Source organism: Chelmon rostratus, chromosome 6 (assembly GCF_017976325.1).
Source record: "Chelmon rostratus isolate fCheRos1 chromosome 6, fCheRos1.pri, whole genome shotgun sequence".
NCBI classification, from domain to species: Eukaryota; Metazoa; Chordata; class Actinopteri; order Chaetodontiformes; family Chaetodontidae; genus Chelmon; species Chelmon rostratus.
In genome coordinates this window covers 22,672,046-22,815,759 of record NC_055663.1, presented here as the reverse complement: position 1 = coordinate 22,815,759, position 143,714 = coordinate 22,672,046, and the positions used below count along the sequence as shown (strand labels likewise).

General features: G+C 41.0%; 7 protein-coding genes and 1 pseudogene across 14 annotated transcripts; 3 read left to right on the top strand and 5 right to left on the bottom strand.

The window, feature by feature from the left end:
* Positions 1-13,602: 13,602 nt before the first annotated feature.
* Positions 13,603-15,753, bottom strand: cdkn1cb (cyclin-dependent kinase inhibitor 1Cb). Its single transcript, XM_041939578.1, has 3 exons — positions 15,090-15,753; positions 14,809-14,926; positions 13,603-14,334 (listed from the first exon to the last, which is right to left on the bottom strand). Exons 1-2 carry the CDS (start codon positions 15,619-15,621, stop codon positions 14,811-14,813), a joined length of 648 nt encoding a protein of 215 aa, XP_041795512.1. The 5' UTR covers positions 15,622-15,753; the 3' UTR covers positions 13,603-14,334; positions 14,809-14,810.
* An 8,271-nt stretch (positions 15,754-24,024) lies between these two features.
* Positions 24,025-49,335, top strand: ptdss2 (phosphatidylserine synthase 2). Its single transcript, XM_041938530.1, has 13 exons — positions 24,025-24,217; positions 24,762-25,107; positions 30,905-31,006; positions 34,103-34,185; positions 36,508-36,575; positions 37,542-37,676; positions 39,232-39,282; positions 39,742-39,855; positions 40,710-40,828; positions 40,993-41,107; positions 41,405-41,550; positions 42,568-42,753; positions 45,342-49,335. Exons 2-13 carry the CDS (start codon positions 24,860-24,862, stop codon positions 45,493-45,495), a joined length of 1,521 nt encoding a protein of 506 aa, XP_041794464.1. The 5' UTR covers positions 24,025-24,217; positions 24,762-24,859; the 3' UTR covers positions 45,496-49,335.
* On the bottom strand, positions 49,007-55,157 carry tmem168b (transmembrane protein 168b). The gene is made up of 4 exons (XM_041938529.1): positions 53,656-55,157; positions 52,094-52,236; positions 51,503-51,777; positions 49,007-50,858 (listed from the first exon to the last, which is right to left on the bottom strand). The coding sequence occupies exons 1-4, from the start codon at positions 54,790-54,792 to the stop codon at positions 50,311-50,313; spliced, it is 2,103 nt and encodes a 700-aa protein (XP_041794463.1). The 5' UTR covers positions 54,793-55,157; the 3' UTR covers positions 49,007-50,310.
* Positions 55,158-55,980: 823 nt separating this feature from the next.
* On the bottom strand, positions 55,981-64,591 carry bmt2 (base methyltransferase of 25S rRNA 2 homolog). Its single transcript, XM_041939329.1, has 5 exons — positions 64,351-64,591; positions 60,781-60,922; positions 60,502-60,630; positions 58,807-58,921; positions 55,981-58,479 (listed from the first exon to the last, which is right to left on the bottom strand). Exons 1-5 carry the CDS (start codon positions 64,508-64,510, stop codon positions 57,847-57,849), a joined length of 1,179 nt encoding a protein of 392 aa, XP_041795263.1. The 5' UTR covers positions 64,511-64,591; the 3' UTR covers positions 55,981-57,846.
* Positions 64,592-68,298: 3,707 nt separating this feature from the next.
* On the bottom strand, positions 68,299-73,792 carry LOC121608376 (annotated as a pseudogene).
* A 3,256-nt stretch (positions 73,793-77,048) lies between these two features.
* Positions 77,049-89,696, top strand: LOC121608506 (forkhead box protein P2-like). Its single transcript, XM_041939809.1, has 16 exons — positions 77,049-77,178; positions 78,063-78,231; positions 80,765-80,869; positions 81,768-81,854; positions 82,422-82,530; positions 83,270-83,447; positions 83,905-84,009; positions 85,072-85,159; positions 86,071-86,208; positions 86,900-87,086; positions 87,158-87,228; positions 87,873-87,974; positions 88,083-88,204; positions 89,189-89,258; positions 89,345-89,472; positions 89,567-89,696. The coding sequence occupies exons 2-16, from the start codon at positions 78,076-78,078 to the stop codon at positions 89,694-89,696; spliced, it is 1,776 nt and encodes a 591-aa protein (XP_041795743.1). The 5' UTR covers positions 77,049-77,178; positions 78,063-78,075.
* Positions 89,697-93,559: 3,863 nt separating this feature from the next.
* LOC121608291 (myoD family inhibitor-like) lies at positions 93,560-100,563 on the top strand. Of its 2 annotated transcripts, XR_006006907.1 has the most exons (5): positions 93,560-93,747; positions 94,202-94,291; positions 95,045-95,284; positions 97,159-97,483; positions 100,463-100,563. XR_006006907.1 is itself a non-coding variant. In XM_041939514.1 (4 exons), the coding sequence occupies exons 1-4, from the start codon at positions 93,687-93,689 to the stop codon at positions 97,428-97,430; spliced, it is 663 nt and encodes a 220-aa protein (XP_041795448.1). In that variant the 5' UTR covers positions 93,560-93,686; the 3' UTR covers positions 97,431-97,502. The 2 variants fall into 2 exon arrangements, 1 of the variants encoding a protein (XP_041795448.1); XM_041939514.1 differs by lacking the exon at positions 100,463-100,563 and having other exon boundaries at positions 97,159-97,502.
* A 1,296-nt stretch (positions 100,564-101,859) lies between these two features.
* si:ch211-272n13.3 (ankyrin repeat domain-containing protein 26) lies at positions 101,860-127,905 on the bottom strand. Of its 7 annotated transcripts, none has more exons than XM_041939181.1 (43): positions 127,649-127,905; positions 126,430-126,544; positions 126,116-126,289; positions 125,516-125,622; positions 125,272-125,409; positions 124,827-124,987; positions 124,389-124,425; positions 124,237-124,306; positions 124,106-124,157; positions 123,820-124,016; positions 121,015-121,207; positions 120,016-120,077; positions 119,832-119,931; positions 119,446-119,550; positions 118,905-118,969; positions 118,750-118,819; positions 118,607-118,651; positions 118,305-118,316; positions 117,797-118,063; positions 117,593-117,694; positions 117,441-117,511; positions 114,512-114,687; positions 113,906-114,121; positions 113,208-113,238; positions 112,972-113,113; positions 112,639-112,852; positions 112,283-112,466; positions 111,998-112,144; positions 111,252-111,714; positions 110,319-110,824; positions 110,025-110,177; positions 109,647-109,822; positions 109,339-109,432; positions 109,133-109,174; positions 108,663-108,740; positions 107,992-108,126; positions 107,761-107,873; positions 107,146-107,293; positions 106,699-106,989; positions 106,192-106,427; positions 105,795-106,038; positions 103,368-103,413; positions 101,860-103,232 (listed from the first exon to the last, which is right to left on the bottom strand). In XM_041939181.1, exons 1-43 carry the CDS (start codon positions 127,846-127,848, stop codon positions 103,102-103,104), a joined length of 6,309 nt encoding a protein of 2,102 aa, XP_041795115.1. In that variant the 5' UTR covers positions 127,849-127,905; the 3' UTR covers positions 101,860-103,101. The 7 variants fall into 7 exon arrangements, with proteins under 7 accessions (XP_041795115.1, XP_041795118.1, XP_041795117.1 ...); XM_041939184.1 differs by having other exon boundaries at positions 106,699-106,974; XM_041939183.1 differs by having other exon boundaries at positions 109,148-109,174.
* Between the last annotated feature and the right edge of the window lie 15,809 nt (positions 127,906-143,714).

The window sequence follows — 143,714 nt, the reverse complement described above, 5'->3', positions numbered from 1 at the left end:
GTTCGGACCAATCAGCTTCCTACGAGGAACTACTGGCAGCTGTGGGCGTAGTTACGTGTGACAACAGAGTGACTATTTGTTTAAAAACAACAATGGCGGCTCCTAAAGAGGTTAGCAAAGATGCTGCTACAGCATCGGTTACATCAGAACTGGAGAGCAAAGAACGCCACTGAAGGCTTTCCTCCATGGAAGAGATGCTTTCACTCTTCTCCTGACTGAGCTAGAGCTCAGGTCATATGAAACGTTGATCTGATTGGCTGAAGTTAGCCCACGATAAACACTGATAGACAGATGGCTCATCCAATCACCTGACGAGTATTTTTAGAAAGCATCTGGTCTTTTCCAAACAGTTTCCAAAGACAGCTTTCCAGTTGGTTCGATGTGACAAACCATCTGGCGTGTCAGGTTCACTTTGTCCCTTTGACAAAACTGACTCTGACTTGGAAAACAGCATATGCAGATGTTTCCATATGGAGCACGAGGGCTCGCTAACTGGTTTGATGAGTCTGAAAATAATGTGAATCACATGCTCTGACCTTCACAGTCACCAGATCTCAACCCAGCTGAACACCGACGTGAGAAACACCAGTGGAGCGCTGAAGCTGTTCCAATGAGAAGATGCTTTATGTCGGTTTGTCATTTAATTTGTCACCCGTCTGTATTTGATCAGAAAGACAAAGAAAAAGAGGTGAATTTTATCGTGTTGTTATTTAAAATAGAAGAAATTACAATAACCTAATGCAACCAGAAGTTTGTCATCATCCCATCTCGACCTTCTACTTCTCACAATGGTCACATGAGGGCATACTTGAACCGACAGACTGCTCTTTCTCACCCACTCTGGACTGTTGTGACACACACACATACACACACACACGCCCTCACTCACAGAGGGCTCCGACATTCACTCTCACACAGGGATACACCCCCTCTCTTTTCAAAATACACAATCCCCATTCACTCTGCAAAATCCACACACACCACGTCCTGTCTGCCTGGGTACACTTCATCAACACACACACGCTCCCGCACGCACACGCTCAAACACACACACACACGCGCACACAATTCACAGAGGGCCCCTCGCCTTATTGCCCCTCCATTTGGCTGGTGCCATTTGTTCCACACGTTTTGTCGGCGGCTGACGGAAAGCTGCTCGGAGCTGGTGGTGCTGTGAGGCCACATGATGGAAGTGCTTGTCCTGACTTGTCTGAGACTTGTGTCGTGACCTGAGACTTTACTGAGCATTATCATACAAGTGATGCTCTTCAAACACAGGGAACTTTGATGAATCTCCTGTCAGAACACTGAGGCTTTGAGAGATTCAGCGTGCTTAAAATTTGCTAACACAGGGATTTTGAACTTATCCTCCTGTTGGAGTTACTGAGAGCATCTGTACACGCTTTCTTTTCTGTCTGCAATTACGGTAAAAAATACATATTAAAACACTTTCAACTTACCATTTTGGTGGTGTGCTTTTCTTGCTCAACATATTTCCGGCACTATAATAGAATTTGGAAGTACATTTCTTCGGATCACTTGTAAATATAGAGCTAAAGACTGTGAGTGGAAGAACCTTTGACCCTCTGGCGCCTACCGCACTTAATCTGTCAATCTAGTTCAGGGCCACTCTGTGATTGCTGAAGGCCGTTTTGAGAAATGTAGGAAAAAATGTAGGTCTGTGAATTAGATGAGGAGTAAATGTGTGTATACCAAGAAAAAAGTGTATGGGGGTGTTTGAGGGTGTTTAAACTACATTTGACCCATTTGAATGGAGCTGTATTGAAGTATACCACAAATTTTGCTTCCTGGCCTCCTAATGAACTCTAGAAGTGGAAGTGGAATTATTTCGTTCATTTCATGGACACCTACTGTGCACTATGTTCGCTTTTTTACAATAATGAGCAGCTGCATCACTGCTCAAATGCACTCCAGTGTGTAGAACAGTAAGTGAGAGCACCACCGTTCACACAGCATTGATCAGCGCTGATTCTAAATTACAAGCACTGCACATAAGGTTAATATCTTAGCATCCTATTCTTTATGAGAGAGTTATCAGAGTACGATGGGCACCTCCAGTGAGCTCACCCTTTCAGCACAAAATCTGCAAACTATCTCTTTAGACAAGAATCCTGCACATGCAAACACATGTCAAATTTGAATCATATTTTCAGATGCGCTCATCAGGTGCAGACAGAGCATCAGTGATCACATGACTGAGTCAGTCTGACTAAATCCTTTAGACTGAGTTTTCTTTGATTCAGTGGATGTCATATGCATCTTGTCCTGAGAGGGTATATTTCAGCTTTTCTAAAAACAGAAGTGCTGGTCAGCGCTTCTATCTTTGCTTCCTCCTATGAACACCAACATAACCTACTTTAACCCGCTGTGAGTGCCTTGTTTTATTTGTGGTTTACAGTACTACTGCTGCAAGTGCATCCCTGCTGCCTTATCTCTCTGTTTCTCTCTCTCTCTCTCATACACAAACCCCATTTCCGTCCTTCTCTCTTTCGTTATCTTTCTCTCTCACCGCTTGTAAAAAGCTACATTTATTGTTTTCTGTACACGTGTGCACGTGCAGGCACGTACAAGACCAAGAAAACCATCTGATTATGCTTACACGAAGTGGACGGACCACACACCAGCATGCACACAGGCACATGTGGCGAACACACACACACACACACACACCTGAGCCACACTCGACTCAGTGGGTGGTGCAGAACTCGCCAGATTTCACCTCTTTAAACAGTGCAGCAATATGCAACAAGGTGGAGAAGGGTGTGCTGTTTCATCTGGGGCTTAAAGAGTGAGAGTAAAGAGTTGGCACTGTGATGAAGGCAAAACAAGCTGGTGCTTTCAACAGCCTCTTTTAAGTGTTTTCAAATGTCTCTTTTCCTTTTGATTTTGAGCTCTTACATCTCTGTTCCTTGCATGTCTTTCCAGCAGGAAAACTTGACACTTGTAGCAACTGACAACGCAACCACCTTAATGACTAGCTGTTATAAAATCTTAAAATATCAATCTGAATTGATTGCTAAAGATCATGTCACGGCATATGCTAAGCTGAAAAGTTTATTCCTTGCATAGATGTTTGCAGTATATGCGTTCATGCACAACTAATTTGCAATAACAGTACAGTCACTTGCAATATTTATTTCCAGTGTGTTTCTGTGTTAGAAGCAGCATTAATACAGCCCCAGTGTGCAAACCATTCAGAGCGATGAGAAGACTCCAGCACAGAACGCTGTATAGACTCAACCCAGTGACCCCTGGCTTGTACTGTCCCTGTGCAAAGTATGCAGTCTCTCTTTGTCCCGGGATTGGGTGTTTCAGGACTGTCTTCTTAGAGCAGAAAAACTGGGATGTTTGCACATATTTGACCTGTATGAAATACATGTATTTTGCACATTTAAAATGCAAGCAGGCCAAAAATTAAATGACCAAAATCTTACAGTAAGCTTCACCATAATCACCTGATTAACCTGAAACCAAGCAGCTGCACTGCAATTCTAGCTATTTGACCAATACAAGAGGAACTACAACTAATTTTCTGGCTTTGTGGGCTTTTTGCTGAACTGAGAATATAGTAAGTCTGATGCTGGTTTTCTCTTTCTCTCCAGCAATGTCACTGAGAGACTCACTAGTCAAAAGGAACATGATTGCTCTTCTAAAATTAAACATTCCTGGTCAGACAGATGAGAAATATATAATAAGTATATCTTAAAGATTGCATCAGTTTAAATTTGTTTATTCCTTCTTTTTAATTGGCAAGATGTTTTTTCGATAGATATTTTTGTGTTTTTCTCTAATTTTCACGTTCTTAAAGCCTCTATAACTCCTTGAATTAAAGCTGTGAAAAAGAACGATCAGATCACAAATACACATTGCTTCATTTTGAGGTGTCACATGTCAAAAAGATAAGAAACTGCGGTTCGTTATTAATAAATAATTAAAGAAAATATGCAACACCTTGTTTTTATACATTTTTGCATAATTTGAATTGGTTAAAGGGTCAAAAAATTGGTTGATGGGAAGCAAAAGTCATGGTTTTTTTTAACCAGGGTCACAAAATCATATGACATCATTTTTCTGGTGGATGTATGGAACTTAACAAATCAAATGACGCTGATTCTTCCCAGCGCCCCCTCTTCCATCCCCAGTGACTCTAGGAATGGCTCAGGGATCACAAGGAGGGTTTCGGGGGGTTGAAGGTAGAAAAAGGGGGATGAATTTTGGGGACGGACAGGAAAGGGGGGTGCTCACGGTGTCTGGGAGCAGATGGCGTGCCTCTCCCTCTCGCTCTCTTTTTTGGTGACGTCCGCTGGGAATTGGAGAGGCCTATAAGCATTCCTTTAGAGGCCAGAGACAGATAAGTGAGTTATGCAGTTCACCACCATCTGGGCTCAGACAGCGCCTGGCCTGCAGCTGACAAGTGTGTGCGTGTATGTGTATACTATAGTAATAGTAGTGGGGAGGGGTAGGGTTGTGTTTCCATAGCGATAGGTCCTATTCCTGGAGAGAGGTCTGTGCATACACATGCACGCCGTCCTCCTCCCCGGTGCTGTGTCGTCATTGTAAACTCAGATGCTGACTTTGACAACGTTTTTTTGTTTCTTTCTTCTTTTTTGTCCTTTTTTTTTTGCCCTCCAGTCCCCACCGTCATTGTCAACAAATTTCGGCCCATTCTTGTGCAGCTGACAGTGTCTTCATGGAACATAGCATCTGTTGTGAAACAGAGGGAGGGAGCGAGGGATGATGGCAGGGGACCATGTTAGGTTTGCCAATTTCCCTATTCCCATCGTTCAGGGCTTTGTGTGCATTGTAAGATCCTGAGCTGCGCTGCCAATTCTGATCTGCGCTTGACCTGCTGTATATATTCCTCTCTTTATCTGCGTTTAGGTCTTTTGTTTTACTCGGAGGGTTAACGGTGTGCAAATGCATCTGTGTGTACACTTGTGGACATTTTTCTAACTCTGCATTTTATTTTGTAACTGCCACGTTACTTAAAACATTTTATCAATGAATCTTATTCGTGCAGTTCCACTTAAATACATCACTAAAGCTTCAAGCTGCCACTACAACTTCTACTGCAGCTGGGCCTGCAATTAATGAAACAACCTGCCATGACTGTGATGACTTAACAAACATTAAACGAAGGAATCGTTCATTTAAATGTGAACACTCAGTCTGGACAGTCAGAAGTTCTTTTGTCTTTACATCTCGAATGATTCTTCTGAAGAAGAAGCAGAGGCTGATATCTTAGTCACGAGTAGAATCCAGACATGTTGGATTTTAGGCTTTGCATCATTTAAGTAATTAAAACAATGGTGAAACACAACAAAAATGCTTTATGCAGATGATCAGTTATCGTCAAAAGCCATAGAATGCTCTCTTTCATTGCATTAGTACAATATCAGTCGCTTACTAACATCACTGGAGGAGCTTCTTTACTGAAATCCAAGACACTATAGGACAATCGCATGGTCACACCTTCTGAATAACACCCTGTGATGGATTTGGATGGAAAGATTTTGGCCGTTTTCATCCTTGGCAGGCACCTGTTGGCATTCTGATCGAGTACAGTGCCATCTCTGTGAAGATAAGCTGCTGCTTAGCCCCTCGATACATTGATTTCCATGTACACAATGTAGGCTGAATGCCCACTGTGTAAGTACAAAACCCCAAAACACACACTGAGACAGTTTCCCTTTCCCTCCAGTCTCCCTCGTTCTTTCTTAAGTCCTCTTCAAAGCAGCCCACCGCCACATCACCTGCTTCTCTTTCTCTTTTCAGCCGACTACTCCTCTTTCTATCTATCCATCCATCAACATTTAAGTGTGTGTGTGTGTGTGTGTGTGTGTGTGTGTGTGTGTGTGTGTGTGTGTGTGTGTGTGTGTGTGCGTGTGTGTGCATGCCTGAGTGTGTCTAAGCAGGCCTTCCCTGCTGTGTAATTGCAGGCTGCGTATCAGCCCATTGCTGTTGCCCTGCGTGGAGACTAAAAGATGTTGCTAATCCGCCAACAGAATACAGCGGGTCAAGCAGCCAGCAGCGGCTGAATTCAACCCCAGGACCGCAGCCACAAATTAGGACAGGCTGACAAGGCCCCGTGGCATTCTGGGTATTGTTGTGAGCTGCCAACAGGCCTCTAAAGCTTCTGGCCCTCTGTGAAGGAACAGCCAAGTAAAGGTGAAGATTAATAGTGGCTTGGTGACCCAGGAGCACGGCTGTATATCTATATCACCACCAGACACTCAGCCATAGTGCACACACACACATACACACACACACACACACACACCATCAGCTATGTAGCTATGTAAAAGCTTGTATGCAAAATCCAGGACAGATTAAACTTTCTGCAAAAAGCACGAGAAGAAGAATTTTCAACGTCTCAGCTTCTCTTCAACAACCTTCCTCAACCTGCAAGTTTTTGTTTCTTCAAAACAAAGCGACCATGCTCCGACATGATGCTAGCAAACGCAAGCAGCTGACGGCTAGCGGGACAAACTCAAACTCTGCCACTCCTCGGTGCGCCGCTGCCTGATGAATGATGGTCCTTTGTTGTGAGTCCCATAAAGGCTGCCGTGGCCATCCCTTTTCATAGGACCTGGCCAGCAAATGTGAGGCGTGAATGGCATTAGTCCGAGTCACTGCACCCATAGCTGTGTAGCCAGCCCTGAAAACACAGCCTGGTAGCCCTCCTCCCCAAGTTTTATGAGCCAAGATGATTGAAGGAGAAGAGAAACTGCTCTGCCAATGGGAAGGGACAGGGAGGAGAGGAGCGAGGAGGAGAGGCGTCAGAGATGGATGGATGGACAGATAAAACAGGGACAGCAGCCGCTCAACAGAGGACTCACATCCCATGCGAGAAGGGATGTGAAGGGGAACAGGTTTGGTTCAGAGGGACTGAAAAGCATCCAGACAAAGGGAGAGCAGAGAAGAATGGAGGTGGAGGACTCTGGCTGTCAGGACTGGCGCTGGGATGGAGTTAGATCTCATTTCTCAAGTGTCATCGCACTATCTGCGTCTCCTCCTCTCTCCTCTCTGTCCAATTACCGCCACAATGAAGCAGGCCCCTTCCTGCAGAGCTGCATATGGCTCTCTGGTTGTAAAGCCATCACTCCCGAGTGAAGCTATGCAGTTTTTGATAGGTACAGTGTGTGTGAAACTCAAAGGGCCACAGTAGGTTGTTGTTTGACTGAGCGTGAGCTGCTGCTCTGACAGCTTGTCTCAACATGATTTCCTGTGAATGCCGGCACGCCACCAGCCTATCACGGGCTACAAGCGGCTGCGCGGATTAAATCATCTACTGTCAGCTTCAACATCGCCCTCAGAAAAAGTTATTATTCGGTTTCTTTCCATGCCAAGAGGCTCGCTTTGTTTTTAGGCTTAGGCTTAAGTTAAAGGTCTACTTAGTGAATTGCTAATAATGGAGCAGTGCTGAGCAGTTCGATTTGATGATGCCATATAATTCTGATGGGGAAAAAAGTATGAAAACTGCTATCTAATAATAGAGAGGAACAACCAGGACATAGTGTTGGTTTTTAGAGCTTCCTGTGAGACCTCTGTTTGAAAGTTGTCAACTTTCTGTAGATTCGCACCATTGCTGTTTCAGGGAAGAACAAGTTTCAGTGGCTGCGTCGCACCTTTCTATGTCGGTTAGACTGAAATTTTCCGTGGTATCTGTGTTGTGAAGGCATCCAATAATGACATTGCTTCAGTAGCTGCACTGGTGTGTGTCATCTGTGGGAAGCCAACACTCATAAAAGCACACGCACACAGTCACCAGGCGTTCAGGGTGACCTATTGATGGTGCAGGTCAGGCTCAGCTGCAGGATCAATCAAACGGGAATCAGTGTCTTTCTCTGGGACACACCGGCAGCTTTGATTCTCGTTAACATAAATGATCCGGTTGTTTGTTTAGTGCTGAGTTGGGTCAAAAAAAAAAGTTTTTATGCCAGGACTTTGATTAATCATAAGCTTTTAGCCATCATGTCCTATGTGGTGCTGCAAAATGTTCATGGTCATAAGGTTACAAATTAATAGAGCCTATAATACAGAATATGGGGTTTTAATTTATTGAACTTCAGGGCACATACAGTGTAAAATAAAGGATAATAATTAAGCACAATTCTGACCGGATAGACCTTTTTCACAGCTGTCATTCTGACTTGTCAACAGATGAAAAGCACAGGTGTGGCTAGTGTCATTAACAGTGGCTACATTCCATTTTAGGTGGGCCATGGTCCATTAAGTTTAGGCCTTGTTGTTGTCAGCGTAAATTATCACGAAGGAGTTTGAACTTCCTCTTTTTTTAACATTTGAAAACATTTTGGATGCTTCTGTGGTGGAATGGGGCTGATGGTCAAATCAATAGCATGACCTCTTCACCTTTCCCGGCGGGAAACTGACCAGCCCTATAGAGGACAGACATCCTTCAACTGATGCTCTGTACACAGGAGATAATGTCCACCTGAAGTCAGTTAGTTAAGTGTTGTGTCTTTATTTTAATTTTCTCCATATTACCTCCATTGTTTCCTACATCAGTTACATGTATGTGCTTAGCATTAATTACATAAAGCCTATGTAATGCATGTCCTTGATGTGTAATTCAGTTCAATGTATGTTAATCTGCCTTTATCATTATCTTTCACTTGTTAAATTTAATTTTTTTTGCAGTGTGCAAGCATCCATTGCACCAAATTCTTGCTATTTTAACTATTTAACTATTTTCCAAAGCAGCAGGTTAGTCGTGAATCCTCTCAAATGCAAAGCCTGCACCGTTCATGCTCACTGTAGCCTTTTAGCTGCTGCACTTATGCTGAAATGAAATGAGCAGTTTGGCCAAAAAGTTACAAGAACATCATTTTAACAAGCTCAAAATACATAAAAGCTGTTTATAATGAAATCAGTGCCACCCTGCATTAAAATAGAAACTATTCCAAACGAGTTTGAAAAAAGGTAAATTAGTTTTAGTCTTCTTTCCCAGCTTTCCTCAGAAAAAAACAAAAGTTCAGACCCCAGCACTTCCACCCTCCACCTCTTTAATGCAGTCGGCTGTATGTTTGCAGAAGCAGCCCAGACTAGACATTAAGCCGCTCGCTCCATCACGTTGTGAAACATTGTAAGGGTCTGCTTTTCTTCTGGGCAGCATTAAATCCGATCCCCTTGATGCGTGGGGAGAGCAAAGTGAATTAGAGATTGAGGTGGGAGGCTGATTAACCCCCCCTCTTCCAACCGAGACCAAAGTCGAGATGCAAAGAAAAGGAGGAGACAGAAAGAAGATATTTGAAAAGCTGCCACGAGTTCCCTGTCACACCGCCTCCTGCGTGGATTGAGCCGTGCTCTTTGTTGTCCACAGGCATGAATACTGAGTGGATGTAAAGAGAAAAACGGGCCGGGAGACGGAAAAAGGGAAAACATGCAGCACGTTTGCGTCCAGAAGAACCCAAAGCAAAAATAACCCGACCTACAAAATGTCTAGGAACGAGGCCACAGGGCATTACAGCTCTGTCCGCCTCTTCTGCTTCATGGTATTGTCTGTCGCTGCTGTCATTTTTAAAATACCTACCATATATTTTAATGGTAAATCAGACAAAGTGTTAATACTGATTAATACTGGAACTCTGTTGTGGCCCCACTGTACCATATTTAGCATTTAATAGGTATTATTATAACAGTATACTCCTACATTATCCTCACAAGACATGATTGAGATAACTCTTACTTGATGTTCACTCACTTCTGGCGAGTTATAATTATTTTTTTTAGGGCTCAATCAATTCAATTCCCTTATTGTTGACTTTTTAGAAGGTTTGTCGTGCTTTAGGTCGTTTATTTGATGTATCGCTACTGTTTGTCGTTCCTTGTGAGTTTTACTGTGGATACGTGGTTTGATGATGTTAACCCCCCCCCCGCCTATAAGGCCTGTACGACCCTCATCATCACTTCGTCTCTGACACACAAACAACAGATCCCTCCTCCGGATACAATCACCTTTATGCAAACACGGTCTCTGTCTGCCCACTTCACTCGTGGAGTGGAGGGGGGTGGGGGTGGCACAGGTGTCCAACAATCCAACAACACCCTCCCCACCACCACCGCCCCTAGCGACAAAACACCCTCTACACGCACAACACACGCGCGCGCGCGAACACCACGCTGAATATCCCACGCAGGGCGCGAGCATCGAGGTAAAATAAGGCGAGGCCGAATGGGATAATTTAATTTTGGAATCAGCTGATTCCATTAATCAAAATGTTCCAAGATTGATCCTAAAAGAATTGCGAGGCTTGTGTAGAAACAGGAAGAAAAAAAGAAGCATTCTAGTGACTTTTGTTGCGTAAAGTGTCTCAAGGGGCCCGTGCGTCAGGAAGTAAAAGGCCTGTTTGTAGGAAGATAAGAAGGCAGAAATCATTCAGTTTGAGTTTGAGTGCTTTGAGATATTTGATTCCTTAAAAAAACGAAAATCATAGAGCAAAGGAAAATAATTTGCTTCATCCTGACTGTTTCAGGTTATTAACTCTACTTCGTTTTAGATAATCCGTGAATTGAATACTCTCCTTTGATTTAAAGAACCCCAAATATTAAGACTATCAATTAAACCTGCGGGGCTAGATTGTTTGCACTTTTTCAATCACTTCTAGATAGTTTTGTTCTGCAACTCCAAAACAAACTCAGACCTGAATTCAGGCCTCCATTCGTCACGCTATAGGTTTAAAAAAAAAAAAAAAGAAGAAGAAGAAGAAGAAGAAGTCTTTTTTGGTGAGGGGGGTAAAGGGGGTCAGGGAGCTTTAACTCGGTGACAAAGCCTCATTTGCAGGTCAATGCGATGGCACACTCGCCTCTCCTCTCCATCCAGCTCGCCTTTGTTCCCTGTCGCCTGCGCCGATGCCAGATGGTCATGGAAAATGCTAATTCCCCTTGGCTGATTTTCCTCCTTTCTATATTTAATTGCAGTCTTTGCAGACTGTCCCGTTAATTGTGTGTTTTGAGAGGAAAATGTGATTTAAGGTTGGGTTTTTTTTCCCTCTCTGAAATTATATTTTTAGTTGCTACATTTGCATAAAACCTCATAGCCACTGTACGTGTCAAAGTGGCTGCAGACAAATCATTTACCACTTCAGACCCATATAGGAGCGAGATTTTGGAGGACCTGGTGACGCATTTTACCGAGGACTGACGAGATTTTATTAGCAGTCAATGTGATTAATTACTAGAATGAACAGAGTCTGCAAAGGCGCACACAGAGGACGCATTGTTCCTGCGTGCGCCCTTTTTAAGATTCATTTTTAAGATTGACTTTTACACAGACTGAATTACTTAATTTGACTAATCTCATTTTTTCATTATGCTGATAAAACGATCCAACAGACTCTGATTTACAACTCAGGCACTTTTTTCATTTAGTTTCAAAGTAAACGATACAAAATTGAAACAATTTGCTTCCCTCTCTTACTTTTTACGCACAGTTATTGATAATATAATACATGTATAATAAATCTTTATTGATCTAATTGAAAGGAATGAAGGTCAATAAACAGGGTTATGTATAAAGTCGAATGAAAACATATGCTTTTGTTGAAGTATTGTATTCACATTTACCTGTTTTTTATGGTGATGACAGACTTAAAGGTCCTATATATTATCATTGAAAATAAGAGAGCTCAGTAATGTTATAAAGTAAATGTACAGAATTGGATCTGATTAAAGCAAATAACATTTGATTTGACTGATGACTGACACAAATAAAACCGTGGATGTGAGTTAAGGGTCAGATGGCGCACTGAAGGGCCCATGAGGCTGACTCTCCCCATCAGCAGCTGGTTGTTTAATTATATTCTATTGTAGTGAGCTTGTTAATGAGGACTGTATGTTAGCTGTCATCTCCTTCCTTTATGTCCATCATACATACAGAGCTGAATGAAGTTGTTAATGTCATACAGCATATTATACAGTGCATTTCAATGGGAAAAAATCTATCCGGTCACAAAAGTGAAGGCCCTGGCATAGAGGCAGTATCATTTCTAACAAATTCCACTTATTATGCGCTGACAGTTTGATTTTAATGATTTAATCTTTGAGGTACAAGTAGATTTTTCCCCCCTCTGTTAAAAGAGAAGCTTACTGAGGTGAATCTCAGGCCTTAACCTGTGACCTTCCCCGCAATGGCTCGAATCCAATACCTTTTAGAGAAAACGAATGCGATTTTAAGTTCTATTTATTGGGACAAATTTTATATAGTTGCACAGCTGTAGAGACAAATAAAGGAAGATGACCCCTTTAACTCTGAGGGGGGACTTGAGCCCTTGAATGTGTCCAGTCTCCAACATAGAGGGGACTTCATTAAAGTAACACATGAACAGCTGTTGTCTTTAACATGTAAACTATTGAGAATTTAAAACTACACTGAATGGCCTCGCAGCTCCCCGTGGGCATATGGGCGTTAATTAGCTGGATATAGCCATAGATTAATTATAATATTTTTTTCGCCCATCCGTATCAATAGAGCAGCCAGACAAAGTGTCTTTTGTTCTCTGATGCAGGACATTCTGTGGCTGACTGAATGGGTCTTGGCTATGTCTACATGGATTTGCCATATGGCAACAAAAAGGAAAGAATGGAGCCGGAGAGCGCTTTGTGTTGGAAATCAGAACAAGCCCGTCAGAGCTTATGGCTGCATAGAGCTGACAAAGTCACTCTGGCAATCAAAAGTCTCCATTTTCATCAAAACATTCATGTCAGACGGTCGAATCAGCTCAAACAAACGGAGGAACTTATGGAAAAAATATGAAATGCGCCTTTGTTTTTCCGCGCACTGAGAGGCAGCCCAGGCCCGGTGCGCATTCAGAGACTGCTGCATTTGGCTTCTTTCAATTAAGGGTAAACTTGCAAGTATGACCTGCTGAATGGTTTGTTTCAATAGACGAGGACAATTACAAAGACTAGTAGTTTTCTTTTTCCAGCTCTGGCAGGTGGCCTCCACGCCCGGTGTATCCACGGCGGGGTAAACAGTGTGTGTGAGTGGGTCTTTAGAGGGCTTGTTGAGTGCGGGTGGATGTGGGGGTGTCTTCGTGGCGGACAAAGCGGGGATCCAAAGGCAGCTGCTGCTTCTTTAGAGGGGCGAAAGGGCCTTTAAATCCCAGCCTATATCCCGCAGCTGCCATGCTGCCCAAGGCTGCACGTCTGAATGCGTTTTCCCCCCGCAAGGTATATGAGTCCACAGAGGCAGACAGATACAGGCGGAGCTCAGGGACAAGTAATGTACCTGCGCCCCCGGGGAAGAGCCATAAACGCCTGCGATAACACTGCGTGAACTCTCCGTGCAGTTTATTGTGCTTTCTCCGCAGCAGTGTGAAATAAAATAAATCATCTCAATGAAGAGAGAATAGAGAGGTGATTCTGCATTTAATATACAACCAAGCTGCTGTTCCTTCTTATTCTTAATAAAAAAAAATATGAGGCAGAAAATGGAAAGCACAAAGACGTCAAAGCCTCTGGTCCCAGTTTCAGTTTCAATACTTATCTGACTCACTATCAGTTTCAAAACACCCTAAACCAAACAAACAAACCGGACAGAAACACACCAACAAAGCCGCGTAAAGTTGAAGTGAAAAATATTTATTTCTCATCTTTTGCAAGACACAATCAGGGCACTTGTATGAAAACGCACGCACACAAACACACACGCACGAAAACGGCTCAGAAACACAAAGAAACCTTTTTTTTTCAAGTGTGGACTATACGAAGAAGCTACATGATTGCAAAATATCACAATACAAAATGGAAATAATATAAAATAAAATAAAAACATGCCCTTTGGCTAAACCAACGAGGCATTTAACAAATATAAAGAAACATAAATAACTTATAAGTTAGAATAGTCTTAAAAATATACATTTACAGGAAAAAAAATAGAACAGAAATAAACATTTATAAGCTATTGTCTCTATAAAGCTGTACACTTTTGGCCAGTGTAGACAATTCTTTTAAAGTAATTTAGGATTGCACAGATGTTAAAACATTTAACACTGTCTAGTGGCTGTATGCAAAAGCAACAATGAATGCTACATTTGTACTGGATAGAAGTCATTCGGCGAAATTTTCCTCTCTTTCCACTCCCTTTCCCTCCCAAACCGTTCAGTCCTGAGAGTCTGGTCCGGTTTTCAGGCTGCGCTCCGCCGGGGCGCACCGAGCCGGAGCAGTCGACCGGTCGGGCTTCGTTCTCCCACACCGGCCAATCATTTCTCGTCTCCGGCGCTGCAGTAGCGTGGAGAAACATCCTCCCCTTGATCCTCAAAAATACGCGAATAGTGCAAGAAAAAAAAACACCTGAGGAAGAAAAAAAAAAAAAAACACGGTAAGATTTCCGAAGAACAGACACAGCGAGGAAAGACGCAAGTCAGCTTTCTGAGGAAACAGGAGATGTAGTCTCAGCAGCAGGCGTCACCCTTTACCCCATGCCTTTTCCCGCCACATCGTGACGCACATTCCCCTCCCCCAACCACCAGTGTTACTACAGCTCCTACTATCACTACTACTGCGATTTCACCACCACAAACTCTCCCCACCCCCCTTCCCAGATAAGGCTGCCTGCGCTTTTTGGCTCACGTAATCCATAAAGTGTTATGGCAGGGAAAACATAACTCAAATATATAGTAATAATGCAACAGCTCACACAGCTAAACACAATTCTTAATAATAAAAAAGTGATCATATGAGGCGGAGAAAAGAAATCAGTCATGTCATGTTAGACTAGTTTAACGATTTAAAACGGATTTTAGAAAATACGATAAATCCTCATACCTTCAACGGATCCTCTTCCGTGGAGTCTGTTCCACCGGGATCGGAGACTTGGAGTGATGGCAAGCGCCCACATCGCTAGATTTTATATCGGCAGCCCTCCTTCGTTTCACGAAGAAGTCTGTGGGAATGAAAAACGCAGTTAGGACACACACATCCATTTAAGATGAAATTACGCACGGAAGAGAGCGACGGACACGGGGACGATCTGGACCCGGTGCGCAGCACTGGAGTCGAGAGCGCACACTATACAAAACATGAGGTTTGAAATGTGTTGTGTTTACCTGTGATGTGTGTGTTGTTGTCAGTAGTGGCCGACCTCTTGCGTCTGACACACGGGACCTGTCTGCGAGACGGCTTCCCTGAGTTGAGCTTGTCTGCGCGGTTCTCCTGGTTGACCTCCGCCGGAGAGGGAGTGCTGCTGCTCTCGGGCAAGGCCAAGCGCTCCAGTACATCCATACGAGGGGACTCCGGCACAACAGAGTCGGAGGGGGGCAGCTGTTTGACGGGAGTGGCAGGCACCCTGGTCCTGTCGTTCTGTACAGAGTCCTGATAAAACACCGGGGTCTTATCCACGGGCACCTCTTCCCACTTGTAATCCCCATCCAGCGGGGTGTTGGCCTCGAAATTAAAGTTCCATCTCTGCTGGTCCCGCTCGGAAATCTCCCGCAGCTTGGCTTTCATCTCCCGGCTCAGTTCCTCATGATCCACCGGTCCAAAGAGGTTGCGGCAGACGCTTGTGCGTCTGTGGAGAGGGAAGGTCCTCCTGGCCACCAACCTCTCCAGCGCGCTGCTCGATAACTGAACGTTGGACATCTCCAAAACCTTTCCAACAAAGCTCCAAAATGACAAAAGATGATCCCCGTTGAGCGAGTATCAGGTGTTGTTGTTGTTGTGCCTGAAGTGTGTGAGTGTGTCTCTTCTCCTCGCACGCCTCTCTCCTCCACACGGCTCTGTTTAAATGTACCTTCGTACTGAGATGTGGAGTATATAACCTACCACTCAGAGCAGCCACCTCGGGCGACTTTCTCATTGGCTGCCTTAAGTCCGACCCTCTCCAAAAACACGCACAACCCCCACCCTGATTTCCCATCGGCCCCTGGTGCCCATTTGGCTGTGCGCCGAGCAAAGCGCAGCGTTTTGGTTTTACAATCAGAGTGTCAACCCTCTGATAACACTGAGCGGACTTTCCCGATGTCACCGTGTCTGCCTTTTTAGGTCGTCTTTGGGCACTTACACAAGCAGCTGAGGGATGTGCGTCTATTATCGGACACGCGTTTATTTTCCTCCTTCCCCCTCAAAATTGTGTTGCGCGTCCCATATTGGAGTATTAGGGATTGATCGCTTTTTGTTACAAGAAAGGACTAAATTGGTATCATTTTAAATTCTTAATCAGCAGGGGTTTTTTTTAACATGTTGACTCAAAGGAACCTCGCTTGTTAAATTTTGTCCAGTGTTTGACCCCTTAACGTTACTCTACACACATACAGTAAATGCGCCCTCCCGCCCCAAAACACACACACACACACACCCTTTTTTTCTCTCTCACCACAACAACAGCACTCTACCCGCTCTGCTCATATCGTGTCTTCACTCAGCCGTCTACAGGGATTTGTACTGAGGGAGCTGCTCTGCGCAAAGGAAACAGCTGTGAGGGAAGGCAGGGTGATAAACAAAAATTGCTTTAAGCACAGCTGAGCAGTTTTCATTTCTACAAAGAAAGCAGGACACTTTTTCGGGAGAATTGTTAAACGAATAGTCTTTTTTCCCCTTTTCCTGCTGATTACACCCTTAAAGAGATTACCGTGATCCAGTTAAGAAGTGAATCACCTACTTTTCAACACTGACAAAATTTAAAATAACTGCGGTGAAATTCTTGGAAAAAAGTATCAGACTCGATTAACACAGGTGTTCAGTTTCAGTATGGAGGATGAAGGTTATAAATCACTGCTGCCATGACACAATCAGGCTGTCGCCACTTACATGGGTGCGTGCGCGAGGTTGTTTGGAGGATAATTATAGGTTAGAATAGATATTTTATTCAGTTTTGATTATGCATCACTATCCAGTGTGCGCATGCGGACCATTGGAGGATATCATATTATAACTTAAGTATTGTTAATAACCGTGAGTGCTGCAGAGTCTGCAGAGTCTCCGGTCTGGGTGAGGGTTGGGTTGGACGGACAACGCCTTTGCTGTGGATAGTAGGTGCACAGTGACCCTTAGTGGTTCAAAACCGGTACTGCAGCGAGAACTTCTTAAACGAGCACATGCAGGACAATTCTGTGCCATAAAGCCCCCAAAATTTAACACATATTTGTATAAGTGGATAGTAGCACCTAAACTCCACTACACTACACTTCTACACATTTGACATGAGTCCTTGCTAAAGAAATTATGTCTGAATCGTGCATTTCAACATTTTCTACCAATCCATTTTATTGTAGCTTGTCTTACCTTATATTAATCAGGGAGCAGGTAACAGCTCAGTAACACACTGTGGCTTTCATGGGGTTTGAACATGTGACTATTTGATAACAGGACAGTCTGTCCTGTGAAAAACCTTGTGTGACACGGTGATGTCACATGAGAGTCACCCAGCTCCCTGACAGCTGCTTGAGTCACTTAAACTAAAGTGTGAGACCCCCTGAGGTAAGGGGGTTATCAGCCTCTTTAAATGACTCATCTGTTCCACCAATGGTCAGGTGCTCTCCCTTCACACCAGGTGATGATCTGATGTTATTCAGTGATGCTACAAATAAGTCTACATTCACATAAATATCATCATCATTAGGTGGTGAGCAGCACCTGCAAACACAATAAATGACCAGTCTTATGAGTGATCAATAATGGATTATTAGGTTTTTTGATTATTGAGACACATTACTGTAAATTAGTGAACTTTTTGGCTCAGCATCAGTCCATATACATCTGTCATTGAAATAAATACAAAGATATATAATTGATGTTCTTTTTAACGATTAAAAATTTCAAAATCTTCTCAAGTTGAGCCATGTTTAATACCACACTTACCTGATGCTCAGTGTCATCATGTCGGCTCTGACAGTAAACAGAAAACAAAAAAGGCAGGGATTTTTATATGGTGTTTATTGGCTCCCTCTACTGGTACTAGACTACTACTACTACTACTACTACTACTGAAATGTGGCTGAACAGCCTGCCCACAATTGCAAAATTGCATACGTTTAGCTATCCCGAAAAGAAAGCAAAGCCAAACAAAACAAAAACATGGAAACCACATTTACATGCTCAATGTGGCCTATTGTTTATCCTCTCAAAGCTAAGGGATAGTAAAATATGTTTGTAGGTCCAGCTATCTATCCACGAACCTTCCTTCAAGCTCATCTCTTTGTTTTTTGGACTGGATTTATCAAGATTCAAGTAAGTAAAATGCCTTACATATTTTCTTTGATCATAAAAATTTCTCAAATACATAGATCTCTAGTTATTGTTAAATGCTTGTATTGCTCAGGGATAGGCGGCGATGGAGAGCAGGAGATAGCTTCAGGCACAACTAGCATCCTCTTACATCCCTTGAGAATACATTTTCTGCTATTTACCGGATGCAAAATATTTAATATTTTACTTTCAATAATACTCACTTTATTCTGTTCTAATACAATTTAGGTGAACGCAGCACCAAGGAGAGGGTGACCATCTTCAGGCATTAGGATCCAAGTAGCACAGACGGTGACATCATGGAGCCCTTTGAATGCTCAGAAGAGACCATTCTCAAGTGGTGGTCCACCAGACAGGGTCCCAGCCATCTGTACACCCCCACTGGATGTACACAAGGGCCTAATTCTTACTGCTTGCTATTTTGATATTTTATTCTGTATAGTTTGCTCTTTTTAGTCCTATTTCACAAATGTTCACTTTTTTCACTGTGTTATGCTTACAGTCACGGTACACTTTATTTTCTACACACTGCCATTTGCTGTAGATTTAAATTTTTTGTGCAATATTTTTCAGTACTACTGTTTACTATTTTGCTATTTTATTATTATGTATATAATCTTTTTACTGCTCGCTATTTTTATATTTTAACTCTGTATAGTTTGTTATTTATAGTCTTATTTCACAATTTTTTCACTTATTTCACTGTGTGTAATGCTGCTGCTGCACTGCAATTTCCCAGCTTGGGATAAATAAAGTCTGTCTATCTATCTATCTATCTATCTATCTATCTATCTATCTATCTATCTATCTATCTATCTGTCTGTCTGTCTGTCTGTCTGTCTGTCTGTCTGTCTGTCTGTCTGTCTTTCCAGTGAAGGCAAAAAGAGGGATGGAGACACTGCAATAAATCATGAGTACAAATAAAGAGTACAGAATAAATTCTGCTTCCCAAATGGAGTTGCTGCAATATTACAGCATTTCTGCAAAAACTTACTGAAACTTAAAGACATTTTAAAACTCTTTATTTCTGCATCAAAAGTCTCCTGAAACAACGTCTGAAAAGATAAAAATGTTCTCTATATTTGGGCTTTACAGGGTTAAAGGAGTATAAGTGTGCAGAGAAAGCCCGTTGTGTCCGACAAATGATCCAGTAAAGTGCCCACTTTTATCCTATTGATATCCCTTCAATCATGTTGTTGGGTGGATCACAGGCCACAATGATTAAGAGAACCTCAGTCTGAACGTCACTGTGCTTTGATCTGATATAAACCTCTGTGAACACAAAGTCATCTCACTCGTCACATCTTATTAGTCAATTTCAAACTCGCCACAGATTTTACTTTGAGAAGTTGGAGACAGGCTTCTGCTCCTCCGGTGTGCTTTCAAACAGATGCTATCAGCCACTAAACCAGTTGGTTTGAAAGGCTATGAAAATGCAAGGAGAAAGTCTGTATTCATTACTTTTCAAAGGGGGGAATTATCTGACAGCTCTCATCAGAGCAGCAGGTACGGTCAGTCGACTGATGTGACGTCCCCTGACCTGTTTCTCTCTGACAAATGAAGCAGTATGATTCTTAAATCTTTAAACACACACACACACACACACACACACACACACACACTGCCACCGGCTTAACATGCTCTTTGACAGGAATGCAAGGACCCTGAGGGCTGAATGCATGCTAAAAAAGGCCGAGGCTCTCCAGACTCTTATGTCGATGCCAGACAAAGACCAAAAACAGGTCTGATGTTCGAGAATGTGCTGCAGCTACTGTCAAAGATTCAATAGGTCAGTTCAATTCAAATGAAACTTTCAGTTGAAAGGTCTTTTTTGGTTGAATGTTACTTCTTTTTATACAAACGCATGTTTTACTCACAATGATTTTGCATGTATACTTGACATGATGCTAAAAAGAGAAGTTACTAAAAAAATACATGCACATTGTTAGACTCTACAAAAAGAGAAAAATGGGTCTTTAATTGAATGAAGTCATTTAACTTACATAACTACTTATGAATTAAATGTTTTGCTTGTCTTCTGTTCACCAACTTAAAGAGAAGAGTTTTGTGTTCTTCTTAGTGTTGTTGCCATGGTCAGATGTTATTATTTCTTTAACTGTGAAGGAAAAAAACAGCTAAAAGGTAAAACACTTAGACCCCCACCTGGACCACTCACCTGAACGAACTCATCCTTTTGATGTTACAGACGGGCTGCAGGCGTCACCACAGGGGCCATTAGAAGGAGGATAAATGGTCATTTGATCCCACAGCCATATGCGACACCTATAAAACTGTTTCACTGCATGCTGCCTTTAAGATTGAAGCTGGCAGGCAGACACACCCGGCTGGGTTGATTTCCTGGATGAGTTAGCCGCTCGTTTCCTACCGAATGATCCGCTCCGCCAAATTATGTATGTTTATCTGAGAGCTCTGACCTCTCAGAAACATGTCTTAAAACAGCAATGAGTCGTACAAACTTGGGATTATCTATTGGAACATGTCTATTGATTTAATGCAATCTCTAACCAAAGAAGTTATTTCAATGCATGTCATTTAATTAAGTGTGCAGAACTATCAGCATCTGCTGATAGTGGCAAATTTGACTTTGACTTTATCTTCTAAAGCCCTGCAGCTATTTCTGTGTATCCTCTTTGATTTGAATGAATTACACTCTAGTTCCAATCTAATCATAATGACACATCTAGGCTTTGTGGACGTCTATGGTTTTATTTTTTAAATAGTTTGCTGATAGATTGCAGCTGTTATCCTCACTGCTTTTATCCACTATATTTTTTTTTCTAAACAAAAATATAACAGAAAACCCCTGCTACAAAAGCTACTGTTATATCACCAAAAAAGTCAACATGAAATAACCACCGCAAATTATGTTCCTCTGTTGGTAAAAACACTAAAAAATGTTCAACGAGCTTGTCCATTTCCCAGCACTTACAAATCAATCATCCAGTAGAACGATGTTTCAGCCAAAATATATTCAGAAATGCACTGACCTGTGTCTCAGTGCTGTAAAAACATTTGTAGAGAGAGCTGCTCATGCAGCGGTTAAAAATAGCTCTTGGAATGTTTGCATAATACTTTTGCAGAGACCTAAATTGAAATAAATGATGAAAAGGGAGCTGCTTGCACCTAATATGTGCTGTTCCTTTGAAGATAAGACTTCATAGCTGCATGCTTTTGTCTTGCTGTCCCTTGAACTGGATTTGAACTCCACCTCTGCAGCCTTTTAGCTGCATTTCACAGTTTGTAAAGGGCTGATTTGTATTGTTGCTAGCCTTGTAGCTTTAAAATTTCTTAGGAATCATAGGACTTAAATAGCTACATGTTATGCTGCTCTGGATCAGAGATTGTCAGTACCTGAAAAGAATATTCTTTGTTTAGAAGCATTAAATGTCTTCAAAGGAGCAGCATCAATCAGGGGTTTTTGTATCTGAATGCTGATTGTTTTATATGCCACCCAGTCAAACATTATAACCTCGGTTTAGACAAACACTTAAAGCCTTGGGCTACTCCACCATTCATTTACCCTTCCAATAACAAAACCTGTGTCCTCGCAGTTTATGACCTACACTGGCTGTTATGGTTCTCAGGCCTCAGTGTGCCTCACCCGCCCTGCGGAGAATGTTGCCTTTGGTTGTGGGTATTACTGTGTCAATCATTTCACACAAACACACACACACACACAAACACACACACGTTTCCATCACTTTTAGGGACACTACATAGACTTATATTAATTTCCTGGAGACTTACCCGAACAATAAACACAACCACTATTTGCGTTACTCTAACCTAAACCTAAAAATAACCTTACCATAACATTAACCCACGTCTTCACCTCAGCATTTAATGATTAATGGGGACTTGTGTTTGTCCCCATGAGAAGACGAGTCCCCACAATGTGACTGTGTAAACCGACTTATGTCCCCACAAAGTGAGTAATACATGCTTTCTTTGTCTTCCTTTAGTTTTTCAAAAAGCAAAATAAAAGGATAAACTAATTATGAAGCAAGGAGCAAAGAAGACCACAAATCAAAGAGACAGAGAGGGAGAGAGAAAAGCATATACATATGATAGAGGCTAAGTCACGATACTAATATGATGGATACTTTGCACAGTAGCTCAAAAAGCACTTGAGCCCTATAAAAGCAGCTATCACATTTGAAAGTTAAATTCAAAGCAGTACTTATATATACAGAGGTATCAGCAATAAATTCAAGTACAAGTATTTTAAAGAAGGAATTCATTTGAGTGTAAATGTATTGATGTATTGACCTGAGAAAATTAAATTGAAAATAGAACTACTGCTATGCTGCTCATAGGTCATAATCTTTGAATTTAAAACCTAATTTTGCAAAGTAACCACCAGCAGGCCACATATTACTGTGATGGAGTAAAACGTGTTACAATTTCCTCTGATAGGCAGTTCAATACAAGTATGAAGTCTTCCAGAATGAAAAATACTTAAGTACAGAAGAGCTTTTTCTCTTTACCTCTGGCCTGGAGTCCTCAACTCTGTTTGCACAACAGAGAAATGAAGGTGGTTTGCCATGTGTTGTCAGCTGAGGGGTTTTCCCATCTTGAAAACTGAGTCTCGAGGAGAATCTTCTGAATGGATCTTTGACAAGTCAAAATTGGCGAAGCAGTCCAAGCAAAGGTTATAACTGCCAACAGTGACTGCACTGCTTGAAAACTTCTCTCACAGTTGCTGAAGAACAGGAAGTGGCTGTACCTTGAGGTTATCATATTGCTCTATTTGTGGGCAAATCATGCTGGCGAAGACCACTGGATGAGTTTACGCCACACTGGCTGACAAAGATGAGATCTTGTGCTGCTTAGAAACTTTTGGCAAAATTTCTGCAAGCCACAAACCATAAACCATTTATCAACTATTTAGTGGATTTTAAATGCATACCCAACATTTATTCCCAAGGATAAAAACAGTTTGCAACCCTTTAAAATCTGTCACTAAAAGTTATGTTTGTAAATGCTTAAAACCTATTTATATAGTGTGTTTAGTAAACCATTTACTTACAAATAACAACATAAAAGTTGTTCTTATTATTGAGTAAATACTTGAATTGTCATGCCCATCCCACACTGTGACTCTTTCCTAGACCAAAACTCTAAGTGTGAAAATCAAAAGCTGCAACTAGTTGGCTCATGATAATCAAATAATTATTATTAGATTTGTTTGCTTATTCTTTAATTAGTTAATCATACTAAGAACTGTCTGAAGAACTCGTCGTTCTAATTAATTATTTTTATTTTTTTTAATCTAATCCCAGCCTTTTCTTTTTTGTTCATTTCTTTATTTATCATGGCCAATGACGTCTGAGGCGTAGGCTGAACGGAAGTGACGACACACAAATTACCCAAAACACGGCTGGCGTTTTTCGATAGCATGTTTTTGCAGTTTAGCCCATTAAAGAAAACGCCGCGTTGTGGTGGAAATACGTGTATGAAGCCTATTGTTGCTGTGGGATTTCAAAACTTTAACATTAAATCATCAACTGTTACGGACAAAGCACATAAATGGGTGATCCTCAGCTAAACCCGCCAGATTGGTGAGGCTATTCGTGCCAAAATAATGCGGATAGCAGCGAAAGTAAGACTTCCAACGTAAAGATTGTGATTTCATAATAAAGGCATTTTGGTTTGGAACTGTAGGGGTGTCTTTTATTGTGAAGCGCATTATACGGATACGGTACTATTGCTGCTGCTACCTTGACACTAAGTAGACTCCACGGCCATGTGACGCGTGAGTGGTGTGTAGCCCACAAAGTCCGTGTGTAAAGCGGTTTGTCTGTTTGTTGCTCCAGTCGACGCAGTCTCCAGGCGGAGTGTGACACAATTTACCGCTAAATAGTTTTTTTCTTTCTGCTAACAAAACGGATTTCACTCGTTTGTACTGATGTAGCGTTAGCAGCTCCTGAACTGATCCGGACTTCAGTCAGTAATCCCATAAATTCAACTGGTAAGTAATGTTAGCTTAATTTGAACGCAGACATCAGTCCGAATAGCGACCGTTAAGACAAACTGTAACCCATAAATGGTAAAACACTGTCTCGAGTAACGATGGTTTCACGTCGGGTAATTGTTAACAAGCTTGTCAGTTAACGCTAGCGTTGTTGGCAAGGTCAAATAGTAAAAAAAATAGCCTGCTACAGATAGCTAGCGCGGCTAGCCAAGCTGTCTGACATTAAGGCTTCGGACCCATCGCAGTGCAGCTCCTGTGATTTGTTTACAACCTGGTAGCCATCAGTTAAGTACCCGTACAGTGCAAATGACAGGAAGTGGTTGACTTGGCTGAAAATCACAGTTTTGCCACGCTCGTTTTTGTAGAAGTGCTTTTCTATAAGTAGGCGGTGTCAGAGAAGAAGTCCTATAACGTTATGCGTGTCTGTACTGAACTGTGCAGTGCTGGGTGGCGTTCAGGAGCCAACGGCTAACAACTGCAGGACGTGGTTTTCAGGTTCAGTGTCGCTGTGGTAACGTTCATTTTCCTCCGACCACCCCAGGATGCTGGCAGTCACTTTGGTGGGGCTGACGCGGATGACAGTACGCGGGAGCAGAGCCCAGGGTTAAACCAAAACGTACAAAAAAGCACCGGGGGTGGATGGTTGGAAAGACCATGACCAAGCCCGAGTCGAAGAGAAGCAGCGTGGCCGCGACCAACGCCGCCGGCAAGTGCGCCACAGCCGCATCTGCCGCCGAGCAGGTCAACAACGGCACGGTCGAGCCGGGCTGTACGAATCAGAGCACGCACATCAAAGCCAGTGTGATGAGGCAGACCTCCAGGGAGAGCCTGCACCGAAGAAACACGGAGTGCGAGGTCTATGACGACGGAACCAACACCTTTTTCTGGTGGGTGCTCTCTGGCAATGTCAACTGATACCAATGTCATTACTGAACGCTGCAGCATCTGACGTGATGGTGTTTTTATTAGTGATTACAAGAAAATACCTCAAATTCACAGCTCCTGCAGAAAGAAGGCATGTGTTTGGTGACAATAGGGTGTGTTATAGGTTTCAAGGTGAACTGAAAGACAGGCCCAAGTGACCTCTATTAATCACAACAAATATTGTGACCTTGTTTTAAAGCTTTATATATAGAGTGATTTAGAATAGTACATATAAAGTCAACTGCTAATGTGTTTTGATGAAATCGGTCAAATGCAAAATGATGTGAGGAATCACCAAGGTTTGTTCCACAAGATGCTAGCTTGAAAGGTGTTCTGCTAATGTTTGCCATGCTGCCATGGATGCTTACATAGCACATCCAAGCTCAGAGCTTGTTGATAACAAGCCACTAGCTAATATCTCAGCCTGCACCTTCAGCAGAAAGAGATCCATTGCAGACTTGAAGTTCAGGCAGATTTTCTGTCCATGCGGTAAACTGGAGGAGTCAGTTCTGTATGCACACACTGACACAAATACACACACACACACACACACACACACACACACACACACACACAGAGTGTGGTGGCATGTGATGCAGGTGTTGTAATGTAAGGGCATGAGGCTAGTCTGGAAAAGTGACATTCTCCTCTGCAGCCTTCTTTAATATATTGCCACCACGGCCCTTCAACCTGTCGCGCCAGGAATAATTAAGCTTGAATAAGTGTATGTGTGTCCCATCTCTGCTTTGTGTGTCAAGCGAGGGGCAGGAAGAATCTACCAAGCTATCCGATATCTTTGGCAGCAGAGGAGGTGGCTGCTCCCAGAGAGAAACCTTAATGAGGATTTCTCATTACTGTGTTACAACCTTGACATCAAGGTTTCTTGTTGTTCCAACAGTGGAGGCATTAACAGGAACTAAGGTGCTAAGATACCTTTGTCTATTCAAATTATTAAATTAGACCATCATCCTGCAGTATGTATAGGGATTTCTAATATAGAGTATGCCACCTAATTATACCTATTAGGGTAGACTGAATGCTAGAAACTCAGCTTAGTATAGGCAGTAGAATTGAACACCACTACAAACTGCTGTCTCCAAAATTATAATATAGTTGAATCAATACATCTATAAAGCAGTTTATCACATAGTGAATATTGTTAGAGCTGCGACGATTAATCGATCAGTTGTTTCCTGTTAAGAAATGTGGCCTCGCAATGGTTAGTTGGCACTCCCAGTTTGCTATAATGACAAATGGCTTTGTAGATTTTGACCCCTGTGGCCATCGGGAATCATTTAGCATCCTGGATATTTATTCTATTGTATGTATCCAATGCAATATATTGAAAACAAGTAGACAAAGTACATGTCACTGAAAATGTACAGCATCTTATTCCTCAGTCATCAGAAATGTCTATTCAGAGGTTAATATTTTTCTCAAAAGTGTGCTAATGTCACTGCCTCAGATTCAACCGTGATTGACAATTTTTACAGCTGACTCGTGACTCGTGTCAAGTGAACCACACATTAGCACTGAAATAGAGGAAGTGGAAAAGTTTTTTGCTCGTGATGGATTTCTTATCATGGAGTCAGTGCAGAAGGACACTGACCGTGACTGGGAGAATCCCAGTTGTTACAGAGATATACCAAAGAAGGGTCTCTTTATCTCACTTTGGTTATTAATGATTGTAAAGCATGTGGTATGCAACATGCCTTATTAGCACAGATTGGAGTTGGGGAAGATTTTTTTTCTTCTCTCTTCTGTTTTTTTGGAGAAAAGAGCAATTGCTTGGATAGACCTTATATAGAACTCAGCCTGATGAAGCACAATTTGTGCTGGCACACCACATTTGATTTTTCTGTAAATAGCATTTCTGCCCACACATTTCTGTTCTGCGAGACTTCTGAGAATGCTTTGTGCATTTAGACTACCAATGGCATCTTGGGAAAAGGTTTATTTTTAAATGTTTTTTAAGAGACAAACTCTTAAGTTCGGGTAGTAACACCACTTGAAAGAAAATTGAGCTCATAACAGGATTTAATGTTGTCTAGTGTCACAAGGCCACTGAACTTGTGATCTGTAACGAGTTAAGATCATGGAAACCAGAGGCTGCTGCCATCAGTTACATGAAACTGACAATCGAGCATGTTGTTTTACATAAAGTCATTTTTTTTGCTCATTAAAGTCACAAACTGTATTTGTATAGCCCAGGGTTTATCAAACGTATTAATCAAAGGTATTGATTAATAAATGAATGTGACATCTCTTGTGATTGGGCCAGCACAAAAACAGACAAGGCTCAGACGTTTAGTCCATATTTATTTCTGGCTCAGACATATTATTGCTACATTTACACTAGGTGTAGAAATTGCGCACTAGAGAAAAGGAGAGCTGATAGCATATCCTCAGGTGTAACCTTAATAACTCGGCAGCAACAAAACACAACACTTTCTCCAGAAGTTAACATCCAATAGACAAGCTTAGCGATTCTCTGACATCTCCAGAGTTACCTCCTGTAGTCTGGCCAGCGCCTCGCTGTTGGCTCCAGGGAATGTCCAGCCTGTGAGCCGAGCACTTTGATGGTGGGGCCACGTGGATGGAGTTGGAGAAAAATCAATTTCTATAGAACTGGTGAACTATGAATTAAGGACTTTTTGGCTCATTATCAGTGGTTGACAAGCCAATCGGCACTCACTCACTGGACAGACTGGGCATCTTCCGCTGGTGAGTAACATTAAATGTGCGCATTTTCTTAATTCATTAATAATCTGACAGATGTCGCCTGTGGGCCGCCTCTTAACAACCATTGAGTTACGGGCTTTTCCAGATTGGCTTGCTTTTCGGTCCAGATGCAGACTGAGGTCTGGACTTTAAAAAAAGCCTTCATCTAGCCTATTTCAACCCCACAGCCTGACAGCCTCAGGACAACATTAGACTATTACCCAGAATTCAGAAAAGATGGGATCCTGTGTAGATAAAAACAGAATGCAGTCATTTGCAAATGAACTGAGTTTACTGACGACAGATCTACAAAGTGTTCCAGAGCCCATGCAGTAATCTCCTTTATACAGTCATGTGTTCACAAAGTGGTGAACCTCACTCCGTCCTTGCTTGTAAACAACTGAGGCTTTTGAGGATGCCCCTTTCATGCACAATCATGATGCTATCACCTGTTACCAATGAACTTGTTTACCTGTGGAATGTTCCAAACAGGTGTTTTTGGAGCATTTCGCAACTTTCCCAGTCTTTTGTTGCTCCTGTCCCAACCTGTTTGAAACGTGTTGCTGCATCAAACTCAGAAATGATCAAAGGCAGATATTTGCAAATATCAATGAAGCTGATGAGGTAGAATATTAAATATATTGTATTTGTAATTGAGTATATCTCAAAAGTTAGTGCAAGTTATCACACTGTTTTATTTATGTTTGACACAGTCTCCCAACTTTCTTGGAATCGGGGTTGTATTGGTTGTATTATATGCTATGATTGTTCATTTGACTGCCTTCAACCAGGTGCTTGTTTTATCTGAGTGCTCAGCCTCATTCTTGGTGGTAGATTTTGTTCTAAGCTTGCCTCTCAGTTACACCAGTCTGGTATTTCTGGCGTGTCTTTTCATTCCCAGTGGTGTTTTGTGGTGTTTGTGGTTGTCAGGCAAGAGACAGAGTCAGGCCCTCCCCTGTGTCTCCAGCCAAACAGGTCGGATAAGGAGGTGGAACACAGAGGAAATGTTAATGACACCTGGTGTACCGTCTCTGTGACTCAGACTTTGAGCCAAAGGGCTTGCGGAGGGGGTGGTGTTCTTTAGTTTGACAAATATCAGAAATGGCCTCAATACAAAATAAACCATTACTTTATTCCAATATTAACCCTAATACCCTTAATTGATGAGAGTGGTGGTGTTTTATTTTTTATAACCAAGTCCCCTGAAAAGACCATTGTCTGTGTAGATGCAGACTGATAAAGGTAAAGCCTCTGTACCACTGACCTCAACTGCTGCCCCAAAGCTAAAAACCAAGAGCCACACCGTTGCACCATTTCTCATTTTCCATAATGGCAGTAAACATGGGCAGGTTATTTTTTCTGAAACAACTCACTGACTGCATTGTCTATCTTTGGATAGTAGCTGTGTCAGGCAAATGTCACTGAATGTCATGTTTATGCATTGCTTGGCTAGTTTGATGAGCTGAAGGGGACAAACTACACTTGCTGTGTTTAGTGCTGTCGAGTTTGTCCATGAGAAAGCTCAGACAAAGTTTGTTTTGCAACTGTAAAATGTCTAGCTCATGGGTCACATCTCTTCAAAATAACCATGTTTAAGGACTGCTTCTTCTTATATGCTAGAAAATGACCACTGGCCCATACAGCCTTTGCCATTTTTGTTGACTGTCAAATATCCGAACTTAATCTGCCTCAAAATAACATCTTACTAGCTAGATGCTTATCTGTGGTTAGCAGCCTCTCTGTAGCTTTGTTGGTTGATGCCCGACAGTGGAACAACACACTGAAGTCAAGTAGCAGTTTAGAGGGGTTTGTACCTGCGACATGTTGCTGAAATTCAAGCAGATTTGCTTTATTTTCTTTACCTGAAGCAGCACTGCTCACAGTACTTGGTGCACGTTGTCCTATCATTAGGTTAATTGATAGTGCTGAGTGGTGTTTATTTACTCCACAATGAGCTTCACAGTTCACTTGCAGGTCACTCGCACACAATGCTGTTTGGTGTCAGTGTTTTAGCTGAGCTCAATGGAGTGTTTTTGACAGCTGGGGTACCCTGAGCAAACAACCACAGGATTGACAATAGGTCAAGCATTTAAAAGTGCTTCTATCGGCCTGTCGATGGCCTTTGGGACTTTCCGAATGATAATAAATATTTTTCGATTCCAACGGCCACTAGATCAATCTGAGCATCACAAGTATGGTATTCAACCTTGAGTTGACTCTGCCATTGCACCATGCACTATTTATATCCATATCAGTTATCTTGCAGGTATGTCCATGTCAGCTTTCCTCATACCATTCAAGTGCTTAATCCTTTAACTTCTTTCTAATTGAGAATTCCTGCAGTTATTCATTGCATGCTGCATGTCCTTGTGACTCATATCAGTAAGTGAGAAATACAGCTTTGCCCCTTGAGGTGAGATAAATCCCACAGATAGCATGGATGTATATCTGAACCACTGTAGTCTGTAACTGTCATACGACAAAGGCCAAAGTTTGTTACCTGCTGTAACCTGCAGCGATATATACCTGAGGCCAGTGTCATGGTCTTCAAAGTGGAGTTCAGCTTGTCTACCAAAGTATGCAAATGTTATTAGTTTAACAGGGCAGATACAACCTGTTCAGGATTTTCAGTCAGCAGAACATTTATATAAAGGCTCTTTTTGGCAACGTCTTCCTCCATTTAAGTGAAAGAAAATGTTGGACTGACTCATAAAATCCATACCTCATTGTGTCTTTTTTTGTTTTGTTTGTTGCAAACTCTTTTGTGACTATTTTCAGCTGAAGTAACCCAGTTTCCCAACATAAATCTGTTTCAACTCATCTGTTTTATCTCATCTCCACTCCCTGCATTATATTTTCTTCTGATTATTAGAGACTTTTCAGTCACAAGAACAGACATCTAAAAGCTTTGCTAAGACAGTTTCTTCAGTAATCACTAATTTGTTCTCCGCCATATTCCACTGTGGTGATGTTTGATAGCTTCAGTGGATTTTCCTCTTTATAAATGTCTTTAATATCCTTCTGTCCCTCTCTCTGCAGGCGAGCCCATACTGTGACCGTGCTGTTCATTCTGACCTGTGCACTGGTCTACGTCACGCTGTTGGAAGAAACCCCGCAGGACACAGCCTACAACACTAAGAGGTCAGTAGGCTTCGCTCGTCACTCCCTCAGTGTCCTCAAAGCTAAAAAGCTACAGGACAGAGCAGGCAGCTGAGAAAATTCCACTTGATCCACTGGACCGAAGTTTGAAATATTCATTCTGGCAGCGGTTTATCTTGAGAGAAAACTTGTTTTATGAGTAAACAGCATCGGTAACAAGTTCAAGGTTTGTTCTAATTCCAGCTTTTGAATGTTGAGCCATGCTGGGTTCAGATTTTGATTTGGATCCCTGCCTCTTACAATTACTCATTGACCACAACTTCGTCTTGGTCTTTCTGCTAGTCCCATGACATGTTTTGTTAATCAATCTTTTGTGGGTCATGTCACATCGACATTCGATGCATCGGTCACATAATAAAACCAGTCAATACGGGCCGCAGTTTCTACCTCGCTGTTTTAACACCATTTGGCATGAAGCCACGCAGCCACAGCAAAGTGGGTGAGGTGCAGAAGTCATTGTTTCAAATTGGATCACTTCCTCCTTCAGTAGCATTCACCTTGGGCCCAGCTGGCCCTCTTTCAAGGCCACAGGGAACCACATGTAGCTTTTAACAGCAAAATAAAACCCTTATGACCATGAAAAGGATGTGCGTAAATACCAGGTCACTTGGTTTGATTAAAATGTGCCAAGTGGGCAACCTAGTGCATTACATTTACTAGACGTGTTTAAATGCAAAATGACTGAAGTATCATTTCTCTTATTTGTGCCCGGTTGTACCAAAAAGGACCGGAAGCTTGGTGGCGACTGCACTGCCTTGTAGTCTGTGCTTCATAAAAACAGCATAAGAAAAAAAGGCAGCAGTCCAGAAGTCAAAAACAGAAGAGGAAACAGCTTACGTGTTTTTCTTTTGGGTGGATTTTATATATATATAATTATAATTATTTATATATTATTTATAAATATATATTGTGGGTCATGCATTAGCTAATGTTTGTTGTTTACTTGTTGATTTTGTTTGTGGCAAAATGAAGAGGAAGGCTACTGGCGTTGAATTAGATGGTACAACACAGCTTCTTTTGTTTTGAACTCACTTGTTTGCTCTGTTTCCTTAACTCTAAAGTTGATTTGCAAGTGGATAAAAGCTCAGATAGATATATCAAACTTGAGCAGTGGAAATTGACGAGCAATTACATTGAAACTAATTGATCTGCTGTTGTAAATGCTAGTGTGTGTGTGGTTGTTATAGAGGTCTAACAATGCTCTGTGGTGAAGCACCACAAAATGACATCAGTTTGGCAACATTTGACGTGCATTTGAATGTACCAAACATTTTTATATATTAATAATAGAACTGATCTGGATTTGCTCACTTTGGGCGGATTTGACGTCATCCTGTTGGTCAGGAGTTGACATCTGATTTACACAAGTCTGATAAAAGTCATCTGTGCTCTGAGCTCCTCTCTGTTCTACCAACTCACGACTCGGCTCTGACCTTCCAAACACAAAAAAGGCTTGTTTTGTTTAATGGCTCATGTGAACTGAAAATTTGGAAAAAGTTCCTCATGTTATCAAAGTTCCTATGATAATCAACCTCTTTAATATTTTAATTCATTAATGGCGCGTGGGAGTTTAATTGGGAACGTGCAATGCAGGTCAAGCACAAGCAAGCTGAGTAAAAGATGTGTGAGAGAGTGAGTGATTTGAGGTTGTATTTGTGTGTGTGTTGGTGTTTGTCAGGGATTGTGGAACAGGTCTTAACAGGATTTGCTGCAGTCAGCAGAGTCCGGCTCGTCGGGATAAAGACTCCAGAGCTTCTTCCTGGCAGCCGAGTACACTCACACACAGTCCGAAATCTCATTCACACACTGGTGGATGCGCTCATGTTTTGATACATTGTCATTTGAGCTCATCTGTCACTCTCACTACTTCACACACATGTACACCCACTTGAACACATACCACTCTCTGAATCACATACTCTCACTTTCCCACCCACACACTGACTTAATCAATCACTCAATCACACGCACTCATGCTCCCATACTCGTTGGAAAGCACAAGCTGAAATCTCATTGTGTGCCCAGTTGCTAAGCCTCCCCTGTTCATTTCTAAGTTCTGAACAAGTCAAGTCAGTTTTATTAATATAGCCCAGAATCACAAATCACAATTTGTCTTAATGTAAATGTGTCCTGGGATCCTTCTCCCAGGACACACAGACATGCAATATATGTCATGTGTACAGAATAGATGAGAAAAAAAATCATAATTATTCAAATTTTGCTGACAAAATACAGATATATGTAGATTGTAAAACATAAGTGAAGAGTATGGATACAGGAGAAAGTTGAGCAGTTTTGATTGTCACCAGATACGTAAAGTAGTTATAGAGGATATAGTTCATCGTCCTGGGGGATGATGAACTATATCCAAACCTCTGGATGAGGCGGGGAGGGCAGAGACAAACCTGGCGTAAAGATAAGGGTAACAGGGACAAGGCCTGAGCTATAACTTGTTAATTGAAAATTAAAGATGAGTTTTTAGCTTGGATGTAAAGGCCTCAACAGAGTCAGACTCCCTCATATCAACAGGGACATTATTCCAGAGGAAAGGGGCATGACAGGAAAAGACTCATCTCTTGGTAAACAGAGGGAATTATGAAAGGGACCAATTGTCCACAGTCAGCTGCTCAGACAGGCCTCCAGATTCATGTTATATTAAATTATACCCCATTACGTTCCCCTTCCTGCTCTTTGTACCCATGTTTAGACCTCTAACATCATAGATTATTTGAACAGTTTGGAAGTGTTTTGAGTTGTAAAAGAGGACACGCTTCCATTACTACAGTGGCACCTCCCCTGTTAACCTCTGAATAGCACTGTAATGTGCAGTGGAGTAAAGAATTTCAAAGTGCTTTTCCAAAGGAATCTATCCAGCAGATCCTGTTGAAAAAGTTGGATGTTGAAAAATAGTCCCTGAATTCTCTTTAGAATAATGTCCTAACCCTATAATCTCAGCTTTCACTGTCATCTTGTATATGTTCTGCACTTGTGAGCCAACACATAAATCAGCTGCCAGATTCATCCATAGCATAACAAACTTAAATTGCGTTTTTCTGTGTTGTAATTGTGGTCCTGTAGGGGGATTGTGGCAAGCATCCTGGTGTTCCTCTGTTTTGGAGTGACACAAGCCAAAGATGGACCCTTCACCAGACCACATCCAGGTAATCTACACATGTAGTGTTTTCTAAACCTGCTTTTTCCAGTTTTATGGCGATGTTTTCATCTTCATCATGCCATGTATCTCAGTCAAAGCAATGTTATCGTTTTCAATTGAGTGATTTGATGTCCAGAATAAGTCAAAGTTACTTTTGTTTGCCCTGTTCCAACTTCCAGATAAGCAAAAAGGTTAAAATGCATCCATAAATCCTAAGCATTAATTTATTATTATTGTTTGCACACTGAGAATTGAAAATATATATTCCATTACAGCTATTGACATGAACCTTACGCTGTTGAAATAGCATGCTATTATCAGGATAAGCCCAGGTGTTGAGTCTGACTTTTTAATGGCGCTTTGATTGTGTCTCCACCCGTTTCCTGTGTAGAGAGGCAAGAGCACCTTAGAGCAATTACCACTAATTCGATCAATAGCAACATCTGAGAATCTCCTGTTTGCCTCTCATATGAAATAAAGATCCTCTGAGTGCTGGGAATCAATACACACAATGGATAGCAAAATGTAATTGTCAAAATAAAGGAGACATGAGTGAACTAAGCACTGTGTTGAAAGCAGGTGGGGTGTGTTCCTGGCAGGGCTAAGGTCCAATCAAATCCCTCGGAGAACAAATAAAACACCAGCAAACACATCCACCCTGGGTGAACATCTTCATAACAGGTTGTTGAAGTCTTGCTGTGGACCTTTTTTCTAAAAATAAATCTACTACACACTATAAATGCCATGCCTATGTTAGTTGACTCATCTCTCACACAACATGTTTCCCCACTAACTCCAGAGGGACAGGAGGGAGGAAGGAAGAAAACAGGGTGTGGAGTTCACACGGAAACACACACACTGAGAGTTGTTGGTTGGTGGAGGCGTGAAGTGGCTGGGCAAGAATTTGGGCTGCATTTCTTGCCCCCTCCTTTTGCGAATCCAAAGACAAGGGGGTTTTGTTTGTGCGTGTGCATAGAGTGAGTGTGTCATATTCCCTGACTTGTTGAGCCAGACAAGTAGGTTCAGTCATTGTGCACCTTGTTGCAGCTCAGTTGAATGTTCACAGGTTTGTGTCCCGGGGAAAGACTCCAGAGGGTTTTACAACCTGCAACTCCCAGTGCATCACTGGCTGGGCGTGTCACATCAGACTGAGCTGTGAGACACATCAATTCACAAGAAATGACAGTAACAGTTGAATTTAATCCGTTTTGTGGGGCATTTAGTACAAGGTGCTGCAATTATGGCTTTAGGCTTATACCACAGACACTGTTAATCCTTCCATGTGACTCTTGGAAGAACTAACAGTTCCTCCTTAACGAAAAACCAAATTATCTTTCGCAATCCCTCTGACTGGAACACGTAATAGTCGCTGAATTTCACTGTATCCATGTTAGCAGAAAAAACAGTATATTTGCTATTATTTGATGAATTAATTTAGATATTATTTAGGGAAAATCTGCAAAATTGAAATAACCACATCTTACGATGCAGATTCCCAACAAAGTTTGGACTCTGTCTAAAGCATAAATAAAACAATTTGCAAATCCTTTTTTGACTCAATTGAAACCAGCACAGACAATATAAAGACAATATTTTTAATGTTCGAGCTCATCAGCTTTTCACCACTTTGTGAACACATGATTGGATAAAGGATGTTACTACATGGGCTCAGGAACCATTGTCAGTAAACACAGTTTGTTTCCACATGATTGCATTCTGTTTTGTTTATGCTTTACACAGCGTTCAAAGTGTGTTGCAATCAGGGTTGTAGAATCATGATTTGATTTGGCACTAATACCTGATGATGTCCGAGTGAAAAGGCTAACTGTCAAAACCAGGATGGGAACGTAGAAGTTAACATAACATAAACTAGCAATGAAATTCTGGGTAATGCTTTATCTCAAGGTCATGTCCATAATGCTTTATAAGCACATTCATTAGACATTATAATGAAGTAATACAACTTTACACAACTCTTAATAAGTGTTTATAATCATGCATGACAACTTATGACAAGGTTTATCAAGTATTATAAATGTTGTGCATAATGTATTATAAGTTCAGCATTTAAGTTTCTGTTTATGTTTTGTACCTCCCTGTGAAACTGTTTGAAAGAAGAGCAGGTAGTTGCTGTCAAGGTCATTGCTCTGTTCTACTCTGGACTGTTCAACATGATCGTCATCTTTGATCTGCCCCCTTTGAACAACAGAGAAACTAAAACCAAAGTCATATTGATTCCCAGATGTGCACCATTGTGGATTTTTTTGGAAGTGACACACTGATGTCCAGTGGAAATTGCTGCTCTCACCATCACTTTCTGTCTCTGTAGCTTACTGGCGATTCTGGCTTTGTGTCACTGTTGTCTACGAGCTGTTCCTCATCTTCATCCTGTTCCAGGTTGGTGTGCAGATTATTCTGATGCCTTGATGGGCTGAAACGCTCACATTAAAATATTTGTTGTAGAAGGGAAAACCATACAGCTGTTGCATGCACACGTTATGTCAGCTACACTGCACGCTCGTCTTCCTCGGGTGTTTCACTCGAACAGGCAGAACTCCCACTCTGACGAAAGTGGAAAGTTTCTGGAGGTTCATGTTGACTTTTGGTTTAACTCTTGGATTGGTAGCTACATCCAGAAAAGCCTGGTGGTGGAGAACCTAAAGGCATCTTAAAACCAGGACTTAACACTGGCCAAAATAAAGGATTTTCTTGTCTCTTGTTCTTGTTCTGCTCCAATCTCCTTCTACTTTTTCTGCTGTGATCCTCCTACAACTTGAGCCTTGGAAGCCTCTTTGCTCTCTCCCAGTTTAATTAAAATGTCTTATTGCTGAGCCAGACCTTTTAAAATAGCAATACTTTACCAGTGCCAAACTGTATTTTAATCAGGCCTGGGCACTGTTTAAAAAAAAAAGTTTAAATACATAAGCCTTTTTTACTAACGCAAAGAAAATAAAAATTGTTGCTTGGTGAACTTCATTGTTTCGTGTACAGTTCATTGAAGAAAAAAAAAAGAAGGACAGAAACTTTCATGCATGGAGAATTCACAAATTCAATTTGAACAGGTCAAAGAGCGATGTGTATCTGTGATTTAATAGACCTGTTCAAATGATATGACAAGACAAATACTTTTGTTTTTGTAGAAATTATGGTTGTCTTGAACTTTTGACAATATGATTAATTACAGCAGCTGTTTAATGTAAAGCATTTCCATATATATATATATATATATATATATATATATATATATATATATAGTATGTGGTTTTCTATAATAACCAACAGTGAAAAGTCAAATTGCAAACGCCTTTCAGTTTCAGTGTTTCAGACTGTTTCTTCCTTCTCCCCTAAACCCCCATTACCCAGACGGTGCATGATGGACGACAGTTCATGAAGTACATTGACCCCAAGCTTGGGGTACCCCTCCCTGAGCGTGACTATGGAGGAAACTGCCTCATATACGACCCAGGCAACACCACCGACCCCTTACACAACCTCTGGGTGAGAATATTTAATTTATGTCACAGACACACCTGATTTTTGTTTGTTTGTTTTCAGTTGTAAAAAGGTGTCATCGGGGCAGCAGCTATGCCATTCTGTTTGAAACATATTTTGAATGTGCGGTACCATTCATGCTCAAGAGTATGTGTCTGGTAAATAACAGGCCACCTTCCAAGGAGTGATATTTCTGACTTGGTCCTGTTATTTATGTTGCGGTCCTCTTTAACCTCAATTATTACAAATAAGGGAATGACCCAGATCTTAAATAGTGTGGCATCTTAAACGAGTCTGAACGCAGCCTTCTGCATTACTGTGAAATAGCTGGAATCATCCTTCTTTTTTCCTGTCCCTCATCCATTCACACTGATTCTCCATTTGACACGAGCTCTCCGTCCCTCTCTCTTCCTCCTCTGCTTCTCCTCTCTCTGTCTCACACACACAAAGACACAGTGAGTGTGGCTGTGTGCTGACTGGCTCCACAGACTTGTGTCTGGTGGTGACTGTAAGATCGTAGCCCGTCAGTGGAACCAGGCCTTCCTCCCCCTTGGGGAGACAGTCTGCTGCTGCCGTGACCCAGAGCCCATCTCTACTGTTGGCCTGATTTCAGTCTCGGAGTGGGTCAAACCACCATGTCGTCTACTGACTTACAGCCAGGCTATGTGAATAACCTTTTTAAAATGTCAAATTACGAACAGACATTATATTTGAAATAAAACACTTTTGTAGTCGGAGGAGATTTTGGAGTTGCAGGTGAAAGAACATCAAAATGTCCTGAATTACAAGGCAGATAAAACTGAAAATTAATGTTATGTATGTGAACAATGCTGTTTAAAGCAGACACAGTAGAGAACTGGTTTGCATGTGTTTTATTTCTGTGCTTTATGATGCACAGCCAAGTCTTGTCCTGCTCAGTGACCCAGTACTCACTGTGCTCATTTCTGGTTAGTGCCAATGTGAACTAGATGTGGTGCTTTATTAGAGCATAGAGAGTTGTAGTTAAAAGCAGCGCTGCAATGAATGATTATTTTCCTCACTGTTTAATCCTTTTGGTCTGTAAAATGTCAGAAATTAGTGAAAAATGCCTGCTGTAATTTCTCACAGCCAAAGGTGATGCAATCATAAACTAAATATCCCAAAGTATCATATATGACAAAAACACGTAAAATCCTGACATTTGAGAAGCTGGAACCAGGGAATTGGTTTGTTATTGTAATCGCTAATTGATAAAAATTAGCTAAGTCTTCCTATCAGCTAATTGATTAATCGACAAATTGTTGCAGCTCTAATTAAGAGCATATCATGGATAAGTTGTAGTTTTCTAACAGTTACGTCAGAGACAAATTTATGTCATCCAGCATTTAACAAAGTGACATAGGACTAAATTAAGCTCCTTTTCAAAGCTTAAGTTCGGCTTGATGATATAACAGGAATTACACACCGTATTAAATGCCGATTGTGTGTTAGGACTGAATTTGACATGATATATCAAAACTGAACATAAATCGTGAAGAGATTTTATTTTTTTTTAAATCAACACATTTGTTTGTCTCTACAGGACAAGATGGATGGCTTTGTTCCAGCTCACTTCTTGGGATGGTATATCAAGGTAGGTTTGGAGTAGGCTGAACACGACTGAACACTCTACACCTGTGTGCACTAATGGACTGGCCTCGACTGTGCATTAAAGAACTGTCCGTCAATACTTCAAGGAGGAAGAGATTTTCATTCATGTATCTCATCGAGCTCATGTTTGTAAAATACTGGGATAGAGCCTGTAATTTATTTAGAAATAAATAATCGGTTTCAGGGCGAATAATTGATGAACTGATCACTGTAAAAAACAAAATGCATCCTTTAAGAGTTTCTCAGTCTCTCCTGTAATGGACTGACAACCAGGGTCTTCAGGCTGCTGCTGTATGAAACAGACTGACAGCACCAGCGTGCTCTGTTGCATTCGCAGCAATGAAAAATGTTTCTTTCCATGGTATCCTGCTGACCTCCTCCCACTTCACGCCACCCTTCTCCTCCTACTCCCGCTCCCCTTTTGCTCTCCTCTCTTCCTCAGACGCTGATGATTCGGGATTGGTGGATGTGCATGATAATCAGCGTCATGTTTGAGTTCCTGGAATACAGCCTGGAGCACCAGTTACCTAACTTCTCAGAGTGCTGGTGGGACCATGTATGTACATACATTACTGTTCTTTTCCTTTGCTTACCTAAGAATCAACAGGTGTGCCCTCAGGTGTAAAATATCACTTTTTAAATCATCTCAGCATATAAAAGAATTAAAATATTTAAACATGAGTTGACAAAGTGTTTTAATAATGTGAAGCACCAACGTGTTTGCTAATTCAAGACCAGTAAAATAACATAGCATGACTATTCTTTGCAAACCATTTTTGAGACACATGCTTTTCAGCTTGACTTCGTCTGACGAAGAGCTGTTAAGATGAAATTTTTGTCCATAAGCAGACTGGCAAAGTCCTCACCATCTGCAAAGGTCGCTGTACTTCTGAGCTGTTGCTCTGCTGTGTAGTGGCGGTATTAAAGCTGTCTAATTGTTAATATTGAGATTTATGATAGCAATGACATGGTCATTCGTTTGTATGAGAAGAACGTTTTGGTATACCAATGAGAAACTAGGCAGCAACACAAGTGATAGCAGGGATAATCATGTTAACATCATTAGAAAGTAATTGAGCAATATAATAGAATGTAAACAGACAAACAGTAGTAGTATAGTATTATATAATGATAAACTGTTGACTGTAAAAACACTTTCAGTAGACTGCCTCAATAAGAGATAAGAGTGGCTACTTATGGAAAACAGCTTAAATGTAATCATAATAGAATGAAAATATCTATTATATATTATCCTTTTTAAAAAGGAGAAATAAAAGGTTTTTGTGGCCCAGGATGTAAACCACATTACAAATGAGGCCTGGCTCTCACGTATTGTGCTCACAGTTGTGTTGGAGCATTATTTTTTTATTTTTTTTATACCCTTTGATAAAATTTTGTTCACCTCTCTAGTGGATCATGGATGTGTTGGTGTGTAACGGTCTGGGGATCTACTGCGGCATGAAGACCCTGGCCTGGTTGTCAATGAAGCCCTACCAGTGGCAGGGCCTGTGGAACATTCCTACATACAAGTACGACTCAACACAGAAATGTGGTTAATTAACCCACCGTCACAAATATTGACTTGAATTTCTTTGACCTTTCAAATAGCTTGAATTACAGGAGTGCCAACATTACTGTTTTAGTGATTTCTCAGTGTTTATTTCTTTCTGTATCTCTGCTGTGTCGCTCCCAGGGGGAAGATAAAGCGAATAGCATTCCAGTTCACACCGTACAGTTGGGTGAAGTTTGAGTGGAAGCCTGCTTCAACAGTTCGTCGCTGGCTCGCTGTGTTGGGCATCATCTTTATGGTAGGGAGAATCCTGTTTTTTAATGGTACGGAAAAACGGGTCATAATGGCTGCAAAGAATGAGAATACAGTACAATGAAAAAAAAAAGCAGATCTTGCATTTTTATGACATTTTACAGAGTAAAAGATGAGCTTCTGTTTGGAAAAGTAATCCCCACTTGTCAGTAGTAGTCATTTTTATACTTCAATAATAGTAATTTTTATTGATATATTAAACATAACAAGTTAAATCTAGAATCCTATTCATTATATTCTCAGTGCTCCTGAATTTAGAAATTTTATTTTTATCTCTTCCCAGTTCCTCCTGGCTGAGCTGAACACCTTCTACCTGAAGTTTGTGTTGTGGATGCCTCCTGAACACTACCTGGTGCTGCTCCGCCTGGTCTTCTTTGTCAACGTGGGAGGCGTAGCCATGAGGGAAATCTACGACTTCATGGATGACCCGTGAGTATCAACAGCATGAAATTGGCTGTGTTCACAGGTCGATCACATTTACAAGTACAGTAACACCATGCAGCGTCTGGACCACTGATTCATTACCGAGACTGATGTCACATTAGGAGCTTACTGGTTTTCACTTTTCGTGAGGGCACCACACGGCCGTGATGTGCTCTAGCTGTCATTCATATCTTTTGCCTGACGCTGTAAACTAAGTTTGACTCAACTGTTTGCTGACGACTTTTCTAAACGTCAGAGCGGATTGTGGTACTACGTTTCCAAGCACAAAAAATTAATAAGTAATGCTGCAATGAGGAGATTAGTTCATCTGTAAAAGATACATTTAACTTATTAACAATTACTGTATATGCATGTTCAACCCGTGTCATACAGTATAATCATATATCCAGTTCATTGCTAAGAGAGAGCTCACCAAAAGACCAGAACTGTCAACACGTACCAGCATGCACTGCACGTGAGGCTGTTGTTGGCAAACAGTCAGAGCAGCTTAGGGAGTGAGTGTATTTAGCTGATAGTGTTTGCTTATCACATCTGCCTATGCAAAGTTAGCGTTTGTGCTTGTCTGACAAATATTTAAACGCTGTTGCATTGCCTCGAACAATTGGCAGCACTGTTTTTGAGAGGGCCAAAATTCATTTCTTAAGTTTTAAGTTGACAATTAAAACTTACCGCTGCATCTGTGGTGTCAGCAATGGAGGGAAACTTCATTACCAGTCAGCTCTATTTTACTTGTTGGCCTCCAGCAGCTTTGTCTTAATTGATTTGTATAACTGTGCTACTGCTTTCTGCCAACTTAAAGACGAGCTATTTTATATTAGTGTAAATAGTGTATTGCATAGAAAGCTTTTTTATGCAGCTGCACGTCACGCTGACTTGAGTACCACTGTGATATAATGTGTATGTGGGTCTTGCCCACATCACAAGCACACCAATAGACAGTAAAAACTTCCTCCCACTTGTATTACTTGTCCATAGCAACACCATTCGTCTTTTTCCCATCAGGAAGTTCCACAAGAAGCTCGGCCAGCAGGCGTGGCTGGTGTCAGCAATCACAGTGACCGAGTTCCTCATTGTGGTCAAGTATGACCCCAACACCATCATGCTGCCCATCCCCTTCTTCATCATGCAGTGCTGGTTTTTAGGAATCGTCCTCATCTTTATCTGGACCGTGTGGCGGTTCTTCATCCGGTAAGAAGTGGCCTGGGTTAGTGGGCAGGGGGACAGGGGCCAAGTAGGGTTGTGCTGGGAGTTCAAATGAGTTATAAAGCTACTTTCAAGACAAGGACATGTTTGCATAAAGAGATTATCAAACCCTGCACTCATTCAGTTTAAGAAACTACTTTGGTACAAATAATCCAAAAAAAGTTAAGTACAAAAGTGGTCTGCAACTATGAAATCTAGTAGTCTAGATGTTTTCACATGACTTGTCAGTTCAGATTATCAGAGCTGTGTAGAGGCCTGTACTTGTTCTGTGATGGGTGAAGAAACAGGAGGGCAGACAAGAGAAGAGGTGATTGAGCTAAAAATTGCTGTTTATAAAGGAACTTTTAACACTAAAGATTCAAATATAGCAACCATAGCAACCAGTTCAACAAGTATACTGCTGTTTGGCAGTCAGGTAACACTTTGCAGTTTAAAAATAAATAAACGTTTAACCATTTTGTTCTCAGTCAGTGTTGCACTGCACAACATACAGTTTACTCACAACAATCAGCTGCAGCAATATATTTCCGGTTGCTCTTGGTTTGATTCACCTTCAGTTGCGTAGTGTTCCTGTTAAGCATAGCCATGCCCCAGCATGTGAAGCCTCTGGTCTATTTTCTCCCCTTCCCTGCCTCCTCCATCCTTCCTCCCTTTCTCCTTCCCCACTCCTTCCTATTCATGCTCAGCAGTAATGTCCATGTCCAGTGAGGTAGGTATAGCAGGGAGGCGCTTTGTCCTGTCCACTCCCTCCTATCAGCAGTGTTGTATTTTGTTTTATTTCCCCTCTAATGCATCACTGTTTTATAATTATGTTCAGAATACCTTTGGGATCTTTTACAACACAGATGTTAGCCCACATGGCTCCCTCTCCCGCATGGCACTTATTAGTTTTTTGCTGTGGTTAATTTTATCATCTTCATTTTTAGCATTAGCCCTCACATCAGTTTTCTTCTGCAGTTAATCGAGAAACACAGGAAACAGTCAGCTGTAGAAGTGAGAGACACATATAGACACCATGTAGGCTCCTCCGACTCAACTGTCTGTCATCAGATCAGCTCCACCACTTCTCATTCTCACATCACCTCCAGTCAAACACGCAAGTGCATAAAGGACACCAAACACTGAAGCATGACATTTTCTAATCACTCAGATAAAGGTGAAACTGTATTTGCAGATAGTTTGAATAGTTTGTTTTAGCTGTCAGGGTGACACAAAGGTTGGCTTTGTCCCAGTCAAGAAGCATAATAAGCATTGTGCATATACAGTATATGTAGACTGTCATTGTTAGTTCGCCGCTGCAAACCCAACCTATTTGTCACTTCGAGCAGCTTAAAATAAACAGAAGAAAAATAATCTGCAAATACTGTTTTACACAGTTAGCAAGGTGTGTCACAACCCGCCCCCTCTTCTAATACACTGCATTAGCAACAGCAGACCAAGGTGAGTACTGTGGGGACGTTTCACTTCACCTCTGTAGACGTGAAAGAGTTTTGGTGCTGCACCAATAAAGGTGCTGGAGATTCCCATCAGGAGCGTTAATGATAACTGGGTCAGACCGACCTGCATTTTGATCTGAGATACGGCATATAACCAGGACTGCTCTGTCTTAACTACCACATGTATGAGAGGTAACCAGATTAGACATTTAATCAATTATTCACCACCTGCAGAGTTTTATGCACCAAAGTTAAGTTTGTTAATGACTCTCAAAGACCTGCACACACTGGACGTGATCTAGGATCTCCTTCACTGTGGAGGGGAGTGCCAACCTGCTTGGACATTGGCTTTTCTCCATGACAGTGCACGTAGTGGTGGAAATAGAGAGTGTCCTATAATTCATAGTTACTACACAAAGATAGAAAGGGGGGTAGTTCATAGTGATCTTACAATGCTAATTTCAAAACGGTTGGGACGCTGTGACAAACATGAATGAAAGTGACAATTTTCTAATCCTTTTGAACATATGCTCAATTGAAAATAGAACAAAGACAATATATTAAATGTTTTACCTCATCAACATCACAACTTCTAAACATCTAACTATATCACAAATTTTACCCAAATTTCAAGGAAATGCGAACGAATGCTTGTTTCCATACACTGCCAGAGTTGGTTCATAGAGATGAGCAGTAGGTGGCGCCAATTGTCCAGTTTACCATTGCAGAAGAAGAGGGCACAGTAAGAAGACATAATTAAAAGAGCGCCAGTCGAACCTCAAATGGTGAAATATTGGAGTAAAATACGTTGATGGAAACATGGTTCATGATGTTTTAAGCAGATTGAATAATAGAATATGTTCGTTTAGTGCTTGTAAATACTACATAGGGGAGTTAAAGTCAAGTGTTACATTTTTGTCTTTATTGTGATGAGGTGTTAAATGTTATGATGCCAAACTAAAGAGGAGGTAGGTATTTATCTCAGAGATGGACAGGAAACCTCAGGAACATGCTTCATTTCTTCAGATAGACTGGTTAAAGGCGTCCTCTGTGAGACAACACATTGAGCAATAAAAGCTAGTGGTGCTCCCGAGGTTGTTTTCCTGTTTAAATGTCTGCTCTCTGGTTTTCTCACAGTGACATCACACTCCGCTACAAAGAGACCCGCCGACGCAAACAGGAGGTGCCCGGGGACAGGGACCGTCCCCTCGGCAACGGCAACACAGGCACCCCGTCTGGGCGGAGCAAGCTGAACGGCAGCTCCGAGACGGTGCGGCAGAGGAAGTCCTGAGGTGGGCGGGGAGGGGGCGCGAGTCGAAACCGGTCGGTCAGCAGCAGCTGGAGGGAGGAGGACAAGGTTTGATGGGGAAAGCAATGAGAAGACTGAAGCGACACAAAGACGACACACGTAGAGGCAAACAGACGGACACACGTATGTGCTGTGTAGACTTGTGCCTACACGAACCAGGTCATTCAACCGAGGCGAGGGGTGGAAGGGGCAATTTTCATTCGCTGCATTGTCTAGTTATTGTCTTACTACAGGGATTTACCTCATTCTATTTTCTAGGAACATTTGGGGAATTATACGCAGGACAGGATATATTCTTTGTGTTATTTATATGTTATTTTGGATGTTGGGAGACGATGGGGGGAAAAAGAAAAAGCTGAATCAAAGAGAGGTACAATAGCGGAAGGATGGATTCCACTGCAGGTGAACAGGGAAGCACTGTTGATGGACTCTTGACCAATAGTTCACATCAGTTTCCATTTTCTCAGCTGCACTTTGTCTTAGTTAAGAAAGAGATGAGCATCAGGAACATGTCCGCCACTGTAAATAAGCTTTGTTCCGTGTTGTGCAGTCGCATCAGTGCAGGTGAGAAAAAGGAGAGTATTTGGAGCAGTGACTTTCTGTAGGTAAGCGATGTACAATATCAGCCTGGGGTGTTTGGTACAATATGCCAAGCAGCAGTTAAAACGGAGTTCGGTTACTAAAGACACATTTCTGTTAGATTCAGTTAATACTACTTCTTTTGTCCATTGATTCCTGTGCATCTTTGACAGTTTAGATTACTCTTTTCTTTGTTCCAGGCTCCCGATACATGGTTTACATGTGGGAGACGATATCAGCTTTTCATTTACGGTTCAGGGTTCTCGGTCCTGGACGCACTGAGCCTCGAGGTCCTTGTAACTGCTGGGGGTCCTCCCTCAGTCTCACACAGGGAGGAAAAACTCCTCTCAGGCTTTGTTCTTGAAAAGAACATCATGTTTGTAAAAAGGAAAAAAAAAAAAACGATGTACCATATTGTAGGTATTTAACTGCTGATATTCTACATGATTCTGTATATGGGACATAGTTTGGGTGTTTTTTTTGTGGATGTTTTGTTATCGCTATTGTTATTTCTTTATGGTAAATCGATTACGAACACTAGATTGTACTCAAGTTCCTTTTTGTAAAATGAGGCACTGAGAAATCTGCAGCACTCAGTTGAACACATCACATGACAATCACCCTGATGGGACGCTGTGCTCCCTTCTGATGCTGACACGTTGGCTCAAGTACGGCACTAACAAACAGCAGAGATCTGGATGTTCCTCCGCTGCAAATAAGGCCTCACGGCTCGTTCAGACACATCCGAACGTGAATTTAATATCTGATTCTTTTTATGCTGTTTATTTTTTTCATTGTTGAGCTGTTTTTTTTTTTTTTTAATATCACGTTCTGCTGTGTCTGAATTCAGTGCGACAAAATGACAACCAGCCTTATCTTAAGAGGAGGAAATGAAGGTTTTAGTTGCGTTGTGGTTTGGGAAGAGGACCAACCTTTCCAGCGCTGTGGGGTTGCCATATTGCACATGCAACAAGCCAAAGCTTAGATCTCATTCTTGCTAAAGCCATAAATGCCACCCCTGACCCACTTGAGTCGCTCAAACAGCTGTTAAACCTCATTTCAGATTCCTTTTCATTTCAACTAAAGCCGAGTCCCAAAGCCACCGGGAGCAGTCATGTCAGTGTACGTTTTTTTTTTGCATTACTAAAGAAAACTGACACCCAAAGGTCTGACCATTTAAAGCAATGAAGGTCAAAAAATTAAGACCTCAACTCCCTAATTTCTGCAACACAGAATGTCTCTCAGACTATAAACATGTAGAATCACCTCAGAAGTTTTTGATTTCCTTGTCAGTCACAACGTTGTTAAATATAGAGCTGTAACAATTAGAGTCACTGATTAGTAGACAGAAAATTAATCAACTGATTTGACTGATTTGATCGAAAAATGCGTTCTCAGTCTCCAATATGAGAATTTGCTGCTTTTCTTTATCTTAATGTGATAGTGGACTGTTTTTTTTTTTTCACGATTTTCTGACTTTCCATAGACAAAATGATTAAATAGTCGATAATTTAAACTATTGTTAGTTGCAGCTTTAGTTAAATGTTCTGAAATTTTGGTACAAAAAATAAGCTTTACTTTGAAAAAAAAAAAAATCCAGCTTGGTCAAACTTAAAATAACACCGTCGCTGTCCAGTCTGGGGACCAAAAATATCCCTCAAAGCTTTAGTCTTTGTTCTGTTCAGGTTTTGTGGCTGTCAGAGAATCAGTTGTAAGTTTCTATGTGTTACTCATCATGTCCGAGTGGCTACAGACTACAATGTTAGACAACGTCTGTGAATTTAGCTCAGCTGTTGTAAACGAGGCAGAGGTTTTATGACGCTACAGTAACTTTCTTGTGAATGTAATCCAGCAGAATCTGCCGTTCAAACGAGAGGGTCTGGTCATCATGCATCAGCTGATTTTTGCCACAAACACAAAAGCTTTTCATTGATAAAAGGCTTCTTCTCATGCTCACAGAGGATGCAGCCCTCTGCATCGTTCACCCTCTTTTTTGAACACAGAGATTGCTGTGCAAATTTAAAACCCTAAAATCGATGTTTAGCTGAAATGTCAAAGTTTGTACTTGTTATCCTGTGCTGTGCTACTTCAGTCATTCGTGAACTTGTTAGAAGTTCAGCAAGTTTGTTTTTCTCCTCCTTTCTTAAATGGATGCTTTTTAGACGTGGGCTGGGGGATTCACTGTGTCTATGCCTTGGATTGGTCGAAATGGTTTTGTTTTAAATCACTGAAGACTTAAACCAAACCAAGTCATGAATTTGCACTTCAGCTCCGAAATCACAAAATAGCGCATTCAGAAATTGAACTCATAAATGAGGTGTGGAGCAAAATAGGAACCAGTCCACCCCAAAAAAAGAACCTTTTCCTTCTGTGTGTTTGAGGGTTTAGTGTAGTATCACTTGCAGCCACATGGGGGCAGTAGATGTTCTTTTACTGTCTCCGTCTGCTCGACAATGATCAATGACAACTTGCTGTAAAAGCCATTTTCACCTTGGTTTGTGTAAATGTGAACATGTTAAAGATCATACAAACTGAAATATGCTGCTGCACCACATACTTTTATAATGTTTTCAATAAAATCAACTGAAAATCTGAATTAAGTCTGCTTGACTTTTAACAGATCACATGCTGAAGAGGCAAGAGTACGTAAGTAAGTTACTCCCTGGAGACAAGGCTCACTGTTTTTATTAACAGAAGCTGTGTCTATGCTGAGTGAGTTGGGCGGTGGACATTTTCTGTCACCAGGCACAATGCATGCCACTTTGAAGACTGCAGATACTTTGGCTTTGTTTGTTTTACACGTACTATACAAAGAGCAATAATCAGAGAAAATGGATGCTAACTTCAAACTTTAATTTGGCTGAATCACGTTGACTCGTTTGAAGCTGCCCATCTTTGTAAGAGCACAGTTTACTCCTGCTTTCACCAACTACCTTCCTGACTTCAGGCGGCACTAGCTCAGGTGAAAAAGCAGGTTGCCCATTGATAGGATTAGAAGTGCTTTGTTCTGTTCTCAGGTTGGTTTTGGTCAGGTTTTGTAGGTCTGTAAACTCCTTATAGCTTCCTTAAATGTTTCCTGTAAAGTTACTGTAATTTCCTGGAAGCATTCGAGGACGTTTGAGGACTTTCACCAAAGTGCAGACCATTTACACTTGACAGCACCAAAGATTTTTTGCATTTTCCCAGTGTTAGACACATGGAGTAACCTGTTTAATTTAGCGGCTGCCAGAATGTATCCAATGAGGAGCCCATTAAAATGCACAATTTTTAAGAAGTTTCACCTCTCCTTTATTGCATAGTTTCATCCATCTTTCACCTGATTTTCTTCCCACAAATCACTTTGCAAACACATAAAACTGATAAGAAGAAACTTGCATAGCCCAGTAAACTGCAATAAACCCCAGGAAGAAAATGTTTCTCCTCACGTGACGCATTTAGTTCCTGGTTCTCACACATTCAGCTTGTAGTGCATTCATCAGTACAGGTTTCTTTTTTTAAAAAAAAAAAACAAAACATCTGTCTGGACTCCCTGAAGCAGCTGGAGTGTAATTTAAAATAACCCCTAAAAGATTTAGAAAATGCAGTCGCAACAGACAGAGCAGTGCACTGAATATTCTCAAAGCTTGGTTTAAAATATATAGCTGAATACAGAAGGGTGCAAAAGGAATCATTTCAGAATCAAAATACAAGAACAATATGAACGTTTTGAGCTCTAGGAACAGATGAATTCATGTTTATGCCTGAGATCTTCCTCTGAAACTGCACCATGGCCACTTTGGTTTAAGGTTAAAAAGATCAGTGTTGGGAGCCGAATGTTATTTGGTGGCTTTATGGTTAATAGGCACGACACGAATATTCTTAAAATCAAGCTGGAATCAGATCTAACAGTAAATACGATGCAAAATGTGCAAAAGTGTCAGTGTGCTCAGTCTCATCCCCCACATTGACATACCAGTGACAGGGATGATAAGACCTTAAAATCAAAGCTCAAAATATTAAAAGAGGAATTTGCAGACTATAAAAACTGGTAGTAAAAAGACAAATTTCAAAATGCACCTGTAACTAAGTGATTAGTTTTGGAGTAACAGGATACTGGTTAGTGACAAGTTTACTATCCAATAGCTGCCCATTTTCAGGTCAAAAGAAACTCATTACACTTTTAGACAACGCTCTGTCTAAATATATTCTGAAAATAAAAAATAGCCCTTGTTCATATTTCTATGATCTGACCAGTTTGAAGCCTTGGCCGGTGTCCAGTATCGCTGGCGGAAACCAGTTGAGTTTGACTCTCTTGAGACATCGCAGGCAGACGCCACAGAGCCACAGCAGGTTCAGACTGCCGCACCACAGCGCCAACTGGACCACCGGGTACGTCATCCGGGGGAAGTACGCGCTCCAGTGGTTGGTGACGTCACTTCCTGTCGGCAGGTGCAGCGTGTAGTCACTCCAGTGTTTGGAGATGCCGTAGTCGGCGGAAACCGCCCTGGCCCTCTCGCACCACTGGATGCTGCTGGTTGAGTTGCAGTTGTACTCCACCCACTGAGAGGTGAAGTCTCCGAGCTGCGGGAGGTCCTGCAGCTCCACGTCCGTCATTCGAACGAGCGTCGCTCCCTGCACGGCCACGTGCAGGCCCTCCACCCTTCTGACCTCCCTCACCCACGGCATGGAGTTGTCACAGTCGAGCACCAAGATGAGGCGCGAGCAAAAGCTGCCATTCTTCTCCCTCCACCACTCCAAGATCTGATCCAGACTGAGAGTGTCTCCTCCTGGTGATGAACACAGACACCAGCTGATTACAGATCACAAACAAAGTGTGCATGAGGATAGTGAGATAAAGATTCTCTGATTATTAAAATGAAATACTAAGAAGTGGGTTAGCTTCAAAGAGTGACCACAGAATAATCAATGAGATTGCAGATGTTCTTTTTCTCACTCATTATGCCTTTTTAGCACACCTCATCTACACTAAAACAATTTTTTCTTTATTTACTAATTTAATGAACTAGGTGGAAGGTTTTCTCTTCGACAAAATGACTGAAATGTCTTCATTTTACATGAATTTGTGATTTAAAGGTTATATTATAGTCAAGATTTTCTTATATCCTTACATGGTAGATGTGTTGAGTCACTAGCCTGGGTTTTGTTTTAAACATTTTAAAAAAGAAAGGCATTAATTTGGAGTAACATAAATAAAACATTACGCTTATGCATCACAGCATATAACAAGAAATAACAACAATAATAATAATTAGCAAAAGCTACAATATTGCACCTAATCCAGCTTCGTTAACTTTGAAAGGCAAAATTATGATTACAATCATTATATGATTAATTAAGCCTCCTAACGTTTTGTCTAAATATTACCATTCAAATGGTCCATGAATCAACCCTTACTAATCGCCCCGCTCACCTGCCAGCGCCCACTCCCCCGAGCGGTGAGTGTGACCGCTGTAGAAGATCACGTAGGTGTCGTGGCGGGGCCCGTCCGCCGTGCGAAGCTCCAAGAAGGATTTGATCTTGGCCTGCAGAGCCTCCAGGGTCACCCCACTGGTGGAGTAGTCGCAGCCAAAAGCCTCAATGAAGTGGTGGGCGAAGAAGCGCTGCACACTGTTCAACATGCCCGTCGAGCGCCTGTTCAGCTCCTGCACCTGGTCCGGAGGCAGCAGCATGGGCTGACCGTCGGGACTGCGGGGAGGAAAGTGAGTGAAACGTGTCTGTTTCGATCAGGCATTCAGCAACGGTCAGAGGATGTCTACTGAGTCAGAGACAACAAGCCCAGCTGCCTTTGACTTCGACAACACTTTGATTTTAAATATTTAGCCAACACTTAGAGCAGGAATGTGGTGTTTGCTTGCTAGCAAATTTTAATTATGGTTCTTAGAAGGCTTTTTAAACTTATACGCGGGTATTTTTTGTCATTGACTAATACTCTGGTAGGGCCATACAGTCTACCAACATTTGGCTGGTAATTGTTTGCCAGTAGTTATGCGTTACACACTACCTGCAGTAGTTGGTGGGGATGACCACTGCGTAGCCCACACAGGTTCCTCCCAGGCTGCTCCCGAGCTCGTGGAAAAGCCCGTGGAACAGAGACTCCAGAGGCAGGACGAGCAGAAACATGCTCACAAAGATACTGCTGGAGCCCTGCAGAGCACATTCACGGGTCAGTTAATTAATAGTTTACACTAAACTTACAGGACTGTGGCAAAACTGCAACATGAATCTGCATGCATTTTTTTTAGCAGGATATAATATTACTTTAACGGAGGATAAGATTATGCATCTAAAAACATAGGTTCTTACCTTAAAGAGCAAATCATGGTTAAATGTTGGGTAGGAGTAATAAATAAGACATACTAAGAGCTCATATTGTGTTGTTCAATTTAGGGAATTCAAATCAAAACATAGAGGAAACTGAGCCTTTCAAGCTATGTTAAAATGTCAGGCACTGTTGGTCTTAAAGGACAAAAAGGTGCAACAATCAGTCAATTAATCGATTAGTCAATCAAAAGAGAATTCATCGCCAACTATTTTCATAATCAATTAATCGTTTCAGCTATTTTTCAAGCAAAACATTTGCTGGTTCCAACTTTTTAAATAGAAAGATTTGCTGCTTTTTCTGCGTCTTTGGATTTTGGATTTTTGGTTGGACAAAAAAAGCAATTTCAAAACATCACTTTGGGCTCTGGGAAATTGTGATGATTCCAGATTTTACATTTTAAAGATGATTTTATTTGATTAATGGTAAAAAAATAATCATCAGATTAATCAATAATGGAGATAATTGTTAGCTGCAGTCTCACTCGCCGCTCTCTTGTTGTTTTCTCAGAGGACATTGTGGTTGAAAAACTGTCTTGGACTTCACCCTGCTGACCCTGCAGCTGAATATGAACTCGAAACAATGTTCAATTATGTTACATGCCTATATTAATAACCCATAATCACATTTACATTGATGTTTTTTGTTTTTATTTTACTCTTGCTTTTAATTCAGTCTGAAGTTGCCCCATGGTTCCACGATTACTTATTTCCAAACATCCTCACAGTGTTTTAATCTCTTGTTGGTTCCATTCAGTTTCTCTTAACTTTCTATTACTTCGTTTCTCATTTTAAGATTTAGTCTATTTTAGCCTCATCTTATCTGCATTATATGTCTTAGTGTATTGCATTATGTACTATCGCTTTCTGTGCATCATTCCTTTAATCATTTATACCTGTATTGAGGCAGATTCTACCTGCCCTGACTCAACTCAAATAAAAAAAGTGACTTGACAAATGGCAACTAAAGGCTTGGATCTTAATAGTTACTTTTACTTCTTCTACTCCATGTAGAAGAAGTAAACTGGGAGCTTGATGGCAGTATACGGGTATTTTTTCATCATTTTGTGCAGAATAGATTATTTATGAATGTGTGTTGATGTGCCTCTAGGTAATTAACTACTGTTACATCCCTGCAGCATCCTCCAACCACTGTTGGAGCCATAGATCCTTTCGATAAACACTTGATCTTGTGTCACATCTCTATATAAAAGGATAAGATACATGTTGTCCAGCTGCCTTTACCTGCCAACAAAGAGCAGCAACAGCAACACTTGACACCAGCGTGAAGAGCACCAGCCGTTCAGAGATGAGGCAGAAATGTCTCATGCCCTTTGAGGCCATAATCTTGTCCAGGCCGTTGCTACCTGAGCCCTGGGACAGGCACACCCTCTGGCAGTCACTGAGTTTGGTATGAAAGCCCCACACTGTGATGACAAACACCATGTGGCAGATGGCCCAGAAGAGCACGCAGACCACAAAGGCTGGGATCATCAGGTACCACTGGTCCAGGTCTGTCAGCTTCCGGGAGGCCAGAATGATGAAGGTCACCTCCACCGCCAGCAAAGGCAGGAGGGACAGTCGGCGCCACAGACCCCGCCACACCAGGAAAGGCTGCCAGCGCTCGGTCACAGAGAGGCCGCTGAAGTAGACATCCAGCAGGGGGTCGCAGATAAGCTGGCTGAAGAAGCAGGCGAGGGCGAACGGGTTGGTGGTGATGTTCAGAGACTTGAAGAACAGCACGGCGGTGATGACAGCGAAGCAAACCAAGTTGGGAAGAGCCAGGAGAGCCTTCATCCGGAGGGCAACCATGACCGTGGCCAGCGCCACCACCAGCACCATCACGCTGAAGGACTTCTGGATGAGCAGCGCCGTGCTGGCGGTGGCGAACCCCGCCAGCTCCAACCGCTCCGCCGAGGTGAGGAAAGCAGGACGGTACCTGGTGCATCCAAACAGTCGGTCCAGCAGCGCCCACAGCGTCCTCAGAGCCACACTGGCCAGCAACAGGTAATTGGCCGCCTGCTCCTTCAGGTCGTTCTCCAAGGCGGGACTGTTAAGGAAACACAGCAGCCCCAGCAAAAAGCCGAACCACGGGTGGAGGAGACTGAGGCTGACCCGCTCCATGCTGAAGTAGTAGTACATTACACTCGCTAGTCCGATGACAATCAGAGCCAAAACGAATATGACTAGAAGAATGGTCTCCGCGGTCCTCTCCCACCGGGCATACAGCCCCAAACACAAGGCGACCAGCAGGTTGATGCCGGACAGGTAGCCCAGCCACCGAACAGACGACCACACGCTCACCTCTCCGTTGACCTCCTCCAGCCGGGTCATCGCTGCATGAAGGCAGTGGCTGACACAGTAGCGTAGAAAACGACACATTCTGATATGAAAGATAAACTATCCGAAGGCAAAAAACAGGCACTTCAATGACTTGTAGTCGGTTTACTCTCCGTTATGCCATCGGAAATTCCCCCGACACCAAAACTTAAGCTAAAAGTTTAGCTAAGCTAGCTAACTTGTTGAAAGTAGCTAGCTTAATTATCGTTAGCTACTAGCGATGCATCTTTGCGCCGGTCAACGTTAGCACACAGCAATATTTACATCTTCGCGTTCGTTGTTTGTGTTCTTTTCACCTGATGTCCGATACGGTTTTAACCCAGCTTTCCACAGAGTGACAGACATATCGGTTCAAAAAGTTTGTCACGTCAAAAGTTTTAAGTCAGATGACAGGCGCCATGACAATCGCTTCGACTACGGCAAGTTCCCAGGGTCAAAACTGCTTAACCGAAGTTAGAGGCCTAATCCACGGATATGTTCACACTGAGTCACTTCTGCTTCTAGTTTTAAACTAAGAATGCGTCTGACCAAAATTATTTAACTCAAGGTTCATTTATGAGGTGTCTTAATTTTTCCGGATCTTTCAGCAACATTCACTTGGATTTCAGATTATTTTAAGGGCCCAGAAATAACTTTTCCGCTAAAAAAATGTGTTTAACCTGGATACTGACAATTGGCACCAGCTCTTTACTTCTGGCTTCCAGATTTGAGGCAGTTCTTGCAGGGTTCAAAGTTATTTCTGCCTTCTGCTGCAGCACTTCACTAACAACATCCAAGCAGCTTTAAAAGGCTTATTCTGTGCTCAAAATGTAAAGGGGCAGCATGGGCATAGCCAGGATTTTAATACATGCACCATCTTCCCTTAGAAAAAGAAAAAAACGTTTTTATATCTGTATTTTCACATTTTATGTTTGTCATTTACTTTAATAGCTTCATTTTTGTTGGCCTTAATGTAGCAGTAGGTATATTGGACTACTGAGATACAGTAACACTAGAATTAGCCTGTAAAATACCCACCATGTCTAAGTTTCAAGTGTTTTTTGCCTACTGAAAAAAGAGGACATGGCCTCAGTAGGCTAGATAAAAAAACATACTATGCAAAGTCTACAAGGTATTATGTGCAGTATTACATCTAATTAAGTAATGATGTTTTCAGCCACTACTCATTTTGATAGATCTCATGTGTCAATCAATGACAACAAAAAATCCACACAGACACCTTACATTTACATTCATTTATAAAAGAGAAATACAACCATACTAGAAGCACACGTTGTTCTGCATTGTTGAAAATGTTGATGATGAAGATGAACCATCTCATGCAAATGGACCAAAAGAAACACTGGAAGACAAATGCACCAATAAATCACAAAAAACGCTTCTTCAAAGTCTGAGTATGTGTGGTACTGAGTAAGAGAGGAGATATCAGCAGAGAGATGTGCATTAACTGGAAAATGATATGGGAATGGCAACAACACAATGCTTTACATCAACACTGGAAATGTTTCTTGTTATCCATTAATATAATAAAAGAGAACCGGACATTTGTATGTACTGCTTGACCAAAGAAGCTTGATATCTTTTCGTTAAAAGGTATGGGTTTCATTTTCTCCAGGGGCATGAAAGTCTGCTGCGAAACGTACAGTGAATGTGAACAAAGAAGGCACCTTAGACTTACTTTTGGGCCCATCATATTGGTTGTAAAACTGTCATCATAGGAAAATAACTACATTTTGTGACACCCTTTGGGATCAATGATAAAGTGCCACTGACAAGAAACACTTCAACGCAAATTCATTCCTTCATTCACACTGACAAACCCAACCACACCCACACATTTCGCCTGTTCAGGGACAGGCAGGAACACACACTAACATTTCGTCTGGTAGTGTCTTTAGCTAACCCCCGCGGGATTAAGGATCTTCAGATCTGGTCTCGCTTGCTATTGCTAAAATCTACAGTTTCTCACCTTTTCAGAGGTTCTGTATGACAAAACAGGAAGTTAGTGCAAATCTCTTCTGTCAAGGTGAATTTTCTGACTGTGAGGAGCTCAGATCTGGATCTTTTTGGAGGCAGAGCACCTAATTGTATTTTCACATCAAAGTTACAAAATTGCGTCAAAGGATACTGGTGCTGTAAAGTCCATTTGTTATGGGTCACTGACTTGCAGCGTATTATTTCTTTGCTCGAGAGCAAAAATGTATTGGAAATCAAACAGGAGATAATTCTGTATTAATATTTGTGAGGACAACGAGAGGAGGAAAAAAGTGTAATACCTACTCTGAAATACTCGTACCTTTTTACAATGAGTCAACACAGTTACAGTTTCACATTAGTAAACCTAATAATACTCCTACCGTATGGTTCTGAAAATGTTTAAAATGCTACAAATACCACTTTCTTGTAAAAGATACACAAATCATTCAGAGGATGCCAAATTAAAATGGCATTGCCACACTTAACACTGGACAACACCAATGTTTTGACTGAATATATATTTCAAAACAATGATATTCATTTTTTTGTCTTGGAAAACTAAATGCACATCAAGAATTTTCAGAAAATCTAGCTGCATGACTGTGACACAAGCAAGCGTACCGGCCCAGTCATTCCATCTCAGTCTCTCCAGTGCAATCAAACTCCTGTCACACTGCTCGTGTTGCTGTATTTGTCTTTTGTACTAAGCAGCCTGCCACACTAGCTTATTCAAACAGAGACTGAGTACAGAATGTAGACAAGCTGACTTTTGTTATTGAGAGCTGATTGGAAGATGGGGTGGAAATCGAGGAGAAGGGAGTTCAGATATCTCAAGGGCATTTGCTTTCCAACTCTTAAAAAACCTAGACATTTATCAAAATATATCCATCTTAGTGTGTGGTATGTGTATATCTGTGTGTGTATGTGTGTGTACTCTCAGAGGAGAGTGGATATGAGAAAATAATCTGTAAACTTCTCTCTTTCACACTGTGCAAACTGCATTAATTTGAGGAGAGGGAGGAGAAGTGGGAGAAGAATGCAGCAGGTTAAATTTGGCAGCGCAGCAGTTGAAGGGGAGGTGACAGTTACGTAGAGAAAAGGGGGGGGGGCTGGTTAAGCCTAGCTCTGAAGCAGGATGGGGTCTTCTAGCTCGTGGAAGCCAGGCACCGAGCTGCCCTGGCTCTCCCCGGAATCTGAATCATAGGGCGTGTCAGGTAGCTCCGTGAAGCCCCAAGCCAGCTGGTCATCCTCAAACTCGGAGCGCACCTGCACGGGCACGTCGGCACACTCTTCCTCCTCATTGGAGTGGAAGTCCTGAGGGATGTAGAGCATCTCAGGGTAGTTTCGTGACACCAGGTCGCTGGTGGTGGCCAGACACACCTTACGGAAGGCGATGAGATGCATGTGGGAGTATTTGACGTATTTGTAGCGCTTGAAGCCGAGCGACTCCACCGCGACGCGCCAGCTGCGCATCATGAGGGCGTGGCGGTTTTGGTGGGAGGAGTCGGGCGTGATGATGAGCAGCAGGCCGTGCAGCTCCAGCAGCTCATGGGCCTTCTTACAGCAGATCCAGCGCTGGTATGGGGAAGGGAAGTAGGACAGGAGCAGGGAGAAGACCACCACGTGGAAAAGCTGGGCAGGCAGAGTGTCGATGGGGTTGTGGAGCTGGCGGAGGAAGGCCTCTACCGCGTCACGGGCCAGCTGCAGAGGCTGCTGGAGCTGAAGGTTGAGGAAGTCGCACTTGTACACACTCTGAAGGGGAGAAGACAGGCAGACATTCAGCACTTTCAAATGTGATCTTTGAACATGAACCATCGTCATTCCACCGACAGCATGTACCTAGTTTCTCGACTTGCAGCTTGCAAGGCGCTTTTTGTTCTGCTTTCTGCTGAATTCGTTCACAGACTGTCTAACCACAACACCGATACCCCTGCATGAGTCATTTCTGGTGTTGCTTTTGCTCTGTAATGCCAGTACGGGGCCATCAAGACAGGAAAACCTCATGCATTTTATTTGTGTCAACAAGAATTTAAAACATGTTGTGAACAAAAAGTACGCTGAACAAATAAGCACCCATACCTCAACTGCAGGCACTATGTCAATACCAACTGTAAGGAATTCATCAAACTTCAAGAAAGGGTTGAAGCAGCTTCCCACGTCAAGAAGGCGCATTTTTCCCAGCTGAGAGATGGAACTGCAACACAAATGTGGAAGAGGTGTCAATGCCAATAGCTTACTGTCAAAACTAACATTTAACTTTTGCATCCAACTCTGCCTCTTAATCTTATACCACACACTGTTGTGTGGTATTGATATTTCTTCCACAACTAATAAACAAGACAATTCATACAGGGGCCCATTAAATCTTTTCAATTGAACTTTCTGATTGCAACAGTACAGTACATGTTATGCAAGCATGGCGTGTTTAAGAAGAAAAAAAAGCACAGATGCTTTGCGAGGTCAGCACATATTTCGCAAATACAAAACAAAACAAACAATATTTCATAATTAGTAAAATGCTAACAATACTGTAATTTATAACAGAATATTTTCTACAGCCAGTGACCAAGTATTCAAAATGATGCCACTTAGACGACTTAAAACAACAGCAATCATGAGTTGTGAGAGTGTTTGAATCCAAGGACAGAAATGTTGGTTGGACCGTCCGTTTTTCTACTCAGCAACTTAATCAAGATACATTGACAGCTGGGTAGATTATCGAGAAGTTTGTCAGGAACATTCGTGGTCCTCAGAGGAGGATGATGATTTTAGTGACCCCCATCACTGTCTTCAGGCTGGGAATTTGACTGTGCCTGACTAAATGGAGGCTTTGAACACAACTTTTCTTCTTGCTCTGCCAAAGAGTGCTCAAAGAATGTTTTCTTTTCTGTTACATTATATATACTAGTTACTTTCATGGTATTTTCTAATAAAGCTGAGGATAGACTTGAGGTAGAAATTTACATTAGCAGCAAGGCTCCAATGATAATAGAAATCACGAGCACGTTTAAGGATCACACACCTTTATATCATGTGTAATACATACTGCAAACTGTAGGGGGCACTAGTGCACGGCTGCAGAATTTGAACTGAAGCAAAGTTGCAGGCAGCTTGAAAAACCATCTAGTGATGGATATTCGATTTTATTCACATTTGCTGTGTGTCAAATGTGTTAAACAATGAAGTTAATTTGTAGAAGCTAAAGCAAACTAAAACTCTGTGAACAATCTTACCAGGCTAAAATGACCAATCAAGAAAAAACATTTACAGTAATATACAAAAAAGCAACTGTAATCATTTCTCTCTGTAATATGTGAGTTGCTCTGGCTCTTACAGATTGTGACACAAAATATTCAAAGCAGTATCCATAAAAATCGCAAAAAGAAAAAAGTAGCCATAAAAAAAGTTTTGGAGTTCGCTGTTGCAAAGAAATTGAGGCGCTAGCCATGACTATGAAAACTAAAATAATTTCTGGATATTAATAAAACGGCTCCAAAAGCAAAACACTTAAGCAGTAAATCTTTACAAGACATTTGCTTTGTTTTTAATTTCTAGTAAAGCTGCAGTTTGACTGACGTCAAGCAGGAAACCGAAATTTCTGTAACTACAAACCAGCATGTTGAGTTCTTATATTGTTACTGCAAGAACTGTGTACTGTAGACTATTATACAGTACATACGTTATGCAAACAATATGCAGCACAGACTTCTGTGCTGCAATCACAGATGATTCCAGCATCTACATATATGACAGGAGAAGCTTGCTACAACTCACCTGGGGATGGTGCTGTACGTTTGGGCACTTACAGATGCTGCAGTCAGACCCCTGCCAAGCGTGGCACTTTTCTCATCCTTCTCTAACATTCTTTTCATCCCGCCATCCAAAAAGTATTCCTGACAGACACTGTGGAAGTGGAATCAAAACCTTACTGTGAAAGCGACAACGACACCTCACAAAAGCAGATCCTACAGGTGTAGATGAGTCAGACTTCTCAGCCACGAGGTCTAAAACCGCAGCTGAAGGACGCTGGGAGGCATTTGAGGCCATCTTTACCTGCGACACCATTCGATGCGTCCCTCTCCTTCGCAGTTTTTGGTCCAGTGGTTGTCAGCAAGGTTCTTCATGGCGAGGGCGTACTCACTCAGCGTCTGCTCATCCTCACAGTGCTCGCGCCAGATCTTGTCGAAGTCTCCCACTGAGAAAAAAAATGTAATAAATAAAATGAGGACAGAACTGACAAATAAAAACATGAGAAGTAAATCACAGACCTCACAATTTAGAGAAATCAACTGAGACTTTAAAAGTTGGCTTGAGCCACTGACTCTACTGTCATCATCTCTTATCATCTTATTTTATGTTCACCATCCACAACAAAACAGCAAACATTCACAACATACTTGCCAACTTTGGTCTTCCCCTTTAGCACCAAAACATAACAGAACTCCTTTGTGAAAACCTGCTAAAGAAGATCAGGCCACATTTACTGCTGCATGGCCTACATGTTCACTCGTCTCTGCCAGCACAGAAGTGGAATTGTTTCTCTGAAGCTCATCCTCAAATAGTCAATTTACAGTTAGAATAATGTCTGCAAAAAAAAAAAAAAATCCCTGCAGCACATCTTCACAGTTGCTCAGAAGTTTACAGCCTGTAGCATAGGCAAACAAGCTGATAAGAGAGAAATCCCATGACCACAAGGAAAAATCAGAAATCAGATTTGCAGAAATGAAAGGACAACAAGAGGAGTGGTGGTAAACAGCAGCACTCTGGAGGCATGACCACTGTGATTCAATGCCAAGCCTACCAGATCATGCTTTACTTATTAACCAATCATGAGGTCTGCTAGCAGGATGACTTCTCTGTGCTGTTCTAGCCTCCAAAACAGTCAGCTAGTCTCTGTTACTCAGAATGTTTTCTGATTTGACATGATGATTCAAAACATTACTTGATAAGGTATTGTTTTGAAACGGGATATTACGAGTTAGGGTTAGTCGTGTTTTTGAGGTGGAAACGTAGAACGGAGCTTACAAAAATAACAGCGAAATCTAACATCTTTTTGCATTGCTTACAACACAGCTGATAATAAAATGTGGTCACATTTGAGTGACTCCACAACATTACTGAAACCTCTTTTTGCAGTTTTTGATGACTTGTTTCAACTAGCAAAAAGTTGTCTTGTACTGAGCCTTCTCTTTTTGCTGTTCACCTTGAGACTGAAAGCAGGGAAATGGTCAAATACATATTTTTGATTCAGAGGCAGTCAGATGAAACAAACCGGCTTGGCATTCAAGCAGACAAAGCTAAATCATGATATTTGAGGCTTTTATAACAGCACAGTTGAATAAATCATCTAGCCTGCAATCTCTGGCTGTTCTGCCACAGTTACAACATCATGATGAACTAATAAAGTTTTTTTGCTCAAGATAACAACTTCGCACCTGCAGTTTTGAATTTGCCTGTTTGTGTTCCCCTCCTACACAGTCTCTGGTAGGACTATGCATTTCCTCAGAAAGAGAAACGAGAGACAGAGTACAAAGCCTCTGTGTGGGTAGGCATTGTAGCAAGTTTGTAAATCCGGAGCGCTTCAGCGCTGCTGGTAGGCACTTTAAACTACAGTCTTCAACTTCAAGCTTGTAGCTGGAATAAATCCCTCTGGCAGTGCTGCACAGTGAAATGTTAATATCTTCTTTTAGCAATGACGATGCTGACTGATACTCAGATGTCAGTGCTGAAGTGTTGTGAAAGGGTTTTTCCAAACTTCCCATTTTAAATCAAGCTCTTATCCAGATGACCTCATAATAGGAAAGAAGATTTTTTGCTCTCAGGACAGACAGCTTCCGATGATTACACAGTAACTCTTGTGGAAATCAAGGCCTGACACAGTGTTCAGCTTTAAAAGATCCATTAAGATTATAGTCCATAAGATTATACTCATTTGTATAAAATGTACATATATATATATAGTCAACTTTTTATTTTTTATTTTCCATTGCCTTTATTTATTTTTTATTGATGCTGCCTATAAGTCAGTCACTGGAATACAAGCATATGACAGAATGAAGCTACATTTCATTTTGCATTCAGAAAGGTTGATTATGGCCTCATTTTATTAGCAAATAGTATGGGCTGATTTCTGGGTGAGGACAGATGAGGTGATCGAGAACAAGATCTCTGGTGAACTAAATCATTTTGTCTGAGACATCATAGTCTCAGAGATCGTCAGCTAACTAAGTGGTTACTTCTGAGCCTGTTTGTACTTCCCCAAATCGCAAAAGCAGAAGAAAATCCACCCTAAATTTGTATCCAAAGTGTCAGTTTGCACCATCATTTTATTTATGCGAAATAAAAGGGGAACCTTTCTCTAAAAAGTAAAACTATAGAGTACAAATGTCAGTCCCTGTTGTTTTCAGGTCACACTTTGTCCACTTGCATCCAACAGATGGTGTCAAAGATGACTGTCACAGACTAGCAACTGATTTACTTTCTATAAACACGTGCAAACTCTCTCTGACATGACACCAGACCTGCCACACCAGGCGAAAAGAAACGGCACGTAGCAACAGTAGGTAACCCTGTTTTTTTTTATCTATACTGCTGATATCAAGGCTGCTTTACCTTTGATAGCTCTAATTATATTTGGCCATTGAGGGCAACATTGCAAACTAACGAGCAAGCCTGCTTTATGGATGCAATGCTGGACTTAAAAGGATTTCTGCATCAATGTGAAGTATAACTTTCCCACTCAGTTATTTTGTCTATTAAAGATTTCTTAAATGATTTTCCATCAAACCTAAATAAATGCTGATATATACTGATTGTATTATGATATTTTAGCCATTCACATGTTGTGCTATCTCTTTAGTATTTCCTGCAAAATAAAGGTCAGACTCTTTATTTTTATTTAGCACAAATGGCCAATCTCTGCCTTCGCTCGCACGACACCAGCCCTTCCTGACCCAACATATTCTTCCATGCATTTTGCCATTAAATCAGAGTGCTGGGTTTAGATCCACTTACAGAAGTTCCAGCCTCATGTCCTCAAACAAACTGTGTTTTCTGTAAAATCTGCATCAGTGCTGTGTTTTGACAGTCTCTGATGTATGAACACCAGTGCTCAGACACAAAGCTAATTTGGCAGTAAACGTTGCACTAAAGTTGTTTGTTCAGTCCACGGAGTTATCATTTGTTGGCAATGAAGGGACATTAGAAAGTCATTCATCGTCAACAGCTCTGTTAGTGTCTCGTTAGTAACCTATCAAGGTCTCGGTTGTCGATAGACTGGTATTGGTAGGGAGATAATACATGTTTACACAAGTGACTATGTTTAAAAACAGTATTATCATTTGCAGTGAGTGTAATGTTGTAGTTAAGCAGCTTTAAAGGCCTCGCTTGCTGAGTGCAACCCTCACTGCCGCTGACTGCGGTCTGGCTCCACAACAGCTAGCTAACAAGCCACAAAACAAGGCCGCTAGCCCCGGAGGGGTAACGCGAGCAAGCAGAATATGCTAACTTTACTGGGATTACATTAGAAAATGGTTTAGTTTTGTGTAATTGAGCGAACGTTAAGTGTTAGCCACTCGGCAGCAGGGCCACAGAGAGACAGAGGGGCCCACTGCGGCTGCTTACCCTCTCTGTATTTCCTGCGCAGTTTTCTGTGGACGTTTTTCACGACCCCTGACAGCTTTTCCTGCTCCCTCTTGCACGGTGCTTCATCTGGAATCGGCACGTAGAAAAACTCCGGGTGGTTTTCCGTCTCCCCTGTCTCGACATTGTCCCTGAGGTCCATAGCACCGTACCACCGATGCTGCCTCCGCCAGTTGGTTCCCCTTTTCCCAGCTGCAAACCGACCGGCGAACCGGCGCACAGGCCAACAACACGCAAGATGATTGGATGACTTTGACAGGCATGCTCCAGAACTGACAGTCCGTCGTCCAATCACTGGATTGGAAGCGTAGCCGAGCCTACGTGCGTACCGTGGAGCGTTTAAGTGCAGTTTGTTAATCCCCAAATTGGTGAAGTTAACCTAACACGGATCTGTAGACGTGCTCCTGATGAATGTGTTTTTCCTGAATAATTTCGAAATGTATACACTTTCTTTCTCTTTGAGTAAAAAAAAAATTGTCATCAGATTTAACAGATGCAACTTATTTATGTAATTTATTTCTTCTCGTATTGCTTATGTTTTTTTGTTATCACTTAATTTTAGTTTATTTATTTTTATATTGTTCATATTTTTTTTTATTTCAGACACTTGCCCATGGCATTATGTTATACTGTGTTAACTTTAAATAATTTTAAATAAAGTTCTTTTTAATGACATGATAATGAACACCATAGCACTTTTAAAATCAAATGGCAATACATTTGAATTCATTTAATTCATAACATAAAACAATTTAACAATTTAGCAACTTAAACTACTAACTCATACCGTAAACTGTGTTTAATTTAGCTGTTATTAAAGGCAGTAAAGTTATATTACATTCATAACTGAGCCAATTAGACCAAAACCACATAAGTTACCAGTTAGGTAGTCTACTTCCAAAATAGTTTTTGCAAGTAGACTACCTAAACATGCTCATAAAAATGTTTGGTACAACCTTCAATGATTTGGCACAGATACAGCAACACTTGGCTAACTGCCTCAACAAGTGAGCTAATCCGATTAGGCCCAGAAATAGGATGTAGTCTGGACAATAGATTTGGGAGAGTGTGGCTGGACATGAACATGATGTTTTGTTCTGCTCGGGGGGAATAGCGTGAGGAGAAGCATTTCCCTCATAAATAACGTTGCAATTAGTGGGATGGTAGTGCAGATTATTCAGGACCACTGGCTAATACAGTAAAGTTTTAAACATCTCAAAATTAACCATTAGCCTCTCTTTGATCTCGAACCTTTGACGAGGGTGAAATCTATGGAGGCAGTAGGTCTGTAAAAGATACTATCAACATAGCTCTCCACTTCACCATCATCGCAATCCATCCATCCTCACCTCCTCCATCACCATATGATTGCTGCTGCCCCTGCCAAGGACAAGGCAGACTGCTGGGAATGTGCCATCCCGCCAGGACCTGTACTCCTCCAGGACTCGCAGGTAAGATTGTGGCATCCAGTGTGTATGCGATTGAAGTCAAAATTAACATCTTACATTCAGAAGATGTTTATCTTCCTGCTAATTTTGTATGAAGTAGCAGTATGAAGTAGAGTTAGTAGTAGTATATATATAGTTATCAATTCTTTTAAACGCCTTCACAGAACATATTGCCAATTACTACTCTTTTCCAAAAATAACATCTAGCACATGGTGGTTAACATTGTTGTTTGTTTTTACTGGAGCTGCAGATAGGCCTGCTTGATGCACTGTGATAATGTTATTGAAGGGATATAAAGCCGTACTAGTGCTAGTGGGTATTAATGGAGCCGCACCATGTGAGGTTTTACACAAAGGCTGCGTCAAAAACAAGAAAAGGTGTTCAAGGAAATAAGAAAATCCTGTTAAATTCATGTATTTTTCTACATCTAATTATCATGGAACTCTTTTTTATGCTTTTTATGTAGGGCAGCACGTCTGCTGCTTAAAAAAACAAACTGCTTCCTGGCTTTAAACTTTGATGCATAGACTCATAGTACATTCGATCGCTGCACTCGAGTAATAAATGTCCTGGACAGAGGTCAAACAGATAGCGTGGGAATGGAGACAGTTGGCTGGCTGCAGTAGCTATTAAACACCATAGTCATAATCATTATATGGAGTCTGGTAGGTGTCGGGGTCAGCCAGAATGCTCTGATGATACAAGGCCTGCACAGCAAATAAAAATTAATTATTGGTCTCATGGACTTTGTTACCAGGGTGATTTCATGTTAAAGCTAAACAAATTATATAACCATACCGACACAAGACTGTTTCAATACGTCATACTCTACACTTTAAAACATCATCGTCTTATTTAGAACCTCTAAAAGACAGAAAGACCTGGCAGAACTCAACTCACAGGTTCACAGTTTATAAAAATGGATGCTTGCAAAAAAAATGTTGGACAGAAGCACTTGTCCCTGAAGGCTAAGTGGAATTTGAACCATACGAAAAGTATGGAAAGGTTATTAATTCTCTTTGCACACATAAAAGAGAGTGTAATCCACACAGTGCGCTGCCTGGAAATCCCCTGGCAAGTACATTACTGCAGCTGTGTTCAGCTCAAAACACTGCAGCTAAAAGCCAAAGTTCAAACAGGGAGCAGCGACAACATGCTACAGCTACAAGCGATGTGATTTGACTCCCTGTTCGTTCAGACAAAAGTAGCTGACTACTTTCAGAAGTGCCCTGCTTAACCAAAGGAAGCATGCGAGCTATGCAGACGGCTCAAGGTTTGTCTTCTACTTGGATAAACATTGCCTTGGAAAGAAGTGTGTCATGCTTCCCCAGAGAAAGATGAGAAAATGATTTTAGAATATGAAGAATAATCCTTAAAACCTGTTGACTTCTATTCCGTCCCAGGAGCTGTTTGACCATGCCTAAATGTTGGTTTTCAGGCTACACCTTAAAATCCATGTACATGTCATCCAAACAGTGTGGAAGTAAAGGGAAAATACCTCTGCTGGTCAGCTTGATGCCAAATATTTTGATAATGATAAGTGGCGATAACAAGATACCAGATTTGATAAGAACGCAGCTCGAGATAAAAGCAGTTCAGCACACCAGAAACACAAATAAAAACCCAAAGTGTCAGGTCAGAATCCGGTTTCTGTGTTCTTGTAGAGTTTGAGGGCATGACCTAAGATTTCTAACAAAACATACCCCTGATGGCATTCATGTTTTCTCCTGCAAAACAGTGAACATGGGTTGGATTATCTGCTACTGAATAAAATTTAGTATGCTAAACCTGCTGTTTTTCAGCAGTCCAGTTTTGTTACAGAAACATTTGTATTTGAGGACAATGTTACTTTCTGATCTGTTTTTCCCAGTTTTGAAGCTATGAATGGCTGTCGGTCTGACAGTCCATCACTTTGATCCAGACTCAAATATCTCAGCATCTATTGGATGGATTCCATAGAAAAATGGAACAGACGATCACATTCCCTGATTCTGTGCATCGTAAAATCTTTGGGGATCACCTGACCTTTCAGCAACATCATCTGGTCAAAAATTGGATTTTTCCAGTACTCTGGTTTATGATCATAAGCCTTCAATCCGAACAACATTCCCATCAGCCTCATTTGTACTTCGTGTTTAAAACTAATTTGATTATGCTAGAATGCTAACACGCTAAACTGTGATAGCCAACACATAAACAATATACCTGCTAAACAACACAGTTAGCTCTGTCATTATTAGCATGTTAGCAATAGCATGTCAGCAATTACCTCAAAGCACCTCTTCAGAGCTGCTAGCATGGCTGGAGACAATAGTCTTGTTTCCAGTGGATATTTATGCAATTTATTTTGGGGGCTACTGGTGTTTATTGTCTATCATTAGTGCTATGGACTCTAAAAGTAATTAAAAAAAAACATTGAAAGCATTGAATTATTTGTCTGCAGTATAATTTATTCATTCCAGACAAACTAAACGTGTTCGGTGGCATCCATACACACAGCACACTGATGAGTTTCATTTACACCTCACAAATGCATTAGCCCTCAGCAGAAATGAGCAGTGTGAGCAGTGGTCCGCAGCCTGTTGTCTGAGTCGATGCAAAGCTTTATGTACAGTAAAGCGTACAGGAAATTGGTTCATACTCTTGACAACAGAGAGTTAACATCCTCCCATAGGGAATATACAGCATTTATTCTGATATGTGTCATAGATATGCTTTAAAGCAATGCCCACTATCATTCACTGATGTATGTTTTTTTTCTTCTACTTCTTTTATTTAGACCATTACTAACTGACTACGTACTGTTCAAATATCTTTAGATGCAGCGTTTTAAATCTACGAAACCTACTGAGCTTTGTGGGCGTCATGTTAGCACCTGGTTCACTCATAAACGTCAGAAGTCCAAGTCAAACAATATCACAACTTAAACAGACTTTTACAAGTTAATTTAGCCCATTCTGTTGTTTTTAACAGGCTGCCTCTCATCTTGACAGCACAGCCAAATCACTGATATCAAGTAGAGCCCAAAACAGGCAAGAAAATCATAATGGTAGGCCACAACTGCAAATACCACAAACGAGGTGGCGTATAATAATATTTTTGAGATATTTCTGCAGGTAAAATTCTCCATCCACAAAGAAACTTTTCTGTCGTTGCCTTCCTGTCCACTTGACGCTGGCTGAGCTGCAGCTATGGGTTGGACGTCTGCTGTCTCCATGTCTTCGTGATTGTCCTGAAGGTGGTTGAGGTTTGGTTCTTCATCCAGAGACTCAGTGATGGATGGCATTGGTGTGGACAGCAGTTTGCTTCTGCTTGCAGATGGCCTTTTGCCCACGCTAAAGCCTGTGTCTGTGTTCCTGTCTTTATGGGCCTGTGTCCCAGCGTGAACAGCCCTCAGACAGTGCATGTACAACTCCACCTCGTCGTCTGAGTCGGACTCTGCTGACGTGCTGTCGTGGCTTAGTTGGTCACTTTCAGGCTCGTCTGTAAAAATGCACGAACCTCCCTCTGCAGCAGCTGATTCGCTCTCACCTCTCGCAGCTTTTGATAGGTCATGTGTAACGTTCTCGCCGCTTTGAAAACCTTCCTCTTCGTAAAGATGCTTTTCAGTTGGGATGTGTGCATTTTGCCCTTTTGTTGTATTTTCTTTATCAACTCCTCTCTTGTCCTGCACATTGCTCATTGGAGCAGATAAACCATCCTCAACCTTGTTTTGTGTAACGTCTAACCTCTCTTTAAAACACTCCACTTCATTTTCCCTGTTTCCTATTGTCATGCTCTCTGAATCGGCATCTATTATCTCTGTCTCTCCTGTTTGATCGACTAGAATTTCCTCCTTGTAACCTGGATTCTCTTCTTCTATGTTTTCCTCCCTCGGTCTTACCTGCTCTTCCCACTCTGCACATGCTTTGCCGCCATCGTGCAAGTTCAAATCCTCCTCCTCCTCCTCTGTCTCCTCTTCTTCTTGAACATTGATCCTTTCAGTCGTGACATCCTGCATCTCTGCAAAGTGACTCTCTTTCTCTAACTCTGTCTCCTCTTGTTCCTTTTTCTCTACTTCAGTCTCCTCGGCTATTTCTTCATCTCCAGCTGTCTTTTGCGTCTTTGTGGCTTCAGCATACTCAAATTCTTTCTCACCTTCTTCCCTGTCTTTTCCAGCCACAATCTCCCCGATCTGTTCCTTTTGAATCTGCTGTTTGTCTGCATCTTCAGCATCTGCATCTTCAGCCTTGCTCTCTTCCTCCCTTGCAGCTGTGATCTCCACCACTATTTTGTCCTCCGATGTTTCTCTTTCTGATGCTGTCTCGAACCCTGCATCCACCAGCTGTTCCCCTTGGTCTTTCTCCACTGCTTCAGTATCCTCTGCCTTTGATCTTATTGCCTCACTTTGCTCTTCATCTGTTAATATGTCTTCCTCCTCTTCTTCAACCATGGTCTCCCAGTTTTTTGCCTCAGCAGCATCATCTGAACAGAAAGCCTCCAGTTTTGAGACAGCAGCCTCTATTTCATGATTCTCCATTTTTTCTGAAACACTAATTTCCCCATGTTTTAAAGTGTCTTCATCTTTGAGCTCTGTCAATGTGACGCCATGTATGTGATAGCTGCTCATCACTGCCTTTTTGTTTTCTTCTTCTGCATCATGAGTTTCTCCATGAGTTTCAAGAGATGTCTGAGGAGTTGTGACATCCATTTTCTCCAAAATTTCAAAACAAGGAAGGTAGCTATTTTCAGTTTCCTTTGTAGCTGAATTATTGATGTTATTTGGATTCAAATCATTTAAAGCTTCTAATAGTTTGTCCTCCTCTGAAATGCCATTATTTGTTGATAGAGCAACTGTTTCGAGAACACCATTGTCTCTGTTTGACTCATCTGCACACTTACAGTTGCTGGGTGACATAAATGACATTTCTAGACTGTTCATGACTTCTTCTGCTTCACTTTGTGCACACCTTTCACCAGGATTAGTTTTAGCTTGTGTGCATGCAAACTCTGTCAGTAGAGCCTGTGTTGTTTGTGCTGTGGTTTGGCTCTGGAGGCCATGGGTCAGAGCGTCTTCCTGTGCTTCTCCCCCGAGATCTAAACTGTCAGGGTTTTTTTTGTGAATTTGACAAATCTGTATTGTCAATGTTCACAGTGTGCCGGTGTACTCCTGTGCATCTCTGGTCTGAAGATACAGTCTCCTGCGGAGTTTCTGCTTGGTCCAGGATGTCATATGCAGTCACACTGAAACTTGTTTCTTCTTCCTCAATGGGAGGAGTATTCGGAGCGGCATCTAAGCATTCCTGCTTCGACTCCTGAGTCTTAATCACATTTTTTTCATTGTTACCTCGAGCACCTGTTTGAGCAATGCAGCTGGTCTCTCTTCTTTCAGTCTGAGGGTAACATTGAGTTAAGTCTCCAACATTCAGTGTAGCCCGCGCTGGATTTCCCCAATCACCTATGCTCTGACTTTCATTTCCCACTCTGCCGAACACCTGATGATACAGCGGAGCCACCACTGTTCCAAATGTGAAGCTGTTGGTCTTGCTAACAAGGCTTTCGCTGCTCACTGCTGAGATAACTCTGTCAGCTGGTTCAGCTGCACTGTTGCTATCACATCCATAACTCATGTCTTGCTTCTGGGTGCTTTCCTCAGCTTTGGAGTCAGACTTGTTGATATTTTGGCATTCTGCAGGAGCAGGATCATCGCTTGAATGCAATGGGTTGTGCGCGACATCTGTGGCACTCTCACCTCCTGTTAATGTGGCCAAGTCAGCCAAATTGTTGCTCTCAGATGTCTCTGGCTCGCTGTTAGATGTGTAGTCCTGTGCTGGTGACAAATCATGTAGAGCATGACGGATGGGTTCGCTGCGTGCTGCCAGAGATTCAGAAAGAAACAGAGAACCGTCTGATTTGCTGCTCCCCTCAGAAAATGATTGCGCATCTGAGTGCTGTTCCCCTGGGGTTTCTTCCTCAGCTGCCTGTTTTGCTTCTGGAGGTGATCCATCTCTTTCAGTGCCATGCGATCCTCCATCTCTCTGAGCAAAGAGATCCCTCACCCGAGCCATCCGGGCAGCCTTTCGGCGGCGTCTTCGGCCGCAGATCTGTCGGCTCTCGGCCTGTCCATCAACAACAGGGAAAGAGTTCAGGTTGCTCACACAATAGTTATGCTGGTTGAGGAGAAGGGAGTAGGCTGACATTTGAAGTTGCATGTCAAACAGTGACTCGCTCGGATTAATTACCATCCTCGACTGCATTTTAGTTCAAATATAAAAGGATAAATGATTCAATTAGTATCAAAATAGTATCTATGACAAAATATGAGACACCGAGGAAGTGCAAAGCAGGCACTGAGTGTCCATTAGGTGCACAGTACATTATGTTACGCTGGAGATACTCCAGTCCCAGTCATGTGACATTCTCTCAGAAAGTGCACCGAGGGTCATGTTAAGTTTTCTGTTCCTCCTGTACTTCTCTCTCTCACACACACACACTCAAATCATGTTTGAAAATATGAGATATGATTTAAATAATCAAAAATAATTTGCTCTGTCTGATGAAGAGGATTTAGGATTTCAGAGCAATTATATAATCTTACTCACCAGTAATTTCTGTCCATCTTCCTCTGATGCTCCTGACTGACCATCAGAGATTTGCTTGGTTTTCATTGTGTCCACTTTTTCTCCATGTTTTGACACATCTGGAGAAAAACACCATTTAACATTTATATTGAGGCTTCACTATTACATTATCTTTAAATTTCACAATTATCATGCTAACTTCACAATCAGCTAAATAAATATTCACCTGTTGAAACAGTTTCCTGAGCTGAATCTGCCACTGCTGAAAGGTTGTCCACAGTGGAGAAGTTCTGACTGTGAATTAATAAAATTGAGATCAGTCTCACATACTTCTACTATTGCAAGTCGATTTTTCAAAACCTTTGGCATCCATCATATTATATATTCAGCAATAATATAAAGGGACATTTCATGGATCATGTATGATCCTCAAATACATTGAATTGTGTACGAAAACATCATCAGTATTGACCTTTTAAAACACCCCATCAGTGAAACACTTTATATCCTCACCCGACAGTCCTGAGGCAGCTTTTCTTGCTCAAATTTTCCCTCTGTGGTTCGTCTTTCCTCTCTTTCACTCTCTGGTGACAGAACAGCACGTAGTTCCTGTTGTTATTGTTGGCCCAGAATGTCCCCGCAGGAGTCTCATATCGCAGACAAAAGTCCACTCTGGCTCCCTGCTCCCCAAATGGGGGCACTAAGGTGAGCTTGAATGCGAAACAGTCCATCAGACTGTCACTGGAACCGGGGATGTAGTCTGCCAGGAGGTCAAAGTGGCTGGACCAGGTGTCCAAAGTGGTTCGGACATACACTGCCTTACTGAAGGACATGTTGAGGACACGGATCACTCCTCTCACTATTGTGGTCCCTGGAAGTAACTCAATGGTCTCCAACTCCACTTTCTGCTCCCGTACTTTGACAAACAGCTCCTCAGTTGATAACGGTAGGGAGAAAGTGAGAGGAGATAGGAAGTATTCCTCTGCATCTTTACCTTTGCTCTCAGAAGAGTCATATCCTGGCGGCTTGGGTACATCCCAAGTGTCAAACTTCTTCACTTGCACCAAACTGAGACCTTTGGCGTCTGCAAATGACACTCTCCTGGAGCCACACAGGGGGGGCTCAGGCTCGGAGTCCTCGTCAAAGTCTGAGCTCCTTCTCCGTGGGAGAGGAGAAGATTTGGGCCTGATTCCGATCACCACCTCGCCCTCATCATCGTCCACGTCCAGGTCCAAAGTGCTGAGGCCTGGCACTCCTAAGAGGCTACAGGCCCCAGAAGGTCTCGGCTGTCCCACGAACTCCATGGGGCTCTCTGTGAGAGAGTCAGTGGGAAGTGAACTGCAGCGCTTCTGCTTCTGGCAACTGACATTCAACATGCTCTGACTTAACAGATGGAGTCGAGTTACAGATGACATTGTTGCAAGGGCCAACACTATAAATAGGCCAGGAGTGACTTAAGCTATGTACAGTAGTCTAAACTCAGGAGGAGAAAATGTCACCCTCTTGCCTCCTTGGGGCAGAGTGTTTGTGTGAGATCATCTGCGATATAGATTAGTAACAATCTAATTTTCTTACAGTCAAACTGCTCCAGCTCCTAAATGTTTTGTGGACACTGTTCTTGTATAACTGAACTTCCCTGGAGAGTTACAACGCTATAACAAGCATGAGATTTACCGTGGCAGCTATTTGTGTTGTGTTGCTTTTGGCCAACATTGGCTCACATGAGGTCTAAAACAAAACAAATGGCCTTGGCATGATGTTTAGGCCTGAGTCTCACTGACTCTCTGATGGTGCAGTAACTCTGAAAACCTGATGGTATGCAAGAAAACGCTATCATAACCATCCCACCCAAACTTATTCTTTAATCTGCTTATCCCATATCAAGATTTGTAGATACCAGAATTATACAGTTAACTGTAATGCATTGTGCTATTTCCTGTGTTTATCTCACAGCTGTGACAAAGCGGCATGTTTAGCTGAAGCCATGACCAAAGTGGGTAGTGCTTAATCTCACTGAGCAAATAAAAAACATATTTTAACAGTGAGTAAGAGTGTTATGTCCTAACTGAAGAATGGTGAATCCACCCCCCTCCGAGCCCCGAACTGGGTCTGAACGGTATAAAAGCATGTAAAGGCTGTCTGGGAAGATAACAGTTTTGTCCAGCGTTTTGTCCAACTGAAAAAAACAAACTTTCAGAGGATGTGGGATCTGATACAGACGGGATACTTTAAATTTCGCTGCAGCGCTCCGACTTGGAAGTCACAGTTAAAAGGAGGAACAAGACAACATTTCAAGGACACCTCATACATGAAAGAAAAAAGAAATCAGGATGTGACTTCATAAATACATCTGAGACAGAAAGAGGACTATCGTGCAAGAGATGGCAGATGCTGTCAGTACCTGTGAGAGCATCCCTGCCAGCTCGGGTAACACGATGAGCCCCTCAGACAATCCCTCCTCTAAGGACACTCAGCTCTTTTCTAAGTCCTCGTGCTCCTACATTGCCCTGATTGCCAAAGTCATCCTGTCCTCCCCATCCCAGAAGCTCAACCTGGCGTCCATCTACAGAGCCATGGAGGAGCAGTTTCCCTACCTCAAGAGCCGGGGTCCGGGCTGGAGGAACAGTGTCCGGCACAACTTGTCCGTGAACGACTGCTTTGTGAAGGTGAGCCGCTGCGAGGACAGACGGGGCCATTACTGGGGTGTCCACCAAGCTCACCTGAGAGATTTCCAGAAGGGGAACTTCAGGCAGTGCAGGAAGGCCAAAGGGAGGCGGGAGAGGGAGCAATATGATGAAGTGGCAGGGTGTGTGGCTTGGATGGAGAGCTGCTTCCTCCTGGGAACCCAAGGACTTGGGTCCTTGGGTTGTGTGGAGCCACGATGCCCTCTGGAGGAACCAAGGGGGTATCAGCTGAGTTCTTTGAGCTGGACCCAACCATGCTATCAGCCTTGGAGCATCAATGTGGGCTGGGTACGTTTCCCCAGCTGGATGAAATGCTACTGTTTTCCAGAGAGGCTATCAGATGCATATGGCAGGGTTACAGCTTGGAGTGGGCTCAACAGTCAACCCATGACCTCCAGGCTGCACTACTGGATGAATGACCCAGCACTGATGGCCATGAAACACGCTTATGACAGCAGGTTCATGACACCACCGGTACAAACCTTCAGGTTTCCTGGCTGCTGGTGCATGTCTCCAGTCATCAAAGAGTTAAAGAAACCTTTATTTCAAAAAGTCCACTTTTAATTTCACCCCTGAACTGTCTGAAAGCATTATGAGGAAAACCAGAACAAGGTGAAGACTGTTGTTTCTGCCGTTTCTGAATATACAGAAGCAATGCATGCTACTTTTCTTAGAATAAAAACAGGAGGGCAGGTAAATACTAATCCAGTAGGTGGCAGAAAGTTACCTTGGTAACAATATCTACTGTTTATTAATTACTCTCAGGTCTGGTCTGCTTTTGTTTTGTAAAGAGAAGCTATATTTGGCCTTTTTATTCATCCGTCTCATATATAGATATATCATAAATGCATATAAATGCAAGGCACTAATCCACATTAACATGGGGAAAATAGCCCCATCTCTAACATGCATTGGCTTGTATTATTGTTGCGTATGTACATTATTTCTTCATTCTTACTCTATGAGATTTTTGTATGTGCAAAAACATAAAAGGACGTGGTGTTCAGTGTCTCTGTCCTTACCTTCAAATCTCTCTCATCTCATCAAAGTGTGATTATTTCTGATGGTATGGCCGCCTGGTCTTTGGTCCTCATCATCCTCCTTCATCATGTACTTGCCAACTGTAAAACATATCATGTGAAACACAAGAGCTGCCAATACAAGAAACCACTAAAGGAGTGTGAATGAGGTGAAAATGAATAAAAAGAAAGCAGAGGGTAAAAAAGGGTAAAACAAATGGAAACACTGAACCAAAACGAGGAATAAAATATGAAAAGGTGACAGTTTATTTTGTCACCGTCACTTCAGGTATTGTTTGTCAATGTAGCTGCATTGAACTTTTACACTTTAGGGTACACTGCATTTATCGGCAGCCAAAATTAAAACACTTTTATTTGTTTTTAACAGATGTACTGATATGCTATTCAAATAAAAGCACAGACACTACTGTAAATAGCTCTTTGATAACAGTTTGACAGTTGTGTAGCGGCAGAGCTCTTTTTGTTGTTCAAATCGCGTCGATACCACATATCTAAATAAAGTCACAGACAACTATACTTGTCTTGTCTCAAAGAGAACACTTTGTTTTAATCATAAAAGACAATAAATTATGCTTGTTTTGAGGCATTTTGTTTTCTAATATTTCTTTTTTATTGCATTGTGTATGTCTATGAATATCAACAAAGAAAAGTAATGCCTGCAAAAATGCATTCTTAAAATGCACAACATGTTTGTCTGTATGTTCTGTTACAATAGACATTATATTTTTATATTAATGCAATGTATAAATGACATTTACTGATTGATGCAAGCTGTGGAGGACCTTTCAACAAATGCTGACAAAACAGCGCCGCAAACCGGGTAAGCACAATCATTTTAAGCCTAAAATGAAAATAATCTATAGCTCTAAATGATTTAATAACTATTTTATTCATGTTTTTCTCATCCTGGTAATCAACTGCTATTCTCACTGTCTAAATCAGTGACTGACACTGTGACTCCTCCCCCTCAGGTAGACACACATCTCCATCAGTTCTCTCCCATCCTCACTCCAAACTGCATGACTTGGAGACATCAACTCTGCCTGGCAGCTCTGAATTCGACGATTCAACTTAACGGTACGTGGCTTTAACTCGATTCTGACAGAGACAGGGGCGTCAGAGAGCTAAAGTTGATGCTCAAAGTTAAACTCCATTTCGTGCTCAATTCTAGTGTTAATAGGTTGAATGTTATGGCTCTTTTGTGTATATATAGGATCTTTTTTACCTATTTCATGTAGTACTGAAATAAGTTAAGACGTGTAATAAAAAGTTGGCTTTGAAAAACTCCATGCTAGCCTTCCTGGATCTTCATGCCTTGTCAATAAGAAACTACAGATTAATGTACAGACTAAATTCTTTGTCACATAACACTGACTTGAACTGTGATGACCTGATGTTACAGTGATACTGTATGCTAACTGTTAAATGCATGTACGAGTGTCAATAACATGTCAGAAAACTTTTGTATGTATAGTAAATGCATATAGACACCTTCAATTGAGAACCCATTGTAAATTACTTGTTATTGTTGCTATTAATGTTACCTGTACATGAGGTCTGGATCATGTTAACGTCCAGAAATTTAAATGTTTGTTAGCTATACTGAAATATCTATGCTTTTTTCGCTGTTAAAAGTTACATGTAATTAAATTATTACCTGGAAATAAGATAAAATAAATCATGGATTCATTAACTTAATCTAGTTCATGTTTCTGTAAATTGCATCTATAGAATTTCGTTGGATTTGAAGCCTTGCATTGTTTGTTTCAGACGTGCAAAGGAATGCTTCTGTATGTTTTCTTTCTCTTTCTGTGTCCTATTAGCCAGAACCTCAATAAGCATGCCCAGCATCTTTGGAATTTTTGAAATTCAGATTTTAGTTTTCTTTCCTGCCATGCGCAAATCCACACGAAGGTGTAACTCAGCAACTGTATCTGCAGTGTTTGACTGTTTTCTTTTAGGACCTGAGCTGGGATGCCTGAATCTCCTCTCAGTCCCACGGCAGCCCGTCAAACCCCAGCCAGCAGCCTCCTCAGTCACACCGACAACGGTGCAGGAGAGAGAGTAGCTAATGGGGACTCCTGCAGTGGAGTGAGTGGTGAAAACTGGCAGAGTCTCCACCATAAACAGGTATCCTCATCTGCCTCCTACTTCTCAACCTCCTCCCTCATCCTCCATCCTTCGTCTCCTCCTCCTCCTCTTCATAAGTGGGAAATAGAACAGTCTTAGGTAAACAGATGTCAAGGGAAATACAGCAAGTCAGCTCCATATTGGACGTCCTCTGACAGGACACCAAACCCGGAGCCTGTAGCTCTGTTGACAGTGGCAGGGATTTCATATGAGATCTGATCCGGGTTGGGAGTTGATGCGCAGAACTCTGTTTGTCCTTCATTATTAGTTTGTGAGTCAGGGCCAGGGAGGAATAATTGTCCACAGACCCAGGCCAAACAGATGCAAGTGAAAGGCAAATAAGCATGGACCAACATAATTTTATGGTTGTCTGTTGCGATTCCATCCATTAGAATCTTAATGTCGAGGATCAGCGAAACAACCCAGATAATGAACGCCCGGTCACCACTGTTTCCTTCAGTCTGTTCTCTCATCTTGTCAGTTTCGCTCTGCTCTTTTCTCTTAATTCACTTTATATACCTGTACATGGCACTCAGCTCGTGACCTACAGAATTTTAGCAGTATAACAAAAACCATGGGCACTGTTCATGGTAAAGGGTCTACTAACGCTGTCTGCAACTGCCTGTGTGGGCTCAGTTTTTAACATGTCATTTTTTGTGTAATTTCCACCAAACATAATGACTATATAGTAAGTGACAATGTCATAATGCCACAGATGCATCATTGTCTGGCCTGTCTGCCAGAGTGTGATTCCAGTCTTAAAAAACGTAATCAAGGCTTGTGATATTAACATTTTTCAACCTGCAAACCCTGAAAACGTTACAAATGAAGACTATTTACAGTGAAAACTGGTTTTCTCTCATAATGAAAGAGAAGGACCTCCATCTCTAATGCATTTCCTTTCTAATCCATGCACCGCAAATGGTTACCGCATGTTCGTATAGCATGATAATGAAGCCAGCTGTGTCAGTACCTTCTTTGAAACAGACATCATACATGTACGGCACTCAGGAGAGATACAAAAAGTGTAAGACTAGGGCTGCGACTGGTAATTATTTTCATTATAAAGCCATCCATTCATTTGTTTTTTACAATTAATTGATTAACTGTTCACCCAATTAATTCATCACAATTTCGCAGATCCCAAAGCCACATCTTCAGTTACTGGCTTTGTCCACTTAAAATTGTTGGAGGCATGTTGTGTGGTAAGGATATTAGGTAAGTTAGGGTACCCTGTGCATATTTACACATACAGTTGACTTTTGTTAAACTCGGTAGGTTGACTTTAGGTTTACATACTGTTATGTTCATTAGGGAGGTATTTTGTTTGGGTTTAATAAGTTTTGTATTTGTTTGTCCTGTCTTTGTCCTGTTGCCCCACATTTAGAAAACCTTTTTAGTGAATGTAAATATTGGAAATTGGTGGTTTGTTTTTCATGTTCTGGTTCCTCTAGTCCACCTCTGGGGTCTGGCACAATCAAAAAAACTAAGATATTCAATTAGATAAAAAAAACAGATAAACAGCAAATACTCACATTTAAGATGCTGCAAAAGCTTAAACATGAAATTAATTTTAGGAATCTTTGAAATTGTTTTTATGTTGTTAAATAAGTAATCAACTTAATTACTTATCACTGAGCTGAGACAAAATCAACCATGTCTACAGGCAATGCAGATTGTTGAACCTGCTGTGCCAAAGTGTTAGTTCTTCATCTCATTTCTACTGCTCTTAACTTCCAAGTTGTCATATCAGTCTGGTCGAAACACACGAGGCATCATCTCAAAGGACTGACAACAAAAATGACAAACTTGAAGTCTCTAATGTGCTCTTCTTTCATCACATCCTGCAAGCTGCTAAGATATTACTCCACTATAGGCTACCACTAAGGCTTCACTGAAACCTATGAAGAACACCAGGTCACAGCCTTTACACATGTCTGTATGCAGACCTATAAAATTGTTTCTATATAAGCAGAAAATGAGAGATATTCACCATTTGAAACAAGTTTCACACACTGTTCAAATAATAAAATTTCCCCAACAATGAATTGTCAGCACTATAAGGTTTTTTTATTAGCATTGTTTATAATATGTGTTGAATTTGTAAGTGGCTTTTGTTGTTTCTTAATGCAGTCATGGCAATTGCTGTTGCCTCTGTCTGAAAAGGAGACAATCACTCTGTTATTTGTCTCTCAACCATTAACAGTGCAGATCAGTTATTATTCTGTGAGTGTTTGCCTTTATTAATACCCATACACTTCTATTAGGAGTCAAAACAAGCATGTAATTGTGTTGCTAATTAACTGGTCAGCCTATCTCCCCATCTCATTTAGGGTCAATGACACAATCCAGCATGATGATGTTCACAAAGGGTTGACAGCACTGTTTTGTAATTAGACTGGAAAGATTTCCATTCAATGGTTATTACTGTTTAACACCTGACACTTGCCTTCTGTCTCACTCACCAGTCCTTTTGCCTTCACTCTGCAGACTGTGGTCCTTTGTCATTTTAGTCTGTGTCTTCTTCTTGAAGGTGTTTCTGGCTATGATGGCTCCTCAGCAGATGCACCACCTTCTGTCCCCCAACCAGCTGCAGGCTCTCATCCACCAGAAGCAACAAGCACTTATGCTCCAGCAGGTATTTATGCAATACTAGCACTACTAATATTACACTGGACTCTGGTTTATTGGACTATACCTGTGCCAAATTAAGTTTTTCTTGTATAGTGAAAATACTGTAACTAAGGGGTGAATGCAATATAACATTACATTAGCCATAAATGGATTAGCTAGCGCAGTTAGCTTATTTGTCCATCCTACATCTCATACAAGGTAGTTACTTCTTACAGTATTACTTAGGGTTTTGCTTTGAATAGCCAACAAGTTAACATTGTGAAATAGCAATTAACTGTAGAGACTGTGTCTGGACCGCAACTGCTATGGTAAACTAGCTCAACTGTCTGATAAGGTAAACTAGACTAGCGTTAGCTTACTGAGAAGTACAAAACTTATTGGAAAATGTCGTAATCATAGTCAACTAATAATTTTACTACTGAGACAACTTGTGGCTAATATGGTAAATAAACTGCTAGAGCAAAAACATCTATCTGATAAAAACAAACAAAAACAACAATTTAGTTACACAGTTAGCTAGCTAGATATTTTGGTTAGTGTTGCTGTATAATTAGTGAGCTAGTTAGCCTAGCTAGCATTAACCACCCAAAGATACTAGCTTCCTGACAGTGACATGTATGAAGGTAATCATACTAACGTTAACAGAATACAGCAACGTTACAGTGTATGTATTTGGATAATGCTAACATTAGCTACATAGCCTACCTGGCCCTCCAGGCTCAATTTCCTCTTTTTAACAGCAGACATCTTGACTTGTCATGTCAGGGAAACCACAGGTGGAATTAATAATATCAGTGAGGGCCGCTCTCTGTTGAGCTTCAGCATGGCTCATTGGTGGTTTCATCTTGTTTTTTCAGTGAGGTAAATAACTACATAATAATAACACAATATCATTTTCATAGCAACATCTGAAAGAGTTTTACAAGAAGCAACAACAACAGATTCACCTGCAGCTTCTTCAGCAGCAGCCCAGCAAGAAAGTCAAAGAGGTAAGTGGTCTGTTTGACAATATTATTTATTTTTTCAGCTTGTTTGACTGGTTTGGCACTAAATTTTGTTTATCCATCCAGATCTCATTAGTAAGATCAATAAAAGGCAATGGATGAAATAACAAAATGTTAACTTTTCTATAAGAAACTGCTGCAGTATCCACTGTGCAGCTGTGGAACATATTATGGTGGCCTGTAAGTGACACAAATAATGAAACCATATTTTAACAGGACAGATGGAGGAAGGTTGGAGATCCAACAGAAATGTCCAATTAAGAGAGAACATGTTTATGTGCTTTGTCACTTGCGCTTGGGAAAGAACAATGTTTTCTAGCCCTCGTGGCTGCGATATTGGCGGTGTGGGTGGTGAGTTATTGTTTTGGAATGTGAGATTTCAAAGTATTTGTTGAAGGATGCCATTACAAATGCAGTATATGCCACTGATTTCAGCTCAGGATCAATACCCGGACAACTACCAGGAGAAAAGAGAGTGTGAGCTGCAGAGTTTCACATGAACGCTGCCTCGCTTTTCTGTGAAATGTCGTATTTTCTCTCTCTATCCTCCAGCTCCCTGCACAGCAGCTCGTGTTCCAGCAGCTCCTCCAGCTCCAGCAGCAGCAGCAGCAGCTCCTCCGGGTGCAGAGACCGGTCCTTTCCTCTCCTGCCCTCTCTCCAGGTCACTCCTCTTTACATTTAACACCATTTTTTTTCCCCATTTCTTCTCCCTCTTTGGAGGAGTATCCTCTGAAAGCAATGCTAATGCCATCTGTTTCATTCAGTGTACTTTGTGTTTCAGTTTTCTGTGCAGTATCAGTGCTTCCAGTGTTGTTATTCAGAGTATGTTTGCAAATTTGAGATTGAAATGACCATTGGGTTACTACATTATGTTGTATCATATCACAAGGATGCGAAAATAGACAAAAACGGAGGTGTATCTGATGCCAGTTTGTCACAGAAACCTCCGCACAGGAAGATTTGTTTCTTGTTGATTTTAGTTTCAGTTACATAACCGCAGTAAACTCAAAAGGCATGATGATGAAAGTGAAAACTAAAAGTAGAAAATTCATCATTACTCATTTTCTAGCCCGATAATTATTCCTGGATTACAGTGAAGAGGTAGCACGAGGTCACGAGAGGCGCTCTCTCAGTTCCTGCCTTCAAGCTTTGAGTTGGGAATGAGTGAAACTGTGTGACTGTAAAGCACAGACAGAAAAGTGCAGGTGTGAACAGCAAAAGGAAAAAAAACTGTAAAGTAAATATAATTCTGGAAAAATGTGCCACTCAGCTACTTGCCCCCAGTGTATTACACATAGATAATAAGCTCCAATCTTTTTGCAGGTTCGTTAAGCAACATGTAAAGCCAAACACTCAGATGTAGAAATTTACAATATAATGTATGTTTTTTTATGTTTTAGGTGGTCTCAGCCCTGCAGAGATGCACCAGATATGGAAAGAGCTCACAAACGCAGTAAGCGAGGATAAACCCACATCGAAGGCCAATCAGGACTCGTCCGCTAACGACACAGTGTCAACAAAAGTCACAGGGAGGCAGACCGCTGACCAGCAGACTTCGTCCCCTCGCAGGGCAGAATGGTACGATCCGTCTGTTCCTGCTGTAAACAGATTGTGAGAACTGAGATGATGCTTCTTTTTTGTAAACATCAAAGACGTGTCATCTGTAGACATTTTCCTCCTCTCAAGGTGCTGGTGGGGAGCTGTGTTTGCTTTTGCAGCGAGACTTCACTTTTAATTCCCCTCGGGACGATATATTTTGTTTTGTTTGTTTGCTTTGTGTTCCGCCACCCGAAGTGGCTCAGCAAAGAAAAAGTTTACATGACTACATGTCCCAAATCAAAAGTAAACAGTTTTCCATTTATTTTTCACAGCTCCCTTCCACCTCTCTCTGTCATTTCCTGCTACCTGAAAAGAAAAGAAAACTCGCTTATATCTGTTTTTTTGCTGCTTTGCTCTCGTTTTGTTGCTGTTGTCTGGCTGCTGTGCTGTTTTTAATCATGACAGTACTTTCACTCTCCTTCTCTTCCTCCTGTAGTGCTGTTAAAGCTGATCGCGCTGCCACACACGCTCTCTACAGCCACGGTGTGTGCAACTGGCCTGGATGTGAGTCAGTGTGTGAAAGCTTCCCCCAGTTCATCAAGTAGGTTTTAACTCCACCCTGATGCATTTCACCTGCCGACTCTTTGCACCTTTCTGCTTATGATTTAAAGGAAAGTCTTTTCATTGTCAAATATTCACCCATTGTAGGCTTGAAAGGTGGCTCTGAAATGTTTGTGTGTTGCAGTTTTATGATTGCATTCAAGTCACAGAGCTGTGCATTCATTTTTCAGAGAGATAAATCTCTGATGGTCATTGAAAAACCCAGTCGGTCAGTTATCAACACTTTCAGAATCGTCAAGAACTCTTCATAAACATCTTGATAAAAAAAAAAAATTTAACCAGTTTTCCAAGTTACAACTTTAAACCTTCTAAACTCAAGAAGCCATAAATTCTGTACAATGCAAGAAAACTATGAACACATTGTTGTTTATGAAAATACAGAATAATATAAAGTGGCATTAATACAGATAAAACGTAACAGATAATAATATTTTCTGAGTTAATTGAGGAAAACCATATGTCATTTCCAGATTATACCTTTATTTCAATAGGAAATAGAGCCATAATCTGGGAAACACAGTAAAAATCGTCGTTATTGTGCAGCAGACAGTATTATTTCATCAAGATGGCCAGAGGAGTATTTGGGGATTCTGGAAATAGTTTAAAAAAATAGTTGTTAAAAAACTGTCAGGGTTTTTTTAAAGGCCGCTGGGGATTTATCTATTTAACTGCGCTTATTTCTGTGACTTAAAAGTAAGGATAAGACATAAGAGGCACAAACTGGAGCTAAAATGTCTGTCAGCGTGGATTCACAGCGATCACAGTGTAATTCAGTGGTGAAACATGTGTTATCAAATCATCCGTAGAAGTTTCTCTAATCACTCCTGCATCATAGTCCACTGCTCTGCTCTATGTATGTATATATGATGTGTATGATGCATATATCCAGTCAAACATTCTTTACTTCACTAAGAGATTATTAAATCATTTTCTGCACCAGTGGTTTGAATAAAGTTTCCACGACTGTTTTGCAATATTTTGACTCCAGGTAAATAGACAGATTTGTAGCAGATCATTCCTTAAATGCCTCTGTGTGTTTCAGGCACATAGGCAGCGAGCACACTCTGGACGACAGAAGCACAGCGCAGTGCCGAGTCCAGATGCAGGTGGTTCAGCAGCTGGAGCTTCAGGTAGGCCTGAGTCCCGTACAGAAGTCCAGTGATAGAAACTGCTGTTTGGATGTGCTCTAGTGGCATTGCAAACCTGTCCTCTGCTCTTTGGGTCAAACACATAGAAATGGAAATTTAATAACATCATATTCTGCACAAAGGAAACCCAACTGAGCCTTGATTAGACTGTGGCTTAGCTTTTCACAGGTGATTCATTTTTAGAAATTAAAATAATATATATATTTATAGTTGCAATTTTTAGTTTGCAACATCTTTTCCCTGAGTTTTTTTCATTTCATCACTTAAACACCTTATTGCTCATAAATACAGGGCTGGGCCAGATTACTTTAAACTGTGAACAGTGACTGAATACATCTTAAGGTAATTTTTGTAATTAGTAACATACTCCAAAAAAATATAATCTGACTACTTCTGACTACTAATTATTTTTGGATTACTTTAAAGCCACTCACTGAAAATATTACACCTTATACTAAAACAATAGACGCAGTCACAAAAAGTTCCACAGGCCATTTTTTTCTCTTGAATAAGCATTTCAAAACATTTTCAAAGCAAATAAAATTGGTTTTTCATGTTGCAGAATGTCACGCACACTCTTCATGAGTTAGCAGAATTAATAAAAGTTTCATATTTTTTTAAATTTGCAGATTTTAAAGATGTAATCAAAAATGTAACTAATGAATCCTTGACAGTGGAACTATAATCTAATTACACATTTTTTTCAAATTACAGAACCTGCATTCCATGTAATCCGTCATTATCTAACCATGGCTGAATATTCATGTAATGTTTAGCCAGCACTGCCTCCTTCCTGATGACTGACGCAGCAGCTGTTTCCTTCTGTGTTCAGTGATTTGAACGCCCCACCGTCCACTCTCATCTCCCCTCCCTCCCTTCATCTCCTCCAACAGCTCTGCAAAGAACGGGAGCGTCTGCGAGCGATGATGGCTCACCTGCACCTGCCGTCTTTAGAGGCTCATTCGATCTCTGCACCCGCGAGTCTACAGTCAACGCAATCCGATACGGCCGCTGACCCCCGCGGCCCACAGGTAGACACCGTGCAGTAATATGTTTGAACAACAGACACAAAGCAAATGAGCCGTAAACTGGAAGGCATTTCTGGGCCGGAGCAAAACTACAAAGATGTGGTTGAGAGTGACAGCAAGACGTCTGGCTGCAACCTCATCTTCTCCAGCGCTGATGAAGATACGCCAGCCTGTACCTGACCTGGTGAACCTTTACAGTTGGATGAGTTGCAAAAATGTGTTTTTTTGGCTTCGGAGCACACCTGTGTGGGACGAAGGTCATTTGAAGCACAAACACACAATCACAAATACATATCTCGAAAAAGTTTGACCGTTTTTTTGCCCTTACTCTGAAATGACTTGTATACTTTTCCTTTGTGGAGCTTTTTGAGGGTGATGTGAGCGCTTTCGCTGCCCAGCTGTTGGCACCAGATGGCTGCCACTGTGTTTCCAGACAGCAGACATGCTCTGATAATGTGGAAGCTAATCATTTGTTAATCTTGCAAATATTGCACCATAATCACAACACTCACCAAACAATTTCACCCTATAATTAACAATAATTGGCTTCCTTCTTCTGGCGATCTTAGTGGAATCACCTCTGAAGAGGCGAATCAAATCGCTCTGTTACACTCCCTCGCCGTTTTGCTGCTCTGTCAGTCTTCTCATTCCACTTCCTTTGTTAACTTGCATCATCTGCTTGTGGCGCTCTCAGCTCAGCTCCGTCGTCGCCAACAACCTGCCCTCGCTGAGCCCGTCAGACTCAGCCCAGGCGTCCCCCCAACCTCTGGGCCGTGTCGGCACTCCCTCCCAGGGCTGTGAAGAAGAGTCGCCCCCTCGTGCATCATGTGCCGGCGCCACGAGACGTCGTTATCACCCCCTGGTCTACTCGCTGTCGTCAGGTAAGCAAATAAATAGTTCGCAGCACATGTTCTACTCCGGTGTCCGCTTACCGTGGTTTGTCTTGTTTCAGAAAATGAATTTGAGCTCTACAAGAACACAGACATCAGACCACCTTTCACCTATGCAACACTGATAAGACAGGTAGTCTTTGTTTTCTTAACTTTAAACATTGCTTAGGTGGCTTAGATGTAACATATCTATATATTATTTTAATCCCCTTGTTCACTAATAATGTACAATTAAGTGCAATTAATGTTTTCTCCTCATCATTTTTACTCTGTTTTCCTGTTTTGCATTTGCTGGTTCCTACAATGTCAACATTTTCACTATTGTCATTACTGATTAATTCTTAATTAATTCACTTTTAAAGTGAAAATACCAGAATTACTATGGTTCCACTTCCATAAATATGAATATTTTACTGGTTCTCTAAGTTGCCTACAATAGGAAAGGAAGGAATATCTTTGGGTTTTGGATTGCTGATCAGACAGAAAAAGCTAAATAAACTTGGGTTTCGGGCTATTGTCTGACATTTATAGCAGCAAATGATTCGTTGATTCCAAAAAAATACATGCCAGATTAATCAATAATGGAAATTTATTGGAAAGTTATTTGAGGCCCTTCACCTGTCTTGTGTCACTGAGATGATTACTTGTCTTTAATCCTAAAAACAGGTAGAGTCGATTCATAAATAAAAAAGATGCAACTCTCTCCTCCTCCTGTGGATCAGAGCTTTAATTTGATCCCTAATGTGCTACAGTTTTTTATTTCCCCTCCATCTACAGGCTATTATGGAAACATCAGACATGCAGCTAACACTCAACGAGATATACAACTGGTTCACACGGACGTTTGCTTATTTCAGACGCAACGCTGCCACTTGGAAGGTATCACACCTCCTGATAATTAACTCTGTGATCCCAGCGTGTGCCATACCTGATTTATGCAGCGTGTATTCGGTTATATCTCCTTCACTCTGATTTTCTCTGCATCAGAACGCAGTGCGCCACAACCTGAGCCTGCACAAGTGTTTTGTGCGTGTGGAGAATGTGAAAGGTGCTGTGTGGACAGTGGACGAGGTGGAGTACCAGAGGAGGAGATCCCAGAAGATCACAGGGTACGGTCGATGGCTTCCTGTTTATCCCAGCGCTGGTGTCAGGGTATTTCAGCTCAGTCATAGTGATGTTTAAGACATTTCGGTCATTCGTTCAAAGCAATAAATCATTTAGTCCTTTTAAGATACTCAGGGGTGTCTTTCCCTTCTTTGCTTCAGTATTTAAGTAGGAAAACAGAAAAACTTCAGCCATAGAAGGTGCATTGCCTGATATTTAGTGTAGTCTATTTAACATGCAAATAGATCCTTCCAAATTTTTATTATTTATATTGGTGGTTCCTAAACTGGGGGGTGGACACTGCTGAGGGGGCTGCAGGGAGGGCGTGGATGACCAGGCAATAAATATGTAGTAAAACTAAGCTAAATGAATATGATTTATGCAGGAAAATAAACAAACAGGAGTTTGCTAATGCTACCGTGCTGACCTTTATTTCAACAGAATTCAGCTTGGATCTTTTTTTATATTATTGTTAATTAAAAGTACAACATGAAGACTGAATGAAAGACTGCACAGTTTTATCTGCCGCAGATCAATTTTCAGATTTTATCTTAAAAAAATTTGACTTTTTTTTTTTCCTTTAAATTTTAAACTAAAATGAGGATTTTTTAGTGTCTGCGATTTGTTTGACACCACTGTGTTGTAATAATAGTCAAAATAGACAGAATATGTAGTCCCTGCGTCCGATGTTGGCCAGAACAGGTTTGTCCTTGCATCTGCAGTATTGTGCACATTCGTTTCTTGATTACAGGCCTCAGTGAATGAATGATAAATGTAACTGGACCGACGCTGGCGACAATTTCAAGGCTCCAGTTCAAGGCTCTTTCCTAATCATTCATGTGACTGAATTATTTGATATCATAACTGACCTTGCCTCAAACTATTGTTGTTAAACATGCTGCGGCCTGTGGAATATATACAAGGTATTGATTTGCTTGCCATGAATTAAACATGGATCCATTTTGAAGCTGTGTTACCTTTGTGCACAGGAGCCCATCACTGATGAAGAATGTGTCCTCCAGCCTGGATTTCGGGACCGTTCTGAACGCCAGCTTACAGGTGAGGACTGCAGCACTAGCTTCCTGAATCCAGGCACTTGAGCTGGTTAAGATCATTATTTGATTTATGATCAATCGTCTTTATAGACGGCACTGGCTGAGGCGTCGCTGCCAGGATTCAAGAAAGGGTGTGTCAGCAGAAACTCCAGGAGTCAAATACAGGAGAACAAAGCAGCAAACAGCAACAACCACAGTCAACAAAACTTCTCTCCACGGTGAGTTTTTTTTATTAATTGTGAACTCCAGAAATCAATGAAGTGCCTGATTTCCTGAGATAAATGATCGAAATGTGTCTTTCACCTCTTACAGTCCTCTTTTCCTTAAAGACGAAGCGCTGAGTCTGAATGACCAAGAATCTCTGATGCCAACAGTAAAACCAGCCTTTCTGCAGCACGACGTGACTGAAAATGACGAAGAGCATTTGTTCGACCTTGAATAAAAGAAGGGGTTCAGACTTTCAGTAAAATAAAACTCTGTTGAACATTCAGGGATGTAGACCACAGTTTGTTATACCCAGGGGTGCACATAACTTTCCAGTCAGCTGTTCAGGTGAGTACCAGGAGATGGTGTTTGGTACTCGCCCCTTACGTAGCGTGGTCTTGATAAACGATATACCTGCATGGTAAATGATAAAGATGCTCCTCTCAGGCCCTGGTTGAGCCTCAGATTAGCTGTCTCCATCCACAGGTCAATAGCTGGCTTTGGGTCAAATGTCTCAGTGGTCGTCTTTGACAGGTGAATGTGAATCGGGGCTGAGAGACGAGGACGTGACGCACAAGATCTGTACTTGGTTTTTAGTATGTTGAGATGTGAGAGTCCCCTCTCACATGCTGCACTTCAGCTTGACTAGCTTCTCCGTTAGCAATAGCTTGTGCACATTTGCGCGCTCCTTTGATTGAAGTTCTTTCAGTTTGTATTGTCTGCCAGATGTGAACGACATTTCGCGCACCACATTTCGGCGTGCTCATTGTTAGCTTCAAGCCACGGCACATCGCGGCCCATCTTCTTTTCAGAAAGAAGTGATGTGATGCATTTCTGTTTTTTGTCGCGCTTGCATGCCCAGTATGTGCACCCCTGATTATAAAAAAAAAATTATTGCATTGAAATATGAAACTCAGTGTATTTAAAGCTGTATAGTTGCTCACATTTGATCGACCCAGATGGGAAAATTGGGATTTTTTTAAAGGACCCTTCGTCAAGAAAAATGCATCACGACAAGCATAAAAAATGTACAGTCACAGACAGAGTTACATCCTTTTCACCCTTTCATGTAAATGATACATTCCAACGGCCAAAGCAAGTGATTTCCAGAAACACCTGTTCTAATATTATGGAGAGAATCAATGTTTTGTCTGTTTATTGTGACAGAGATGCAGAAAATAACACAGGGTGGCTGTGAATGTGACATTAGAGAGAGATGTTTTGTGGTTCCCTGTTGATGAAATGTCTGAAAACATATTGTTTGTGCTGTGGCTTCTCTCTGCCCTCTTTGTACAAATCCACCTGCTGAAATGTGTTTTATCAGTGTTCATTTTGAAAAAGTAAGCAGTCACTCTGTCTTGTGTGTGTTTTCCTGTTTGCTGTGTAGCTGATGTGTTTAACAGAACACTGTGAAATAAATATTGTTGCAAACACTCCACTTTTATGACATTTATTTCCAACGTTGCGTGCACACAGCTATGTCTTTGTAAAATGTGTTCATCTGTAATTGTGTGTCGGATTAAAATGTAATAAATAAATGTAAACCTGTTCATTTTTTGTCAGTTAATGCTGTGTATTTTATCACACTTGTGATTATTGGCTTTGAATGTAGCATTTGTCTTTAGATGTCTTGACATTCACGCCAAATTTAAATGTTTTGCACAATGCTTAAGCTTTTTGAGCCACCTTGCAGGCTTAATACCTCGCGCTGCCGCTAACGCTGCCGTGGTCACGCTGTGAGAGTGCCTGCTCACTATGTGGGAATTTTAAATTGAAAATAAAAAGATGCTTTGTTTGACTTGTTCATGCTTTTGTAAGCAGCAGAATACAACACACAGAAACATAACCTGAACACATGATTTTATTTATTTAATTTTTCATTTGTCTTGGCTGAATGCTAATCACAATCTAATGAAACTGAATACGATTAGACAAATAAAGATCTCTGTTCAGATATTCAGTACAATCCAGATATTTTGAATGTTTATTTAGCAGTATTATATAATTGGTATAAAATAAATGATATTTATGTATATGAGGGGAGTCAAAATGCTTGAACAGTTATGCATGAATTAAAGGTGCCAAACCTTAAAATACCGACTGCAAAAAACAATAATTCTGATTAAATGATTTTATCTGTACCAGTTACTTTTAAAAACATTTTGTTTCTTGATAATCGCTGACAGGTTTCACTTCACGCTCCTTTTTTAGCACATCATGATGTGAAATGCTAAAATAAAATTCCTGAATAAACAGTCCCAACATGGGCTCATCCATGACGTGAAGCTGTTACCGCAGACTTCACAACCAAACGCAGAACAAAGGCTTCCTCTGCTTCCTGTTTTGACTAATGTCAGTAATTGTCTTTGCTGATAACGAGTTAGCTTTAAGTTTGCTGTTGCCTCTCAGCGCCTTCTTTGATTCGCTGTCAGCCTCTTCAGATGTCATTTCCCTCTGATTGCCACTCCGCGCGTTTACTGACTGAAAGTTAGCATGGTGCTCGACAACTTCAACGGCTTCACTTATGTGTTGCTTTGATGTGCCGTACGCTCCCTGCGAGGCGGGCGAGTCAACATGTTTTTCAACACAGCACTTTTGACGGCACTTAGTCAACAGCCCCGCTGAACGGGGGGCTCTCTGCTCATCTTCTCATCAGCATGTGATGACGATGCTGTCGCCCGTGTGTCCTTCATGAAGCGGGAAAAACACATGTCTACATAAGGGGATTTAAATGACACTGACTGTAATTAATGACTGGTTTTATTGTGGGAAATGAAAAAATCAGAATTAGGCTTTGATTTGATTTGTGCTCTCAAAATACATATTTAACAATTTTATTGGCGTCGAGTTTGCAAACACTTCCAATGAGGAAAACCACAAGATTTTGTGAAAAACTACTAGTATTGTTTATTTTATTTTGCACATTAATATGTTTTTTGAAAATATACAGAACTACTTGTAATGTTATAACTGATTTTGTTGTTGCGTTCGCTGAATATGCTACATTTCTTGTTACATATGTTTTAGTTCTTATGTTTGCTATATAACAGTATAACTCTCATTATATTGACAATTATGATTCTAGTGAATAATTTTCAATTTAAGTCTTCACTTAGGGACTATTTTTCCAGAGGAGGACTGATCGAGAGCTTCATGGTGCAACAACAATCACCTGAAGCTCAATATCAGCAGAACAGGTGAGCTTGTGGTGGATAACAAGGATGTTGCGACATATGGATGTTGCTGCAAAGAAGCTGTAAAATATGGAGGCTTCACACACACCTTCAACCTGGCAGCACAGAAGATCTATACAATCACTACAATGTCAAGGTGGATGCCCAAGATTAGTGTCACCAATTCAGTATCTGTGAATGTGAAAAATGGTCACAATCTGCCCTTCTGCTCCCGCGTTATGGTGCTAAATAATGGCCAGAAAAGTGTTTCTGCAGAACATTATGATGTCCTTTTGGATATAAAATGTCATCACTTCACTCTTTAATCCTGTGAGACAATTTGTGTGAAATTTTTGTCAGATGTGTTTTGGCCTTTGTGACCTTTGAGCACCAAAATCTAATCTAATGAGTTCATCCTTGAGTCCAAGTTTGTGCCAAATTTGAAGGAATTCCCTCAAAACACTCCTGAGATATCACATTCGCCACAATGAGACGGACGGGTGGAAGACCTGAGATCATTCTGCCTCTGACCGGCTGTCAAACCTAACTGACTGACAAACTGCTAATTTAAAAGCATGAATTATCATTACTGAGCAAATAAGGGACTGCCTGTATCTTCATACTGAAGGCTTGATAGAACACAAGGTTTGTTTGAGAGAGTGTGTGTTTGTGTGTGTATGAGGGCGAGAGAGCTTACATACATACAGCTTTCAGCTGACACACTTGTGGGGTATGTGTCTCCATTGTGTTAGGTGACTAAATGCAGAACAGACCAGGCGACCTAAAGCCAAACAACCAGGCCTTGGCCGCCTCCGCTGCTCTGTGATCAGCGTGTTTGGAGCGGCGCCTCAGGGATCTGCTGGGAAGGGGAGTGTTAAGTCACTGAACAACACACACCCACACACAGTCCAGCTCAGAGTCTCCTGAGCGGTGACTCAGGACGGCATGTTGGGTGTTGTTGGGGGTTTCCTGACCTTTCGGTGCAGACAGGAGGAGGAAGATGGACAAGGTGAACAAAGCGTAACAGAGACCCCGAGCAGCCATGAGTATCAGGCATGTTACCAGGAGACCATTCAGCCGAGGACAGGACGGAGGAACAGAGCAACCCGACTAAAGGCAAGTCCTCATGATCTGACAGGAAATGAGCTATAAAAGCAGTTTATTTCTCTTTATGCATTCATGCTGCTCGGGCCACTTGTTTTGAAGCTTCAGCTGATGATCCAAGGGCAAATATTTTGTGCTGCTGTTCATTATCTGCAAAGTTTAGCATTTTTATCTCAATATTGAAAGGCTCCCTGAAACGCAATGAAAGCATCATGGGACACAAAGTTCCCACTGAAACACCTTATTTCATTATGTGAGAGTTAGAAGCTCCTCAAGGCAGGCTTACACATATTAAAAAGTAGCAGATTTTGATAAATTACTACTGTCTTTATGCTGAAAAAAAGGAGCAGATTGCTTTCAAAAATCCTGGAATTACAGATTTTTATGTCGGTGTGGTCATTGAACGATCTGTCATATCTTTCGAAAGCTTTTCGGCTAACATGACTTCGTTTTCATGTGTCTCAAGGCAGTCCGGCTTTAAAAGCAGCACAGGAAATCCTTTCAGCACGTGACCCTGTTAGCAGAGGAAATACCGTCCCCACCGGCCTCATTAGCAGTAAGTGGAAACCGTGAGACCGGCACAGAAAACAATACAGTGACCGAAATGAAATGTTGACACTCTGGACGAGGAGTTTGACTTAAAGACAAATCGGTTTTATTGAAGGAAAGCAGAGAAGGTACAGCTGAAGAACGGCAGTGAATGTCAAATTGATCAAATTACAAAAAACAAACCAAAACCAAAACAAACCAGTACATATTGATCATGAGGCTTTCAGGGACCCTGATGGTCGCTCAGAGGGGAAATTCAGTTGTTGCAACAGCACGAGAACAAAAATGATTAAAAAATAAATAATGAGACATATATAAAAACAATAGAAGTAAAAATAGAAAATATACAAGAGCATTTAAAGATAAATTAAATTTACAAGGTAAAAGTGACAGTGGTATGATTAATAGCAGCAGCAAGTCTATTATCTGTAAACAGCGTACAACACACTGATAAATGACATGATTAATGATATTTAGTTTTTGTATTAATATAGACTCATGATAGATCTTTATTTAGTATGTAATGTATCAGGATAACAGTAACATAATAAAAAAAGATGGCAGGCCTGAGATAAACCACAACATCTGGAGAAAATGATAAATTCCAGGGTGCAAAAGAAAGATTTTACACTCCAGAGCTGTTATACACTTACCAGTGTGTCCCTGTACACAGTCAAATTTCAAGTACCAGATTGATCACAGCTTCAGGAATCTCCATTCTGTGACAAACCACTGACACAGTCTGTTTGTTTTCGCCCAGCCCAGCCTTTGCCTGCTGCAGCCCCACCAGCAGAGGCCTCACAGGAGGCAGCAGGGTTTAAGAGGCCTCAGTGTGACCTCCAGAAGCCCACCTGCCCACAATGTGGCCTCACAGTCCCAGACCACAGACTGCCCCCTCTCTCCCCAGGCCTGCAGGGCAGCAGCAGCAGGAGGACCAGGACCAGGACCAGGACCAGGAGTAATGTAGCTGGATCACACCAACCTACTGCTACAGCTGGTGGTAGGCAACATAACGTCTTCACTTCCACACAGTGTTTAAACACAACTGAAGAGTACGATCTAAAATTGACATCACAAAAAAGACATTGTGTACTGAAGACCATGAAATCCTCAAATTCTTTGTAATTTTACATTGAGAAACATTATTCTTAAACTGTTGCACCATTTGCCAGCGCAGTCTGTCACAGAGTGGTGAAGCCCTCCCCATCTTTACTTCAGACAGAATCAACCTCTCTGGGAGGCTCTTTTTATACCCGGTCATGATACCTGCTACCACTTAACCTGATTAACTGTGAGATGTTCCACCAGCTGTTTTCTTTTAACATTTCACAGCTTTTCCCGTCTTCTGTTGCCACTGTCCCAACTTTGAAGCGTGTTGCTGGCATCAAATTTTAAATGAGGGCATAACTCTCTTTTTCTCTTGTAAAACCGAAACACACTGCTTGAAAACACCTGAGACAAAACGTAAATGTCAAATTTATGTGGCTCGGCCATGTACAGTTTTGTGTTCGGTGTTCAAACACGAATGTTTACCGCCCCCTGTGGCCAAGAACATTGTAGCTGATGAAAATCGCACCGAACCACAGTTTTAGTGGGTGTGTTTCCACGCCTCGGCCACAAGGGGCAGCGATTCCTGATGCACCCGAAAACAATTTGGAAAAAGTCACACAAAAATAAGATTTATGCTTTTTCTGAAGTATTTTCAAACTGCATGGTTAAGTTTTACAAAACGTAAGGACTCAATGGTTGGTTAAAATACCCGTCAGGCTGCCTTTGTCGCACTTTAGTAGGAATACAGTCACACAACCCTCCCTATGCAAACCTTAAAGGTTAAAGGGTAAAGATCAAGACATTTTTAGCAGTTGTCCAATGGCAGGCTACATCTTCAAATCTCTATTTATTTATTGAAAACTGAGACAAGAGTAAATCCAGGCTGGTAAGAATCTCTAATCACAATCACAATATCGGTAATTTAATACATTTGGCCATCGTCCACCCACATGGGAAATTAGTTACAGCGAGCAAACATTTTAAAAAAATGTGAAAACGTGTACATTCAAATGATTTTTTCTGTCATCACCAAAGAAAAGTGGAGCTGTAAAAAGTTTCCCTTGAAGACTTTCAAACTGCTGCACTTTCTTCCAGTTTTATCAAAGCGTGCAGAGGGCCACTCCTTGTTTATCCTTGTGTTCGTGTTGTTATCCCTATGAAGCTGCGCATTAAATCAATACAGTGGCCACACATGCTCCTTTTTCATCCACGCGCATATATAGATATTAGCATAAGTTATGTGCAGGGGGTGTATAATTGGAGCAGCTAAGCAGGAAGAGGCTGAACCCCACTCCCCAGGGAATTCTGCCATCTCCTTTTCATTTATTTCCTTGAGTAAACAGGATAAAACAGCTCGATTTGCATGAGCTCACTATCTGGTCCTTGTGAGGATGAAAAACGGCGGCTGAGTAGCAGCGCCACGGCTGGGGTCGTGAGAGAGGCACTATGACACACCACCGGGGTTAATGTATGCAATTTCATCGGCGCCTAATTTGAGTAGGGGAGCAATTATGTTGTGACAGCTTCTTCCTAGTTGTTGTTCATCACTGGCAGCCTCTGTGGCCCTTCTCATTTTCCCCCGAGGACTGAACGAAGCTCTGTGATTAAGTAAACACAATCACACACTTGATCACTGCAGCAGACTCTTTTAAGTTGTAGTTAGAAAAACAAACAAACACGCGAGCGATTAATTCAGGGTTAATAGAATTGTTAATCCCCGTTTCTGACGGTGTCTGACGGGCTTTTAGAACATACGACAGCTTTTATTTTCTGACCTCAGATATGTTTGTAGCTGAAACATTTTTCCTCACTGTCTACCCACAGACTGCTGTCTACAGCTGCTGCTGGCGTGCCTGTCGTGCCAGTGCTCCGTGCTGCTCCTGGGTCTGTTGGAGGCCTGTTCCTCCTGCCTCCACGCCCTCTGCTCCTCCTGCTGCCAAGCCTGCGCCCGCTGCTGTTCAGCCGTGCAGGAGGCGCCTGTGGAGGAGCTCAGCTGCAACGCCCACTGCCACTCGGTGTTGTTCGACTCTTGCTGCGAGCCCACCGAGTGCCTCGAGTTTTGTCTGGAGTGCTGCGAGATCTGCCATCGCAGCTAGGAGGCAGCAGGACCGCAAGGACTAATGAACATGTGATGAGACTGAAGCAACAGGTATTAAAACCGATGTGTGGTTCATTAGTGCTACAGAGACATGTGGGGTGGGGGGGGGGTTTAAAAAAGATATTGCTGTACATTAGCCCAGGATCTGTTTTCCCACACTTCCAGTCTTTATGCTAAGATAAGCTAACTGTCTCCTGGCCTTTGGCATTTTGGAAACACGCTTATTTGTTGTTGTTTTTTTGCGGAGGAATAGATGCAAAGATCAATACCGCTCTGTCACCATCTGTGAAATATGAAGCTAGAGCCAAGAGACAATTAGCATAGCTTAGCATAAAGGGACACAACTTGTGTGACTCTGTCCAAATATTGAAAATCTGCCTCCCACCACCTGTAAGGTTCACTGTTTAAGTCTCATCACCATTAGGTTACCAGGCTAGCTGTCTGCTCCTGTTTCTTCATGCTAAGCTAACCGCCTCCTGGCTTCAGCTCTGAAGGCTACCTAGCGGTGTGGATTCACTCTCTGCGACAGAGCGGGTTTATTTCCCAAAATGTCCAACTCTTCCTTTAGCATCTGTTCATTCGCAGCTCATTGCAACCGCACTGACAAGAAGATACATTATTTATCTCTTGGTTGATTTTTTTTTTTTTGGAAAACAGATTCAAGGACCATCTGAAATATTAAAAGAAAATTGTCAAGGTCCTTTGTTGTGCTCGTTAAATCTCTGTGGATAGCCTGGGTGAATAAAACTGAAGCCAGAGCGGGTCTCATTAATGCCAGTGTTGTTGTTCTTGATCCCGCTGCTGCACAACCAATCGGTCATTTGCATGATAAACAAGCACAGAAACTTGCTGCACTGAAGCGTGTTCAAGCTACAGCGCAGTCAGAAATGCCTTTTGTTTGTACATTAGGTTGCATTTAATGACTCTGACCCAGCGGGACCCTGAATGAGAGGGGTCTGCCTCTTTGCTCACTTTTGTACAGGCTCTCATGTTATCAGATTGCAGGTTTGACTTCTCCCTGCACAGCTCTTTGCAGCTAAGGAACAGTGCGACAAAAAACTTGTCAGCTCTCTCTTGAATCCTTTTTCATATTTGTCATAAAAAGCACTTAGAACATAAAAGGATGCTTATTCTCTCCAGATCTCGGAAGATCGAAGCCGGCTGCTTTAAAGTCGCCGTGTGAGATGACAGCGGAGAGGCAGAGTAAACAGCCAAAAATAAAACAAAGCGTCGATAAAGACAACGCTGTCAATCCGTCCGGGCGAGCCAAGAGGCTCATTTAAATCATGTTAGAGCGAGTAAATCGAATTTAAGTATCTCTTTTGCCCACAACACATTTGGATTCTGCTAGTGACAAGGAACGGCGGTGACGTCTAATTTAGAGCACGGCGAGCAGGCGCCGGCAAAATAAACACTCAGGTTTGTTCCACTTGTCCCCCTCAATTTGTTGTACCCTTTACCCACAGCTGATGTCTACCTCCACAAATCACAAACAGATGATATCGTCAGAGGGAACCTACATACGCTGCAGCCCCACAGCGATGAGTTGTGTTCAGATGGATGTATATTCGCCTTTGATTTGAAATCAGCACTTAAATGAACCTCAGTGACAGCAGCATCACATTTCATTTTATGGTGGTGGAAAAAAAAACCAATCAAGACGAACAGCTTTTGGTATAATCGCACGCAGGAAACAGAGGAAGTTCTGTTTTTTTGTTCTGTAATGTGCCTTTTATGCAAATACTGTCATGTTTTCAGCTTCTCAATTGTGAGGACTTGCTGCTTTATTTTAAATAACGATAAATTGAACATCTTCAGGTTTCGCTGGACAAAACAAAAGCAATTACAAAACTTGTGGGCTTCGGGAAACTGCCGTGGGCATTTCTCTGGCATTTTATAGACAGTTAGTTGATAAATGTAGAAAATAACTTGCAGATCATCAATAATGCATCATTAACTCTAAACCTTTGTGTTTGTTTATGTAGTAAAATAATACAATAAAACATGAAGCACAGAAAAGCAAAGTGGTAATGAAAACTAATTACAAGACATTATTTCACACTGTAATAAATGATACATTTTCGGCTCATATCTGAAGCCCCATTAGGAGTCTATTTGGGATAAATTATAGGCCTCGTTATTTCATTATTAATCATTTTATACAAAAAAAATTCATCTGAGTGCTCATGTTTGTTTTGTTTTTAATTGCGGGTTGTACGAATCTATGGCAAGGTTACATTCTACAATTAAAAATATACACATGGCGGGTGTTTTTACGAATATTTTAATGGCATGTTGGTTTATTTTATTGTAGTTATCTTAATTTTATTCTTTCTAATTCTTCTTATCTGTCTTACTATCTGTTCCTAACATGGGGGTTGCAATGAAAATTTCATTGACATGCTCAATGACAATAAAGACTTGAATCTTTTATGAGCTGATTCAAGTACTTTTTTTGACTCAATGTGCTTAAATTTGTCAAATTTTATGCCAACAACATAAGAAAAAGTACTTTAAACACTATTTACACAAGAGGGTCTTCAACCTAACCTACAGAGGGTCCACTTTTGATCAGCTTTAAATTTCAGCTATGAGGCTCCCCCAGCTCAACCTTTCTTTAAGGTTTAGAAAGAGACATTTTAGGGTCAAGTGTCAACAACTTGAGCAATCAGTTAAATGTAACGTAAAGAGACAGCTTTGCTCTGGTTTTTGCAGCATTGCTGGAAAAAGAGAGTGAGGGGAAATCTGACTTGTTTCATGGGTCTGTAGGTTGAGACCCCTGACAAACACCTTCATGCGATACAGTAAGTGTAAACTTAAATGACGACATAAAAAGAACTTTGCTTATTGATATGGCTTCAAAAATGACTTATGTTGTTATTTTGTCTCTTGCTGTCATTTGGGGAAGTCTGAGGGACGCATTTGCAGATTTGTATCAGATGTATTAATAAAACGGCCTGTTCGGTTTTCAACCTCATCACGCGTCGGAGGCTTGAGGTTGAAAACCGACACCTTGTTTTTTCTTAACAGTTGCAGGACTGGCAGCCGGAGATAACAAGACTGGGCATCACAGATGGAGGATGACCCAGCGAGGAGCGGTTTGTTTCAAACCTCAGTAGCTTTTCAAAAACAACCCTTTCAACACTTCTTATTCAGAATCTGTCTATTTGTATTCTCGCCCGCCTCCAAAGCTTTATGACAATGGTTGTAACCTCCTCAATCAAAACAAGGTTTACGTGTAGTGTATGATGTGCCGTCTGTTGAAAAAAGGGGAAATAATAACACCTAATAGTCAGTCTGTCAGATGTGCCCATCTGCTGTAAAGGAAACAAAAATAAATGTAACCAGATTTGAATATCTAACATTTGAGGCTGACGCAGAGAGGACGGATCAAAGGGAAGAGAGACACAGCAGAGGGGGGCAATCATAAACACATTGTCTCATTTTAATAAGTGAGGGGAATGGTTTCTAAACCAGCGCATACCATCAAGTTTCATGTGTTTGGGAGCGCGAGAGGAGGGGGAGTAAAGTGAAGTACATCAAAACATAGCTAATGAGGGCTGGGTTAAAAATGGCTGTGCATGAAATACTGATGGAAAGCTGCATTTTTATCTTGAATACAAGCTACCTGCAATCTAAAGCGAGTTGTGCACAGTATAACGGCAGAATGAGGAGTGATTCCAGTGTAAGAGGTCAGTACTAAATATACACTCCTCAGCCACAAACCTGTCAACAGCTCAACTGAATTTAATAAGCCAAAACTGTACAGATGTGTAATTTTCCTGCATGTGCTGTTCATCACCCGTTCTACTATTCTGTCAGATACTGCGAATCTATTGGAGATTTGAAGGTTTTTTGTTACAGTGAATGTACTTCATATTTTAGTACTGTAAATGCATATTTGTATATAAGCTAAGTGCAAGTTAGAGGCACCTGTCTTTGCCGTTATGATGCTTTGGGCAAGCGAGGATCAGTATGAAAATAAGGTGTAACGTTTCCTATTTCAGGTCATGCTTCAATTTTATGCAAGTTTCTTTTCTATGCCATTTATAGTTATTATTTATTATTTTACAATTTTTGTCAGAGCAAATCCACATTTGGACACGTGTTATAAGGACAGATGAAAGTCATATCCGTCACATTTACAGACGCATTGACAACATTTTTCACAACCAAACCACAGAAGTCATCTTGGTTGCACCAGCTGTTCAGCTAAGAGGTTCACACATCACTAAATATGCCCAAAAACAATTTAAACTGGAGAACTATTTTAAAATAGTGGAATTTACACACAAACTGAATGATGAGTTAACCCAAAGCTGGTACAACCTGGTCATTGTGTTGAGTCTGTTGTTTCCAGACATCAATAATTCACTCCAGTCCAGGGTTTTCTAGAGTTTTATTTACAACTTTAGAGTCTTCTGTAATGTACAGGCGTCGTAAGTGTTTTCCTATATGGATTCTGTTAAAGTATTTATTAATAGTGGAGAAAAAAAAAAGAAAAACAAACAAAAAAAGCATGTTTCACTTTCGGTGGCCCTAAAACCGAACCAAGCAAAAGCTGAAATGACAGTTGTACATATGTGGTCACCCTGTTTCGATAGCCAGAGAGTATTCCAGCTCGTCTTTTTCAAGTATATCATGTTCATTCATAAAAAAAGAATAAATAAAATAATCACAAACAAAATACTCCGATGAGTCTAAGACCAAGACAGATATTGCACCATTTGATGGCACGTACCAAATGTAACATCTTGGCAAAATTATTAATGATGCATATTGTACATCAAATACTTATAAATTCAAATTTAGCAACACCAATATTCACAAATAAAAATCCAAACCACGACTCTGTATATATATATATATATACACTGTGCTAATAGGAACAAAACTGTTACAGATTGAACAGAATTAATAAGAAGGAACAAATACTTTTGAGGTTCTCTCTAATAGTACCCATCAATGATGCAATATATATATATGACTCATGCCCTTTGCTCCTGAGTGGTTAAGTGCAATGTGCATTATGTTTGCTTCTTTCATAAAAGAAGGGAGAGTAAATACGTACATAAGTTGGATTTTTGGTGTTATACGTATGAGTGGGCGGCGGCTTATTGTTGGTGCAGTATTAAAAGCAACATTATGCAACTGTTTTACCTTAAAACCACCGCTTCAAAATCATTTTGTCATCCCCACTCTTCGCTAACTTGGGTTGAGCAGGTACAATCTCTAACAAGAAGTACGCAGTGCTTTACGGCACTAAGTCACACACCACCTACGATCACCTATTTTGATGAAACTGGACCATAGTTTATGGAGAAAAATGTTTCTGGTTTTCCCTCTGATGTCCTCTGGCTGCTCTGCATGGAGTTTCCTGCTGGACAAATAGCTTTACTTGTTGCTACAGTAATGGCTAAATGCCACTAACTGCAGCTGCTGCAAACCCAGCAGGAATGCTGGTGGTAGTTCTTGATCATAAGTGTTGAAATCAGAACAAATGCACATGTACAGCTGTCCATATTTATGACAGTGGTAAAGAAGTGAATTCCACTCAGAAACAGTAGGGGCAGCAAACTGCAAAAAATATCAATTCTTGCATAATGTTGCTTTCAAGTTTTTTAATGGCTGAAATACAACGTTTGACTGCAAGCAGCTGTGATGTGTGTTCAGATCATGTTGTTCTTCTTTAATACCTCCAAGTACTGCTGCGTAGCCCTGCTGACGGGGTCCAGCTCCACCCTGGAGGCTGAGCCCACCGGTGACATACGGGCTGAAGAAACGTCCAGCTCTGCTGTGGCTGAGGACCAGAGAGAAGACGCCACAGTTACCATCACTGAGCGGCAACTAAGTTAGATACTACTAGCATCTACTTCATCAAATCTGTTATAACACAATAAGATTTATGGCATCTTTCCAGTGTCAGTGCACTCACCATTGTTTAATTCCTTTGATATGTTTCTATCCAACTCACTCTGCATCTGGAAAAAAAAGGGGAAAGTTGCAGTTATATTTGAATCCTAATGTTTTGATGGCAAATATCAGCTAACATAAACTGAAAAAAACACAGCCTCAAAAATAAATATTTATACAATTTAAAAAACAAAGATGATACATCACCACCAAGCACAATACTATGGTGAATGGCAACACATATTATTCACAAATTCTTGAATAGTGGAAAGAAACACTGCAAGAAATTCAGGACTATTTTGTGAAACACAGCAGGACATGCACGCAAGCATGCAAGCTCTGCTTTAGTGTAGAGTTTCTGCAGGCTATATGATGTTGCCTTTTAAAACCAGCAGCAAAAGCTGAGACAATATGGTCAGCGAATGTCAGATTTCTCCCCAAACGACAAGATGCATTTAAACTAATGATAAACGTTTTTTGGTGAATATCTGAATGAATCTTACGTTGGAAACATTAACATCTGTGTGCAATATATTAGGGAAAATGGTATTTCTCTGCAAACTGTAATTATTCCAGTATTATATGTACAACCCTGATTCAAAAAAAAGTTGGAACGCTGTGTAAAACATAAAATAGAATGTGATGATCTGCTGATCCTTTTTGACATATACTCAACTGAAAACAGTCCAAAGACAAGATATTTAATGTTTTACCTCTACCATTAACATTATATACATATGTGATATATACACAAATTTAGAGACATGAAAACGTCTGGTTGGTACTGCTAGAGTACCTCTTATATCTCACAATAGATCATTACATAGTTTCCTGAGTTCAAATGAAGTTAAAGCTCCTGCTTAGCTTAACTTCTGTATGTAAGTTAGATTAATCTGTTTAAAGTCATAAAAAGAAAAGTGAGATATCTATTTTGTAGTTTTATCAGGCTTTCTTCCAATCAGCATTTCTTTTCACATTGTCTTTGACATAGGTATAACGTAAGACACAATGCTAAAGGAACCAAAATATGTTCAACTTCTAAAGGTTCTGTGGCACGGTTGGTATGTTGGTAATATGCACGTGAGTTGTGTATGCAAGCTTGTCATGCCTCTCCAATACACTATTCTATGCCTTGTGTGTTGCACTGCTCAACTATGTTTTCATAAATCAGACAATGCTGTATTGTGACTGATCATTAATTGGATCTCGGTAATGGTAAGGGTAACGGTAAGGTAATGCTAGGTAATGAAGGGGTGCATGATTAAATAAACTTGTTTTTTTTTTTCAAATCAAATTCGTACATGAGAGTGAAGCAAGGTGTTTAACCTACCTGCTAAATCGGCTTTAGGATAAACAAATGACCAAAATTCATACGACTCTTAAAGAGCCACGTCATGTGACTCTGTCAACTGAAGAGCATGAAGAAAGTCAACTCAAAGCAGAGAATCAAGGAAGAAGGTTTGTATAAAAACACAACGCAAAACACAGGGTCCCTGCACATATTTCTCATCAGAGAAATTCTTCTTCTTGGGTTTTCATTTACATCTTTTGCAACCTTGACTTATTTTTGTGGGCTTTTCCATTAAACCAATTTGTTGTTTTCAGTTATGATACCAACTGTTTGAATCCCTTCAGGAGGTGATTCCTGAAAGATGAACCAGGAAAAAACTCTGCAATGAAGTGGACCACTGTAATCGAAATTTAAGACAGTTGCAGCTTTCACGTTCATTTCCAATTCAAGACAACTGACTTGATATTTCCCTCTGAAGGCAGAATTGAGAAAGTAGCTCAGAAATGTTTACATTTTCTAGAATTTGCCGTGTATAAATCTGCACTCTGTTTTTTTTCCACTGTGCGGACCCCGAAACATCATAGATTTGTGTGTGAACAGAGCCATAAATGTAGGCGCACCAGCAGGGTGAAAAGAACAGCAGCCAATCAGACACTAAGCTATGCACATCTACACACCTGGTTATGAGTCTGGCTGAAGAGAAGAGAGATGAGAGACAGACTTTTGAGCTAGAAGCTAAAAGAGTGAGAAATAGAAGACAGGTTAGAAGTCCCACTACCATAAATACTACAGACAGAAGAAGCAAAGGCAAAGAAACACTGTGCAGGAGAAAGAAAAGAGAAAAAAAAATAGGGAGAAGTAGTAAATTCAGTTTTGAAGGTGTTCTTGTAGAGGGAAAATAGATGTTATGCGAATTTAGAAATCCATTAGATCAATATTTATAACTGCCTTTCTTTTGAGTATGTTTGTCCCCAAGCAACAATGTAAAAACACACTAACGTGTGCATAAAGAGCAGAATCTTTGAACAAAACACCAGTTACACAACAACAATGCTGACAACCATGATGTTGTGGAAATGAAAATGGACCAAAGTAAATTAACTTGTCTACATAAAGACTATTCCTCTGTAATGTCCATGAGTGAATGAGTGTACAGACCTTGGCTAGGTAGTCCTCAACCCTGCTGTTCTGTCCCTCAGTCACAGGGCTGAGGAGGGAGAGTCCCAGACCGAGGCTCCTGTTAAGGGGCCCCAGCGTGGCCCCATAGTGTGCTGGTGAACCCAATGAACCCACGTCCAGCGAGGGCCCTCCAAGGCTTCCATTTGCGATGCTGCTGGTGATCAGAGATCTGCTGCGCTCGTTGAGCAACTTGGAATTGGCTTCTGCGAGCCGACTATTGGCCCTGTGGGGAAAACACAGCAAAGGGTTAATCATTGATACAATACAGGTTTGTCACCGTCAGTGATGTCTGGTAACACCCTAGAAATAAGGTATTGAAAGACTGATCTGCTCTATAAAACCCAGCACTAAACTGTGAAGACCAAGCTGGTCTCACCTCTCTAGTTTGGCAGCCAGAGACTTGCGGAGGCGCAGCTCCTCTGTGTAGAGTTGGCGGTATCGTTCTAGCTCTGTGCGTGTGGAGTCTCTTTGGTTGAGGCTGTCCTGCTGGGTGTTGCGGGCCCGGCCCAGTTCCCCCTCCATCTCCCGGATCTTTTGTTCCAGCTGGGAGCGCAGGTTGGCCTCATTGGCTGCTTTAATCTGATCCAGTGCTTCTTGGGATGCTGCCTGGGTCTAAAGTGACAGATAAACACAATCATATGAAATAAGGCTTAGTAATGCTTTAACAGACACGTGCACAGTCACCAATGCAACTTTGCAGACCAATTAATCTATTCAGTAAATTATTATTATAGTTTTATCTTGTCTTATTGTTTCTTGCTTCTTTAATATTTTTGTTTCCTTTTGCTCTCTGCAACAGTTGCTTACAAGGATGCTGTGAAATCAAAGATTTGCTCAGTAATGTGTGTTCAGCTTCGTTCTGTTCATCCAAAAGAATTTTTACCTGCAGGAAGAGGTTGACCTGCTCTAGTTTCTGTTGTATCTCCTGCCGGGCCCTGTCCTCTGTGTCACGGCGGTATTGCTCCACTTGGCTCTGCTCCATCTGAGAAGCCTCCATTCGGCGTCTCAGGTCCAGCACCTCCTCCTCCAACTGCCTCTTACTCCTCTCCAGCTGGTCATTACTGCGGCTCAAGCTCTTCAGGGAGGCCAGCTGATCCTTAAGATCCCCGTTCACCTTCTCTAACTGGCTGCGACGGGACACTTCCTTCTCCAGCTGCACCTGCAGATCGTCCAACTGTTAAAGTAAGAAAGACAGAGGAAATGTCTGAACCATGTTCTAAAAGCTGAGGTGTAACCCTACTTCTAAGGGAGTCAATGGGTTGCTGAAGAGAAAATTTCAAACTTTACTCCTAGTAGTAGGAGTAAAGTTTGCAGTGCTGTATCAGCAAACCTTATCTTTCATTCGTCCAACAGCACCCTCAGCCTGGCTGTGTCTGCCATGGTCCATCCGCAGACTGCTCATAGGAGAGCTAAATTCAACTCCACCTGTGTCCTGATCCCGCAGTTTCTTCTTTGCAGTCTTTAATAAAGTGCGCAACCTTAAACATATATGCACAAATTGTACACATTAACAAATAATACAATTTTCACACACAAAGTGAGAATCTAATACAGACCTGAATAGCAGCTGACAAACTGAAAATTAAATACTGACCTAATAAACATGACATTATCATAAACAGAGTCTATATCACAACTTGATTAATGATATGCAAGTTAACTATTATTATATTTATACTATATCCAAACAGTGATATTATTCATACATATCCTGCAAGTTAAAAAATAAGAAAACACAAGAACTGCAGGGACTTATCATGCATGAAGAGGAGTTGAGGTAAAAAAACTCAAAAAAATACACCCTTACACCAGATACACATATCGGCACACCACAGCCACGTAAGCCAGGAAAGGCTGCGCTCTACTGGATCCTAGTTGTGTCTAAATAGCAGGAGGGGGTACTGCCATAGGTGAGGAGGGCGCGGGGTGGAGGTTAGGGAGTCACCTGTACATTTCTTTTTGAAGCTCTGTGTTTCTCTTCATCTCTTGATCCAGCCGGGAATCTATTGACTTCTTCTGCTCCGCAATTTTCTTGGCTTTCTTCTTTTCTATTTCCATCTGGAACACAAGAACGGGCCAATAACCCTTGAGATTCTTTACAGGAGGGATTGGTGACTTAATTCATCATATACTTTATATAACATTAGTCAGCGTGTGAATGCTTCACTATGATCACCTGGGTGTTCAGTTCTCCTTTTTCCTTTTCAAGCTCTGCCAGGCGCAGTCCTAACTTAGAGCGGCTCTTCAGCTCCTCCTCCCACAAGGCCTGAGAGTCCTGGGCTGTGTGAGACAGCATGCTTTGTTTCTGGACCTAAGGAAGACAAAGACAAAGGCAAGAAATTTAATTATCATAATGCATAAAGAAGTGACAACTTAATACAAAACAGAAGTTACTGTCAGCTTTGTTACACTGATCACACGCTAGACAGTCAACTAAACAGCCAAATGTTCATCTTATCTGTGAGAAACTAATTTATAGAACATGTTGTTGACTAAATGTCTCAGTGAGAGAAAGTCTGAAATGAATAAAACGTGCACTTGGTTGTTATTTTCAATAAAGAGAAACTGTTTACTTATTCTTATTCTTGCCCACTGCACTGCTCCACAATTGTTGAATTCAAAATTGCCTAGTATTTCAATTGCCTTGGTGTCACATAAATGTGTAAAAACCAGGGGAAATTTTGGCTACTTCTGCTGCTTTTCTCATTTTGCTGGCTACCCCAAAATTCAGAAAGTCCCCGCTCACACTGGCCTCAGGTGACTTAAAGATACAAAGCCTAGAAAAAAGAGAGAGTTAAAAATGGAAATCACAGCTGTAGGTTTTTGTCGACAAAATATGCCACCGACCTCTCTACTGAGTTGGTCTTCCAAAGTCATCTTACTGCTTTGGAGGTTTGTAACCAAGTCCTCCAAATGACCTCTGACCTACAGAAATAAGAAAAGCAGTGTAAAATTAAAATGAAAGATGTTTTTTGTTGGCGTTGCTGCTCTTCTATCATTTTAGACAGTGGAAAGAACACTTTAGCCTAAATGAAGTAACATGCATCATGCAGCTTAACAGAAAAAGGAATAAAACCCCACATACCAAGATCAGGCTTAAGAGAAAAAACACATTTTGACATCACCAAGAAAATCCCAAACCGGCACAAAGCTATTGCTTTCTCCATGAGTTTGAATTCCTGGTCTAGAAGCTTGTGCAAAAACCCCACAAAGCCCCAGAGCATTTCATTTTGTAAATACACTGTATGATGTTTTTGTAAATAAAGAGGATTTTTTGAGGAAAAAGAGGTAAAACCACACAGAGAAACTAAGCCTACATCCACAATACCAACCCCTCCTCCAGGTGAGCAGTCAGATAGCTGGAAAAAGATCGGATACCTTAAAATATAATAACTTCATAAAGTAAATCAGCTATTTAATATCACAAAAGACGAATCAATATTGACATATTGTACTGCGCTTTTTCACACAAAAGTAGACATGGTTCCTGTGTAAACTGTGTGTGTGCTGGCAAATAACTCACCATGGCAGCTTCCTGAGCTCCTTTCTGAAGTGCATCAATTTTGTTGGACTGTTGCTTTGCAGCAGCTTCCAGCCTGGCGTTCTCTATCTCTAGCCTAATGTGACATTACATTGACACTCTGCATCACAGACATTCATATTATATATATCGAAACATATCTAGACAATCCTTTTAATACATGATGTTGAGTATATAATTACATGTTATAGAGTTAGGCTTTTTTGCTTTATCTTTCATGATTAATTTTTGTATGTTTTGTATTTTTGTATGTATGTGTGTGTGTTTGGACATCATGTGTTTGTACATACTGCTGCACAGCTTCCTCCAGCTGTTTGATGGTGGTATCAGATGCTGCTGAGGCGGACAGCGCCTCCTGGAGTTTCTGAGCAGCTGTGGTGAGTTCCTTTTCCCTTTCTTCCAGCATGCTCTTTAGACTGTTAACACGTCTCTCAGCCTGCACATACTGGTCTTCGCTTTCCTCCAGCTACACGACAGAGACAAAGCATACACCTCATCAGCAATGTTAACAGTGGACTAACCTGTCAGTTTTGCTCTACCAACTAAAAGTAATAACAGTTAATCATCTAATTTCAGTACAGTGATTGCTACATAATCATTAACACAGCTGGCATCAGCGATGTGGTGAGAATATGCTGCCACAAGGTGGCACTGTTTCCTGCTGTTACCTTTCCTTTGAGCCTGTCCAAGTCTTTGAGGAGCCGAGCCTTCTCTTCCTCCAGGTCATTGCGATAGCGTGTGTTGACCTCCAGAGAAGCTTCACTCATTGACAGCTTTTTGAGTGAGTCAGCTAGCTCCTGCTGCAGCTGCCTCAGACTAGTCTGCTCAGACGGAATACAAAGAAAGCAGAGTCTGATTAGATATGAAGGGAGATGCTTAACCAGCGTGTGGGAGAAAGGCTCAAAGTGGGTCTGGAGGAAGCGGATAGGTAATCCTCTTACCCTGCAGAGTTCTAATCTTACCTCTCTTTCGTTCTTCTCTTCCTCCAACTTGTAGATCTGATCTCGGAGATCAGCAGCCTTACTGGCGAGCTCCTTATTTCTCTCGTCCACTAGCTGTACCCTCTCTTCACAGTCAGAGCGCAGCTTGGACAAGATGTCACTGAAGCGCTCTTGGGCGTCTGTCACAGCACGCTCCTTTGCGACACCTTTGTTCTGGGCCTCCTCCAGCTGTTGCCGAAGTAACATGCCCTCACTCTGGGCTTGGGCTAGCCGCTCCTGTGTGGCCTCTTGGCGTGCTCCAGCACGGCTGACCAGCTCCCTCTCGGCCTGCAGAGTAGTTTCTAGCTCCTTGACACGTACACCTGCCTGGTCCTTTTCCCGCTGTAGGACCTCCAGCAGTAAAGCTTTCTCCGTCAGCTGCAGTGTGACCCGATGAACCTCGTTCTCCATGCTGTTTGCACGAGCCTCCGCCTTGGACAGCTTCTGGGACAGGCTGCTGACCGCCTCACGCTGACTTGCAGTTTCACCTGTTGAAGTAAATACATTAGGAGTTACAAAACAACCTCCCAGTGAAGCAAACACGACTGCAGTACAAAACGATGCAAAAAACAATACAATCCATGGCAGCCATTGAAGACCACACCAGTGGGTGTAACTGACCCAGAGTAACTTGTACATCAGCCCCTCAGGGTCTCTTAGGGTAAAGAGTGACACTGGTTCTGAGAAGTTGTATCCGAAATTATGGAAAATTTATGCCAACAGCGGTAGCTGGATCAAGGAAAGAAATGCATTTTATGAATTACACATAAGCTGCACTTTAGCTTACAAGCTGGTGTAACTGTTTGATAAGTCTCCAAGCATGGAATGTGTCTGAGGGTGAGGGAGTGTTTTACAAAATGAGTGTTATTTCAATTTTGTGCTTAGAGTTGTCCATCAACTCCTATCACTACTAACCTGTGAGTCTATCTTTAAGACGCTGGTGTTCCTCTTTCTCCCGGAGCAGAGCTCTCTCTGTTTCTGTTTGAGCTGCCAGGCAAAGCTCTGCCTCCTTCACGGCTCCAGCCAGGCGGGTACGAGTGGACTCGACCTCTGTCTCCACTGTTTCACGAGTCTGCCGCTCATTTTCCAGGCGGGTTGTTGTTATAGACAACTCAGACTTCAGAGCGGTCACCTGGTTATTGCAGTTGAAGACGGTTTGGGTCAGGGCTTCACTGTTGAGTTTGAGATCTCGCCGAGCATCTTCGAGCTGTTCCTTGAGGGCCTCGTTCTCCTCCAAAAGGTGGCTCTCCTTGAGACTGCTGTTGGCCTGCAAATGCTCGAGGTCTGTTTTCAGGATGGTCAGCTGCTCCTGTAAGGTAGCAGTCTGCTGGAGCAACTCCCTCTCCCTGTCACTGGCCTCAGTGAGCTGAGACAAGGCCTACGAATAACAGAAAAAAAAATGTTAAGACTGCCTCAAGAAGACAGCTTTTTTTACTGATTGAATTTCAAAATGTACTATTTATTCCCACAATGTTGTATATACAAATAGTAATCTAATGTAGTATAGTAATACTAATAGTAGTCTTTTGGTAACACCATACTGTACCACTCTAACTTTACAATTCCACATATGAAGAAACACAACTTCAATGTACTGTTAGAGTCTAAACCAAAACCAAACAAATACATTCTAAATTGATGGATACCACCCTGAGGATTACCTCATTGCTTCTGCTTATGTTTCTCTTGTTCTCGTCCTCAATCTCTTGCTGCTTACGGAGATGGCTGTTGAGCAGATTCTCCTGCAGCGTCCGAGCACTGCGCTCCTGAGCCAGCAGTCTCTGGGTCTCACTGTGGTCCTCTTCAAGCTGGGGGAGTGACATTTAACCCACTAATGTAACAATCACATGTACAACAAAACAACAACTGGAGAACAAAACAAACAAACAAAAACAGCATACTTTGGAATTGCATACTTCGGACACAAGATGTTTAAGAGGGTGTACCTGTTTCATGTTGTTAACCAGTGTTCTCATCTCTAGCTCCATATTCCTGAGGGTGAGCTCCACCTTCTGTCTCTCCTGAACCTCTAACTGTTGCTGCTCTTCTGTCCTCCTCAGCTTATCTCTAGTGGTGTTGTACATCATGGTGGTGTTGCGGCGATTTTCCTGCTCCTGTTTCAGCTGAAATCTATGTCAAATGTCAGACAGAAATTTCAAATGACAAAAAACTAAAAAACAAACAAAAAAAGACCCATAAAATAGGCAGTCACGTAAGATATGATGCACAGGAATATGATACAAGAGACTGAGCCCATGTAAAGAGACTACAGAGTACTTTCGTAAAAGGAAATAGTTCTCACTTGAGGTTTGTGACTTCAGTCTGCAATTCCAGCTGGTTGCGTTCCAAGCCAGATTTAACATCTTTAACTTCCTCCAGAGAGCTCTTCAACTCCACCCTCTCCATTTCAAGCTGGCTCACTTTGTCTGCCAGGTAACCATGGCGACTCCTTGCCTTCTGAATGGAGCGCTCATATTCATGGAAAATGTTCTGCAGCTTCACCATGCTTCTTGAGTCTGTGGGACATACACGGAGAGTCCATAAGGGAGTCTAAACACTTAATGGTCATACGCCAGAGATTGCTTCAAATTTGAGATAATGTACATGCATTTTGCAAATTTAAAGAACCAACTACCCAAAGTGGCTGAGTCCAGCTTCTGAATGAGGAGGGATGCATGGCGATAGCCTGAAGTGGGAGAGTCGATGTCATCTGTAGCTGTGTCCGATGACTGAGTGAGTTCATCAAAGTCTTCTGCCATTTCCATTTCTTCAGGGTTCTGAGTATGGAAAAAATGTGGTCTTATTATCATTCAGTTTCTCGTTCCTTACTCTGCATTCACACTTTAGTTACTAACAGAATTGGTGTTTTACCTCGTTTTTCTGCTGTCTATTGGTTGACAACCTGAGGCCAACAAACAAAGGGAAGGAAAACAGGTTATTTGGGAAACTTCAGAATCTGTTCTCAAACTATGAGCTACGCTGCAGAGTTGTTGGAAGTGTAATGGTATAATGCAGTATACTATTTCATTTTTGGAAAATCTGTGGTTAGTCATGCAACTATGTAGGGAGAAAAATAATTGAGATAAAGGAAAATTGCATCCTAATCACCACCCACCACCAATATTGTAAAGGTTTGTTTAGACTGAATACAAATTGAATTGCCATTTTTGTTGATTCAGACAAAGCCGACCGCTGGAGTGTTAGAAGTCCGTGTTTATCCATCACAAATGACCAATGCACAAACATGAACGTACCAACCAGTAGTTACTCCAATGTTTATCCTGTTTCTCTCTTTTTTCTTTTCTCTCTATATGCCCATGAAGTAAAGCACTTCAGGTTTCAGATAAGCAAGATTTTTTTCAATTTGACATATTTTTCACATTTTTCACTTGCATAGAGTCCTTCATTTGTTCTTTTTAGGGAAAATCTGTAACTGTTTATATCCACTTGTTTCTTTCCACTGACCTTGAACACAATTACTGCCTGTATAATTCACTTTACATTCAGTCTGAACACACCTTATGGGTTAGTGACAGAGAGGTGAAAAAAGTGGCATACTGCATATATACCTTCCTTCATCGTCCGACACTTCACTTAAAGTGCTATCGTCAAACACTGAGAGAGGATCTCCATTAACATGGGTGTTGGTCTGAGGGGCTCTGCTGCGCCGGGCCCCTCTGACCAGCTCCAGCTGTAAGTTCTCCTCTACAGCTTGCCCCTCTTGTTTGTTGCTATTGTAGGTCTGCTGGAGTGGGAGATGCAATTGCACTGGTGCCCCGTTGGTGCTATGGAGAGCAATAAACCTGACAGTCAATGAGTTGCGACATCTACTGTACATTTTGGGGCCCTTAGAGGTAATGCAGTAGAAAGACTTCTTTAAATTAAATCTAAGAAAGAGTTTAAAAGTCTAGACTGTGTCATTAAAAAATAAATTTAGCGAAAGAACACTGAGCAAAAAGATTGTTCTAAAATTATTTAGAGGACAACTACACATACACGCACGCACGCACACATGCAAGCCAAAATAAAATATTTTCTTATAAATCTTCTAAGCTAGCATCTAAATTTAGAGGAGGACTGTGAATGTGTTGTTCTGAAATTATAAAATCAATAGCTGGTTTGCTAATGGTACGTGTCAGGGCCTAAAAAACATACAAAAGCAAAATAAGGCGTACCTCTTGGTGGCCACAGGCTGCTGTTCCTGCTGAATTGCTCCAACTTCACTTGACAGGCATCCTAACCTGGTCTCAGGTTTCTCAGCCCCCACTGCTTCCAATGCCATTCCACCAGTATCCCAGGAGGTACTGGACTTCTGCATCTCCACTGCAGTGTTTGTCGTCTCTTTACCAACCTGAAAAGACAAGAGACAAATATTTGATAACTGCGCTTGAGAGACAATTCCTAAATGAAACAGGTTGGGAGGGACCAGCCTTTTAAGATGCAATTTGGAGCAGGGACTTGTACACTTTGTCATACATAATTTAGTGTCACCCCTCCCTTCGGAGACCTAACACCTTAGTGTGGTTACTCTATTTGACATTGCATTTTCGGTTAATTACAAGGATGCACACTTCCATGCATCGCAATGCTTGCTGGCATTCTAAATACCTGAACTGAGAGAAATCTCATCAATTTTGGACAGTCTAATATGAATGGTGAACCTCCAAAAATAGAGACAGCGGTCTGCTAGAGATTTTCCCAAAACTAAAATTAGAATCTAAAAACAGTAGAATTCAAAGGTTCCTCACTAATTCCATGTGAGCTCAACACAGTAATTCATACTGTATGTTATTTATATCACCATCTCACTGACTGTTACAGACATTAGTTGTTCTCTCCATGAATTCAACTGTAGCAATGTAGCAAAATGAATATTTCCTTCTATGCTTTCTTCCAAATGCTCCAAAGGCTGGTCAAAAAACAAAACATATATTCATCCCATGGAGATATGCCTGAGAAATACCTGTATGTATAAAGACTTACTTAAGCACAGCATGCATTAAAAGAAAAACAAAAACATCAAGCAATTGCCACATCATCACAACTGCACTTCTTTTGAGGGCAAAGAAGGCTATTATTTGGACAATCTTCACACCACATTACCTAAAAAGAAAGAGTTTATACAACAGAAGCTATTCAATGTAAAGATACATGCAAAGTCCATGCATGGTGAAGGACAAGTCACTACTGAAGAACACACTAGAATAAACTTTGTTTGGTATTCTTGACTGCACTCCTGACTAAACAGCCAATATTTTTTAACTGCAAGTCAGTACCAAACATTCCGTGGTGCAAATGACCTTCAAGACATTCACTTCTACATGTCTTGACGGTTAGTTAAAAGGCACAAAAATGTAAGGAGAAACATGCAAGATCAACTTTAGTACTTGAAGTCAGACCTAAAGAAAATAAATATTAAGACATGGAAAATGAACATCCAACAAAGAATAAGGTGGTGGCCAGTTTGGGCCCTCTGAAACAGCTGATTAAAAGAAATGAAGTACATGGATGAAATGGAGAGAAAGAGAAGCGATCTAGGCGACTATGGGAGGGGCGGCCATCCTCTACCTCTTTCTGGAGTTCGGCCTTTTCTTTCTCCAAATCCAGGAAGACAACCTTCAGCATCCCTACCTCAAGTTTAAACCTTTCCATGTCCTCTTCCAGCTTCTCATCAGAAACACCTGGGACAGATGTTGAACATCTGCTTAGTGAGGGGGGGCGACACTTGGTGAATTCCTCAGGAACCTCTTCTGAACTTGCATGGTTCTTCTCAGCTTCGTCTGGATTAGCAGTGTTGTTCTTCAAGGTATGGTCCAGATGTGGTTTCTGGAATGGCCCAAGTTCGGCCTTATTGTTTAGGAATGTGTCAACATCTGACACGGGTATGGTGCGATCATTAGTAAAAGCTGTGGTAACATGATCTATGTTGCCGTCTCTCTGAGCTGTGGTGACTTGTGGTGAAGGAGATCTGCACTCCTCATCGGTGAGTAGATCCGGCTCTCGACACATGCTACTCTCACTAACTGGATGCTCACAGACCTGCATCCTGTCCTCACAAACGGACTTGTCAGTTGATTCTGTTACAGAGTCTTCCAGTCCAGACTCCCTCTGCTCAGGTATGGTGAGAAGGACAATACTCCTCGCTCTGGCCGTGGGGCGCACAATGACTTCCCCTTCTTCCTCATCACTTGACTCTTCTTCTGCAGAAGCATATTCGGCCTGCTCTTTTTCTTGGACTTCTTTTGCAGGACATCTTGATCTAAGCAGTTCTCCAAACTTCTCCTTTAATTCACCAGCAACATTCCTGTAGGTGGATTTTACCTCCCTTTTTTCCACCTCTACCCAGAGCTTCTCATAACGCTTCTCCCACGGAGCATCATCACCTGCTTCACCTCTTTCTTCAGGACTGTGCTGATCTCTAAAGTCATTATCCTTTTCACCAAAGTCAGAGCCCATATAGCCAGATGAGCATGGGTTATTTAGATCTAACTCACATGCATCTACTGCATCATCTTTCTCCTTGATGGCATGGGTGGACAAGGAAAAACACAAAACAGACAAGACAAAAATGCAAAAACCAAGTTTGGACTTAAAATACACTATTTTCAAATAAATATGGAAGCATTTCAACATTGCATTCTCAAACCACACCTTCAAATATTAGCAAATTACATTTTAATTATAGAAAATATTAAAAAAAAGAAATTTACAATACTGTTATGTGGGAGGGACATACCTAGCCATTTACAACTAGCCAAAACAACCAAAGCGCAAGTCTCTGTTCTTGCGGTTCCAAAATACTGCATTTTCATATCTGTTTCACTAGACATGGGTCAAAGGGATCCCCAAAACCTAATACTGTAATGTCACAAAGTCGATCATGTAATTAAATTTGGATAGTCTTTTCAATTACTCCAATTTAAAATATGCACATATTTACCAATAGATATGACTTAATAATGTATTTTAATTACCCTGTAACTGAAAAAGCATGGGTGAGGATGATGTGTCCGGGACAAAAACAAAACCAAACAAAACAGGGCACTTAAATACATAGGCAAGTTAAGACTGTCGTAGACATGGTATATTGTGATGATTTCTCACCTTTTGTTGCTGCTTGTCAGATTCTACATTACTTTTAGTGTCTCTTGCCATTGGTGAGAGCTCAGGGGAACCTAAGGAGACAGAGAGTTCTTATCAAGAGCATAGGGCACACAAATGTCTGACGGAATATTTAAAAGACCAGTGAGTCTGACCTGGTCGAACCACTGCCTGAAGCTCAGCTATGTTTTGTAGCTGAGTGTCAATTTTGGCTGTATTGGAAGAAGACGTCACATTGTCTGGTTCCCAATCTGATTCTGGATTGCAGAAAGAAAAAAAAAATGCTGCAATCATGTCCTTTGTTTCAATGGTGTATACATATATTGAAAAAAATCATGGAAGGGCTGAATATGCTTTACCTTCTTCACTCTCTGGTTTCTGAAGCACTACCTTCCTTGCTCGAGGTTGTGGATGGGGCACGGGCTGAGGGGGTGTGCTTGGCAGTCTCTTGTTGGAATTGATGCTCCTCTGAGGTGTAAGGGGTGCTGCTGGAGCAATGTCTTCATCCTGCTCTTTAACCGATGGATTAGAGCATTCTGGAAACTCTTCAAGTCCAGGGGAGGCCATTCTGCGGCCAGGCAGGGTTCTCTTACTGGTAGTACTGGCTGAGTCCCAGTCTGATGCATCTGTTATTAACACAAGAAGCTGTAGGTCAATTAACAAAATAAGACATTGACATCACTGAGGGCAGGATGACAGTTCACGTTGGCGTAACCACTAAACCACTATGCTTGCATGACAATGGAAAAGATGTGGGATAGACTATAACACTATTGCACTCTATCAAACTGACTTCTCAGAGGAAGAACTACAGCTACCAGTTTACAAAGTTCACCTTATCAATGCAGCTAGTTTATGTTTACTGACCTGCTTTTTGAGCTTTATGAAGTGTGATGACAGAAACATACAGTAGTATTATAGTCAGTGTGGCATGCATGTATATCACTTCAATCAAAAGCTTTAAAAACTTGTTTACTGAGTGTTACTCTGTAGATATCAGGCAATTTATCAGCAGCGACCCTGAAAAAATGCACGTGCATTGCGTTTAGGGGCAGACTGAAGCCCTAGATGATCATCAACAACTGTCTTGTGATCACATAAAGGAAAAGCTTACCAAAATAGACTCAAAAATACTAAAAGAAAGTGGAGATTTTATTATTTCATCTTACCTTCAAGATCATCAACATCACCCAGACCAAGCTCTTCCATCAAGTCTGTCAAAGAGAAACAAAGGACTAAGTTAAATACAAACAAATACATTCTTACATTTTAGACACACAGGAACCATGATTCTCCAGATTATTCTATTTACCTGTCTTTCTGTCTTTAACTCCTTCAAGTTTGCTCAAAACACTAAGTGGTTCCCATTTTGCCCTCTCAGTCTAGTAGGAAGGAAAGATACTGTTATTCGATTCCAACGGCTCACAACTTATTTGACCTTCTATGGGATTTAGATGCTGAACATACCTCCTTCTGTATATCATCTTTATCAACATGTTCGCCTCCATTATCATCATTATTGTTGTTTCCAACTGCAAGAGACAAGATATGTCTGTCATGTTTGAGACAACACAATTAACTTCTTTTGTAAAAAACAAAACAATATTCTGGTGAAGCTGGATGAGTTTGCCAGAACATTGTAAAAAGCATTCCCATGCAAATGTGCTCATGGTCAGTTAGCATGAAGATACATGGTTAGGCATCAGACAAGCATTCAGATTCCCCATTCTTGTTTTACGGGGACACAAGTTCAGCATCAGCCAAGAAAGCTGATAAGTGACGTACTCACTTACCAATATTACCTGAGGTAAAATCTGCTGACACCAAGCAAGCTAAGAAGTTGTGGCCCTTTAAGTCCCAATTTTGTGGAAAAGAGGTTCAAAAGTAGCAGACAGGATGGAGTAGTGTATGCTGCATGCATTATCTTGTGGTGATCATGAGTTGATGGTCAGGCCTCTGTTATGGTTAACATGCTGTTTCTCAGACCTATTAGTCAAGACATTCATACCCTCTCCCTGGCTGCCTCTCGGCATGCCTACACTCCTTCGAGGCTCTAGCACTGCCATCCTATTGCCTCCTTCCCCTCTTAAAAAAGAGGGAATATAAAACAAATCTACAAAAGAAATGCAACATATTGTTGGAAAGGCTGCTTTGACTGATGGAAATTATACTACAATGCAAATTCTATACCATATTTAGACTGAAAACTGAAAGCTTGAAACATTACTCATACACAAAATTATTACATGCATTAATACACCAAAGTACAGTTTTCAGTGATTCTAATTAAATAAGGTCACATTGTTCCTGTAGCATGAAATGGTGCCTGGAATGATTTGATTGCTAAAAAAAAAAAGAAAAGAAAAAGACAAGTAATATCTAGAATAGACCTACTTTCTTTAATCTCTTCTTGAGCAGTGGATATCTGTTCTTGATCCTGAGTATGCAAGCTTTGTTTCTCTTGATGTGGGATATTAGTGTTTTCAGAGTGAGACTGAAAGAGAAAAATAAATCTGTGAGAATCTGGATATCAAATATCTAATCCTATAACGTATTCCCAAATGTGTCTTTACTTTACCTCAGAGTCCCAAGAATCTGACTCTTCCTCTCCCTTCTCCAGACCCAGCTCAGAAAGGAAGTCTGTTTCAAAAGATGTAGATTAATTATACTGATATAACTGAAAATTAATGGAAGTTTCAAAATGATAGAAGAGGTCTTGAACAGGGGGAGAAGTTGCAGAAGAAATCTTACAATTTGATTTGTTTTCAATTCATGATGCAACAATTTAAATCAAAACAATTCTGAATGCATCTTTATGTATTCAAATTTTGATTTCCCTGCTTTTCCTTACTGTATGACCACATTTACAATAACACACTCACTAAAGCTGATTCAGTTAAAAAGATAGTACTAACGGTATGGTATAATTTCCCCCACTTAGCCAGAATGTTATCAAATCAAGCAACATCAAGGAGCAAGGTGGCCAGCTGGTTTACATCTAGTTAGAAATGCTGAATCACAAACCCCATTATCTGGTTAAACTACCCACTATTTCTGCAGAATGTATTTGTATACTAGTATTAGTATCAGTGTTAAGTGTACAAGTACCTGGAGAGAAAGGGACAAGATGTGAGCAGGAACATCCAGGTACTTTGCCCTTGAGTTATGCCCCAGTCCCTCTATATTGACTGGCAGTAAATGCAAATTCTGAGGGCTTTGCCAGTTAAATAACATAAAATAAGAATATCGTATTGCTTTTTGGCTATTAGAAGCACAAATCAAACAACTGTGTGATGTGTTCCCTATAAATGATCTGTCTTGTTATATAGAAAAACAGTAAAGACAGAGGGGCTGATGAGTGTCCTTTTCAGTCTGCTTCCATTTGAGTGGACAAACCTGACATGTACAACTAGCGACAGTAACTAATGGCATTGACAGGACAGTGCCGTTATTGCAAATTAGAGAATAGACTGCCTTTAGATACTACATATTGAGGTTGAAATATTGCAAATTATGCTGTATCATCGTGTCTGCAGTGTTATTGATAACATCTATTTTAAACTGATTTGCTCTTTACCTCTTTTCTTATCTTTAGAGACTTCTTTCTCAGGAGCAGGCAAGGTGGCATTGAGGGACTCTCCACTCTCTTCAGGTTGATCATTTTCATCTGAGATGTCTCCTTCCTCCTCTTCTTCCTCCTCCTCCTCATCATCATCATCTCTCTCCTCCTCTTTGTCATCATCATCCTCATCCCCAGTGGAATCTTCTTTCTGTTTAAAAAGAAAGAAACATTCACTCATAATGATGTACTTTAAAACCCATTTCTACTAGTGCATGTGTCCACAACACATCTCCAATGAACGGAAAAACACTAAGCAAACTGGGAACAACACTACATTTCAGAAACTGCTACACTACAACTACTATCTACCTGTTGTACTCCTCTTTTACCTGAATGACAGGCACTTGAATGTTTCTGAGCTCTTGATTTCTCGTGCCTATGCTCTCTGCTTCATCAGGTGAGTCTAGATCAACATCATCAATATCAGTCTGAGGTAACATTTCTTCAGACATGCTCCCATCCGAGTCATGGTGCTGACCAGCAGTGACCTCATCTTTAGTGGTAGGGCTTGAATAAATATTTTCCCTTATTGGTTCTTCATTGAGGTCACCTGATAGCACTCTTGTTTGGGGAACGACGGTGGCTCTGTTTTCTAGTGGAACATATGCAGTTAACCTGGCCTCATGATCATTGTCTATCTTGTTGGATCCACACAGGCATCCGTCAAGAATGATATCAGAATCATTTCCCACATCAGACACTTTAACTGTGGCACTGGCAAAATCGTACTGCAGCTTTTGGTCCTTGCTGTCAGAGTCCTCGCTTGTATCATCGTCCTTGCTGGGATTGTATTTCTTACCACCAACCAATTTTTCCTCCTCCAGCGTGATCTCCACTGGAGACTCATCATTTACATCAATAGTAGATTGATTGTCTTTGTCTCTATCTCCCACAGCATCATCTACTTCAACCTCTTCCTCTAACTTCTTGTCTATTGCACTTGTGGGCCTTGACTTTGGTGACAGTGAACTGGTTGGGGTAGAACGGGTCTCTGAGACGTTATCTTCTGCTGTTGTCCTCTGCTTTTCTGACTTATCACTCTCATCTTCGTCATCCCAACTACTATCATCACTTTTGACATTCTCTGAGTCAAATTTTCCTGCCATTTGTGATGACTGACCAACTGATTCAATATCATTGTTTTCTAGTAATTTGTTTGTGGTTATTTTTTCATCTTCAGGTACTGGTGACACTGCAGGGGAGGAGTCATTTGACACTTTCTCAATATTATCTCGTTCTTCGCACGAGCTACCAGAATGATGCTGCTCTCCATACAGTTTTTTTGTTACAATATTTGTTGTAGAAACTGACGGCAGCACTTCACCTTTAGTGATGGACCCGTTATCATTTTGGTCATTATTTTCAGAAGAAGAATCCCACTCTGATTCATCTACTGTTGCTTTTGCTGGTTTGTTTTTGGACTGAGGAGTGCTTCTTGAACATAATCCCAACGAGGACACAGGTTCTTCTATCACTGGCTGAGGTGAGACACATTTTGGAGATGGTACCTCTGGTGACGAAGAATCCCATGAGGCATCTGGGTGGTCTTCACTTGGTTGAGGAAATGTGTTTTTTGATTGCAGTGTTGCTGCTTCTGGTTGTAAATCTGATGCTTGAACATTACTTTTCTGATCAAGCTTCTCCTTGTTGACCTCATCTTCTTTGGGTAGGTCTGTGTCACTGTCCTCTAATGAGGAGCCCCATGAGGATCTGCGTTTCTCTTCTTTCAAAGCTTCTTTGTTTGATTCAGCATCATCTTCAGCATCAGAGCCTTTATTTTCTTTTCCATCCACAGGCACCACATTTCTTCGATTAGCAAGGACTGTGTTGCGACCAAATCCCCCTGTTTGACTATTTTCTTCATCATCACTGTCATTCCACACTGTATCAGCACTGTTTTGTTTATTGCTCCAGGAATCATCATCATCATCATCATCATCATCATCATCCTGATCCATTTCTTTTTCAAACTCTTCCTCTTTAACCTCAGTTTCTGTGTTATACCTGGATGTTGTGGGCCCTCCTGCTGAACCCATGTCAGAAATTCTGTTTTGGTCTGATGACCATATGCATTCCTTCCCAAGGCTGTCATCTTCATCAGAAAATTTTGATTCTACTCTCACGGCTGAAACGACACAATCATCCTCTACATCTAATGTCACTGGTATTGCATAACTTGTTGTTCCAGGTGGATAATCAATATCATTTTTTGGAGTCTCTGTTTTGGCATCTTTCTCTGAGGCATCCACATTCTCACATACAACACCAGGACTAGTTTCACTTTTGTGAGAGAAGTCAGTGCCAGGTATGTTTTCAGCATGAGTACTGTCAATAATCGCAAGGGTACCAGTAACAGAGGGTTTTTGCACATCTTCAAATTCAGTGTTGTTGGTCTCAACAGTCGCCACACAGTTATCATCATTCTCCTCCTCACGTTCATTCTCTTCTTCATCTTCATCCTCACAGTCCTCTTCACTTTCCTCTTCATCATCTTCATCATCATCCTCCTCCTCTTCGTCATCCTCCTCATCTTCATCATCATCGTCATCATCTTCTTCTTCCTCCTCCTCTTCTTCTTCTTCTTCTCCAACTTCCTCCTCAGAGTCTTCAGCTTCTGAGCTTCCCTCTGAGTCTGATCTTGCTTTACTACTTGAAGGCTGCTCAGCTGCACTGTCTGCTCGTTTTAAGCATTTGGGAGAAAAATAGGAAAGAAAATGTCATAGCAATGCAAGTGGCAAAGCCTCAACACAAATATTTTACCTTTCTGTAGCTTGGAAGAGGGGTAGAGGTCATCTGGGGTGCTTTGGACAGGAAGGAAATGGGAGCGGGTTCTACTGGGCATAGTGGAGTTTTGTTGAATGGTAAAGCCTTTGGGATGGATGGGATTATCTGGACTCTATTCTCACTCTCTGGCTCAGATTCTGTACCACTCAAGGATCTGTCAGGCAGTACAGAAGCTAAAGGCAGGCAAGGATAAAAGATTACTAACAAAAACAACAAACTATGGAGGGGACAGTAAGTGAATAAGGTTAAAAAATCTCAGTACCTTCTCCCCTTTTAGATGAAATAATTTTCCTCAGGTTTACCTTCTGTGGTTTCTGAAAGAAAGCATATCTAATGAAGGCCAGACAACATTTAGCTGAAACACACTTCACAAGGACAAAAAAGAACACCAACCTTTTCATTTAAAACTGATTCATCATCATCTTCTGATGAAGGCCATTCATCTGCAGCACTTTTTGAAACCCTGAGGTGGGAAAAGAAGGGTTTGAGACTGGAGGTCAACTGTAATAGTAAGTTGTAAATCACGAGAACGTAATTGTGCTCACCGACTTAGTGACTCCGACTGAGAATTGTCGTCAAAATCTGCAACAAAGCAGAGATACTTGCTTTCAGACGATTAAAACTCATTTCAATCAATCAATTTCAGAAAGGTTCATTTGAACTATATGATTTATACTAAATCACGAGATCCTGAGAGCACAAAGCATTACAACACTCCTAAAACAAGAGTAGGTTGAGTATCCATCCTTAGTAATTGCTAATCTTTACTGGCAAGAAATGGGCAGCATTTGTATAATTTCACTAACAAAGCTCATCTATGCAATGTAATACCTCCCCCTGCTTCATTTGCTCCATGCTCTAGATCCAGTCAAGAGGTAATGCATGAGGAATAAATGAAATAATCAAAGTCAATAATGAATCCACACAATAATGTACTTGTACCTTTTTCATTCACTGTTATGTGATAAAAACGTAACTCATACCATCTTTGTCAGCAGCTGGTCCTCCCAAAGAGAAGCTTGCTTCTACATCCTGGGAGGGACTGCCCAAAAGCATTCTTTTCTTCTTTTTACTCGGACCTTGATGTGACAAGGTTTGCCCATCGTTTCTCTGGGTACTGTGCTCAATGATCAGGAGGGAACAACTACAAGAGAGTCAAGACACCGAAAATGTGGTATTGTCATAGGCTTGCTTCTACACTTTCAGGTGTGCAAATGTGCTGTGAAATGTACAGGGAACTAAAAGTAAAAAGGAAGAATAAACAAATCAAAAATTGATTCTAACGAAGGAAATTAATTTACCCATTTGCTGGCTTTGGTTGCTTAGTTTATTTCAGTACTGTGCTATACTCACACACCACAACTGCATAAATTACAGGGGATATGACATTCTAGGAACATAAGTGTAAAGAAAAGAAGCACAGCTTACGGATGATGCCCATTCATCACTGCGTGGTCATCTGCTGACCATCCATTGCGATCTTTTAGTCTGATATCTGCATCAAACCGCAACAGCAGACGCAACATACCAATTTGTCCATTCCCAGCTGCTATCATTAAAGGGGACCTGCGGGTAAAATCAATGACAGCAACGTGACCAATGAAAACAATGAATTCAGCAACACTAAGAATATTACACAAGAATTACAATTGTGACATTGTTTAGTGCTGACCTTTGATCTTGATCCATTAAATTCACATCAGCACCCTCCTTAAGGAGAAACTCAGCCATCTCGATGTGGTCCTCACGGACTGCCACAGTTAAGGGTGTGAATGACTCCTAAAAGTAAGATGACAAACAACTTGATTCACTGGACAGATTTTTATTGTAGCCCACTGTCACACATCACTGAAAGATTTATCCAGACACAAAATAAGAACAACACATCTCATGGCAAACATTTGGACTTTTCATAAAAGAATAGCACATGTGCTAAAAATATCCACGATGGCGCTACTCTACTTTGGCACCTGTTCACCATACCATTAAAAAAACAGTAAACATTACAAGACCCTCCACTAATGGCCTTTATTGGTTATCACAATGACGATTGTTATGATAATATGAACTGTGATGGCATGATAACAGTTAATATTTTCAGTTAAGAAACCGTGGTATGATAAATATTGTCCAACTGCTTGCATCTTAGCTGGATCTACTCACTATTCAAATACATCTGGTAACATGATACTAGGTATTAACCGATGATGGTCCTGATGTTTGGCCTAAGGCTGAGAAAAAGTCCTGTGGGAGAAAAAAAAGACAGAATCACCTTATTTTGTGCATTGATGTCAGCCTCATGCTCCAGCAGCAAGACAGCGGTTGAAATGGATGGAATGTTTGCAGTTAAATGTAGGGCTGTATTGCCATTGATGTCCACCAGGTTGGGCTCAGCATGATTCTCCAGCAGTATGCTCACACATCGCTCATGCTGGCACTGCACTGCCTGATAAAGTGGAGAAGTGACATGAACGTGGAGGTCTGAACCAGGCTTGAAACAATGTATGAGAAAAGTAGTTGACTATGATCCTCTCAATATTGTTAACATTAAATGAAGAATCAATCTATCTCATCATTCAGGATTACCTTCATTAAGGCGGATCTATTTTGATTGTCGCATAGGTTAAGCTTGGCTTTACTCTCGAGAAGGAACTGCACCACCTCAACGTGTCCATTGGCGCAGGCAATATGGAGTGCAGTTCTGCAAAAATAAAGGAGACAGTCTGTCAAATGCAAGCATTCTTGTTCTCACTAAAACACTCCCATTATTATGTGACCTTTACAAGGATTTTTGCAGGTATTTTTAACCTGGGCCTTACTTTGCTTGTTTCTCCATCCAACTTGTTGTTTCAAAGTTACATTACTCCATTGCAGAGCCTGACATACTACATATCAATGATGACTGGAACACAGCTATTCCATGAAAGGTTACTTCTTTAATCAAGATCACCATCACTACATTACATTAATTTGATAGATGCTTTTGTCTTAAGTGACTTACAATGAGCACATTAAATAATAATATCACACAAAAATATTCCATTAATAGTTCCAAAAACTGAATTTGTTTCAAAAAATAATTTTGTGGTAGGTATCCGTATGAAATTTCAGTTCCAATGCAAATACGTAATTACATAAAGCTTGTTTTAGAATGTGTATGGCTTTACGTTTGAAATGGTTTGATAAATATTGGGTAACAACATTTCACTGATTCTGACAAGTTCAACTGCTGTTTTTTCTCTGTTACAAACAATTATGTAAATTGCCTTGCATTCTCCATGCAGTCCACTCTGTTACTTCTGACACACACTAATTGTAAATGGTAACTAGATCCTACTTTGAAACATAAGTAGAAAAGAAACAATGGGGTGTCATGTACATTTTGGTTGGTGCTTAAAAGAGCTGGCAGTTTGCTGTTATAGTATTGGATGTAGTTTTACCACAACCCAGGTCTACTATACAGAAAATATTCCTTACTGCAATCTTTACTCAATATATCCCCAGAGCAGCCACATTAGTGGCATTGCAATCATATTTTTGAAAAGTTCTTTGCCATTTCAAAAGTGCTACAATTAATCAAATCCATCTTGACAGCTGCCTTCATCTGTCAGCTTTTTTCTCCCCAAATCAACTAAGGTGTCAAGCAAATAAATCCTGTAACTATATCTGAGTACTATTAGTCAAGGTGATACAGACAAGAGTATAATCACACGATCACTTACATAAACTGTATTACTATGGTATGGACAGCAATGATTCCAGCAAAGAAAAATAGTTTCATGGATGTAACTTTAATACCAATTACCTGTTCTCCTTGTCAAGTTGATTGATATCATTCTTTTTAGCAAGCTGCTTCAACTTTGCCAAATCACCCACTGAGGCAGCCTTGTGAACCTTCCCGAGGTCCTTGTCTTTTAGTTCATAGCCAACAGAAAGCACACTCCCATTGTCAGGAGTACCGGACGGGTGTTTCTTTTTCTTTGTAAAGCTGAATATCTTCTTCATTGTACACGGCAGCAAAACATTGCTTTTGCACCGTCACTACCTGCAACTCATCTGGTGCTGGAGGATCACCACGGGCAGCTCCCCCATCCCTAAAAATAAGACGTACAAAGCGGATTAGAAACGTACAGAACCGTGCTGAGAACACTGCGATGTTGTTTAATGTAAGATTTCAGAAAGTACCACAAGTAGTGCTCCTCACAGAAATATCAAGCGAGGTACGGCGCGATAATAAAGTGCACATATAGGGAGCAAATGCGTATAACGTTTACTACTTAACTACCTTAACGTAGCGTTATGTGGACGGTGAAAACACAGCAGTTATGCTAACACAAGCATTTCAGTAAAGGCTAACTAAGCTACATATAGCCGAATTTCTTTGACCATACCTTACACCAGAACGTCCTCAATAACGTTATTTAGCACCTGGTCTTGTCAAAGCATGTTTCATTAGTACACAGATCACACCGACGATGCACAGAATAGAACAAGTCCTAATTGGCTAACGTTACTCAGCGCTGATGATATGAACGAAGCGTTATATCGTGTGGCTTGTTACCATGGTAACTGACTGTACAAATGGTTTGCTAGCGGAACTACTAGAGGCTATCCAATTTGACAATGTTGACAACTGTATAAAGTCACTGTTTAATATTGTTATTTTTATGCGATACGAATTACTACATTTTCAACTACTGCGTTTAAAGAAATAATTTAGCCAGAGTAAAACCTATACTTATATTCAGGATTAGCAGTTGTTGCCTAGCAACATTAGCTTCGTTGGCCCCGTTCTGCGCCTCCCACGTCGTCACTTCACAAATGATGCAAACCGCCACATTTAAACTGGATTTGTAGCAGAGCCGAGCTCAATAGGGATTGCGCTGAAACGACGAAGCTAAAGTGCACGACTCGTTTTGGTTCAAAAATACTTGTCGTTAGCTAGCGCTAACCTGTCTGAAACAAACTTACCCATGCTAACTCAATGCTAATTAGCAAACGCTAAAAATCAAAGCCGAGATGGGTATTAACTAAAGCTAGGTTACGAACGATGCCTGTAAAACGAATACAAAGGAGGTATCTGAGGGCATAATACTCGAATTCACGTGGAAGTGTGTGTAATTAATGCTAACTACAATATGTTTACGCAAAGTCTAACCTGTTGATTGTCGGAGTCAGACCATTATCAAGGAGCCAAAGCTAACGAACGTTCAGAAAAAGCATGCTGCCTGTTGAAATTTCTACGAACCAACGAGAAATGAGCTCGAGGCAACGACTGCTGACAGCGGCCAATAGCCGCCTTCGGTGTGTCTAAAAGGTTGGTTTACTAATCACGGAGGGCTGTTCGAGGGAGAAGAAACATCGTTGTGTAATGGCAAAAGTTTACCACTTGATGGTAACATCGGTCTTGAAATCACGTTTGCAAGCGCTAAAAGGATCGGCAGTTACAAAAAATACTAGTTTCATTTTGTTTTGGTAAACCCAATAAAGTCATTTGGAATATGAATCAACATAGTCACTTAAAAAAAGAGAACACAGCACAAAACTAGTGGATAATTAGATTTCGATTTAGGCATTAAAGTAAATGATAGCAAGTGATTGAGGTAAGCTCTTTGTGAATCCAAAAGATATTACTTTGACCAGTGGCATATACAATGCTAAAAGCAATTTAGACATATAATATTCCATGTTTTCAACTACATACAGATGTAATACTAATTGAAGTTGTAGTACGGATAATGTGCTTCTCATTTAGACTCTATAAGATGTAGTCGCATTGTGCATACTGAAGTACCACATAAACAACTTTGCAAGCAGAGGAGAGTGGTAGTTGTACTTAAGTGGAGGTTAATTTAAGACATTCAAGTGAATTGCATTATTACTTTTCCCAGTATCACAAACCCTCAATAGATGTGTGGACGGTGTTCACGTCTGTGATCGAGGACAGGCACCCGTAGTCTCATGGTTCTGTCAGCTTTTTGTGATTTGAGATGTTGAAAGGTGAGGTCATAGAAGTATCACTATTTCCAGAGAACCAAATCATTCATTTTAATCTTATCTGTTTATGGGCTACTGTCTTGCCAAAAAGCCAATTCAATGTGATAAATCAACAATCCTCTATGCTCTTTTTATTTCGAAGGGAATGAATATTGTTGAATTCAATTCATCATATTTATTTTTTCTATTTACTGAATGTTGTTTGCAGAATGGGATGTTCCCTGCCAAAATCTGATTGATAGGGAATTAACTCTTCTTTGCATATGCGTGTACTTTGGATAACTTGAGTCCAGCACTGAACACAGTTACAGCCCTGACAGGATGAATGCAGCCAGAAAGTGTGATAATGACAGAAAGTGACTGCATGTCTACCTTTTAAAGCCATGAGAAAGGTTGAGAATTTCAGCCAAGAGTCTAACTATAGCAAGATTTATAATAAAAGCCACCCCTGACTGGCTGTGCTCAGCTGTCGTATAATATTATACCTTAATTAGAAGTGCAACAGAACAAAATGTTAAAGAGCACTGCAATACAAATCATTAAATTGGCACAAAGTTATTTTACCTCCACTGGAGCATAGCTACTCAAAATTAATTTCATACTCCAACAGTCTTGTTAGAAATGTAACATTATGGAACAATCATGCCTCAGTGTTGTAAAGCAATGTTGCATAGTCTCAAGATAGAAAATTGTGTATTAGGATGTACACTTACAAGAGATTTAGAGAGCTTTAGATTAGACAAACTGAACACATTATCTACCCACAGTTGACAATGGTCAGAAATTTCTCACTGATAAGTTGTGTAATAATAAAAAGACACTCATTTATCACTTTCAAAGAAACATAGTACTCAATAAATGAATAAAATAGTAGTTTGAAAACATATACTCACTATCTTTCGCTTTTAGACTGTGAGATTCATTTGAAAACCCTGGAAAAAGCTATTTTTGCTGTTTTTTTTCATACTCAAATACTCAAGTATAATATTTCTATGTATCGAAAAATATAATAGAAATAAATCCTGTAATATCAAAATGTAAATACAAATTTAGTATCAATACAATGTATTCATTGCAACAATGCAATTTAGTTATTATTCTAATGTACTGCCTAATATTTCTATAACATAAAAATAAAATATGGGATGATGTTCTTGAACATATCATACTGTAAGACTATACCAGCTGTTGAGGATGATTGAATTGTGCACTGCAGGCCAGTTGTGATACACCACACTGTTATTAGAGGCAATATCTGGGGTCAACACTCAATAACAAGCCATGCTTCTGATGTCTTCAGTTGCTGGAATCTGGGATATTTCTGAGCCAGGAATCAATGAGTCACATTCATAATTCAGTTTAAATGCCAGGTGCCTGTTATATGTGAACCATTAAGCAATCTTTGTGACAGCACGTTGTCAAGATTCCATGAATGTCATACTTGAAATCTAATTAAATGACAAGAATAGCAAAACATACTGATTTGTTTCTGCAACAGCTTTGGCTCATATGCATACAACTAATTTTGTGAAATGTCATCCTTCTGTTGTGTCATTAAGCAGGTGAGATTGCGATTTAAAACACATGACATTATCAAGTTATGTAAAACTACAGGTAAATATTTAGATACAAAAATTCCTTTGTAGATTTAAATTGTCTAAAATTATGCAGGCAGGCTTTCTGTGAATGATTCAGTCCAATACTTACAGTCCTCAGTATTGTTAAACAGATGTGCTGGCAACTGTCATTATACCGTTCAATTTGTGCAACCCACAGGCGAATAATGGAATTCATTGAGATTCCTTTTATAGTATTAAATTTGACATTATATGTCATGATAAGCTATTTGTGACGTCACAGACAAAAACTCCTGCCACAGTAAATCCCCCAAAATCCATCTGTAAATCAGAGTGTTTTGGGAGAGAGCATCATTAAATATTGACTCATAGGCTATAAAAGAGAAAACCACCTCCTCTGCAAGATGCACATTCTTAGATATACCCGACTGCACACCTTAGTCCATCTTATTTAAGGTTTGGTTAGCATGGTATTGAAAGTCAGTTTCTTTGCAATTGTTATATCTTTTTGAAGGATTATCTTGTAGGAGTTACTGAGGGGAAATTCGGAGCAACAGAACACTATTCTCTAATCTGTACTTTTTATTTGATGAACAAGACTCGATAATGCACATTCTCCCCCCCTAAATCTATTTAAAAGCATACAAAACACATTTTTTTCTGTGTCTCTGCAAAGTCTGGATTATGGATGACAAGCAATTATCCAGTTTTGATCCCTCTACGCTTCTGTAAATGAGAGGTTCTGATGTAATACTGAGCTAGCCTCCTAAGATCAAAGTCCTTGTTGCAACAAAAGGGACAAAGTCTGGAGAGTAGTAATTTTGTTCATGTCACACTCTTGTTCAATTTATCAGTTGCTCAGCCTTGACCAATTACAGGACTCAGAGCGTAGCAGGTCGATCTGTGGTAACAATGAAGATTGCACTTATTCTTCTGTGGTCTTGTGCTCTCTGTTATCATTCTTAATGGAACGTGTGCACGCGCACACACACACACGTCTCTGAGTCTCTCCTTAAATTGAACTTTGTCACTGGAGGTGCACTAACTTTATTTTCGCTCCTCCACCTTCTCAACCTCAATCACGAACTATGTTCTCAAAATGAGGAGGACTTGCTTCAAGGCCGTCCAGCCATCACCCTCTGATGTACCTTTGTGTCTGGTCTACCTTCACTGAAGAGGTGTGATTTGAAGGTCTGAAGACAAAAATCAATCTGAGTCACATAATATGAGTTTGTGCAGAGGATTGCTCTTATCCTCTCTGATCCCATAGAATGTCTTGTACAGTCCATCATAGTGGACTTTGTTGCCCACCTCTCTCCTCTTCTTACTTTGTTTATTATCTCATTCCCATTCTGTCCAAGTACAAACATGCAAATAATCTTAATTACAGTAATTAATAACAGTCAAGTTGCGTTATTCCAGGCTCTTTGCATAAATGTGGTTTTAGCTCATTTATAATAAGTTTTATGTGTCATTCAAAGTCATTGTATCATTAAAAACTGCACCAAGGTTCAGTATATACAGTAGAATGATGTCACGTCATCTCCTCCTCCACTCTGATCAGAACTTATGATCATCACTGACATATCATTTAAAGACAATAAACTCTGGAGTATATAGTGTAAAACTTTAACAGTCTATAACCACACATGCATCTCTGGGAGGCTATTTAAAGGCACTACAGTGCTTTGAACTAAATGCTAACATCATGCTAACATGCAGGTAGCAGCAGGTGTGTTTACTATGTACGCCATCTTAGTTTAGCAGGATTGCATGCTAATACTTGGCTTATAGTACAAAAGAAAAAGCACAGCTAAAGGTTATGGGGATTTTTGCAGGTATTGATGTTCTTAGATGAAAAGTCACGGCATCACCAAAGTCACCAGGAGTCATCCTCTGCACTGACTTTGACCTACTGGTGGTGCGAGATGAAAAGTCAATCAATCAATAGGATCGATTCTCTGAGCACCATGGTTACATGGACCAAATTTCATAGCAATCCATCTGAAAGCTGTCAAGACATTTCACTAATAAATAAAAGCATCACCTTCATGGTGGTGTTAGAGGAAAAGTGAAGGCAACACCAAAGCTGGTAGGATTTTTTTCACTCTCCTACTATTACCAATTTTGTCTGAATAAACCAGAGAATTTAGTACGTAAACAAATTAAATACAAAGCACACAAATTCAGAGTTCACGACTTTGCATTAAAAAAAGGTAAACAGGACCGGGGTAGCATGTACCGATCTCACTTATATTTCCTTATATGCATGCTTGTTTAAAGTGGCCAAATAAATAAGACAACATAAACAACCTGAGATATTCAATTTATGTGACAGTACTTATACAGAAACAGTTTGCACATTAATTGAATACAGTGCCATTCTGTTCACGCATGGGAATGGGCATTTATTTTCCTGTCAAAACACTACGGCACTGATGGACCTGAGCAGCGCCTCACAAGACTCAGCTTTTTCTCACAAGGAGCTAATCAACACCAAATTGACTGACAGCCAACAAATGGTCCCTCTACAGGGGCTGTGAAAGGTGTTAGTGTTTATAGTGGATGTAAGGCGTGGGGAGAAGAAAAACAACACTCACATATGAATTCAGGATCACTAACCTTTTCAGTCATTCACGGTTTTCACTCCCAGAATGAATGGTGAGGCAATACAGGCTTGGCGGATGTTTTTGCCTTCACTGGTGGCAGAATATTTACAAAATACCTTCTTCAGTACTCATTCATCTTATATCATCTTCTTTAATATGCAGATACACAAGTGTAAGTAAGCGGCCTTAAACGGCAAGCTGGGAAACAAATGGGGGCTTAATATTCCCATGAAGTTGCCTTTTGGTCTGAGGCCATTAAAGCAGGAAGTCAATGATGTTCCTTTTCTGGAACATCTGTTGTTCCTCATCAGAGAGCTGATGTCATTCATGTTAGAAAGGCATTTTGTGGTAAGGTTAATTAAAACAACTCAAGTGGCTTCAGAGTGGCTTCATTTTTAGCTCCGGATGGGGCAATTTTTAAGGAAGTGCATGTAGAAATATCCCCTTCCACAAATTGTCTCTTACTGCTCTCCCTCTGACCCCAAGAATGCATGGAAGGATATACTATGAATACTCATGTACACGACTTGTGGTAAAATCCAGGGCAAAGATTCATCTGCAGGCCACAGCGTGGTTATGAAATTAGAGCAGTGCAGCGAGGGAAAAAGCTTCACCAATACCTTTTGCAGGGAAAATGCTAAAATGCTCTTCTTTGGCACTGGGGGAAACTTGTCGGATCAATGCAATCGACTCCCAGGTGCACAGCCCAGCACAGGTGGCTGTGTAAACAACAACTGTCCATCAGGAGAAAGAGTTTTGGCCTTAGTCGCCACGTCACGTCACCAAGTGCATCACTGTGAGCTTTTATTCAAATGCATTTGGGGAAAAACAATTAAGATCTACAACTTTCCACACATTTTCCTAATTTTCCTCCAGTGAACTACTATTATTTAACATTATCTTGTCAAAGAAATGAAGGTTATGACTTACATCAACTTAATTGATTGTTTGCCTTCGAGCAACATATTTTGAAAGTTAATGATCACGCTGTCATGAAATTGCAATGGTTATTTCCAACAGGAAAAACCCAAAAGATTTCGGTGACCCTATGAGCTTAAGGCTTAAAGTTCAACACTGAAGTGAACGTAACACCTGACCTGTTACTAACACAAGATGTGTTTTGAAGAACGATGCTGATTTTGAAACCCAGTGACCTTTGTTAGTCTACCTTTCAATCCTGGTGCCGGGAGTGCTGAACTCATACAAGCTGCTGTGAGCATTCATGCATCCAACAAGTCAGGAGTTTCCTGAACTTCCCCTGTTGCCCCAGCATCAGTCAATCCCTGTGTGAGTTGACTCTTTTACCTGATACAATGTTGATTGTTATAGTTAACCCTAACTGGGTGACATTATGAAGCCTCATTGTGCTCGATCAAGTCTATCTTCCATTTGGAAAACTAAATTAAGGCGATGTTTGGAGCATGTTTGCAAGACGTAAACATTGGGTATGATGCTTTGAATTGCTGAAATGTTCATTCATGATGCAAAACATATTCACCACATTCAGTATTTCTGGGTATTTTTATGATGGGCAACACACAAGTCTGATCAGGTTTGTGGGAGTCAAAAAGTTACACTCAACACAATTAAGGCACAAGAGAAGAGGTGTGTATAGCAGGTGTGTGCTATATAGCTAAAGCAAACTGGGATAATAACAAACACCTAAATGCGTGTTGACTTGCCCTGACTTTCTAAACATTTCTGCAGAAAATAATTGTTAATAAATAATTATAGTATTTTTCAAAGTTTTCATGCATTCTGTCAGGCTTGGATTACTGAAGCCGGTGTCAGCAGACTTATCTCTTCATGCACTGTACGTCTTTGTTGCCTGAGTAGAGCAAAAGACATTCAAACCGGCTAACTGCATTCTCAAGATAAGTCCCTCCACGGGCCATGGCACTGTTCATTTTCTGAACAAATCAATTATCACTGCAAACAAAGAAACTCTTATTAATCCAAAAAACATTCCTTCAACAAGAGCATCACTATGACACTATGAATGCACATTTGGGATTTATTCAAACAATTGGATGAAGTTGAGTCAGCGTATGATGAAATGTAGTCAAAAGAACTTAAAGTGTGAAATGTGAAGGTTTACTTTAAGAAGATTGCAGATGAATTTAAGAACTGATGTTTCTCATGTTACTCAATACATTAAATTGAATATTTCATTCCAGCCAAAGCTATCTTCCAAAGTTAAACAAACCTGAGTGTGTGGTGTTTGAGGTGTAAACCCGGGAGCTGGATAGAAGTCTCTGAGACCCAAACGCTGTTTGAGCTTCAACACCCCAAAAGGCTTTAATTTTATAGCAGCAATGACCAATATAAATCTGGAAAAATCATCTGATTTACCAAGCAATTTTCCCCATTTGTCTACCCACACATCACTGAGATGAGACATTTAGTGTAACATCTGTTATGCTCACTGTTGCTTAAATAGAAAAGGAAGGAATTCAGGTTCAAGCTGTTCCAACTGCAACAAGAGTCAAGCTGAGGTAAGAAATGTCATCCTGTATTTAGATTTGCACATCTCTGCTATGTCACATTCCATAACATGTAAACTTGTAAATAAATATCTAATCTTTGACAGACCGTGCAAAGATGATTTAGCCCACATGCTTTGTTTGTTAAGGCAGACTTGCCTGAAGAACCAGTTACAGCTAATTCGGACACAAACAGCTGCCTTTAATGATGTATATTTAAATCAATATCATACTCACAGGTGTCTTTTCTGTTTATTTCTGTCTGACACCCGGCACAGAAAGTCTACCTCACATGAGCGGGATCAAGGAGGACGATCTTTGTTTTGATTTTTTGAAAAATATGTGATGAGATGTAATAAGTAACTAATAGCTTGGTAATTAGTGAAAGCACGCGTGATTAATATGGGATTGAGTAACACTGATGATGTGAAAGGTTGAGGGTGGATTAAAGGTTGTTCTGGCTAAACTGAAATGGTGTCATGCAGACATGACTGATGGTGTTTACAACACGTGTTGCTGAGTTATCTCACTGGGCTTCAGCAGACTGCTCAGAGTGATGATAAGAGCCAGTAGCAGCTTACTTGGGTGTTGTGAGGTATTGCCTCTGGAATCAGGAGATGCGTTCAAACACACTGAACCTCGTCCAGGCGAATCCTCTCCAGCACATCCTGACCTACACTCTGCTTTGTTTCTGGTCTGTTTTCTTTCACACAACATGTGCATTTGTGCAAGGAGGCACAAACACAAGGAGGCTCACTGGGACAAGCAATCAGGCCCCTGTTGGCCCCACACATGCAACCCCAATCTGCATATGTGGCCTGTTGCCTTCAAGCTTGAATTAAGTACAATACAGTGCACAAAGAAGTCGAGAAATTCCAGCTTCATTATCTACAAACAAACTGGTACTCTCATACTGGAACAACACTACCTGGACTCTGTGTGTCACTTAGTTTGTGGTAATGTCTTTAAACACAACTTTATTTTGGAATTATGCACCAAGTAAGCACCTTATAAACTAAAATAAGGAAAGTTGTGAAACTAATGAACAAAGCTCGATCTTGTCATTGGAAGCCACCACAAAGTCCATTGAGGAGCTGTTCTGGAGCTTTTGATCATGTCACATGATCTTCATCAGCAGGTGGATCTTGCTCAGCTGTCATGAAACTATAGATATTCATCTTAGTAAGCATAAAGTTCATTTTTGACCTCCATGACAACTTGGCAAACCCCCATCTGATGATATGATCGTAAGCTCCAGAGCAGCTACTAAATACAGCTTGTGGTGTGAAACCAGAACTTAAAAATCTTCAAAATAGATCTTGACACAAGGCTGTCTACAAGAAACCTCATTAGATAATAACGCAAGAAATGACTTAGGTGATATCATAACAATTAAAAGATGAAATATGTGTGTCAAACCCTGATATTTTACAGAATCGATGAAAATATGCATAGAAGATACAGTAATATGTTTTAAAGAAAAATCAGGTGACTGACAGTGTAGCCACTACACCACCATAACCAACAGACACAAACGAACACTTAATCTTAACCATAGCTCCTTACAGCCGCCACTTGAGTAGCATCCACTGTGCAGCCAAGCCTCTGAATTATTTAGCGGCTATGTTAAAACCTGTTGATTGTACGTGGGAGGGTAGGAGACCGCTGTGGCCCGTAATGATTTCAGTCATCATTATGCTGTCATACGATTCCTTTTTTGTTTATCTTCCATCAATTCTTTGCAGTGACCTGGCTACAGAGTTGTAGCCACATTTAAAGCGGCAACGCGATCATTTTCAATATAAGAAAACATTGGGCACACTTCCCTGACAGACACATGGTGGCCAGCACAAGTGAAGTAGGAAAGTCAGGAAATAGTAACATGAGCAAAGACAGCTATATTGGTGCAGATGTCTGAACCCACATGAGCATGAACCACAATATCTGTGGTTTATTTTTCTATACATAAAGTAGGCTTCTTGCTTGAGTCTAAAACAATATTTCTTTCATGCAGTAAAAAGGTTCAATCTCATCTGATGGTCAGATTTATTTTTGTTCTATTCTTTAATATTTAAACAGCGCATGCTAGTACCATAAATTTAAGCATTGTGCATCAATGGGGTAGTGTTATTTCATTTTATGAGGCCTCCGTCGGTCCAGTGAGTGAGGCCACAAGTATGGGCATATATTTTCACCACCAACCAGGGACACCAGGAACGGGTCCTGCTGCTGTAGAAGGAAAGGAAGTCACCCGCGTTGTTTTGGAGTTCTCTGTGGATAAATGAGCGCCATTGGTTGGAACATCTGGAAATGATTTGCCTGTTTCTCATCAGCTGCTCGTCTGGGAACCTTGGCTTGCAGTCAGGAAAGCACAGCAATACCCCGAGTCACATCAGCTGAGAATCAGGGGAGGGAGGGAGTGCATGGGCACGCAATTACTCAATGGAACAGTTAAAGTTTAATGAGTCAACGGCAACCATGAGAAAACACTTTAAGGACATGGGAGCAGCAGGGATCCACAGTAGTTAAAGAGACCACTGATGAACAGGAGAAACGAGGTCTCATGCAATATTTTTGCTAACACCTTGCTAATTGCATTTGGGCAGAACAGTTAATATCTCCCTGCATCATAGGTGGTGTTCAGCAGCAATGACCTCTGACCTCTCAGAAGGTGGGCATGTGAGGAGAGAATCTCCCTGTTAAGCTATTATAGAGACAGAAGAAATAATACATGCTGGCACACTGCATTCCTGTGGCCACAAACAAGACAATTTGTAGGTTTTTCTTTTTACAGTCTTTATAATTTGTACAGTTGAACTGGTAAACTGAGCACATTAACAAAGGCTATGAGATTTGGTGGAATGCTACAGAAATCTTCCAGTTATTGACCATGTGCTGAGAAGCCGTTATTTTCCAGCTCTATAATGCAAAGGATAAAAGTATACAACAGTATGCACAAGAGATGCAGATACAAACTGCAGAGAATGCCAGTAATTCTCTAACAAACGGCAACTTAATTGAGCAAGGTGTTTGTGATTATATACGTTCCCCACTCAACTCAAATGATTCACGCTGTCTGAAAGTGGATGTAAAAAAACAAGAATAATATCTTTATCCAAAGATGTGGCCTTTCAAGCAATCTAACAAATATTTTTTTAAAATGTATCTATTGATAATGATATTAATGCACATCTAACTATAGAAAGGCAATAAAGATAAAAGAAAAAGGATAAGATGCATTCAAACCATGCAGGAGTAAGAGTTGGATATCCAAAGTTGGAAGTATATCCCATTTAAGCAAATAAAAGCATGTTCAGTAACTGCTGAGAGAGGGTTTTTGTTTTTGAAATAAGACTGAAACTAAGTTCCAGCAAGGGTTGTTGAGATGTACTCTAATTATGCAGTATTGTATTCTCAATTGCCCTTTTATTAGGTACCAAAGTACACCTAATGTAGTCTACACAACAGCACTGCAATAAAACCTAGAATACTCAAGGTTGTGATGTTCAAGTATTTGATCATTTTGTCTTAAACAGGTGTTGATTCAATTTTATCGTTTTTATTTTTTTTTATTTTTTTTGGAGGCAGTAATTGTGTCAAAGTGTCCTGCATTATGTTGAGAATTTATATAAAAGAGGGCAGACTGTGCGTGTGTGTGTGTGTGTGTGTGTGTGTGTGTCTCTGTGTGTGTGTGTGTATCACATAATTTCCAGACCGCCTAAAAAAAAGGAACACGCGTATGGCATGCATATTATTGTTTTGTGGAACAAAGCAATATCGTGGACTACATGTTCCAATCATTTTCAAAACAAAGCCTCACATGAATCGCTGAGTGATTTATAGAAACAAACACAGAAACAGTAAATCCCTCCTAATGTAAACACATCTGATGAAGTCCAACTGTTTCCACCTGCTGTGCGCAGTGTTCAGGGAATCGCTCAGAGTGGGAATCCTGGCTCCGTCAAGGAGCTGTTCATCCTCACATGTTCGCACTGGAGGCCAGCTTGCCTGTGTGCCTGTTTGGCAGTTTGCGTGTGTTTGCCAAAAACGGGCTAAAATCAAAACATATGGGAGAAGGCAACAACTCTGTTAACAAATGGGAACCGAGTCAAATCCCATGGAATTTTATGATGCATGTACACATCAAAGTTCCCCTCGGAGAAAGTGGGGAGTAATCATAAACACACTATCACGCTTTGATTCAGTGTGTGCTTTTAAGACAAGCACCAGCACTTTTCAGAAACATCCATACTGGTGAACACACTGCACTTTCACACCTTCACCTCCACCTTCACCTGCACCTTCTGTGTACTTAACTTTTAGGTACACACATGCTTAACTAAATGGTCAGCCATTTTGCACTATATATATTTTAGTATAGTTTTTTCAGCTGCTGTTGAGTATAGTATATTTTATGCTGTTGGTATATCTTATGCTGTTGGTGTATCTTATGCTGCTGGTATATTCTATGCTGTGGTATATTTTACTGTTTATTGTTCTAGTATATTCTTATTGCCTTAGTATATTTTCATTTCTGGTATATTTTTATTGCATTTACACATATTTTTATCTGCATGTTAGTTTAGTTTGTTCTAGTATCTTTATTTTATTTTATTATTACTTTCTTATATTTCTTATTGTTTCTAACATGGGGGTTGCAATACAAATTTGATTGACATGCTATGCTCCGTGATAATAAAGACGATCTTGAGTCTTGAATCTTGAATCTTGAAATGTACTTATTGTAAAGTCTGAAAAGTAAAAGTAGTAATTCTGTAGAAAGATGTTTCAGTATCAGTGTTTTAATATCATACATGATGTTTTTAGATTAATATTACCACTGCATTATCTTGAATGATGCATTTTGCTGCTGTAGCTGTTTCAGGTAATTTGAAATACTTTACACACTGCTGGGTAGTTTAATCTACAGCAAAGCATCATATTCTATAAGATCATCATATGTTTGTAGTGTCGCTGTCCTGCGAGAACCATGTATCTCTAAAAAGTCAACTTTTCACGAGGTCAGAAAAACAGCATGGTTTCAGTTTTGTGATGATGCATTTTCCAGCTAATTCAAGAGGGTTTTACTTATTTTGAGAAGCAGGGGAATTTTCTTAACTGATAAAAGAACACATGATTTTTCAGTTTCTCAGAAGAATTCTAATTAAAAATCACCAAATTTGGAGATACATGGTTTTCACTTTACAGAAAGGGTATAAAATGATAATCTGAAAAGTAAATTGTATTTATATCTGTCAGACAAATGTAGTGGAGTAAAAAGTACAATATATATGTCGTGGACTAGAAGTATAAAGTTGCAAAAATGGAAATACTCTAGTGAAGTACAAAACCTAAAATTTCTTACTTCATACTTCAGTAAAAGTATTTAGTTACATTCCACTACTCATGTTTCCACACTTCACCATTGAGTACAAACTCTTTAAATGAGATGGTGCTGTAAATCTGAACCAGACACTCAAAATCCCTTCATGGATTTTATTTCTGTGTAATCTGACCGACCTTTAGCGAGACAAGGCCCACCAAACTGCTAACGAATGTGATGCAGCCTGGTTGCAATCTTATGCAGCTGACTGTTAGAACAACAAACAGTATTTCAAGCTCCCTCGACCTCGTTCACAGGTTTTTGAGAAACCATTGGCCGAGTGGTAATCAGGAATTTCAGTAGTAATCCCAGGGCGGTTGGTGCTGTTTCACAGTAATTAGTTTAGCTAAATGATCCATATGTTCAGAATGATCCAAACAACCACAGTTACTCATACACAGATCAAGCTAGAAATAGTGGTGTGGTGTAGTGGTGTAGTAAGTTTCTGTATTTTGAAACATACACTAAGAGAGAAAGGGTGGCTGTCACTACCAATATGCAGTCATAAAATAATACAAAAACCAGAACACCTTGCAAACATATACAGTAACTACAGAACAGCTAAAATGATAATAATAAAAACAAAAAATGACATTTAAAAAGAGAAAAAAAGGCAAAAACAGATGTCAGTCGCACACTTTGTAGGCAAGACTGCAGCATCTTAGAGAGAAGAGAAAGGAGCTGCCTGTTATGGGCGAAATGAACCCTTACACTCTGGATTCAGTGCTCCTTGAATGCACCTTCCACAACATATTAATGTCATTGTAATTGTTTCCAGTTCGAGGAAATAAAATAAGCAGAGTGTCTATTTGCACCCAGGTGAGAATAGTCACACAGCGGCTATTTACACCCGTCACCAGGTGATGTAGTATTAAGAGCAACAATGGGGATGAGGTTGCGGTGGGTGAATGGGTCCAACACAGGACTTTCAGCTACAAAAGACTGGTTTTGGAGTTGCCAGTGAAACCAAAAGTCAGTGGTAACATTTTTAATGCTTAGACAAGGGAGGGTTGTTGTTTTTGAAATAAGACAGAAAGCAAGTTTCAGCAATGGTTGTTGAGATGTACTCTAATTATGCAGTATTGTATTCTCACTTGCCCTTTTATTAGGTACCTAAGTACAGCTAGTGTAGTCTACACAACAGCACGGCGATAAAACCTAAATTACTCAAGGTATTTAATTGTTTTGTCTGTGATTTGATTTAATCCTTTTGTTATTCTGGAGCCAGAAATTGTGCTGAAGTGTCCTGCATTAAGTTGAGAATTTGGATTGGATGAGGGCAGACTGTGTGTGTGTGACTGACTGTGAATATTTTCAGTTCTCATAGTTTGGTTTGGTTTATGCAACAAAACTACTTGGTTAGGTTTAGAAATGATTGTGGTTTGGGTTCAAATAGCTTTGTTGGCAACAGATACCTTAGTGCTAATAGCACCTGTCAATAATATTGGCTACCCAATGAGAAAGACAAGGATGCCGACAGATCACATTGGCTTTAACTAAAACATAAAGATTTGCAAACATTTTTTGGTTGTCCTTCACAAATGGGCAAGTTCCAATTGTGTCAGAGCAACCTTTCAGGCCTGAAGGCAGATAGTTATTTGGTATTACTTTGAAGCTAGAAACACCACTGTGGTCTTGGTGAAGTATTTGGAAAAAGTGAACCCTGACTAACTAAAAGTATGAAAGTATGCAATGGCACACAAGACCAAGCTTTCAGCATGGACAACCTTTCCGTGCACTGTACGAGCACTTCACTGCCTCCTGCTGTGGAGCTAAATGTTTCCACTAAACATAAATCGCCATCTGCATATAAACTACATGT

Coding starts and splice junctions, on each gene's coding strand:
- cdkn1cb (XM_041939578.1), bottom strand. CDS start 15,621: ATGTCCAACGTTCAGTTATCGAGCAGCGCGCTGGAGAGGTTGGTGGCC. Junction 14,927..15,089: donor CAACAACACACACATCACAG/GTAAACACAACA, acceptor TCATTCCCACAG/ACTTCTTCGTGAAACGAAGG.
- ptdss2 (XM_041938530.1), top strand. CDS start 24,860: ATGGTTGGAAAGACCATGACCAAGCCCGAGTCGAAGAGAAGCAGCGTG. Junction 31,007..34,102: donor ACAGCCTACAACACTAAGAG/GTCAGTAGGCTT, acceptor GTGGTCCTGTAG/GGGGATTGTGGCAAGCATCC. Junction 37,677..39,231: donor ACCCCTTACACAACCTCTGG/GTGAGAATATTT, acceptor TTGTCTCTACAG/GACAAGATGGATGGCTTTGT.
- tmem168b (XM_041938529.1), bottom strand. CDS start 54,792: ATGTGTCGTTTTCTACGCTACTGTGTCAGCCACTGCCTTCATGCAGCG. Junction 51,778..52,093: donor ATCCCCACCAACTACTGCAG/GTAGTGTGTAAC, acceptor TCCTCCCCGCAG/TCCCGACGGTCAGCCCATGC. Junction 50,859..51,502: donor GGGGGAGTGGGCGCTGGCAG/GTGAGCGGGGCG, acceptor GTTCATCACCAG/GAGGAGACACTCTCAGTCTG.
- bmt2 (XM_041939329.1), bottom strand. CDS start 64,510: ATGGACCTCAGGGACAATGTCGAGACAGGGGAGACGGAAAACCACCCG. Junction 60,923..64,350: donor GCGCAGGAAATACAGAGAGG/GTAAGCAGCCGC, acceptor TTTTTTTCTCAG/TGGGAGACTTCGACAAGATC. Junction 58,480..58,806: donor ACATAGTGCCTGCAGTTGAG/GTATGGGTGCTT, acceptor TCTCCCCTTCAG/AGTGTGTACAAGTGCGACTT.
- LOC121608506 (XM_041939809.1), top strand. CDS start 78,076: ATGCCTGAATCTCCTCTCAGTCCCACGGCAGCCCGTCAAACCCCAGCC. Junction 86,209..86,899: donor CTGACCCCCGCGGCCCACAG/GTAGACACCGTG, acceptor TGGCGCTCTCAG/CTCAGCTCCGTCGTCGCCAA. Junction 87,975..88,082: donor GCAACGCTGCCACTTGGAAG/GTATCACACCTC, acceptor TCTCTGCATCAG/AACGCAGTGCGCCACAACCT.
- LOC121608291 (XM_041939514.1), top strand. CDS start 93,687: ATGTTACCAGGAGACCATTCAGCCGAGGACAGGACGGAGGAACAGAGC. Junction 94,292..95,044: donor CCCCACCGGCCTCATTAGCA/GTAAGTGGAAAC, acceptor GTTTTCGCCCAG/CCCAGCCTTTGCCTGCTGCA. Junction 95,285..97,158: donor ACCTACTGCTACAGCTGGTG/GTAGGCAACATA, acceptor GTCTACCCACAG/ACTGCTGTCTACAGCTGCTG.
- si:ch211-272n13.3 (XM_041939181.1), bottom strand. CDS start 127,848: ATGAAGAAGATATTCAGCTTTACAAAGAAAAAGAAACACCCGTCCGGT. Junction 126,545..127,648: donor CAACTTGACAAGGAGAACAG/GTAATTGGTATT, acceptor TTATTTTTGCAG/AACTGCACTCCATATTGCCT. Junction 119,932..120,015: donor CAGATTCTTGGGACTCTGAG/GTAAAGTAAAGA, acceptor TTTCTCTTTCAG/TCTCACTCTGAAAACACTAA.